At 41.3% G+C, this 143221-nt stretch overlaps 9 protein-coding genes and 3 long non-coding RNA genes across 16 annotated transcripts; 6 read left to right on the forward strand and 6 right to left on the reverse strand.

Moving 5' to 3' along the window:
• Positions 1–745: 745 nt before the first annotated feature.
• r3hdml (R3H domain containing-like) lies at positions 746–6792 on the reverse strand. Its single transcript, XM_049017160.1, has 6 exons — positions 6654–6792; positions 5525–5806; positions 4915–5033; positions 4481–4583; positions 3559–3674; positions 746–2645 (listed from the first exon to the last, which is right to left on the reverse strand). The coding sequence occupies exons 1-6, from the start codon at positions 6657–6659 to the stop codon at positions 2513–2515; spliced, it is 759 nt and encodes a 252-aa protein (XP_048873117.1). The 5' UTR covers positions 6660–6792; the 3' UTR covers positions 746–2512.
• Positions 6793–13399: 6607 nt separating this feature from the next.
• fitm2 (fat storage inducing transmembrane protein 2) lies at positions 13400–15657 on the forward strand. Its single transcript, XM_049017161.1, has 2 exons — positions 13400–13605; positions 14095–15657. The coding sequence occupies exons 1-2, from the start codon at positions 13433–13435 to the stop codon at positions 14675–14677; spliced, it is 756 nt and encodes a 251-aa protein (XP_048873118.1). The 5' UTR covers positions 13400–13432; the 3' UTR covers positions 14678–15657.
• Positions 15658–17478: 1821 nt separating this feature from the next.
• Positions 17479–33752, reverse strand: gdap1l1 (ganglioside induced differentiation associated protein 1-like 1). Its single transcript, XM_049017155.1, has 7 exons — positions 33670–33752; positions 32127–32308; positions 25938–26130; positions 22689–22862; positions 20537–20631; positions 18488–18602; positions 17479–18028 (listed from the first exon to the last, which is right to left on the reverse strand). The coding sequence occupies exons 2-7, from the start codon at positions 32304–32306 to the stop codon at positions 17685–17687; spliced, it is 1101 nt and encodes a 366-aa protein (XP_048873112.1). The 5' UTR covers positions 32307–32308; positions 33670–33752; the 3' UTR covers positions 17479–17684.
• Positions 30188–32024, reverse strand: LOC125744879 (uncharacterized). Its single transcript, XR_007398514.1, has 2 exons — positions 31768–32024; positions 30188–30734 (listed from the first exon to the last, which is right to left on the reverse strand). It is a non-coding gene; the product is annotated as an uncharacterized LOC125744879 (long non-coding RNA).
• Positions 33753–33796: 44 nt separating the features above from the next.
• jph2 (junctophilin 2) lies at positions 33797–58532 on the forward strand. 2 transcript variants are annotated; one of them, XM_049017145.1, is made up of 7 exons: positions 33797–34973; positions 38003–38816; positions 50741–50859; positions 53815–54827; positions 55919–56014; positions 56210–56229; positions 56387–58532. In XM_049017145.1, the coding sequence occupies exons 1-5, from the start codon at positions 34595–34597 to the stop codon at positions 55997–55999; spliced, it is 2406 nt and encodes an 801-aa protein (XP_048873102.1). In that variant the 5' UTR covers positions 33797–34594; the 3' UTR covers positions 56000–56014; positions 56210–56229; positions 56387–58532. The 2 variants fall into 2 exon arrangements, with proteins under 2 accessions (XP_048873102.1, XP_048873101.1); XM_049017144.1 differs by lacking the exon at positions 56210–56229.
• A 4971-nt stretch (positions 58533–63503) lies between these two features.
• Positions 63504–67906, reverse strand: LOC125744866 (tubulin alpha-1C chain). Its single transcript, XM_049017154.1, has 4 exons — positions 67749–67906; positions 64957–65179; positions 64715–64863; positions 63504–64609 (listed from the first exon to the last, which is right to left on the reverse strand). Exons 1-4 carry the CDS (start codon positions 67749–67751, stop codon positions 63635–63637), a joined length of 1350 nt encoding a protein of 449 aa, XP_048873111.1. The 5' UTR covers positions 67752–67906; the 3' UTR covers positions 63504–63634.
• A 2820-nt stretch (positions 67907–70726) lies between these two features.
• Positions 70727–71086, reverse strand: LOC125744877 (uncharacterized). The gene is made up of 2 exons (XR_007398511.1): positions 70961–71086; positions 70727–70867 (listed from the first exon to the last, which is right to left on the reverse strand). It is a non-coding gene; the product is annotated as an uncharacterized LOC125744877 (long non-coding RNA).
• Positions 71087–75116: 4030 nt separating this feature from the next.
• LOC125744864 (tubulin alpha-1A chain-like) lies at positions 75117–77996 on the reverse strand. The gene is made up of 4 exons (XM_049017149.1): positions 77856–77996; positions 76556–76778; positions 76314–76462; positions 75117–76208 (listed from the first exon to the last, which is right to left on the reverse strand). The coding sequence occupies exons 1-4, from the start codon at positions 77856–77858 to the stop codon at positions 75228–75230; spliced, it is 1356 nt and encodes a 451-aa protein (XP_048873106.1). The 5' UTR covers positions 77859–77996; the 3' UTR covers positions 75117–75227.
• A 4792-nt stretch (positions 77997–82788) lies between these two features.
• LOC125744865 (tubulin alpha-1B chain) lies at positions 82789–92213 on the forward strand. Of its 4 annotated transcripts, none has more exons than XM_049017153.1 (4): positions 82789–82944; positions 84646–84868; positions 84962–85110; positions 90962–92213. In XM_049017153.1, the coding sequence occupies exons 1-4, from the start codon at positions 82942–82944 to the stop codon at positions 91940–91942; spliced, it is 1356 nt and encodes a 451-aa protein (XP_048873110.1). In that variant the 5' UTR covers positions 82789–82941; the 3' UTR covers positions 91943–92213. The 4 variants fall into 4 exon arrangements, with proteins under 4 accessions (XP_048873110.1, XP_048873108.1, XP_048873109.1 ...); XM_049017151.1 differs by lacking the exon at positions 84962–85110 and adding an exon at positions 90708–90856; XM_049017152.1 differs by lacking the exon at positions 90962–92213 and adding an exon at positions 85216–86373.
• A 5208-nt stretch (positions 92214–97421) lies between these two features.
• On the forward strand, positions 97422–111658 carry LOC125744862 (solute carrier family 26 member 9-like). The gene is made up of 21 exons (XM_049017146.1): positions 97422–97467; positions 98729–98858; positions 99048–99187; positions 99764–99874; positions 99960–100135; positions 100375–100539; positions 100938–101090; positions 101800–101882; positions 101974–102121; positions 102326–102439; positions 102640–102717; positions 103043–103138; positions 103811–103917; positions 104423–104492; positions 104730–104822; positions 105967–106095; positions 106892–107143; positions 108061–108115; positions 109866–110002; positions 111220–111282; positions 111427–111658. Exons 2-21 carry the CDS (start codon positions 98734–98736, stop codon positions 111436–111438), a joined length of 2307 nt encoding a protein of 768 aa, XP_048873103.1. The 5' UTR covers positions 97422–97467; positions 98729–98733; the 3' UTR covers positions 111439–111658.
• A 3392-nt stretch (positions 111659–115050) lies between these two features.
• LOC125744872 (transmembrane and death domain protein 1-like) lies at positions 115051–118946 on the forward strand. The gene is made up of 5 exons (XM_049017162.1): positions 115051–115320; positions 116350–116538; positions 117296–117415; positions 117636–117779; positions 118161–118946. The coding sequence occupies exons 1-5, from the start codon at positions 115263–115265 to the stop codon at positions 118358–118360; spliced, it is 711 nt and encodes a 236-aa protein (XP_048873119.1). The 5' UTR covers positions 115051–115262; the 3' UTR covers positions 118361–118946.
• Positions 118947–119039: 93 nt separating this feature from the next.
• Positions 119040–124657, forward strand: LOC125744881 (uncharacterized). The gene is made up of 3 exons (XR_007398516.1): positions 119040–120004; positions 121150–121175; positions 124316–124657. It is a non-coding gene; the product is annotated as an uncharacterized LOC125744881 (long non-coding RNA).
• The last annotated feature ends 18564 nt before the right edge of the window (positions 124658–143221 follow it).

Genomic DNA, 143221 nt, shown 5'->3' on the forward strand with positions numbered 1-143221 from the left:
ACCCAGAGGATAAAGTGGAAGCCATCTTCCATCACAACTATCGACACAATATCAACATGCTCTATAAATGTATCAAAATATAAGTAACTCAAATTCCAAATCACACCTCGCATATTTTCATTTCACTTCTCCAGGAACATGATTCACCTCACTAAACAATGTGTTACTTGGTCACATGCGGCTGTTTATAAAAATCCTCATTAATTAAAAAAGAATTAGGCGAATATAGATTGAAAGACGCATCTTATTGAACCTTTTCATGGCCCACTCAGTATTTCACTGCTCAGTAAGTCAGTCTTGGACGAACAGATCATCTGAGTAAGACATGTATATCTGATATTTACTGTAGGTTCGATCAACTTTATTTAAGCCAGAGAGAAATTCTTAAGTTTCTATATATATATGGATATACTTTATATTTGCTTGAATGTATGCTAGCCTGTATTGTGTGCAGTTAGTTTGGGATCACGGGTTCAAATCTGGTAGTCTGAAGAGTACTCATATCCCCATTAAAGCAGTTTACTCCTGCTTGATGCAGTTATTCTCAGTTCAGTTTGTTGCTTTTTTTTAGAGAATATTCTAAATAAATGTAAAAAAAAAGATCTTTTATTTGCTTTAAGGTTAGACTGAGATGACAGATACATCAACAACCAGACAAGTCACGTACATGTAGCCCTCAGACCTGATGGTGTATTTTAAAACTTCTAAGTGCAGACTGATTCGAAACTCACACTAACTGAAGGGAGACAGTGGACCAGTTCACCCGCCTTCTTAGAAAGTAAACATTTTCTTTGGAAGAACCTGATCTTACAGATTTGGAGAATTGGTAAAGATTTTAATTCTACACTGTGTAAAATGTTTTAACAAACCTTGTATGATTTCTGAATATGCCTGAAGAAACGCAAGTATGAGTGTCTAGTGATAAAAGGTAGTAAAAATTAGAATGAAAATATCACATGCAAAAAGTATCCACAATCATTATTTAAAAAAAAAAAAAAACAGGTACTGCTTATAATCACATTTGTTCATCATATGTCACCTTCTGCTTATATTCCAACTGCTCGTTGTGAAAACTGATATTTAGTATGATATTTATTAATGATTTCTCCACCTCGCTAGCATGCATAACCCGACCTGAACACGAATCAAAGAAATCAGTCTGTACGCATTTATCAGATAACTGAGTACTTCCCTACCTGTTTTTCTTCTTCTATTTTCTCCTGATTTTTATTGAGCTTCTTCTTTCATCCACAATGGACAACGATCAATACAATCAGTCATAAATGTACCTGCTGAGCCCCACCCCCATTGACACTGCACATGCAAAATGAGAGCGAGAGGAGCTTGAACCTTGGGAGGAGACCACACCTTCAGTGTGCGATGACCATCCAATACCGCTACTCTGAACAACACTCAACCGTGCGTGTTTCACTCTCCGCAACTAGGTCACCTCTGGAAAACTTCACAGCTGGTATTTTATTCGATGTCACTTTCTTTACTCAACCAGGGTCATGGAAAAATATCCAATGAAACCAATTAAGTAAACATGAATCAAGATGAAGATGGTGAGGAAACATCCTTGAGAGGTTAAAACAGTCAGAGTTCATTGCACCTGTCCATTTAGAAATGTAGACAGGTCCGGCAGCAAGAACAGTATCTTTTGTTCTCATGTCTTTATTAGTTGAGAGGCTACTTACTGAGCAGGTCAAATAAGACAGAAGGACTTAACAAATCCCACAGTCTGTCCTCGGCGTAGGAGCCTGCATTTGCAACATCAGAGACACACATCTAAAGGTTTTTACTGAAAAGTGCAATATATCAAAAAGGAAGCAACACTTGCAATGTTGTTCTTGAACAGACTTTGAAGAAAAGAAATTAATATTCATTATGTCGTTTGAACAAAAAATATAGCAATACTACAGTATAAATTATCAGGCATGAGTATGAGCAGTCTGACAATTTAAACTAAGCTTATATATTTACCTTATAATGAACTGCACGAAAAAAAAACAACAAAATTTTTCCCTCAACAGTGATTTCAACTCTTGATTCCCTCTTATTTAAATGTATTAGTTGTTTTGTTTTCTGATAATAGTATCTAGCAAGCTAGTCCAATGGGTGATTTTTCTCGGTAGTCTGTTCCACTGAAAACTTGGTTGTACCACACAGAATATGCCCTTATTATTCCGCTCTATCAGACGTTTGTGAAAACGATAAGGCCAGGACTTTCACTGAACGTAGTAAAAATCAAAGAAAATAATCACCACATCCAGCAGGCGGCGCCAGATAACAGTCATTAAATAATAATGCGAATAAAACAAAGCACCCATGAATAAATAGTGGTACTGCAACGCAAATTCTTAGGGACATACAGGATAAAGCCAAGATATAAAACTAGACATTTATACCACCTTCAGGTTCATCTTCATATCAGTTTCATTGGAAGTCAAGCTTCGTTCACGTGTTAACAGAGCAGTCTCCAAATGAAATTACACAGACTGACATCGTACCGCTAAAACCAAGTAATCTTGTTGGACTTTAAAGCAGAGCCACAGAGATTATTGCTGCAGGTGCCTCCATAACTCGGTGGGCAAGCCGAACACGGTCGCCCCGTCCTGTAAGGAGCTTCTCCGACCCAGTTACCTCTGAAACAGGAAAATGCAATATGGTCATTATAAAGTGCAAACGACCCACTGAGTGCGCTTTACGAAACCCATGACTACGTTGGTCCGTCTAAGACGTGTATTTCATCTGTTTGCACTTTCATGTTACTCACTGAGATATTAATGACTATCAAATTCATCCAAACCACTTATTCTACCGGGTCGCGGGGGTCCGGAGCCTATCCCGGAAGCAAAGGGCATGAGGCAGGGAACAACCCAGGATGGGGGGCCAGCCCATCGCAGGGCACACTCACACACCATTCACTCACACATGCACACCTACGGGCAATTTAGTGACTCCAATTAGCCTCAGCATGTTTTTGGACTGTGGGGGGAAACCGGAGTACCCGGAGGAAACCCCACGACGACATGGGGAGAACATGCAAACTCCGCACACATGTGACCCAGGCGGAGACTCGAACCCGGGACCCAGAGACTAAGAGTGCTAACCACTGCACCACCATGCCGCCCCTACTATCAAATTCAAAGTTTTAATTAGATACTGGACCGGCTCCGCTTGGAATCTGATGGGACTGTTTCATGCTTATATTATAAGAATTTAGCTGGGAGACAATTTCTAATCTGATGGGTATTCATTTACATAGCAGCTTCTATGAATGTATCATTACACAGGCCTATATTAAAATTAACTAAATTAGTTTGAAATATATTTTGATTTCTGAAAGCTTCCTTAGATGCTCCATAAGTGCTCCTTAAAATCTGATAAACTTTGACTGATAAGGAACCAGGAAAATATTATCGTATTGTTTAAGTGTCACTTCAGTACATATAGACATTAATTTGCGTCTGTGTTTTTAGTAAAATGTTTTCGCCGCTATACTTTTGTTGGCTCCTTAATGATGGTTCATTAAGGTTCCAGGATGTCATCACTTACTTAATTGAATAGTTGCAGACGAGGAGGACAGCCTTTCGCCACACACTACCAAACACATTCATGTTTGAGCACCTGTTCATGGCACACCCCACTCGGTTGGTGCTGGCCCACACCATCTGCAACAGAACGTCAAGCATGTGGAGTGTGGAGGATGGATATTAACGGCTGGAAGGCAGCTCTTCCTTCTTTCTCAAAAGTAACGTAAGTATTGGAAAGTACCTCCAATATCTTAGATAAACGAGGACTTTTACAACATCAGATCAATTGGGCACATTGAGTCATATCAGCAAAAGCTGTCTAATAAGTCTTATGTTACAATTTGTATGTCTGTGGGCGAATTCTGCATTATTTGTGGATGATTGTTATGGTAAATGTTTGCTTTTCAAAGGGATAAAGACAAAAAGAAAATGGAAACATAGGGTTGATGATTGGACACCATGAAAATGCAATTTGGTTACTTTACGTAAAGTGTATGTGGGCTAGTACTTGTAGTAGTGGGCTAGTAGTGGGCTAGTACTTAATGTATTAACTAACCAGAACTAAGTGCTAGTTTCCCACTGATCCCATGTTCGTTCTGCATTAATCAGTCATAACGGTTCGTGCATCTCATGCAGCTACTATATTTGCTCATGATTTGTTCTTGAGTAGTAACTGAGTTACATGTATCCCCTCAAGTAAAGTGTTGCCATGCAAATCTGTGCAGTAATTCAATAATAATGTTTAGGTTCACTAAAGGGCTATTATTTAAATTTATTGTCAAATGTAATATTTTATTTTACTATTACTGTATAAAATATTTCTAACTTGAACCTGACTCGCCCCATAAGAGACACCAAATAATCCTGCCATAATCCCATTGTACAAAGGCTGCCATAATCCCATTGTACAATGACAGTAAAGACTCTGGATCCGTAAATTTCACCTGGGTGTAGTGGGAACACACAGAGCCGCTGCAGCGGCTCGGGTAGGAGAAGGAATGTTTCTCATCATGCCAAGACCTCACAAGTTCAAGTATGGACCTGTATCTGTGGGAAGAAACTACCGTTATACAGAGACAAAAACAATGCTATGGTGAAAAGCTGAAATACAGTGAAAATTATATAAAAGGACTGCAGTCTTGAAAGTGTAAAGCCAGTGTGGAGAAATAAAGAAGGATGAGATCCTTTAAACTAACTCATTTTTTTGTGTGGTTCAATTGTAATATATATGAAATAGTCTATCCGTTCAGACTGTCTAATAGTGTAACCCATTTAGTATTTATTCTACTGAAATGTGAAATATATTGTATGAGATATTCTATGGGTGGCAGAAAGGTGAGCAAATGTTGTTGTAAAAGCAGGAATGACTGTATTGTACCTCCCAGAGCTGATGGCCAGGTTTTGACCCATGAACTTCATGGCCAGAGGTGGGCCGTGTTCCCATACGCACTGAGAGGCCCAGGATTCTGCTGACTTGGCCAGTCTCTCATCCCACACCTATGAACAGCCAGAAACAGCTGTTCAATCCTCTTTTGGGTCTCAGCTGTTCAAACTTGACTGACCTTTCTATTCCCATAAACTCCCGGTGTCACTCATTCTAACAGAACTCAGCTGTTACAGAGAGATAGTTACAAAGTGTAACACAAAAACACAAGACAGATGTTTAGCACAAAAAAAAAAGCCAATTCGACAAGTAATTTTGCATGTTGCATGCAGATTAGTCTGGCATTTATAAACTATTAAATTTTGACATAATTCTAAAAGTGATTTTTTATAAAAAAAAAAAAATCTCTCAAAATATTTTGAAATATTACACAGACTGGAAACATCAAAGCTGCCTGTAGGGGTTAGCATATGAAAAACACCAAACGCTAAAATTTCTGAAATAAGCCTGGACTAAATGTTAAGCTACTCAACGTAAATGCCGTTTTGCCCTGTTGTCTCATGCTGCATGCTCTGGACCAGCTGGTGCAACACATGACTCTTACCATATATTCCATATTGGCAGCTGGAGGGAAGACTTGCGAACGGACGCGATTGTGATAATCCAACAATGAGCTCATGTCTCTGGAGGAAATGTAGCGTTTCCGTCGGCCTTGTGGAATGCTAATGCTGAGTGGGTCACTAAGCTCGGCGTCCGCCGCTTCCCCAATGGCCTTCGGGACTGGAGAGTTGGTGCCGTTGGTTGGCACCACCATGGACCCAGTGAGCGGTATCACCCACAGGATGGTGCTTAGGAAGAACTGAGTGCATGCCATGCCCAGGATGACCTGAGGGAATTACACTGGCTTTAAAATCAGGGAAGAACGCAACTCCGAATTACCAACAACTCATTGATAAAGCAAAGAAAGGCAAACAAAGGGAAAAAAAATCTCTGAACGAGTCAGTTTTGTACTCAGCAATTACACAAGACCTTAACAACTACGAAACACGGAAGCAGGTATTATCAATTTATATAGCGCTCATGTGTTACTCAAACAAACAGAGCTATTTGGCTGCAGTGTCAGTACCTTTAATCAGATGAGGTTGGACAGATTAACCTGATATTAGGTCTGATTTATTATTTATTAAGTGCAGTAGGAGTTAGACCCCAGATCGTTTTACAGACAAAGACTTCCTCAAGATCGTCGACGATGAATTATGACAATTGAGCACTAAATGTAATTTAACCATCATCTCGCCCAAATATAAAAACAACAAATATGAATAAACATTTGCAACAATGTTTAACTTTTTGTCTATTTTGTGCATTAAAATATTTTTTTTTTCTGAGAATATAGCTTTTAAATATGAAAAAAACTCTACCATAGTAGAATATTAGTAGAAAAAGCTGGTATATTACTGTAGATTGCAAACTGAAATAAAATGATAAATGTACTTCCTAAACCACAAAGCATCACATTTAAAATTAACACAATCTCAATCAAAACCCAGCATGAATGTTAACAATCAATAATAACTCAATTAAATCAATCACACCAACTGCTCGTTTTAAACATGAAACATGCGTTAAGCAAACTGCTGATTCAGCAGATTCCAATTTCCAACTTAGATGAATAGAGAGGGAAAGAAATATAGATAGACAGGCAGCTGTTTGTCTTCTGGGGCAGCACATACCTTCATTACTGTATCCAAGACATGGGGCAGGAGAGAGAGAAACCAGAGGAGTGTAGAGATCCACACTTAAACAGCGGGCTTTGCAGACGGCCTCTTCTGGCACGAGGTGGAGAGTGAAGGAAACCAGCTGACGCACAAGTTCTCTCCTCGTCTGCCCCTCTGGGGCTGTCCCTGCGCTTAAAAAAGCCGGCTGAGAGGCGATTTGGGTTTGCCGGGGCACAATATGTGCGACACTTCAGATTTATCGAAGTATGACATGTGGGAACTCTGTGAGTTCTTAGAGGTCAATTAAATGTGCGAGATTGGATTGTTAATTTCTCAATGCATGGTATTGGAGGTCAATTGTATTCCTTAAAGTGCAATATCTGAGTGACGAAACAGACTTATCATCAATCGGTTCAGAGAAGTGATTTAACTTTATCAGAGTATATGATTTGCAAAATATATACGTCATTTGTGAATGATTTATTTAGTATGCGAATCACTTAGGTGTTCTCGTGCACAACTTAAAATATCGATAAAACAAATATTTCTTGCTTTTGCAACAATTTTGAAGTATTCTCAAAGTATTTTGTCACTCTTCTTAAAATTGTAGGAGAAATCATCAAATGCTAAAGAGGGAGAAAGGTTACGATTTCACTTCAGCCAAAGGAGGAATTCATTCCTGTGTCAGTATCTGAGGGCTGTGTGTAATGTATGATGTCCCAGTTTCTCTCCGTAGCTCTCTCTCCGTAGGTCTCTCTCCGTAGGTCTCTCTCTGTAGGTCTCTCTGTAGGTCTCTCTCCGTAGGTCTCTCTCCGTAGGTCTCTCTGTAGGTCTCTCTCTGTACGGTTTCTGTGCCGTGGATAGTGTTCTATTTCGTCAGACTGTGTACAAGGCCCTCAGCAATCCTATGTAAGGTCCTGTATCTTCAGACAGTCCAGACAGCTCTTTTTACCATGGTAAAATTGCATACCCCCAGAATGTCTAGATGGCTCTCTGTACCATGCGTAATATACTATACCGCCAGACTGTCTAGATGGCTCTCTGTACCATGCGTAATATAGTATACTGCCAGTAATTTATTTTTAATTTGTCAAATGTAATTTTAGATGGACCTTAAAGCGCTAGTCCGAAATACACAAACCGGCACCAGACGCCAATAAATGGTCCGTGGACACATTTAGCCAGCCCTCCATTGACTTACGGGTTCCTCGCAACATGATGTCAGAATGCAAGGAATGTGACAAGTGCTTGGAAACAAGGGACAGTAACCATGGAGCTTTCTCTGGGACAATGGAAAAGGGAGCGCAGAAGTACTGATACAGAGCTACAGAACTGTGCAAAAGTCTTAGGCAGTCATGTTTATGTTTACGATGCGTAAATCATCTTCATGTTGGTGCTAAATTACGATATTATGTCTGTAAATGTGTGTCAGCTTAACCATCTAAAAACATGGAATGGCTAAAGTGTCCCCCCATGAGAGGTATGGGAATGAAAACGCTGTTCTACAGTAGCTGTCCAGCAAGACCAGTAACTTTTCAGAGAACAGAATAAACTCCTGCTAGTAAAGAGTGCTAGTGTCACTCTTTACATATACAGACGCTCCTCTACTAATGAATGAGATACGTTCAAGACGGCCGTTCGTAACTTGAAATGTTCGTAAGTTGCAATTCAATATCATTTTAAGGGTTTACGCAAGTACAAAGCACTAGGATGCTGGGAGTACGCACGCTACGCTGCTGCGCGGCGGGAGTAGCGGCCAGAAGTCGCACTAGGCGGAATTGTTGCACAAGAAAAAAAAGAGATGTTGCGGACAATAAACAGGAGCCCAAGGAACACAATTTGGACTTACAGTCCTCTTCGTTCGTATGTCTGAAAGTTCATAAGTTGAAAGTTCGTAAGTAGAGGATCGTCTGTATTACAAAGTTAAAATGTGTTTTTTTTTTGTTGTGAGCAAATATACACTTTCTATCCGAATAGATCGCTTTAAACATTCCCTTTGACTGCCTAAAACTTTTGTGCAGTATTGAATGTTATAAAGTTTTTGTGAGCTGGCCTAAAATGGACAGACATCAAGGGGAGGAATGTTTTCTGTACATAAAACGGACGTCTTTCAAAACCATGAGTCAGAGAAATAACTGATGTTGTGATCCACTTGTCAGGACGATTCGAAAGACTCAAAAACTGAAAAAATTAAACATTAATGGTCTGAAAATGCTTTTCTGAAAGCCTTGGTTCTTTTCATTGTTCCGCACAACACTGCTCAGGTCCACAACAAAAGGCCTTCTTGTTGCATCTTGGAATTTAAAGACCCCTGACTGGATCCGCAGCAAGATGTTGAACCTTTCATCCCACTGTCCAAAACACAGAGAATCATTTTTCTATAAACTCCACAGTAGCAAATTTATCTTACTCTGACATTCAGGGCAGAAGAATATATCCCAATCTTGAAGAAAAAGCAATCGATGCAAACTGCTATTCAACCCACACACACAGCAATTCCAGGGTTTTCTCTTGGCACTTCAGTCTGAGTACTAAATGTGAATATAGGCTCTGTAGATAAATTCTGCATCAGTAGATATCTTCTGCATACACAGATTCAGCCTCGGTTGAGACCACTAATCAGAAGTTCTTGCTTCGCAACTGAACAGCAAATTTCCAAAGCTAACTTAGTGCACAGGATAAATTTTCAAGAACAGCTCAGCGGATTTAGTGCGTTTTAAAAATTTAACATAAGTTTCTTGGTTGGATTACTTGAGGTTTGGTTCCCAGTACTATTTTACACGATAAAAAGTGAACAAAGTGAGGTTCAGATACTTGCACTTCCCATACTCCAAATCTCCTGGCCTCTAGCTCAATGACCTATTGTCTGAATGTTTATATTTACACACTATTGACTGGGCCACCCACACCACAAAAGTAGCAGTGACATTTGCTGGCAGAAAAAAAGCCTGACTAGCCATATTTGAGTAATCCAACAGAGGGGTAATTATTTTACCAAATTGTCATGCATTTGGTGAAGGGTGCAGCCTATTATGCAGCATAATTTGAGAGTTGGGATGCAAATGCGGAGTGCTGATGGTATTTCAAGCAAAGCAAGTCAGATCTTTTCAAATTGCCACAAAATTCCACTGTAATTCCATTATCACAGAACTAGCCATTTGCACACTTTTTGAGTAAGACTTACACATCGGCCCGACGGACACAAAAGCTCACTGACGTTCTTGTATAGGATAGAGCCTAGTTAGAACTAAAGGACTAGATGAATGTCACTTTAAGACATCGACGCTTCAAAAGATCTATTTGAAGTGTACAAAAAAAAGATACATTTGCATTCAGTTTAAACATACTACTTACAAAGATACTGGACAGATAAATGGCTTTAAAAATGGAATTTGCATGGTGAGAAGAAAAGGAACACAAATGACATTTTCAGCATTACTGCTGTGTTATAGTTAACGTACAACAACATTTCCCTTATTTGAAAATGTATAAACATGAACTTGATGGTGAAATTTTACTGCTATGAAGAACTGAAATGGCTACTGACATGCACATATAGCAACAATCACATCTATGAAGATTGTGGCACCTAGTTAACAGTTCTCACAGTGGATACAGAGGCAAGTGGAATTATAGAATTATGTCATGGAACCATCACAGAATGTCCTGGTAATTGAACTGCTCGCTCACTTTTGTCAAACTTGCATCCATCTGGGCAAATTATTTTTGCCGTCTTATCTTTTAGCAGCTCAGCACTGAGGAAGGACACATTTATATGCTCAAACACACACGCAGTTTGCTTAACGTCAAGTTTGTCACTATACTGTGGGAAATGGTGAGACGACGTTTGCCTCTACCCGCAGCATGCACATAAATCCCAGACTTCACTATCGGCTGTCAGAACATCCCATTTCTCAACCAAGGAATACTGCTTCCAGGCAAAGACCAATGGTTTCATTTTGGCAGCCAGAAAACAAATTTACTTAGTGATGTAACCATTTACGGCGAACAAGCAAGACAGTGATTAAGCTGGGCTGTCCAGAGGAAGACAAGAAAATGTCGAGGTTTCGGATGAAGTTTTAATTGTGAAACAACAGTGATGTTAAACGTCTGGTGGTTATCTTCAGTGTTGTATTCAGGTTTAATGATTAATAATAGGGCGGTATGGTGGTGCAGTGGTTAGCACTGTTGCCTCACACTTCTGGGACCCAGGTTCGAGTCTCTGTGTGTGGAGTTTGCATGTTCTCCCCATGTCGTCGTGGGGTTTCCTCCAGGTACTCCGGTTTCCCCCCACAGTCCAAAAACATGCTGAGGCTAATTGGAGTTGCTAAATTGCCCGTAGGTGTGAGTGAATGGTGTGTGAGTGAATGGTGTGTGAGTGTGCCCTGCGATGGGCTGGCTTCCCATTCTGGGTTGTTCCCTGTCTCGTGCCCGTTTCTTCTGGGATAGGCTCCAGACCCCCTGTGACCCAGTAGGATAAGCGGTTTGGAAAATGGATGGATGGATGGATAATTAATAATATTCATACGTGGTGCTTCAAAAAAAGAGGAGGTGACACAGGGCCCAAATGTCCTTAGTCATCCATTAAGATGGGAAAGATAAGAGAATACCAATTTCAACTGTAATTAAAAAGTGGACATTAACTGGAACTGTTACAAACCTGCCTGGAAGAGGACACAAGTTTATTTTCCCCCATGTACAGTGAGGAGGCTCATGAGAGAGGAAAAAAATCCCCAAGGATGACTGTTGGTGAATAACAAGACAAAATAAAATCTCGGGATTACCACGTCGTCAAAGCCACCGTCAGACGCCAACTTCATGCTAACAGATTAATTTGGAAGGTTTGCCAGAAAGAAGCCTTGTCAGTTACCCATAAACATTAGCGCTTGGAGTTTGTGAAACGTTACTGCAACTTTCACTGGAACCATGTTCTATCGTCTGATGAAATTGAAATGGAACATTTTGGCAATAAACATTCAAGGTGGGTTTGGTGTAAAACGAAGAATGGCTATAATGAAAATAATCTTATTGCAACTGTAAAATATGGTGGATGTTTCGGTGTTGTTGGGCTGTTTTTCCTCCAAAGGCCCTGGAAACCTCATTATGGTACATGCCATTATGGACTACATGACATACCAGGACGTTATAAATTAAAATGTGTCTGTATCTGCCAGGAAAATAAAACAGGGCCATCGCTGGATCTTCCAGCAGGACAGTGATCCTAAGCACATGTCCAAATCATCAGAAATGGTTAGCTGACCGCAGAATCAAGCTTCTGCCATGGCCATCTGAACCCCACTGAAAACCTGTGTACTGAGCTAAAGAGGATTACAAAATCAAACAACATAAGTGTGATTTTTTAAAAGATATGTTTAATGCATTATCAGTATACCTTGTTTGATAGTTATTGCAGTATGTTGTTGACTGTCTAGCAGTGTAATCCAGTTGGATCTGACACTTGACTGACTGCCAACATAAGTCTGCAGACCCAGACAGTACTGAAATCCATGACCATCTCTGTAAAAACATTAGCATTTCACCAACCTCCAGACTGTATAGTCTGGCACGGCTGCTGCAGGCATTGCAGTTTTCAAAAGAAAAGCCAAATATCCCACCCTTGTAAAATGCCCTTTTAAAATACTTTTGCCAAGTCCAAGAGTACTAAAATCCAGATTTCGAGGGAATACATGTTGTCCATTTTGCCCTTTGATGCACCATGTGAAACAGAACATTAGCATGATTATGTCCAGCCCAATATTTAAAATATGATTTTCATTTCTTATGAAATCTGTTTCTGCGTCTTGTGTTTATTATAAAGTTATGGTTACTCTGAAACATTTTCTAATATCTTACATATTGTTGATATGGTTAATCAAACAAACTACAACATTTACAAATGGAATCATGTGCTTTCTTATTGCATGTGTATTTTCTGTTTCTGGGTTATTCTTTTCAAAGGCCCATGTTACACTGCCATCTGTTGGTTATTGAGGCATTGAACAGAGCGGTTTAACGCCCTCGCTATTGTAAATATATAATGAAAATATACGTTTTTACAATGTACAACGTTAAAAGCAAATATTATGCAAAACTCACCGTAATTACAGTATCAATTGACTAATGTAGATTTGCTTTTAGCTGAAAATAATAAAATAGATTAAATATATTATTGTATTAATTTAAATATAATTTTTAAACGTATTTTTATATATTACGGGGAAGTTCAGAGTGAGGTCAGATATACATGCTTTGTGGTTACAAATTACATTCTTATAATTTGATATGATTTTGAACTAAAATTTAGGGACGACAAAGCAACGCTACGTGTTAAGATTATTGAAATCGTAAGTAAACGTCAGTGTCTGAGAAAATAACATGCATATAATTCGGAGTGCAGTAATATTTTAATAGTCCGAGGTGTTTATTTTTAATTTCTATTTAGTATTCCAGGGTACACTCTAGTTAATTGCTGCTTTGGTCTTCTCGGATTTAAAATACGTTTCACAGAATAAGTATTAATCCTTAGTTATTAATGGAAGCAAGAAAACAAAAACCCTTCCCATAAAAATCCGGCTAAATCGCTTCTTTTCGGTCAACTAGATTATAAACCGACCAAATAAATAAACCGTTGAATGGGTGTGGCTGGTTCTAGTGAAAGAAACGCCCAAATTCGCATGCAATAACATCACCGGCTTCGCTCATTGGTCTCTCTTCGCTTGGGTCAAAGGTCACCCAATCGGCGAGCTGCGCCAGCCAACGTACAACGAGGTCATCTCTGAAAGAGCGCATGGAAAATGGAAGCCTTGGAGGCAGTAGTGAAGAAGTTATTGACCTTTTGGAAGATAACAGCGGTCAAACAGCATTTGCCATATATTTTATTATTTATTTCATTTACGGGATCCATTATAAAGTGTTTCCTCCCAATGCCCGAAACCTATTTTAGTAACAAGAGAAATTTCCTGAACGTGTAAGTAGCAAGCGCCAATGACAGTGCAGGAGAGAGCGGTGTACTTTCACCTGCTAGTTATCTTACTGTATATTATGAAGTCCTGCTGTGATGGAGAATCTGGATTATGCAGTCGCCATAATTCCAGCGGTGGTTGTCCATTTGATTTCAGTTAGTATATGTAGACATGCCCAGAGTCATTTATCTGTCTAGCTGTCTTGTCTATTCATCCGCGCGCAACCGTGTATTTACGTGTGTATGTATATTTCTAATTTATATGTACTTGTGTCTGTATTTTCCAGTTATCGCTCACGTTCACTAGAGTAAATTTGTAACTCGCATGGTGCAAGTATCGAAATAAGCCTCCAGTTTTTTTTTCGCAGTTATCATAATGGAGCTTCTGTAACCTCTAATACTTTATCAATATTAGCACAATGTGTGTGTAGCAGGACGTTTTCTTTTATTTATATTTCATATTTCTCAATTAAATATCGCTCTTGTTTCGTACAGGTACTTAGTCAAATTTTCCTGGGCTTGGCATCTAGCCTTGCTGCTGCCGTTCATTGCCTTCTTCAACTCCATCAGCAATACTTGGGGCTTTGTGCTGCAGCGACTGAGTTCACAGCTGGTCTCCACAGCCATATGGTACATCTGCACACAGTTTTTCTTTTACTTGGAGGATGTCACAGGCACCTGCCTGGAGAACACAGCGTTTACCACAAAGGCAACGTGCAGGAATGCCGGATTCCAGTGGGATGGTTACGATATCTCTGGACACTCTTTCATACTTGGTTATTCCACCCTTGTCATTGCGGAGGAGCTTGTGCCAATGACCGATGTGAAGAAGGCCGTGGGCTTTCATAGTCACACAAGTACAGCCCTCAATGGCCTGTATGTGGCCCTCAATGCATTGCTAGCAGTCTGGATATGGATGTTTGGGTGCACCTCTGTATATTTCCATGACATTTTACAAAAACTCTTGGGCACAGGCTTTGCAATAGCAGGTTGGTATGTCACATACCGTGTATGGTTCCCAAAGCCCTTCTCTCCCGGATGCCCTACCCAGCACAAAGGGAAAAGGCTGCAGGCCTAGACTGAGACCATGGAAATCAGCCCCAAACACTACGCAACTGCAGCATCGGCTTCCTCACTGGGTCCAAATTGATTTTTGTTATTCCACCTCCAAAAAAGGTCATTTGGAACATAAGGCTTGGTTTCTTTGCCAGCAAGGGGTATTTAAAATGGCAAGGAGAAATGGAGACATGTGTCGTGTCTCTTTGGCATGTCCACTGCTCCAGGGATCACATTTCATAAATTATTCCAGTTATTGACTTAGTTCGTTCCTAGTTACCCAGGTATTGTAATAGTTCCGAGTTAAACTACTTTCTGAAAACGTTCTGATTTAAAATTCATTTAGTTCAACCACAAACATTGTTTACAGGAAAAAATATCATGCCATGTTCTTCCCGTTTGCATGTGCCATGAGCTCAGTGTACCGAACGAACTGTTAGTTCTATGAAGTTCAATTTAATACCTTTAGATGAAGTCATTGTTTTTAATACTAGTTACTTGATTTGCAACTCTAATTCCTCCTCAAAGCCAAAGCATGTAAATCATGTATCTGCTTGTGTATTTCTAGTACAAACTACAGTTGATGAAAATTAATAGTTCAAAGTATTTGTATGGAAATAATGTACATATATGATGCGTACATCTGGATAATATACAATAGTATAGAATTAGAAAACAGAAGGGATTAAAGTGTGATCTGGAATTTTTATTTAAGGGATTCCAAGAATGATTCGTTTGAAAGATATCTATTATAGCTGTTTCTGAGTTTTTCATTCACTGAAAAGGCCGCATAAATTCTCCTATAATGCATTGCCATAATTTTACATGTACTTGGACATTAATAAAGCCAACATGGTTAAAAACGCAGTGTAATAACACAATTTACTGACTGTCAACTCCAGATCCTCATAATATTTGTCATTTCAGGCTTTCAGAGAATACCAAGACCGTACTGTATGTATCGTATGTAAAATAAAAGACATTGCCCTCTGTCGTCAGTTATGGATGTCATAGGTAAATGACAAACTTCTGGTGACAGGCAAAGAATGACCATCAGTCTGCCCTTTGAGACTGCAGATTTTATATTGATATGGGTTGATCCAAAATCACTCATTTGTAGTAGGTTCTGAAAAAGTATGTGAATTAGGATTGACTTTGCTTTTTGGACTTTTGCTGTTTCTTTGTGCCACAGGTAGCATGTAAATTAGGTCGCATCATGTAGAGATAGATACAGAGAAAGAACTTGGGTAAATCAGCTGTAATGTGTTATTTATTTATTCTTTTGATGGCAACTGCACAAATTAAGGCTTATGACCAAACATCATAAAAAGCACTCAAAATAAATATTTATTAATATAAAGATAAAAAAATACAAATAAAAAAAAACATTAGGAGCTACGTACAACAAATAGACTTTCCATTCTTTGAGATTCGTGTAATCCTTGAAAATCAGACCTGAATTTGCCGATTAAGGTTTTTAAAGGGGCTTCGGTTCATAGACTGGGTTTGAAAAACAACACATTTCTAAACAAGACGCCTTTCATCGTCATTAGGACTCGATTTTACAATGAATGCTCATTTTAAGTGCTTCCCTTTTCCTTTGGGAGTGAAACAAATGATTGAAAATAACATGATGTATGCAATGAGTGGTTATAACCATAGACAGAACTATGTCTCATTGAGACAAAGAATAACATTACAGTATGTACTTTTACTGTTTCTGATGCTCATGTGGGCTGTATATTTTATTTCTCATACAGACTACTCTGTTAAAATGAATAAACAGTGTACTTTTAGAGGCCACACCAGTGAAATGCTGTCATAAACTATAGTTGGCCTCTGCAATTCATTCTGCCAGGGCCAAAGGGATTGTGGGAAATCAGCACTGCTCAGAACAGTAGCTTGTTGTGTGATGTTCATAGACCAGCTATTTGCATACTATTGTTTATCAATCTCAATAATATATTTTTGTAATCATATAGTCGGAGGGAAATGGGTCAGACCTATCGTGATTGCACAAGAGCATCTTTACAGTCTTTGGTGATTGGTGACAACTTACAAGTTATAAAACACATTAGCTAACTGCTCTGAAATAGTCACAATTAACACACCATGCACTTTCAACTATCACTCTATACCTACATTGGTTGGAATGTCTTGACATTGGAGTTTGGTCAAAACACTGACAAATCTAGTAAATATCTCTCATCGGGAATCCTACTGAATATTTAAACCATGGAGGTTGACCATAATATTTATGCTCCTCTTGCCATATATAAAGAAAACCAGCAAGAGCTGTTTACTCTGAGTAATGGATAAAAAAATAGGTAACTGATTTCCCAGGAGAAAATGAGCAGTCCCTTATCACAGAGAGTCCTCCAACTGACTGTCCAAACATTCAGCAATAGCAATTTAGCAATGAGTATGTATCACATTGCTTTATCATTAATACGTTTTTTCTTTTTAAATAAAGCAAACCATCATTTATGATTGGCAGTCCTGTGGCAGTCGGAAAGGTGTCACTAAAAGATCAGTCATTTTCAACTAACTCCAAAAATACTTAGAGAAGAAACATTTCAGGGCAAAAGGAAAACAACTGATATATTTGATGTAAGGATATTACTCAACTAGTGTTATGTTTTCATGCTTAAAGACCAAATCTGTTTAGGCAAATAAGTGATGTCGCTTTTCGGTTTGGTGTCCGAAACTCTAAAACAGACGTTTCTCCTCAGCAATCGCGTAGTGAGATTCCAGTAGAGATCGTAAGATCTAATTCTTTCTTCCAAAAGAACTAAACGGTTGACCCTGAAGGAAACCCACCAATTAAAACAAAAAGGCATTTAATCACCAGAAAATGTGCTGTTAAGAATTCCTCGCTATGGAATGTTCATATTTTCTCTCGTTATCCAGGTAAATAAGAGTGTCTTTATATATGTTGTTTTTCTTCACATTTCGCTGCTGTAAAACATGAGTACAGAAAAGTTGGAACATCACACAGTTACATAGACAGTGAGAACAGCGGGAGGTATCTATATGTATTTCTTTTTCAAATACCAGTAGGCAAAATAGCCCATTCCACCCAGGGAACCCATTAAGAAGGAGGCACCGAAAAATGAGGGTGGCTTTTTCTTGACCATGCGGAAAGCGTTGGGCAGCACCGCAGAGAGGAGCGTGGTGTGGATGTCGCCCAGGACCTTACGGAAGGCGTAGCGCTTCTGCACCCTCTCAAAAAAGGACTGGAGGTTAGGTCGGCTGCCGTCCTCCCAATATTTCCTCGAGAGTCCCAGGAACTTGAGCCTATGTAACGTGGCTCCTAGACATATGTCAGCCAGGGTAAAATTGGGTCCGCAAAGCCAGAGCTCACACTTCTGACCTGCCATGTCAAAGGAAGCAGAAAAGAGTAGTCGCATTAATAAGCTTTACAGCAACAGCAGTTCAAGTCGGTTGTGGTTCTTGGACAGCAAATATCTCAGGCCTCAATTCTGAGGACTGCTGGTACAAAAATTCTGCCGTAGGGTCTACTGACTTAAATGTTAAAGTCAACTGGATGAAAGTTTCTCCTAAACATCTAAATGTATTTGTTTGTATGCAACATACACAGATATTCACTAATATATCACTGAAAATGGACTGTTAATTTTAATTAGGCTTTAATTAGGGTTTAATCAGGCTTTTATAAGGTCTTTACCAGAGCCTGATGGAGAGGGACTGTCCCCGAAGAGCAAGTCTGAGGGGACAGTGGCAAGGAGAAACTCTCAGAGAGAGGAAGAAACCTTGGGAGAAGCCCATCCTCCTCTATCAAAACATGACCATAGACAGTAATGGGTTCAACCTTGATATTCCAGTTTTCTTTTTTCTAGTTCCGCCTCGACTTGATCCAGTACCATGGCCAGTTCACTGAGGATCTTCTTCAGGTAATTTACGTTGTCGTGATCCAGGATTTTTGCCTATGAGCACAAAGATGACACATCAGTGGGGCGACAAGCCCGCTAGCCCACCCAAGTGCTAAGTCACAATCCAAGCATTTTCACTCCAAACATTCTTAGCAGAAGGAGGTTCACTTCAAATCAAGTCAACAACCCAGGGAAGAAACGGCTGCATTACAGCTGTTGTGTGAAATGACACTATTTTATGTTGATATACAAAAGATATATAGTAGTACTGGACAAGCCCTGACAAAGGCAGTTACACTAAATCATTGCTGTTGGCTTATTGTCAGGTTGACATAATGCCAATTCTAGTCAGGTTTGGGCTTCTCTATAATTCAGTAGGGCTCAGAAGAAGCACGATTATGCCTTTTTATAAATGGATGAAACCCAGTCCCAAGCAAAGGCCCTCTGTTCGTTAACGATCGCCGCAAAGCCGTCACGGAGCTGAGTCACAGATTCACTGAAACTCGACACTCACTGACATCTCGCGACGCGCCAACCTGAGCGTGTATCTGCAGGCTCTGTGTCCTGAAGGGCGTGAGGGGCCCAGTGTCAGGAAGCTCTGCTAGCAGGGAGCAAGCAGATATTTGAGTCGGGAGAGGGAGCCTGTGCTCAGAACAGCAACGCGTCAGACTACGGGCTGGTTTCGTCTGTCTGGGGCGTGTCCTTGAGGACGAGGGCACACGCAAGACTTTCTGTTCCCCCTCAGCTGACGTCCATTTTCTCGGGATTCAGCCAACCGCTGAATGGATCCAGGATTCTCTGTGTCCCTGTGGGTTTACCCTCGCGGGAGGATATGCCGCTTTCAGCCATTCTTTCCCTGGATCCTTGTCCCATCCCGGAAGACTGGGCCTGTGCTCCAGCCCCGTTTTTGCTTTCGATTTGTTTCAGATCTATTCATATTCAAGTTCCGCCCAACATTAGGCATCAATTTTATGTTACTTTTTTTGGCGTGATATGTAGCTCAGTGGGATCTAGGCCAGCATCTGGAAGGTTGTAGGTTCGAATCAAAGTAATCATTTCACTGTTGGGCCCCTGGGTAACGCCCTTAATCTTCACATCACTTCACACTAATACTGCTTTTTTCACCAAGAAAATTGTATAAAGGGACAAAACTGAATATGAGATAAAAGCTAAATGTCGATCTCAATAAAAGGTGCACAAATTGAGCAAACCAGGTGAACCAATAGCTCAGCAGAAGAGAAAAATGGCAGCATTTCATGCAGGATAAAACTACCCCATAACTTTCAGATTGTTATTCTCCCTATTCCTGTTCTGCTTTGCAATTGATAGATACAAAAGGCCACAATATAATTATGTTATAATAAAAATACAAACTTCTGTTTTATGGGTTTTTACAGGTAGATATATTCAGCTTATACTATTGACAGATCATCCCAAATTTAGCATCTCATCTTTTTATTGTGACTTTGGAAATAGGGCACATTCTCAAGGCAGTATGGTCTGGTTTTACCCTCTGTCCTCCTGCATTGTGTTCATAGACTATTCATTACCGGCCAGTTAACTATGGGAGAAATGAGCCTCCCCACAGTGGGTGGACTGTCAATAATTGCCTGCTTTAACCCAGTGGGAGACAATGTCTGATGGGAACCGAGTTAAAAATGGCAGTGACTGATAGCACAAGAAAATCCCACTCAGGTTTCAAAACCTTAGTCGCAATGTTTCATCCAGCTGCTTGCTCCGATCAGGGTCACAGCAGGGCCGAGAGCCCATCCCAGGCAACACAGAGCAGAAGCTGGGGGAGCATCTTGGACAGGATGCCAGCCCATCACTGGACACATTTACCCAACCTCACACACTACCGACAAGTTAGAGATGCTGCCTCACCTCTGCATGTTTTGGGACAGTGGGAGGAAACGCATGCCACCTTTTCTTAATTTTGTATAATTGAAGGTGATGCTCCCTATAACATCTCTGAAGGCTTTCCTCACCATGAGTTTCTTCTGCTTGGACAGGTAGGGTTCTGTGATCTGGGGCTCCTCGTGGTCAAGCTTCATCAGCTCCGAGGCAGCATTGGCCAGGTGTCCTGCAGAGGGACATATCCAGGGTGTGACCTTAGCTCAGAAGCAGCCGTAACCATGGATCCCCAGAAGGCCTCACCCATGTTAGCTCAGAAGCACCGGTTCATCCCAATGGCCTGGGTAGGGGCACAGGAAGTAATTATAGCTCAGAGCCAGCATTAGCCACAGCTAATTTGTTTTATTTGCACTTTTGTAAGGTTTCAACCTAAGCTGTAGATGAGGGCTATGATATAGATAATGATGCTGTGGATATTGCTGACCCGCTACTGTGCAGCAACGAGGGCAGCACCGTCAATCAATTAAGCGACAATTACCCAACTGAGGGACGGCCTATTTGCTTCCTGTGAATCAATTTCCAAACTGCAGGCCTCTGCCAAAAGTAAGCTGTTAAGATCAAGGTGTGCTTCAGCAGGCATCGTTGATAAACATATTCCCCTGTGTTGTGTTTGAAAACATAGTTACCCTTGTTTTGTCGGTTTCCTGTATAACAAAGCCTTTTAATAACCCTGCCACTGACGGCCCTTTTCCTCCCGATGCCTGAAGTTGGCCCAAACACACAGATGTCACCGGAATGTTGTGATTCCATTAGCATTGTTAGTACTCTATGAATTTCAAAATGGCTGCATGTTTTTTAGTACGTGTGTTAATCTTAATTTACTTTTACTTACTTTCCGCTTCGCCTAGCTAAAAACAGTAGCTAGTGTGAGACTTGGTCTGTAGCAAGTAGAGGTGTATTGATATTGTTTGCCCACTGTTCGGTATGTATCGCAATTTGATATATTACCGAACCGTTCGGTGCGCCATCTGCTGTTGTGTAGTGTCATACAATTTCTATCCTTCAAAAATAAGACCCCAGTTTTTTAGATGTATTTTTTTGGGGAAAAAACACTGTCTTATATTTGCACCAGTACGTAAAGGACAATTACAGGCATATCCTAATACCGGGGTATCATACCGAACAGTTCGATGATATACTGTGCACCTGCTGGGTAAGTAAACATGTTGCTACCAAGCTAAATATATGATTATTTGTAAAAATGAAGTGTTAATTGTTTAATTAAAGGGTGATGTGCTTCTTTTTCTTAAATTACCGAAACATTAACGTTACCACAGCCCAAAAACCACGATACATACTGAACCGTGGGCAAACAGTATCTCTACACCCCTAACAGCAAGAAGAAATTAACATATCAACAAGCCTGCAATCTTTGTATATTCTATGCCTTAAGTTTCAGTTGTGCTTTGTGAAATTTATCCACACTTTTGGCAATGTGATATCTTCGACTAGACATACCAGACTTTCAGCCCGAGCTAGAAATTTTGGTTTCATCAATTTGTTTTGTACTGGCAATTGAATTTATATGTAACGAGGCTAAGCCTGTGCTTAAGGATGAATGAAATTCATTTTTGTGTCTAGGGTTATCTGGCAGTAGTGAGTGGGGAATTTAGGGCCCATTCATAGTGCAAAACAGCAACCATTTCAAGTTTGCCCAAAAACGATTAAATGTTAACAAAAACTGTTATTAAATTGCTCAGGTGCCCCCCAAAGGCATCAAAATTTCATACACGCTGGCCTTTCCCTTGAATTACAGAAGCCAAAGCCATTACATTAATAGAACAGCAAGATGCAAAATTGAATTTAATCTTGTGTAAGCGGCCCTCTGTTCTGGATAGCATAATGCTTTGGGCTCTTGCATTACATACTCAGTCATTCTATTTAGCTGCATGGGGTGCAAATTCTGGGAATCTTTATTTAGGATACAGTTGACAATATCCACACACACAAAGAAACTGGTCTAACCCACACTAGGATTATCAAATGTAATCATTTGAATTATCTTTTATAACTTTATGTGGCTGAATTTACACTTGCATTACAACTGGGTGTTTATTGCAGATAGTTTCAACATGTTTATTTGTCCAAGCCTGTGGGTTTACTTGTAATGACTGTGTGGCAATAAAAGCTAATTTTCCACCCTGTCTGGTCTTCTCTAACCACGCCGCCTCACTGTGGCTGAGAACGGTCTCCATCGCTAGAAAGTTGGACTCTGGTATCACTTACTACGTATTTCAGCAGTGGCGTACTTTGGGATCATGGAGTCGGTGGTGAGCTCCGGGTGCAGGATGCAGCCGTGTGTGTAGGCGTCCATGGGCAGGCCGTCCAGCAGCTCCCGGTACTGCAGCACACGTGCGTGAATCGGGCTTCCCGAGTCTGGGACCAGCTGGGTCACATTGTCTGCAAGGCCATGGACGAGAAACTCACAAGCATGAAAATAAGAGCTGGCATTACATCTACGGTGCTGTGCGAAAGTCTTAGGCAGTCACAGAAAATGGCGTTTAAGTGATTTTCATGTTGATGTAAAAGCAGTCAGCTTAACCATTTCAACATCTGTTAAAGTCGCAATCTTATTTGAAAAAGTTGTCCCACTACCCACCTCGTTTGGCTAATCAATACCTCATAGTTAATTAATTAACTGAGCAGGTCCTGAAGTTTAATAAATACATGGAATGGCTGAGGTGCCTCTGAGGAGAGGTTTGGGAACCAAAGTGGTGTTCCTCTAGCTGTCCAACAAAATATCAGTTTTTTGGAGAACTGAAGAAATAGTTGTTTTTTTAATTGTGTTCCTGTTAACTTGCATATGTTCTCGTGTAAAATATTTTTAATATACAAATATGCAATTACCACCTAGATAAATAGCCTGAACCATTTTCTTTTACTGCCTAAGATTTTTTACAGTACTGCACATTAATGTGCACTAAAAATTCCAGCTACTACTAATTGAAGACACTGTCACCTATTGACTTGACTGACTTCTATGTCTAGGGAGAATAACAGTCATATTCACTGCTCCCACTGTCACTGTTTTCAGCACAATGTAAACATGCCTTTACTTTGCCAAGCAAGACGGCCATGCTGGGAGCACAGAGAGTAGGTCTTCTGTTCTCGGGGCCGTCGGCTGGCAGCTGAGCACACTGACGATTAATCTACCCGGAGCAGAACCCACAGAGAGCACTGAAACCGGAGGACAGTGCAAGGGACAGCATGTACCTGTACTCTGGGGATAGCCTGCTATTGCTCTTAGAATTGTTCTTATCGGGCCCATCTTATATTTCCTCGGCTGGTGACTTTAAGGACGGGACACATTCCCTTTAAGACAGTGACGAATTACATCAAACAGAAGGGGCGTGTTTTTGTAAAACTTTCTTTGGGCGGGACTGTGAACAGAATTACATTATGTATGGATGGGAGGAAGGAAGGAGGACTTTACTAGGAGTCTGGGTTGGGGGCAGCTTTAACAAAACCGACAGGCAGAAACAAAAAGAAAGGAAAGTAGTTTCAGAACTGCCACTGGACCTGAATTTGGAATGCAGCACTGGTGGACTGGATGACCTAACTTCACCCCGCCCACTTCAGGATGTCAGTGGCTTCCCAGGCTTAGATGTGCTTTTAGAGGTACATTTAGCAGTCAACAGATGTGATTTTATTTATTTAGCAGGTGCTATTATCCAAAGCAACATACAATTGCAAAGGCAGGGTCTGGACGTCCCTGAAGCAATTGGGGGTTAAGTGAGATCACTCTGCTTGAGGTCGGAAGCAGCAACCTTCCAATCACAGGCACGGCATCCTAAGCCACTGAGTCACATGCCACCATGTTCTCTAACTGACACCATCGTTACCTAAATCGTAGTTGGACCAACTCTTCTTGTGATATATTTTGCAGCTGGAGACCATCAGCTCCAGACTATGACACTATGTTCTGTTTATAAATATGTGATCCCTCCACACATGTTATCAGCAGTAACTCCATACCAGCATGGGTGGAACCAGAAATGGTGAACAAAAAAACAAAACAGACCTGATTAACATGTTACCACGCAGACTCCTATGGCTGACATTGGCGTGCCTGGCAGGTAGGCCTACATTGGTGCATCATACAATTTCCCTGAAAAGTGTAACGATGACCACCTTGACTTTTAGCAACAAGGACTGAAAAATTCAGTTAACATCACGGTCCAGAGCAAAATATTTATTTGTAAAACCTGACACCTCATAGTCATATGCTGCTCCATTGATTTGACCTCGATAATATGATTTGTGGCCTGACCAATATCTGCCATTAGGTAACAGCTAGCTGCTGCATAGAACAGTATGTTACCACCAACTTCATGGAGCATCTTCTACGCTGTGCACCCAGCATCTCTGTGGCACCAACACTCTAATTTAGCACCCAGTGGGCAGGTGAGAAAATGGGAGGAAGCTCTGCAGGAGACTTCAAGAAGCACCATGCATTGGACCTCTTATTTCCCGCTCATTTCCACTGGGAGTGTCACTAATTAATGTAGTTGTAAATTTGTATGTCCATTACGGTTTATAATAGGGTGCTCTCAGAACAAATAATAGATTATACTAACATTGGCTGTAATACTGGAGATAAATAAATAGAATGTGATTAACAAACAGGTATACAGACAATAAGCATCATTGATCATTAAATACTAAAAGGGCCAACAGAATGTCTGTTAGTCTGCGATGAAAGCTCAGTAAATCCTGAAGGTTTATGTATTAAAATGACCCGTAAAATGTAAAATGAAGGACGGAACAAAAAAATGCAGGAAAAAAACAATGATGGCAAGATTTGGGATGGAAAAAAATAGTTTTCCAATATAGTAATAAGATCAATAAAAAACAACATGAATGAGAAAACAATTACAGTAACCCCTTCAGAATGTTAAATTTGTGGTTATTCATGAGCTGGCTGTGTACAGTTAATTCTGGAGCTTATGGAAAGACAACACGTAAGCCAGAAACAAAGTGAAAACGATTTGGATGACATAAAATCATATAATATTTAAATATTCATGATATGTTATATTTGTTAATGTAAGTACATACTCTGTCTTTAATATTAAAAGTCTTGGCTTGGCTACTCTATGCAGTTCTGTCTAGGCAAGCAGCCTCACTCACATGTTCACTGTCCCTATGACCATGGAATCTCCAAAACGTAGAGCTCCCAGTGCATACAGGAGTAACTTTGTACATATCAGGCATACATTAGATGGTTTGTATATTAGATAAAAAGGTCTATGTAAGAAATGACAGAAATTTTTGACATGTCAAGTGTACAGAACTGTACTGTTTGTTTAGATATCGGTAATAAATAGACTTTTATGTTAGCGTTCAGGCTAGCAGACTGTTATTGGCTGAGGTTTAGGCGAACCCGAGTATTATTCATGAATTCTTACATGCGGTGGAATCTTTCGCCCCTAACCACTGGAAATGTGAGGGGGGTTACTGTATTTTGAGTTATACCTCCCACAAAGTTCTTCTCCAAATATTCGATGATGTGGTTGTAGTCGCTGACGATGGTGTCTCCGTGGATGAAGACAGGCACCTCCTCGCCGAGGTTGAGTCTCATGAACCAGGGCTCCTTGTGTTCCGTTAGTGGCAGGCTGACATCTCGTTCCTCGCACAGGAGGCCCTTCTCGTTAATGACAAGCCGCACCTGCAACCCAGGATGCAGTGACATCACTGTCCACCCTTCTGCTCCACAGACATTCCTCTCTGCATTCACCGGCCATATCCTACGTTTTACTACTGACTACTGGTTATGCATAAGTGCAGGTAACGTCGATCGATCCATCCAAGTTCTGCAACTACTCATCCCGTTCAGGGTCATAGGCGGTCTATGCCAGAGGCTACGGGTGCAAGGCAGGGAACAAACCAGGATGGGGCGCCAACCCATTGCAGCGCACATTCACGCACGACTCACTTACACACACACATATGCACACACACCTATCAGCAATTTCGCAATTTCAGTTCACCGTAGCATATTTTTGGACTGTGGGGGAAACGAGAGTACTGAGATGCTACAGAGAAATCATAGAAACGCCACACATAAGGAACCATGGTGGAGACTCAAACCCAACAGTGCTAACCACTGCACCACTGCACCGTCCTGCCCGCAGGTAGCGGTTACAGGAACATAAACACAGAACTATTGCACAGAATGCTGGAAGTTCAGTTCAGAGCTACACAGGTATAGCTAAAGTAATAAGCAGCTTGTGTTTGCTCACGATTGTTGCTGGAAGCATCGAAAACAACACTGTCCTACAAAAGTAAAATACAGCTAAACTGGGAAAATGTGTCTGCTCTGGTGTTCATGTGGATTTCATAGGTGCTGAAATTTTCACACTGGATTTTCCAAAGGTGAGCATAAATGACCTAAGATATTTTATCACGAAAATGAAACACAATTTCATATTTTGATACAATATGCAGTTGCAGTGTTTTGCTTTTTTGTGTGGCAGAACTGATATACTGTATGCTGTTAGAAAAAACTCATAATTTCAGGTCTTTTTAACCCTCAGCAAAATCATACCGGCTTAATGAAAATGTATGTTTACAATTTTTACGTTTTTTTTAAGAGCTAACAGTTCTAAAAAGTACACCCTGCAATGCAGTCTAGTGTGTGACTGAAAATCAGGACCATGCCGAGGTAGTCAGCAAAGACTGATTAAGGAAACAAATTAAGTATTGCAATGAAATTAATATCACTATAACATATAAGATAATCTGACGAGAGCCATAATGAGGAAAAATAGGCAAGGTAAACTACTGGGTGCATTTCCCATAGACAAACTGTGACAAACACCATTTTTAGATCTGAAATAATGTAAATATGTATTAGAAACGTTTTAGTGACTAAGCAGAATTCAATCCGAGATAAAAAAAGAAAAAAAGTTCTCCTCTTTTGGGAACTTCAGCCTGATAATGGCATTAACTATAAATGAGGGTACATTAGCAAGCAAATGCTGAATGAACAACTTATATATGGTACTGGACCAACAATAAAACACCAGAAAGTGCAACACTGCAATATTGGAGATCAGCAGGACAAAATAACACCTACCTTCCATGATTCATAATTTAAACTGATTTTTTTAGTCGACTGAACAGTGAACATCCCCCCAATTTTGTTTGTTCATACCTTTTATAAGGCTTGACAAAGAACTCTCAAATTCTACAATGAATTCACATAATGCATAAAAATCAATACTGTACAAACATAAACATGCATTTCCCAACATGCCACAGAAATATGAAGCTATATTACCCTGGCAGTACAAGACATCAAGCGCAAGAATATTTTGTGCATATATCTGTACTATCCCTGATGCCGCTGGATAAGCGATCAATGAAATTGTGCTGAGATGTGAAGTCTGAGCCACGTCTCAATGCACAATGTAAATTTCCACTCTGATTTAAAAGTGTGTCGTGCAAAAACACAACACATTTTGACATGACAGGAAATTGCTTTATTAAAACATTCTAGGTCTAACAACTATAGTATTGTCATGACTAGGGAGTCAAAGCAATACAACAGCAATACCTTTAGTATGATCTTACATCCTCATTCTCAACCCTGATGGATCATACTAGCTTTCCCTGTTATGAAATGTGCTGCTCATATTGAAGAAAATGAATAGCTGCTTAAAATCTGACACCACAACCGCAAAAACAAATCCCCTGTTTCCATTCTCTCCATATACAATCTAGTCAAAATCCACAACAAAAAGACAACAGACGCTTGCAAGCTCATCAATAATAAGCAGAAAAGCTGTCAAAAGCCTAATTTTACTAATGGACCTGAGAAGGCAGCATCTGTAACACTGACAGTTAGTTGCATGAGAGAGTTTCCTGAAACTTTAACATTTCAAATGCTTTCCTTAAGTAATCTAATGAAAAAAAAAAAGTTGAATTTTGTTAGTTTTGTATAGGGAGGTCTATGAATGTAGCCAGTGCATGAAGTGGGCTGGTACTCACTGGTATGCAGTACTGGCAAATACCGGCACCTGGTACTCAATAACAATGGGAGTACCGGTACCTTATACTGAACAACAAGGAGAGTACTGGCAGCTGGTACTCAGTAACAATGGGAGTACCGGTACCTTATACTGAACAACAAGGAGAGTACTGGCAGCTGGTACTCAGTAACAATGGGAGTACCGGTACCTTATACTGAACAACAAGGAGAGTACTGGCAGCTGGTACTCAGTAACAAGGGGAGTACAGCCACCTGGTATTGAATAACAGGGGGAGTAACAGTACCTGATGCTAAATAACAAAGGAAGTACTGGCACCTGGTTCAGAATAACAGGGGAAGTACCAGCACCTATTTTCCCCACTTCAAGTACTGAATGTAGCTTCCCTGAAACCAATTCAACTATCCATTGAAACAAACTCTCTGATTGTGTTGGCCCCTTACTAATGCAATGCGTTGTCATCTGTGGATGTATCTTCCTCTTAATCACAGAAGAAACAGGAACTTAGCACCATGATTCATGATGCTAAGCCAGAAGTAGTGAAGGTGGACCATCAGTTATCAATAAGGAGATCTTTAGCCTAATATGGGACCATTTCCACAGGTTCCTGCCCTTTTGGGAAGTTTGATGTTGAGGTTCATGAATCACAAACACAACACAGGTTGCATTCTAGACCAGCATGCCAAAAAACAGATTACTTGAGCAAGTTTGTGACCATAAGCACAGCAAGCCCAGTGTTCTTCTGTTCCATCAGCAATGAGATAATGTGACTCCTTCCATCTCTACTTTCACATTGTCACACTGTTTAGCAATAATGTACTATGCCTCTGCTTTCCATTTCACTTCCCACTTGAAGCCATCTGGCCTCACGCTCACAGACCATTGACAGTTACCCAGACATCTGGTCTGCAACAATATCTAGAGAAAGGACTTATGAGGAAACCCAACTCAGTATACTAATCTGCATTAGTTCCTCTCCCAGTGTTCTACCTCCAGACAACAGATCACCCAACCATAATGTTAAACAGCCAGTCCCTGTCATTTCCATGATGCAGAGGTTTCATCCAGGATGAAACGTAAGTCCTTCTATTTTCCTTCTGTCCAACAGCGATGACAGATGCCCACTGAGGCTCCCTCCATGTGCTCAGTTAGCAACAACAAATCTTCTCCGTATCTTCTTACCTCCTTTCTTGATGCTATGGGAGAGGTTTGTTGTGACAGTTTAAACCTGATTCCTGCTGGACCTTGCAAAGCGCACGCTGCTGATGTGAAGATCTCATACAGAGGCCAGAATTATAGATGGAAAATAGAAGCCAGGCTTTCATTACTGTCACCAAAAACCATATAAACAAAATAAACATTACAAATCATTCTTAAAACTATGTTAATACCATTTTTGATGTGATATACAATTTTGAGGCTATTCCTGTTTGACCAATACAAGGTCAACCAAAACATGAAAATATACGAAGGCTGGCAGCAAGAAGATGAGAGAAGGTTCTACAGATCACACATCAGTGGACAGCTCAAGCTCAACCCTGTCCAATCAGTCACTGACAGTAAGCCGAAGTTGCTGTCATTAAGCTTCTCAGTAGCTCAAGTTTGCTGTTAGTTTTGTGCGGAAGTCAATTCGGATCATAGAAGGTCTTAAAGCTATCCGAGATAACAAAATTGAACAGAATAGAATCAAATAGTGAGAAGAATGAATGAATCACTAGTACAGAAGTGCATAAATACTTCTCATTTTCTGCTTTATTGAGTGATTTCTCCACGCAAGCAGCTCTTACCCTGCAGTTGTAAAGTTGCATAGTAAATGCATATTTGAAGTTATACAAATTTTAAATACTGATATGTTCTGAAATGTCTACTGCAAAGCTTGTTGTACTCAAAATACATTAAGTAGCTTATTCTAAGAAATATTTTGAATAGACATTATCAGACGCCATATCTGTACTGGATAAGTGGTTGGAAGATGGATGGATTGTTTATCGGTCACTAAGAAAAACAATTATTTGTGCATTAGATCGATTACTAGCTGTGCAAAATTCAGTACAATACAGTCACTTGTCTCTTGCTCAAAACAATTTGTATATATACAAATATACATAGAGAGAGAGTCAGAAAGAGAGCTGGGGGGGGGGGCTTCTTATCCTCTTCTGATTTTTAATCATCAGCTGTTTATGAATCCTTAGTTGCACGTATAAGAAACCTGTAGTCTGGACGATGGTGAAACATTTACTAAGGATTAATGAAACTGTCAAACATCAGCTATGAAACACACCTAGTAAAAAAAAGGAAAAAAAACTTATTTGTAATCCCTCAATTACAACTTTAACTACTCATTAAAGATACTTTGATTCCATTTTATATTTGATGATTTTCAAATACGGTGCCAGCAACACCAGCCACGAGACACATATGTGTTTTTGACGAAATCACAAAAATCTGATCATTTATATGACACCTCAAAGGCAAGGCCACCTGCAACTTTTACAGTCTGCAACAGGTCTGAGATCTGCGACCTTTTCTGAGCATTGAGCTTAAGGATTGCAGAAATTCAGAAATGTGTACATCTGGGTGACAACTGCTTCTCAGAACTCCTGGGAATTATGAATGGTCACGCAGAGCTTAATTTGCAAAGCTTGGATGTTGTGAACTAAATGTGCCAATGAGATAAGTTCTGCAGAGAAGCTTGGAAACATGTCAAAGTGATTCACAAGGAATCCAATCATTATATTCACTCGGCTGGTGAGTGACCACAGCTCAGACCAGCAGATAGCGTGGCCTTTGGTTTCTGGCCAGTAGCCACTGACTCCTCAACGCAGGCCCAGATCAACAGAGAACTAAACAATACCGAATCAAACTGAAAAGCTCTCGGCTGTCGTTAAAAGCTACTTTTCAACCACTGTTGAAAAGGAACCTTTACATAATCATTGAAAAAAACATTTTGCAATGACCCTGATAGCTTGTAGACATGAGTCTGCTTTTTTCCTGCCAAAGTGCATTAAAAACATCATAAAAATAATCAATTGAAAAATACAGAAGTCCACTGCACTGTTCTCAACATTTACAAACCAATGATACATGCGAGATATGCAAAGTTTAAGGAATGCGACCTGAAAGTCTTTAAGTACATGATTACATGCACATTTAACATACCTAATTCTTCCGCGGCTGCTTACTTTTTGAATATCATTCGAGACTGATACATGTTGCGGTAATTTGGCATTAAAATCAAGCTTCCAAAAATCAATTAAATAAGATTCGGTTCGTCTTTTTACACTAAGCTCGCCAATCTATAATGGACTGTTTACCTGTGCCATATTTTGGTGCAAATGTAAGATGGAGTTTCCTCAGGGATTATAACGATCAGGCACACGGGAGTATGATGCACCTTGTGTACGCTGAATCATCGGTTCGAGGTATTGCTGATAGCAGATCACGATACAGGTCTGGACTGAGGCAGTAACTGGATATTTTTACACCTCAAAGGAAATAATGCATAACGGTGCATTTCTTTCCCAGAGCCTGCAGAAAATTATAATCTTAAAACACATCATGTAAAACGACAGGTGACGTTAAAACAATTGCATTATCCATTAAGATAGAAAAGGAACATGCAAAAAAAATACAAGATCCACATTTTAAGCAATTATCGTTGTTTTTTTTTTACCTTCTGGGAGCTGAAAGACTGCGTCCAGTGGTACAAAACAAGCCTGTCTTTGGAGAAGGGTTTGGGCTCTACAGCAGGTTCTTGGCTTTCCTCGCCGTCTGCGATTTTTTCCTCTTCATCCATAGCTGATATGGGCCACCAGCTACAGTTGGTGGGGGTAACGTTGTTGGAAGACGCCATGACTGAGGGTTTTGTGCGTGTGTAAACGATTGAGAAAGAGGGAGCGGAAGAGAGAGGGAGCGGGGATGGAGGAAGAGAGAGAGCGAGAGAGAGACGGTTTCAGCACCACGAACAGAGCATCATCGATTTAGCGCCGCAGCATCCCTACAGCGAATCTAAGGCAGGCTGCCCAAGCGCGGGTTTAATTGCAGCAAATATAAGGAAAACGTAAAAAAAACCACACACACCACACAAACGATGCCTGCCATGCATAAAAACAAGATTCGTCTGCGTATGTGTATGTGAGTATTACATCACAGCAGAAAACATGCGCCGTAGAGGCTGTGCCATGACTGAAACGTCCAAAGTGGAAGAGCAAGGTCAAAACCATCTGAGTTATTACAATAACGATGCAAAAAGATCTATTCCTACCCTCCTGATCGGCAAAAACAGCTGAAATAGGTTTTACGATCGTCACATACAATTTGTATCTGTATGCGGATGGTGCATGTAGCTTAATATACATTCGACAGGTGAACAAATTGGTTGGATTCTTATGGCAGGATCGCAGTGCTAGATAAAATACTTACGTTCAATGCATTCTGGCTTACAAGGATAATGACATAACCGAAATAACAGATGGTGATGATTATTAACAGTGGTAGTAATAGGCAAGTAGAAGCGGTAGTCGAAGTAATATCAGGAAGCAAGTATACAGATTAAGACTGGTATGCTGTTGCACTCAACGATTGTTGGTTTTCTTTACTTTGCAAACAATAATAAAACAGTGATCGCACTAGTTCTTTGGCAGTTATTGGTGGTGCTGATGTTAGTATGTGACACATGAATCTGATGGGCTCACAAGCTGTAATTCCTCCGTAAAGACAACAGATGGCGCCACTAAATTATAAACAAAAAACAGGTGTGATATCAAACATTTTATTAATAAAAAGCCTGTTACAACTGTAGCATTGTTGTTAAATACCGCGCAGTTTAGCCAACAGGTCTTTATAAGCATAAAAGACATTTTGCTATGTATTTATATAGTATTGTACAGTTATTGCATAATAAAACGTTTACTCATTGCCATATGGAGAGTCGTAGTGCACATGCGAAATAGACCATTATTATTATTCTCATTATAAGTGACGGGGTGCTGTGGCTCCTACGCTGGGATTGGCGTTTTCAGACCTGAAGTGCGCCGAAAGCACTTATGAACTAAAAGATGCCATAGTTTTGCTTCTGACGGTTTGCATTTCAACCTCACGGAACAATTTAAGCAAGATTTCCTCCGCAGTCACACCAATTGTCGCCTACTTTCCCGGTTTATGTGTTCGCTGTTTTAATAGCAAAAAAATACTAAAATTAAGCAGCAAGTTTTCACCTTTGGCAGCTCTATATTCGGTTGTTTTCTTCAGGTGAATTGTTTTTCTTAGAACAGCCTTTTAACGGTTTTTATTCTTTATTGAATTCAATTTAACGGTTTCAACAGAAAAAATACACAAAGTATTTGTATTTGTTGTCAGTTTAGTGTGCCACTGGCTGAAATAAGGTTAATGTTCAGCGTATTAAAGTTGGGCGAGATGAGCGCGTCCTAACGGTCTGCGAATGGACGCGCATCCACGCCCAGCCCTGCTGTGACAAACGCACTGGCCGGGCTTTTAAAAGTACCGTGTTGCGGAGTAAGGATTGGGTTGTATTTTTGGAACAGTGTGCGGATCTGATAGCCTTGTTGGGGCTGTTATAACGTTTCCAGTAGCCTTTGCGGGAGAGTGAGGGAGACAGAGGCAGGGCGAGGGGAGACGGGGCGCGGGGACTGGGTCTCCGGCAGAGCCCTGCTTAATTCCGCCAAAACAAGCAAACAAAAAAAAGACCTGACAGCTCGACTGAAGAAACATAATTAGGCAAAAAAGAAAAAAACAATGTTCATTTTCTATTCGAAATCAAATTCGACACAGCTTTACAGAGCCGGTTACACGGGCGCCGTCAACCTGCAATATACTGGAAGAAGTTTGAAAGTTTCGGAGCCGAACGGATTAAAAGGGGAGTTTGGAAACATGCGGGAATAAACGGCGACTTTTGCTTTTAAGTTAGTCCATATTAGACGGATCTTGAGGAGAAATAGTCGGTATTTAATTAAATAGCTTGTACAAAAAAAACAGGGTTTACATTTTAGTAACTACAAAAGAAACGTATCTTTATTAAATATCAGACGGGCTGATATATGAGAAATTGTTTAAATTTGCGCTTATGAGGAAGTTTATTACAGAGATCAGATTAATTGTTTGGTCCAACTACGTTGAGCAAGAATGAGTGGAGGTCGCTTTGAGTTTGATGATGGCGGAGCCTATTGCGGCGGCTGGGAGGGGGGCAAAGCCCATGGACATGGCATCTGTACGGGACCCAAGGGCCAAGGGGAGTTCTCCGGCTCCTGGAATTACGGATTTGAAGTAGTTGGAGTCTATACCTGGCCTAGTGGAAACACGTACGAAGGGTATTGGTCTCAGGGCAAACGGCACGGTCTTGGTTTGGAGTCGAAGGGACGTTGGGTTTACAAAGGCGAGTGGACCCATGGCTTCAAAGGCAGGTACGGCACACGGCTGAGCCAAGGCAGCGGCGCCAAGTACGAAGGGACGTGGAACAACGGCATTCAGGACGGCTATGGCACTGAGACCTATGCTGATGGAGGTAAGCATTGACTTATCTTCAACCAAAACCGCTCACTTTGTCAGACCAGTGAAATCTGCATTCAGTCTACGTTTTCACTGCCATTTTATTTTCTGAACATTTTATATTTTAAACTTCATTTATATTACTTTGAAGTGAAAAGATCTTCAGGTACTGGATTATTCCCCTTCTTGTAGACGTATTTTGCTGGCCAATGCCACTATTTGCTTTCCTAAGAGCTACTCAGTTTTCAAACATGGAGCTTGAAATAGAGTGAAATGTGTGACTGATTCATATTCCTGAAATAAAACTACAACTTAATCATGTTGACACATCTGAGTTGTTGGTTGGCTGTGGTTTCAATCCCTTCTCTGATTTTTGTGGTTTTTCTCTGGTTGCTCCGTTTGACTGCAGCAGTTTAAAACTGTGCAGTTAAACTTGCCTGTAATGTGTACAGGGTTTATCCTTGTACTGCCTGGGATAGACTACAGTCCCTGGATCCCAGTCCAGGATAAGTACCTGGAAAATGTATGGATGACAAAATTAAAAACACACCTCATATTCTTACTCCTGTTAATACATACAAAGAACTAGTGATTTTTTTTGTTTTTTTTTTAAAGACATGTAGTAAAGTTTTAATTCTGTTTGTAGGTGAAATTGCACCTACTTTCCACAGGGAAACAATCTTCAGTGTATTATCATGTATAAAGAATAACATACATGAAACCTGGATAATATATAGATGTGTTAAAATCTTAAATTTTAACCTATATGATGGACACCCCAAGCAATCATTCATCAGGGTAGAATAACTACGTATCATCAAAATGCAGTAAGGATTTGGCATTCTCTGAAATAAAGCGTCTTTCAGGATACTTCAGCTTCTCCCTCATTTCAGCTGCCAGTGAGGTGAATCTCAGTAGATATGGCCAAATAAGTGCTTGAAAGGGCAGCTTTAGGAAAGCCCTTGGAGACATCTGCTCCTATCACCCATTTGTTTGCTTCCAGCAGGAATATAATAATATGGATATAGGCAGCAGAAGGTCAGACGTGTTGCCAAAGACCACACAGCGATAGCCGTATTGAATTTTGAGCGGGGGTGTTGTTTTTTTTAATCAGACACGTGCAATGAATCAAACACCAGAATCACACATGTATTTTGACTCCGGGGGGGGGGGGCTTTTGTTTGGTAATCTATAATAACTCTTCAGATTTTCCTGCAAATCTTTTTCTTTAGTCAGTGAGCCAATGAAGAGATTAACAGCAGTTAATCTTTAGATGATGCCTCTTTTTTGTAGCTCTCTGCAATAGTAAAGCCTTGCATTTTTATCTGTGCCAATTGTTTTATTTTCACTTGATAGGTCTGGAAGTGTCGGATAGGGTGTGTTGAGCCTCTTAGGGGTTTCCTTGGCTGAGTCATCATATCTGTGACTGTGTGTCGATCGAGGTGATTATATAACAGCAATGCAAGCCGTGCACTTTTGGTCTTTCTATCTCTAGGGAGTGACAGGACTTGGACATGTGCCCATCTAGGTAGTAACCAGGTCCACCAGCTCGGGATGCAAAATAGTAATATTCATTCGTGCCGAAGGTTTTAAACAGTTTGTGTTGATCTGAAGTGCTATGATCTATAGCCACTGAAAAATAACCACAAATGGTCTGGATCCTGCACACTTTAATAGTGGTTTTTAATAAGAAATTGGTTTATACTTGGATCTCGTTTCTCTTTAACAAGAGTTTGGAGGTAAAATGTCAGCAGGCAGACGCTTGAGCCCCTGAGGACTGGAAGAGTTCCTCACCCTGGGTGTGTGCGTGGGATGACGAGATTACATAAATTTACATGTGGTGAAAGCAAAGGAAAAAAAAAAAAACTAGAATGGTTGATAATCTGCCTCCAAACCTCATAAATATACTATAGTCTGGGCTGATGGCAAAATCATTTTTTGCTAGATCCCTGAGCATGTGATTCACTTAAATATTTTATGCGGTTGGTGCTATTTCTCACTATTAGGTCAAGCAGAAGAACGCTCCCTCTATTTTTGCTAATTTGGTCATATACACAGATAAAACAGGTCACACCAAGTGTCAATAACATCACTCCACCATGATGCAGCATTTAAATGCCTCTTATTAAGGATGCTTTTGATCTCAGTGGCAAAACAACAGGTCATCTTTAAAAAAATATTTTAAGATGCTTGTAATCTCAGCATTTCATAAATTATCAGGCACTGAAAATATATTTTCTGTCATTGAATGAATCCATCGATAAGTAATACAAATGTAATACGAAATACAGATTAGGGATAAAATTGGGGTGCATTGACACCAAAACTAGTATCGGGTCAGATGAAATGCTCATGTACTGACCCTCATAACAGTGCAACCTATAACAGATATCGCCAAAAAATGTCATGAGGCGCTATCATTGATGAGCAAAATAAATGGGACTATAGAATGTCTGCAGTTGTGGAAGTACTTCAAAATTATTGGCTTAAATCAAAGGAGAGCAGACTGCAAACTGTGCTCTGCTGAAATATCAAGAAGAAGCACGAAAGACAAGATCATACAACAGGAGTAATCTAATTAAATGTCTAAATTAAACTGAACATAAGAAGTATATTACTAAACCACCACCAGCAGCACTCTGCAACAACGCATTGTGCAGCAACCCATCATGTAATACAAACCAAGCTAGCAACCATAAAATGAGATACCAATATTAAGGAATGTTCTTGAAAAAAAAATTCTGTTGTTATTATCTTAGATATCTTGTTGAAACGTTTTCAATATTTTTATTGTTTATATATATTGTGTTTTCAAGCGAGAGATTTTTGAACATTTCTCTCTAAGATCTGAGCCACTTGTTTTGTATTTGATGGTTTAAAATAATATTCCAGTCTCTTCTGTGCAAATGTTCTTTACATAGAGTTATGAGCCATATATTTGATGTTGACGGTGGAGTCCCTATACTTTGAAACTTTCTAAATCGTACAAATAAATCACATCAGTTTGTTCTCACTCTAGACAATCACCTACATCTGTCTCCATAGGCACCTTCCAAGGCCAGTTCACGGGCGGCATGCGGCACGGCTACGGCGTCCGGCAGAGCGTGCCGTATGGCATGGCGGCAGTGGTGCGCTCCCCTTTGCGCACCTCCCTCACCTCCCTGCGCAGTGAGCACAGTAACGGCACCCTACTGCAGCAGGATGTCCCCGTCATCACTACGACCAACGCTGCCGGCCAGGAGACGCCCCTCAAGGCCCCGGCCGCAGGTGGTCCCTCCCGTGGGGGGTTTGCCCTGACGCTGCACGTAGACCCAGACGTGGCCAAGCCCAAGAAGAAGGGCCTGTTTCGCCGAGGGTCTCTACTGGGCAAGCTGACCAAGTCGGAGTCTCGCACCTCTCTCTCCAGCCAGAAGAGCCGTATCAGCTTTTTGCGCAGTGACTCTGCCCTCAGCTCCACTGCCAGTGACGCCAACTCGACCATCAGCCTGGGCGACGAGAGCGAAGCAGCTGAGAACTTTCCACCCTTAGAGCCTGACATCGATGCCACCACCACTGAGGTCTACATGGGCGAATGGAAGAACGACAAGCGCTCCGGCTATGGTGTCAGCGAGCGATCCAGCGGCCTCAAGTACGAGGGCGAGTGGTTGGACAACCAGCGGCATGGCTACGGATGCACCACTTTTCCCGAGGGTGGGAAGGAAGAGGGCAAGTACATGAACAACATGCTGGTGAAGGCCATGAAGAAGAGAGTCATTCAGATCAAGGGCACCAAGATCAGGCAGAAGGTGGAGCGCAGTGTGGAAGGAGCCCACCGAGCAGCCGCCATCGCCAAGCAGAAGGCTGAAATTGCCGCGTCCAGGTAAGCGTCTACTTGTTGGCCAAATAGGTCAGTCTTACTTGACCTGGGGATCTTGATCCCGTTCTTTAAATACACACTTGATGTCGGCTGTAATCATAAGCGCCGCTGTTACACTTGGCATGGTAAGGTTGCTGAATTTCCGTCACGCTACCATGAACCTGCCCTGCAGGTCTCACAAGTCTAACGGAGCCAATTTTGTAAACCACACAGGAGAAAAAGATATTTTCAGGGCCAAACAAAAGCTAAGTGAATTTTAGGTGTTTTATGGAGTGTCACAGAGTCTGGCTTTGCATCAGAGCCCTTTGTGTTGGCGTCCACCTGGGGGCCTATGCAAGTGAGGCCACTGGAACTGAGGGGTTGATCCACATTTTTTCAGTTCCTATCCGATTCCGAGCTCTTTTTACTTTAATATTTTTATTTATATATATATATAAATATTTATATGCCAAAATAATCTTTAATTAGGCTATTAGAAACATACATAACGTACTGTTCTGCCTCATTTGAACATTTTGTTTTAAGCATTTTTGAGGCATTTGCAGTCTGAATATCTTCCAGGACTGATATGCGAGTGGCGAATGCTTAAAATTCTATCCCACTGGCAACTGCATCACTTACATTTAATTGCGATAAAAGCTCCTCGTGCATCACAAGCTGCAGCAAATACACAAAACGTTGCCTCACACAATCATGTGTGCTTTGTTTAGTGGGATTGGGAGCTCCCAATAGGAGCTTTTTACAGACTGCCGAGTATTGGACATGAATCAGCCACTTACCTGATTCGTCTAATAGGTGTGGATTGGCACCGATCTCAAATATCAGAACCCTGAAGGTGGCTGCCAGTTCAGTGTGTTTTACGCATTAAACTATAGGGGACAATGCACACTATGTCATTTTCATATATGTTTTTAAACGTATTAATAATTTCACTGTGTCCATTTACCGTAAGTGATTCTAAACATGACAGCTGGGCTATTGAAGGTAAAATGGACACACAAACACTGAAATATAAATTAAAATTCAACCATAAAGCAATCTGGAAAACCAGGGACTGTTGCTTGCTTTTGTTGAAAGATTACAGCCGGAAAACTGTGTATAAAGCTAACTTTACTGCGGTGTCATAGGGTTTAAACCCGAACCCACTTTTGGGTATACCTCCCTGGTATTCTCACTTGATGAAATATGTAGGGATATGTGATTCTTTACTTAAATATTTTAGGAAGTTGATCAGTGTTTAAACCTTAATTCCAGCACCTCGGTAAATTTAGATATATATGCAGTTTTCTGGCTGTAATATCTTTCTATGTTTGTTATATTTCAGTGTTTGTATATGTGCACTTCACATTCAGTAGCAATTGTGTTGCTTAAAGTCAATGGCACTGAAAGGATACAGTGCAATTATTAATTATTAATAAATATGCTTCCCAAATGATGAACAAAATGTTGCCGTAAACATTGTAATTTGCGATCCCACAAAATAAACGATAATGACATGAAACGATAGACATTTTTTTTGTCATGTGATATAGTATATTGTGATATCGCATAGCTCTATGTTTAACAGGGACTCAGGTACCAGGACAAGGCAGCCACCTTCAGGGTGCTGTAGGGGCATGGATACTCTGAATGGGGGACAGTAGTTTTCAGGGATCCTTGAGCATGTAAAATTATGTAATTATGAGGGAGCCCAAGGTGACATTTTGCCATGGGGTCCAGACTTTCAAGCTACATCCCTGGCCAGTATTAAAAGAAGTTGACAGCTGAACACACATCCACAGTTAATGAAGATATTTCACTTACAAGTTAGGTTGTCATCGTAGTTACTTCTCAACCCATCACAAAAAAAGAAACTATGGAGTTGAGTGAGTCTATCACACAGTGATTTCTGCATATTCTGTTATTTTTGGAGGAATGTTTGCCGTCTCAAAACCGGTTGTTGCTACTTGTCTCACTCCAATTGCTTATTGTCACGCACACTTGTTGACTGACCATCACACCTAGATGCTCTCCTGCAGCTCCCATATCAGTCTTAGGTGACATAACCCGTTATCCTTGCACATACTGTTGCTTCCTATAGATAAAGAGCAAGCGAAGCTCTCACTTTAGAACCAGTGGTTCTCTGTACCCACCGTGGAGACACTAAAGGGAGATTCCCCTTCAGCTGAGTCACTAATTTCACTGTCAGATTTTTTTATGGTACGTTTTGCACCTGTTAAAGTGCAGGTCATGCAAAATGCCCTGGGTAATGTAACCCTGTAACAGGTGTAGCGTTCAATCTTCAATTTACGAGAATTGCCGTGTTTACATTGTCGTTTTTCTCAATAAAGCAGACAAACAGTAGCTACAGACAAACACACAGGGATTAGAGCTGGGAAAATTGTATGTTTATAAACACACATGGGAGTAAATTGTGTTTCCAGGCAACAACAGCAAAGGTTATGAAATCTGAGGGCAGTTTAATCACTGTAAAAACCCAGAGCAGTGACAAACCAAAGAAACTCCACTTTGCTGGAGGCAGTGAGTATAACACCCAGAATATCATTTAGAATAGTGGTTGCGTGAGACCTGTTAGCACTGGGTTGCCCGCATGAACTCCATTGTAATGCCTCAGTAGACAAAGACCCCAGTGTCAGCAGTTTATGCTAAGAAACCAGAGGATAATAAAAATTCTGTTGTGTTTTGTTTTGTCTTTCTTATGTTAATACTAAACAATTTACATTTTATGCAGAAAAGAAGAGTTTTTTTACCATGTTATGCTTAAAACTGACCCTGTTTACTTAAATATTTGGATATTAAATAATTTGACAGATCTTAACTCAGGGAAATATCTGCTGTTACACAAGCTTTAAAATTTGCTGCTTTCTGGGATGACGAAAGATGTCTTTGCAATGATATTCCCCGTCCTGCACGTTGAGAATGTGTTTATTCAGCCATGAGGAGCAGCATATTTCCTGCCCAGGACAACTTGACGATGCAGCCATTCCAGGAATTTGTTATAAAACATTTGTGATGCAAACTATTCTGATGACTTGTGGCAGCTGGAGGTCATGATGGTTCTCTGTACCACGGGAGAAAATGTTTTTAAGCCTGCAGATTTGCTGCCTTCTCTAGCAGTTCCGGAATTCATATGTAGATCAAAGTAATAATGTGTACCTACAATGAGGACTGGACCTAAAGGTTTGGAGAATATTGTAGCAAGTATTCCAAGTAAGTTTTACTTACATGGATCAGATATGGAGCGCTCTCAGTGTCTCCTGAACACTCAGTGTATCTCCTTACAAGGAATGGACTGCTCATCAAAGTTAAAGCACCTGAAATTAACACAGCGTTTGCAAGAGCGAGGACACCAGTGACGAACTGCAGATCTCATCCTACAAGGCTGGAAACATAAACTTTAGAGCACGGAAACAAGCAGTCTGATGGTTCAGAACCAAAGTTGGTCCAAAACCAGAGTTTGTTATTCCAGCAGACAAGTTGAGGCTTGAGCATTCCCTTAATAGCCACAACTAAAACGAAGACTGCAAAAATGGAAGTTTATTGGGGCTATCAATGGGGTCACAGCTGAAGATAAAGGGAAGGGTTGCATATCTCATTTGGTTAAATCAGCCAGGTGGTACATACATACGTGTGTGTGTGTGTGTGTAGGCTAGAGGTCAATAGATTAGACAAACAACCATGACTTGGTTACTTTGGAAGTGCGATAGATTTCTAGTGGTATCTTTACAATTTCAGCCTCCTTTACAGCCTCATATGAATACTTTGCTAAAAATCCCTCATATATGATTTATGAAAACATGATTTGATAAGGCAAATACCTTGGAAACGATGTGCCCTCTGTAGTACTCCTGACAATTTGGAGTTCCATGACCTGTCAAATGATGCCATTATTTCAGCTTGCTGAAACAGGAAAGTCTTATTATCTCTGGGAAAAAGAGATCTGAAATTTTCAATTATCTATTATTGTGCAATAATGAAACAAAATTATTCTTCTATTATCTCAGACCTGTGACCTTTGCAGTGAGATTAATGCATATACAATTATTAATTGCATCAAATGGAAGCAGGAGACCCTACAAAAAATAATCAAAAGCAGAGCAATAGCATCCAACAAACTGTTGGCTTTATTATGGTGGACTTTAGACAAAGAGTAGTGGGATTATTTTACTCCCAGTTTTTCCTTGGCCTGTCCTGCACCTGTTCCAGTGCAGATCAGGCAAGGTGCCCTGTGCGACGTAATCCTGTACCCAATGTAGATTTAAATCTTTAACTTAACAGGGTCACTCTGGGTTGTGACTGTTGGTTGTTATTTCTAAACTCTGAGACCAAATTGTTCCTGGCACTTTCTCATGATGCAGCCGAGTCAGATAAATCGCTGGAAAGGTTGCATTGATTATCACGACATTTTCATCACCGGTCTCCCATTAACTATTGTTCAAGCTCTGATACTTCTGACATCTGGAGAATGTGTAATTCTAAAGGATGAAGAAAACTACAGAAGTAGGCTTTTGCTTGTCTGAAAGTTTTCACAGTTTTCTTAAGCAAAAGTCAGGTCGTGAGGTAGGGGTTGAAAATGAAAGGGAAGGGGTGGGGGGATTTGGGTGGATGGTGGAAGCTTCTGTAGCCACGCCCAAGACCTGTGAGCCATCAGACAGGCAGATGTCAAACATTCCTGTCAAGGGCAGCCCTGGGAGCCCGCCTCCTCTGTGAAGTCAGGTGTTATAAATACAGCCTGCCCATTGAGAAGCCAGTGTCAGCAAACGCTCCTTTGACATTCAGCTCTCGGTGTGCTCTCACACTAAGGCTGGAATAAGAGACCCCTCCGAGGCCACTGTTACTGGGTGTAAATGACGCACAGGGGCCTAGTGCAGGAAAGGAAGCCTGACTAAATAAGGACAGACCATGGGGCCATTGCACCACAATCGCAAGAGAATGCAACAGCTGACAGCTCGCTCTCTCCCAGTGGAAGCACCGGTGTTTTTCACTTGTTTCCACAACGACCCTTAGTAGCTGGTCTACCTTTAGGTCTTTCAGTGACCTTAAAGTCTCTGTGGGATGTCAGCCATACCTCCCATTGCTGGATAGTTTGATAGAAAAGCATATTATCCTGTTGAAAGACTTATGCAGGCACTGCTGTTCTTCAGTAGACTAGTCCTGCTAGCAAAATCATTTCTACCAGCTGTGCATATTGTGGCAGTACAAAATTTCCAATTTGTACATCAGACTTTGCATCGCGAATGCAGTTTATGGCTGTATATAGTTTGTAGAGTATTACGGCTTACATAGTAAAGTATGGGCAAGTCTAGGGTGTGATTTCGATGTAGTTGGGAAAGCATTTCTGTCTCCTTTAATCCTGGAAACTGCTAAAGTAGCACCTAAGCTCTGTGTCAGCAAGGGTGTCAGTTTGCCCCACAAATATAAACACGGGCAAGCTCTTAAATGACTATCATGAGGCAGCAGTGTGCGCACCTTGCTGTAGGTGTGTCAGTTTAAGTATTTCCTATTTTTCCTTGCAGTCACCCTGTGAAATGTATCTTCATCAAGCTTAGATTGTGGCACCTCTGGCCACAATCTACGCGTAAATCTGAGAATCTGGTCATCATGTATGTGTATGCGAGGGGTGGATTGCATCGAGACGTACCTCTCGAGCGCTTCTTGGATGTCTTTAGGATTCCGAGACCCCACATTGTGGTTCTGGGGCTGATCTGAGTAATGTGTCTAGGGTGTTTTTGGTTAAGGGTTGGTCGATCAACCTAACCAACCTGTCAAAGTCATAGTCAACTGCCAGTGAAATGTCCTGCTCTAGGGCATCTGAGTGATCTCCATAGTTAGAGGTGACCTTCAAAGATGGGGATGAGCCTTTGATATGTGTCAATTCTATCAAACATCACAGATAGCCCCTACCACCCACTTGAACACATATCCATTACATGCCAGTGCAATATCAAAATGGTCCCAATACAACATTTTGTGTGTTTTTATTAATAGTCCATAAAACTCTCATACTAAATCCTAGAGAACAAAGGATCTTCATATCATTGTACCTATGGGGTGAAACCAATGAAATCCACCACTGGCAAGAGGGAACCCTTAACTGTCATTAAATGTCTTGCTAGATAGGGAGAGATAACAGAGAGGTTTGGGTGATTAAAAGCTGCGGAGCCTTATTTAAGTCTGCATGGTCACCTAAATGAACAGGTTACACAGGCGATCAGGTGCACACCCTCACACTAATATCAGTGATGCACTGAAACAGGGTTTGCTGAACTCCACAGCTAAAGGGTATAGCGACAGATTTCATCTTGACACATCGAATCTGTAGCGAAGCATAACAAAAGGCAGACCAGCTGGCATAAGCTAAATTGGCTGCGCTGACGATGTCAAACAATGTAAAGCTTGTTCCTCCGCTGGCCTGTTTTTTTTTTTTTTCCCGAGCAGCTTTGATAAATAAGGAGAGCTACACAGCAGCCTCTTCAGAGGGCTGCGAGATCACGGGGTTTTTAGGGCACGGTCTGAAATATCAGGCTGTGTTCTGCAAGTCCCTTTGAAGTGAATCGATGGAGAGCGGTCACCGTTGAACGTGCAGCCCAGAGCGGGATTCTGCGGGTTGGCCGGGGGGGAGCGGCCTGATTCACAGACGCCCCAGTGCTGCTGAAGGTAGTCTACAGGAAGTGCCATCTGTCATGGGCCCCGCCTTCTGCTGCCTGGCAACAGCACCTCATGGGCTGTCATTGGAAGGATCCTCAGTGGATTCGGCCAGAGTGAAGCCACACTCCATGGATCACTTTTGCTTCATTGTATTAGACTATAATTCTATCTGAGGATTTTTTTTTTTTATTATTGAAAAGTAAAAAAACCGAAATAATGCTATTTCACACAGCACACCTGAAGCTGATAGGCTGAGATTCTCTTACACGTCTGCAGTACCATCAGCCGGAACTTCCATTTGGCTATGATGTAATAATTGTAAATAATAACAGCAGTGAGCTTTCATTTTTATCAGTAGCTGATGGCGCACAAAGAGTAAGAACAAAAGCAGTTTTCAGTCGAATCCTGTTTAATGTGCCCTTGATGGTCCCTTGAAGCAGGATTGGGCAAAGAAGGCTGTGTCTGCTCTGAGATCCTGAATGGAAGGCATATGATACTGTCTGCCACTGGGCACCACGGGTCTAGTCCCCTGTATTGTTAAAGCCATCAGGAAACCGTCTTCAAAGTGCCATGGTTTAAGAAAAACCTTTGAAGGGGGGAAAGGGAGGCTGGAGAGGCAGGTGGTGATTCCGAGTAGCCAAGTGCACAGACACTGTAGGTGGCGGGGAGCCTCTAATTGTCCCGTGCCTCCTTCTAATGCCCCCCCCGCCCGCCCCCCACCCCCCCGCTGGGGGTTGCAGCTATTCGTGGCCCGTGTAGCGTTACAGTATGCCCGGCATCCATGCATTAATCCCAATCACTGAAGCACCCGGCATGTCACTGTGATATCAGTGGCGCTAGAAGCCTTACCCAGCAGAAGAGGTTATAATTACCCACTGGGGAAGGCAGCCCTAGTGCTGTTTTAAAAGTGTCGTGGGTGCGAGCTGCCAGCAGGGCCACCTTTGCCAGTCCCGTCCAGGTCACCCAACATGCAGTCATGGAGTCATATTGGTGTTGGGCCCTTGAGCAAGACCCTTAACCCAAAAAAACTGCTCCGGGGGTAACCCTGAACTCTGAAACCAAGCCTCATCCGCATATGTCTGAATTTCGTTGTACCGGCTGCCTCTACAATGAAAATAGAGTGTTCTGTTCTATTAATTTTTATTCTAAATGTGACAGGTTGCATGATTGTCATAATTAATTTTTGATGAGCTCTACAGCCACGACGTGTTAATGCAGTGCAACTGCAGTATTATCACCATGCTGTGAGAGGCTGTTAAATTTTCGGACTCAAATTCAGACTCGTTTGTATTTATTTAAAATTTGGCCATTGTGGCTTCTTTGGCAAGGCTGCTGTGTCATAACAGATGATACTTTGGCCTTTATAAAACAATCTATTTATGGACGGTCCAAGGATAAAGGAAAGGGTCTGTTCCCATTACAAATATAAATAATATAGCCAAGTATCGCAGGAGTTTTTACAGGCAACGTGACCCTGCATAGTTGTTGTGTAGCAGAGTTTGGCTGTTAGAAGTGTCATTTACTCCTGTTTCAATTTGACAGCGGGGGGGGGGGGGGGGTAATCCATTCCTGCTAAGAATACAGAGCCGAGGGAATGTTAGAGGCGTGCCTGCATATAATTATTCTCCTTATTACAGTCTGACACGTAGAGCTTCTTATTAGCAACTTGACTTTCTGCGATCCGCCATTTTCTTTTGTGTAGATTTCCGTAGTAGGCCAAGACCTCATAGGAGTGTTTGTCGTATGTCAGGTACATTCGTGTTTCTTTTTATAGACAAGACTGAGTGTCCCTCCAAATAAAGAGGAGTGGAATGTCTAGGAGGCGATAGCAGGGGTTCGCTGTTCATAGCTTTAGCTGTCGTCTGCTGGCATTAACTGGGAGGAATGAAAACGGAATCATCCTGTTTATGTTCTAGCTTTATGCATTCGACTGCGTCCAAATGATGCCTTTCAGGAGTACAGTGCAATTAAAACCCTGTCTCAGTGTTTGGCCCGCTGGTCCACAGTGATTTATTGGCTGTGTTGTTGCCACAGAGCCCCTTACATATCTGGCTTACAGAGGACTTCTATACACACATAAAACCTTTCCTTATTTAGGGTCCATCTGGCACACCGTTACTTGCAACCGTCTGTGAGTTTGTGGAGCCCCCTAATTTTATTGGCGCTGACATCATTGATGGAATTGTTACTTTGTTTATATTTGACATGTTAAGAAATCACAGAAATAACCTTCATTAAAACTCGATTTCAATAATGTATCCTGCGTTACGCAAACAGGCACGAGGGTGGTCCAGTGGGTTTCAGGGCTTCTTATTTCCTTCTATAGTCCGAAATCGTAGATTAGATGGTTTGGTTTCTTTCCGCTCCCCTGGGTGTGACTTGTGTGTCTGTATTTGACTTGTGATGCACTGGCTCCCGGGATCAGCTCCAGGTTCACTTTACCCTGTATCAGATAAGCAGTTATGAATAATGGAGGGTGGGTGGAGGGTGCATGAAATATACAAATACATTATGCGAATTGTGACACCAGTTATGCGTTTGCATGTAGGTAGGTGTTGTAAATAAATGCAAATAAATCATAAAATGCCATCTTGAAGAAACGTGATTGAATGAATCCCCAGTGCGCATATTGAATAAGCGTTAACAACATGTCCTTGCACCATTTGTTTTCCTAGCAATTTATTAAAGACGTATTTGCCGCAGATGTTCACCATGCTGAGCATATTTTACTGTTCTAGAGTGTGTTAGCAGGGGAATCCAACTACCCTGTGAATTTGCCGGTTTTAAGGCCCTGGGATTTTCCTGTTCCTACTGTTTACAGTCGAAACAACAGCCTAAGTGACAGAATCAGGTGGGCTTACCAGTTCCCCTACTCCTGAAATATGTCCATCCAAAGTAATGAGCTGCTGTAGTCTTATGTTGTCCTGGATTATGACAAGATGTCTGTTTAATAATTTCACATTGTCACACTTTCTTACCACTGGCTTCTGTATGTTTTCTCCACCATGCCAAGCTTTTTCCTCCCTCTACCCCAAAATGAAAGATCTTACTTTATTCCTTAGATATAACAATTCCAAATTAATATTTGCTTATGATAATTATTTTGGTTCATGTCTGTAATGTCAAAGAAACAGATATTGTAAGAAAATATGCAGGTATTCTTATAATGTAGCAGACTACTTGGATTTTACAATAACCAGAAATGACCCTGTTATCCGGTGTCAGTCCAGTCAGTAAGGAGATGCTGTGGGTCCGAATAACAGATTTCTAACAATGTACAGCACATTCTCAGGGTCAATGCGTTGATTTATTGAGTTTTAAATGTACATGGATCATCCATCCAATTAGGAGGGATGATCAAAAGGATAAATCAAGACAAGGGAGAATACAGCAAAACAAAACAAACCACCAAAAATAAATTATATTATTTATGAAATAATAACCAACAAAATGCTGGCTAACAGCGTATATATGTTTTGTATACTAACGTCTCTTATGTGCTTCTCTGTAGGCCTATATGGGAGAATGTGGCATTAGCTGCCTATCACCACCACAAGATTGATATATGGACAATTACTAACAAAACTGAAATACATAAAGGAATAAATAGTCAAACAAGTGTAGAACTGTTACACTTAGTTTAATAGACTGTGTCATTGTGATCTTTCTATCCGTCCATTTTCTGTAACCATTTATTCTATTCAGAGTCACAGGGGTCTGGATTCTATCCCAGAGACTACAGGCACAAGGCAGGGAACAACATAGGATGGGGCACCAACCAATCACAGGGCAAACTCACACACCAGTCACTCATGCCAGTACGCCTATGGGCAATTTGGTAACTCCAATTAGCTTCGACATGTTTTTAGACCGTGAGGAGGAAACATGGGGTAAATATGTAACACTGAGACATGGCAGAGACTCAGACCCTGGTCCTAGACGTTTGCGATAATAGTGCTGACCACTGAGCCACCATGATCTGTCTAGCAAATTTTAAAAAGTTACAAAAATTAGTTTAATTTTTCCTTACACTTCATGGGTTGTTTTTATGAGTAGCTGCCATCTTCTCTAAATTAATGTATTCTGTAAGGGGGTTGATCCACTCATTAAGATGAAATGAATTCTTAGATTTACAGTTTAGCAAAACTGTTGCTGATAGTTAGAGAGGTGAGCAACAGGTTTCTATATTTGTTTGGGACAGTATCTGAAGAAATATCTCAGAGCAAGCAGAGTGTTGGTGATGGTGGCTTTCCACACCCCAGGCCAATGGTAAACATTTGGTAATGTTTTCGACTTCAGTGTAGAAGGTTAAAGAGGGTTATTGGCTTTTTTAATCTTGCATTTAATTTCTGATTTTAGTTGATTGTTGTGGAGAAACTGGAGTCTCACGTCCATGCATCTGGATTAGTCCTTGAATGTTATGAACTGGTTATTTTGGAAGAGTGATGGAGATGAAAGATCCCTTTTTGTTGCTGAGAGAGAAAGTGAACAGGGAAATTATGAAGCAGAGGGTTTTGTTCATGCTAGATAGGAGTGTATTTACAAGGTGTTAGTGTTGATTTTCTAACTTTGCTTTACACCAGGTCAGAGTTCCCCAGATTGTACTGTTAAAAATTGACTGCTTGGCAGTTGTATTTAGGAAGGGTACATCTGAAATTAAAATGTGTTGGCAAGTTCCATCCATGAGATATTATCCTTGTGCTGTATACTCTATTTAAGAAGATGCTGTAACTGGTTTGCTAAATAGCAGTGAAGAATGTTTCCTCTAATCCAGGAACTTCTAATCCATTTTGAAAAGTTTGGTTTGTAGTGTTGATGATCTTATTCTGGGTTTCTTGTTTTTCCAATAAAAGTTGCTAGTTAGGGTATCGTGAGATTTTAACCACGTTTGAAGCTGCTAGAAGGTCAGGTGAAATTTTCATTTAAACAGTTGCAAGCTGGTCCATTAATGAGAGGGGGAAAGTGAACCACATTCTCAAATGGTCTTTTATTTTATTACTGGGCTGTAGCTCTCTAGTTAAAAAACAAAAACAATAAATAAATAAAATGCTGTATTTTAATGTACTGGCCAATTTTCAAACAATTTCACCTCCTTTATTAGTTTTGATTTATTCTTAAAAATACAATTTTATTATTACAGTATGTGTTCAGCAGCGTGTTTAGTGTATGTTCTGGGACCTGCTTCCTCCTTCTTACCTCTCCGCTCTCATATTGCCCTTCACGTTCTGGCACCTTCTGATTCACAAATTAAGCACTGCTGCCCACCTTCCTCTCTTTAGGACTGCCCACGCTAAGGCCAAGTCAGAAGCAGCTGAGCAAGCTGCCAAGGCATCGAACAGTGAGTCCAGCATCGCCAGAACGGTGGCCAGGGACCTGTCGCCCACGTTCCACCAGCCAGGTGAGTCTTTTGGATCAGTCTGCAATGTATCAGTTTCTATTTTACCATGTACTGTATCATTGTATGCAAGAGTCCTATTGTATGATAGATTATTGTAGGCACTGTGTGTCACTGTAGGTACTGCAAAAGGACTAGATGCAGTGTACCAGTGCAAACCATCCATCCATCCACAAAATCTCTGAAACCGTTTAATCCCAACTGGGGTCACGGGGGGTAACGGAGCCTAACAGCGGGAACCAACCCTGGGCAGTCGCCAATACACCGTAGTTGTGCAAACCAATCATAGTAAATAAACCTCACACTTGAAGAATTATACTCAGACATACCCTTAATAGGCGCTTCTTTGGGTATCCCTATGTAGTAACAGCTATAACCCTCTTTTGTCTTCAAAATGTCTTCAAGGGTTGAAATGTAGGTTCAAAGAAACCTTTCTGCACACCTTCTGTACTGAGCTGGTGTTTTTGTTTTTTTACTTTTGGCCTCCCTGTTAACTTTAATAAGTCTGGTCATTCTCATCTGACTTCAGTCATAACCAGGGTGTTTGTAGCTACAGATCTGCCCCCGACTGGATGCTTTTTTATTACTGGACCATTCTCTATAACTCTAGACACTGATGTGTGCGAGGAGTGTGACTGAGCTGCTGGAACCACCTTGCCTGGTACCAGCAATCTTACCATGTTCAAAATCACTTAGATCTTGCTCCTTTGCTGTTCCAGTGCTCAGCAGCACAGTAAGTGAACCCTGTGACCCCATCTGCATGCTGTGCATATTCCATTTCAGCCATATGGTTCGTTATTCCGAGGAGCAGGCTGTCTGCGCTAACAAGAAGGTGTACCTAATAAAATGGCCACTGAGTGTCTAACGTGTAGACATGTGTAGAACTTCACATCATGCAGAATCCATGTTCAACACTATAAGAAGTAAAAATCTGTTGCTTCAAGTGCGTATGGTCTGTCTCTTCTGGAATTTTACGAAGTTTAAGACTCTCTGCATCCTTTGTTGGAAGAGATGTGTTTTTTTTTTGTCTGCTAGCTAGTTCCGTATTCATGTAAGCTACCACTCATTTCAGGGTCTATTTTCAGTTATCAGAGCCTAAATACTAAGTACAGTAATCAAAAGCTTAATACACGACTTGTTTCCTGAGCGCCGTCATGATTGATGGATAAAGGAGAATGCAATATAAAATCATGGAAGTACGTACTATTGTCATTATTATTATCGTTATCATTATTATTATTATTATTTTTGTTGTTCTTCTTGTGGTTATTGTCATCACATTTGTGACAAAAATCACTACATACGGAGCTTCACGGATCAGTGTGCTTAAAGGGAGATAGAGGGAGGGACACAGACATCCGCAGGCTCCATCCTTAGTTGAATTCATCAGTACACCTACAGAACTAATGGCACAGTGTGAGAAGCTTTGTGTGAGTTCCACATGCGGGAGGACACCAGGTGCTCTGGAGGGTGCCACAGCCACGCCTGGAGCACACGTCTTTAAATGTAACCAAGGAGACCTGGAGGGCAGCAGCAGATAGCTAAAAAGGAACCAAATGTCATTGTGTGACCCGATGCCTCTGAAATAAACAGTGTGATGCTGGTCAATGACAAGCAAAGGGATCATTTCATCACAAAAAAAGCTGTATAGCAAACTGGTAAATGAACCATGTGTGTTTAAAAGCAGTCTGCTCTGCCCTGGGTATGAACTGTTTAAATCTGCCATAACTTCTGCTTCACCCTTTATGTGACTTATTAACGCTGCCTTCAGCCTGGATCAGGCCACTGGAGCTCTGATTCTTCTCACATCACTTACCCACCAGCCGAGTTATAACGCCACGGTGAAGGTGATTAAAGTGCAAAACACTAAGAAAAGTGGTACTAGTGCAAATATTAAATAAGTATTGAGCTGAATATAGTCTTTGCTTCAAAAACAAACTGCCTTATTATTCAGGTTTACATTCCTTTCATAATTTGTTTTATGAAGGGAAAACCAATTTCTGATTAATTATGTTACACTGCGGGGACCTTTCAGGATGTCATCACGAATGGCCTATAGTTTCATTATTCCCTGAGGTTTGTCCTTGGTTTGAGTTATTGTCAAAATGTCATTTTACTGACAGTTCTTAAGTAAATTATATAAAAATAGGTTATAGTGAAGGTAACACATTTTATGAGAAATCTATATTATCAAAGTCATGTCTGACATTTAAATTGCTTCTGATGAACAGACCAGTGAGAAATAGTTACATTTCTTCGATGGCAGCACATTTTTGGTAGTGCCTGACACTGGAGGCATACCTCTTACTGTTAGTCATTACTGTGCCGACCATGACCTTGGCTATAATGCTGACAAACAGCTTCTGTGGGCACCTACAGCTGCTGTACACCAGTGTTTCTCAACCCTGTCCTCAGGGACCGACCCTAAAGCAGCCTGCATTTTCACTCAAAAATGTGGACCTTCTGTGGGTCCCCAAAGAGAAGGTTGGGGAAAAACTGCTGTATACTTTACTTCTGCAAGCAGCTATAGTCACTGTGTACTTTAGTTCTGCCAACAGATGCAGCTGTCCTAAAAATCTGAACTGAACTGAATTGAATGGAATGGAATTGAATTGATCGGCCACATTGTCACAATACTTGATCTGGCTATTTGAGTCAATATCAGAGAGATATCTCATATCAGTATCAGCTCAGGGCATCCCTACCAGTCTTGTCCTTTAATAATTAGCAACAAAGGAGATATTTAGGACAAGAGGGAGTCTCCCAGACTGCAGGTTTTAAAAATAGCATCAGTTTCTCATATGACGTGATTCATTTGTGACAAGAGGGAAAGTGAAATGCTTTCTAAATGGGGTGGTACGTAAGATCATGTGCATGTATTTGCAATCATATTAGTGAGTAAGTATGTTTCACAAAATAAGCATGCAGTAAATATTCATAAATGTACTTCTATCACAGGACCAGAGTACCTGAAAAAGAGGGTGCTGCAGGAGATCGCAGAGGGTAATGAGAATGCAGAGAGTGTTGTACCAGAGCCTCTACTTGCAGAGGAGCGCCCTCCAACACCTCCTGAGAGCCCTCAGTTGCACGTGATGGATAATCTCGATTCCTCCCAAACTCGCACGCCCTCCCCTGGACCCCCCACCCCCGCAGAGTTCAGGCAATCCAAGCAAAGCACCAGCAAGGAGGACCCCAACCTGTTGAGCCCCGGTGTCTGGAATGGAGAGAAGACGAGCCGAGGGGGCGGCAGCCGTCCCAGCAGCAGGCCAAGCAGCAGGTCAAGCAGTCGACCCACCACGCCTTCTTCTGCCGTGCCCGCCCCCCCTTCCGAGGAAGGCCGCAAGCCCTCACGCAGCCCCAGCCGGCAGAGCAGCAGCGTCCAGCAGGGCAGTGACCTGGAGATCAAGCCTCTGCAGAAGACAGACTCCGAGTCGAAGGTAGCTGAGCCCCAGCCCAGTTCTTCAGCGAGAAACAGTCAAGTGTATTCCACTGATGAAGAAGAGCAGGCTTCAGCCTCCAAAGGGCCTTCCAAGTCGACCACCCCTGAGCCCAAAACAGATCTCAGACCCAAAACAGAGACACGGGAGTCCTCCCACGAGTGTCTGCCTTCTGCCACAGAGGAGAAACCAGAGGCAAATGAGGAAGGGAGGAAAGAACGGAAGGAAACAGTTAAAGCAGAGCTGAAACTGCCTGCAAGATCTGAGCCCTCTCCATCACCTAGACCAACTGCAAAAGCAGAGCCCAAGCCAGAAGTAAAACCAGAGCTCAGACCAGAAATCAAACTAGAACCCAAGCCAATAGCTAAACTAGAGCCTAAGCAAGAACCAAAACTATTGCCCAAAGCAGAGCTTAAAACTTTGCCCAAACCTGCTGGCAAACTGTTGTCGAAGATAGAACCCAGAATTGATATCCGGGCTAAGCCCATTCTCAGGGCTCCCACTGACATGAAAGATTCGTTAGAGGCTGAAGAGGTAAGATTCCTACACTGACATTGAAACTAATCCATGTCTCTAAGTATATGTTAGAGAAGTATTTCTATATTTTACAAAAAGAAATATCAGATTTAAATAAAAGTTGCATTTTAGCAAAGTCAGATGAATGCATAACCTTCATTTTGTTTTTTGTGGGTCAAAAGTTGGGCTAATTCAGTGATTCTTCTTGCCTAATATGTATGAAGCTCTTTCCTTGGTTCTGTTGGGGTTTGTTCTTGGTACTGTAGCCGAATAATGCCATCTCAGCTCTTTTCCACCGAGCTCTGTAATTGCCTCTGCCGCTTAGGTAAAATTGTGTCCCCTTGTGGACTGCGAACACACAGGCTTCAGGCACTATGGATGTTAACGCTATGGGAACAGATCTGTTTGACCTATTTAACATGCCTATTGAGTAGATTAAGCAGCCAGTACAGACAGAACACACTGCACCCCAACTGGACCTGGATCACTGTACCATGTGTATCTGTTGCAGCGATGTCCCAGAGTCATACATAACTCATATTATCAGATTTCAAATGGAAGGTCATTGAGGTTCATTAACTTTACCACAGTGTAAACACGAGGCCTTGGCCCTTCTAAGAGATTAATGGACCCCTAAATTGTCGCAGTCATCATTGTGCCCAGTGAAGTCATTAGGTGGATAAGAACATCCACTAAAGATGAAAACCAGAGTCAGACGTTAAAAGGACATCAAGGACTGACCTCTTGTCCTTCTAGCCAATGTACTTTATCTAGTTAATGTTATGTTGCATAAATGTCAGATACAAATTAACCAGAAATCATTAAATCAGAAAGAGATGAATTATGGTTAAAAGGTTAGAAAACTATGCTGACAACACACATATATTGGGCCTTGAGCAAAACATACTGTACATTAAAAATGGCTGTACCATCTTTCAGAATTGAGTGCCTTTCCTTTCAAATGTATTGTACATGTTGTAAATAATGACTATAAGAATATTTATCTTTTTGTAAGAGTGTTCATAAAATGGTTATTATATAGTATTAAGGTAATTAAATGTATTTTCTTCTTTTCCCTAGAATCACCCACTGGTTTGTTTGTATTTCAGGGGCCAAACACAATCATGATCTGTATGGTTATACTGCTGAACATTGGTCTAGCCATTCTCTTTGTCCACATCCTGTCATGAGGTGATGCAACCCTGGTAAGAAAAAACCAATGAAATGCAGAGTTCCTGAATATGATAATGTATATAGTAGTAAGACCATTTTTGTGAGGATTATTGAGATATTTCTAAAAAAAAAAATGTTTGTTAAAAATAATACTAATAATATCATGCGCATCTTTTTTATGTCCAGCTAAGATGTTTTATAGTAATGTTCAAATGTCCCATTTACAGATTGTATGCAGCCTATAAAAGTAAGTAGCTGTAGAAGCAGAATGCATGCTGCCATTCAGCTGACTTTGCATTTTTCATGAAGAGGCCAAGTGTAGTCAAAGGCAGATCTTAGCATGAGGAACAGTTGTTTTCTGGTCATATTTAATGATTTATTATGCCACATGGGGACTTTTACAGGATGTCATCTGATCCTGGTCTTTGAGGAAGATCACCTCCTTTTCAGGCAAGAACCAGGAAAAACCATGAAAGCAAAGGACCATCTGTTAACGTGGACAGCCCATCTGCAGGCCATAATGATGTAAGGCCAAAAATGGCATTGTATCTGCCGCTCGTTGGAAAGATCTGATATTCGTTGACCTAACCAAGAATAGGTAGAGCCTTTAAATGAATTGTGGGGCTTTAAGACCATGCAGGGGAACCTGAGAGTAGTGCCGACATCAGTAATGTGACTCACTACATGGAATCTGTGAGCCTATGCATCAAGGGCATTCCTCAGGGGACGATAGCCTGCCATTGTTTTATGTTCCATAGAGAGAGAGAGAAGTATAGGGAAAGGGTTCCTTAGGTCTTGATGAAAGCCTTCATTCATAAATGAATAACTGCCAGCATGCAAGTGGCTTTACGATTAATAAATCGCAACAATATTCTGTTTACATTGTGGGAATTTTACCCCAAGTGAAATGAGTCAAAAAAAAAATAATAACTTTGTTTTGACATGTTTTACTTTGAGTTGGAGCTGTATTAGGTAGTTGTTTGGATAAACCGGAACTGAACATGTACACTAATATAACGTTAGAGACAGCTGTCGAAGACTTAATGCAGGAAAAACACTCTCACAATCACCCACTAGATTCTTCAGTGATACACATCAAAGCTTGTTTTTACATGGAAAGAGAAATGCTTTGTGTCGCTACACACAGATATTTCAATAGTGACTCAGCAAGCTGTCTTAAGTCTAATATATAGTGAACCAGAGAGGGAGACATTTCTAGGTACCACCAAAAAGGATCAAGAGCTCTATTATTACAACATACATCAATCAGATGGGTCTGTGTAACAGTTTGGAAGTAACACCTCTTCAAAACAATGGCAAGTCACAGACAGCCTCAGGTCACTATTCAGTTAGAAGGGAAAGAAGTTAATGACGTTAAACGTTCCATAAGAATAAATGGAAATGTCATAATAATAACGTGCCGTAAATATATTGACGTGTTGGCCCTGCATGTGATAGCAAGAAGAGCTTTTTACTGAGCAGAGTAAATGGTAAAAGTCAAGGAGAACAAGAGGTTATTAAATTTAAATGCCTACACGACTCCTGTCCAGTCCGGGAGGTTTCAGGCAGTAACTTATTACATAAATAAACAAATTATTTTCACACAGGTGAAGAGTCTTTTGCACTTGAAAATACATCTAGACATGAACTATGACACATAATTTTTTATGTCACAAAGTGTTTTCTACTGCTGCAACGCAAAGGTTTTATGTGGCACATTAGATGGTATTTGTTAAGAATAGTTGCTCTTAGTCTGTTTTACAGAAGGACAAAAAAAATCTATAGTTTATGGATATTGTTACAAAAACATATTTATAAAGGAAAACTGGTCATGTAACAAAACCAAGCAGGTTTTATGAGCATGTGTTCACTTTTGTAGTGTGTGTTTTTGTACCTTTTAAAGTTTGTATGTTTCAATGGTATTGTAGTGTTTGCAATAAATGTGAATGTAAAATTCAGTACTCCTGTTTACCCTATTAGAGCCCTAAGGTTACCTCAGGGTCACTAGATGAAGGAACACGTAGTGTGCTTGATGTTAGAGGGGAGGAAGTGCTGAAAATTCCTGTTTGTGCCAAAGGAATAAGTTATGTTGTTTTCTAAAAAGGAGGACAACACAGACACCTGTCATGCAAGGGCTGAATTCAGTGTCAGGTAGCTGAATGGATGAAAACATTAATTACTTGTATTGCCACGTATGAATGCTAAATGGACTCTGCTGTGGTCACAGTGTTCACAGGTTTCAGGTAATGTCTTACTAAGAGCATCGTGCAAATATTACCCCGATGTTGTGTATTGGCAAGTACTCTGAGAGTATTAGTACAATTTTTCCCATTTGTGAAATTTGAAGCGGTGAGAGAAATGTGTGATGATATTCACAATGTTGCTTTAGACTTTTAACCAAAATGCATCTTAATTGTATCCCAGAGGAAACGTTTATATACCAGTTATGAAGTTGACAATCCGTTTTATCACATTTTAAATTATTGGAATGAATGGTCCTATACTAAAGTACACATTTTAAAATAAAGGTATTTTTCAAATGCTCCTTGAGATCTGCTTATGATTTTGATACATCACATATGTCCTGCTTGAGTCACATGGGTTTTCTCCCACATTCCAAAGACATGCAGATTAGCCAATTGTTTTCTATGAAGAGTGTGTGTGTGTGTGTACATGCCCTGTGTTGTACTTCCAGAGACAGGCTCCGTTCCCCTGTCCTGCCCTGCGGGGAAGGATTGTTCTTACAGTAGTTTTAAAATGTTATTACTGGCTTCATCTACAGATCCCACATGTCTGTTTTGCCAGCAATCTTTAAAATAATAGTTTTTTTAAGCCTGGTAATAACACTGTGATCATCCGCCTGACCAGCAGAGGGGGCCAGGAATTAATTTCTGTTAAAGTACTTAACACTTCAGAGATGATCATTTCAGCCGATTCCTTTAATTTACCATTTGTATCTAAATGGTTGTGACAGCATATAATTCTACACAGTATTTAGACAAACAAAGCCCTAAAAACTAAAACAAATATATGGAAATGCCATCTTTTGTATATATTGTCTACGGAAAAGTAACAGGGACAAATGAAACATCCTGAATACAGGTCAAAGTGTAGCACAACTTATTGGAGGGTTTTTGCCATATAAGTTTATAAATTAAGTGTAAAACTGCTTTCAGAAACCTGTTTTGGTTGGTGCCACTACTCTCCAGCTTTACAGTCCAGTTTACCAACGTCGGAGTGTGCACTCAAAACATTTATAGCAAAATAATCCTTCAGTTAACAATAGGAAAACAAGTACAAGGGCTGCTTGTTGTTCTTTTGTGAATCGAGTTTAATAAGGCCACGGATGAGCCAGGGAACAAATTAGATTTCTTTTAAAATTGAAAAACCAAGACAACAATCCTTATACATTCAAGGTTTATTGTTTGTGTACGTGACTAAAGTTCTGGTCTAATCATAGGGAAGGCGGATGGATGAAGACTGCACTGGTATTCTCTACGACGGTAGATTGAAAGCATCTCCACCTATGATAGCTAGAAAACACCCAATATCACAGCAGTCTGAGGGATCAGTTTTGACCAGTTTGTTTGTTCATTTTGAGAATGCAACAGCTGCTCCTGAATGACCGGAATGCAAACAGTTAAACATACTGACCACTAGCTTTGTATTGTGCGTTTCCACCTCATATATGATTTTTTTTTTTTAAATGAAGCCATTTTATATTCCCGGCACCCTGACCAAAGTGAGTGATTAGCAGATGGATGGATGGATGGATGGATTTTAAATTCCTTTACAGTACTAGGTTTGCAGAGATTAGAAAAATTTTAATTTTTTCCCAATTTTTACCTAAAATGTGAATAAACCCACCATTATTGAGGCCATAAAAACAGAACAGTACATTTTCCCAAGGGAGTAAATATCAGGCACATTAAAAGGAGCAATTTAAATGTTCTTCCTGACTCAATAATAATGCAGATAACCAAAATGATGGGAAGAGTAATGTATTAGCTATACACAATAAACAATTATTTACTATTGGGCAAAATCATGAATTCTAGGCTATATTAAGCTACATTGCAACCAGTAACAAACAGCACAGGTTGACGAGAGATTCGTGGCTGTTTGATGGCTGAGTTCTCCTTTGTCATTTCCATGTTTGTTATAATGACAGTGCTGCATACACATTACTTGGAACTCACCAACCTTCTCAAAACAGAAACCCTTGAATCTCATTCTATGTCCCTGACCCTCTGCATCTCTCTCCAATCTGCTTTTTGTCACAACATGGGCAGTAGCCAAGAGTGCTGTCACCTTCAGCTTGGCCAGCGGTATCTCCACTTAAACAGCATAATGTAAATCCAGGATTACTCTGCTTGAATTCTCAAAAACACAGGCAGTCTTTTTTCAAAAACCTCACAGCACATTATTAGCACTCTCATCCAGTCTATTACTATACATGGAATTGTTAAGCAGAAAGCACCTTCTTGTTTAACTATAAAGGAAATGAATTATGGAACAAATTGGTGCAAATCTGCAAATTTCTCACATTAAGAAACTGGTGCAAATTTCACACACCGACAGGTTTTCCTTAAATGTCAAACATTTAATCCTGCACTGCTGCTTGTGGTTAATCTCAAGTACAAGTCAAGGTCAGAGGCATGTCAGGCTTAGCCCATTCTGTGCATGTTGATGCTGTGGTACTTACTCTATGTTGCAATAACTTTCATTATGCTTATTTTGTTTGTTGAGTAAATTAATGTCTGCCATTTATTCCTAATTTTTTTTGTTGTCTGTATGATATTTTCCAAAGTTTCTTGTTCTGGAAGAAATCGCAAAAATTTCTTTAAGCTGTACATACCTTGCTCTCAGTCCAGACTTATGTAACAGCTAAAACTGACTGAGTAGAGATAGCACCCTCTACAGATAGTACTGTTGAATATTCTCCTACAGTAAGTGCAATTATTCTGCCAGTGTACGGCACTGAGGAATGAACACAACGTACTTAATTTAGCTCAAGACACTGAAATTCCAACTGCACTTTCTGTTTTTCACGTCTTCTTCAAATCTTCTGTCAAAACAAATGAATTTCATTCCCAGTAAGAGCTTAAAAGTTTTGAAAAGACAACAATTAATAGTGTGTCATTTTTCATAAAGGCGAATATATAACATGTCAATTCCATGCACACACACAAACACACACGCACACTTTGTGAAATGAAAGCAATAGATTATTTTGCATTACTTTTACACCAAGTCAATAATTCTTTTCACCAGGAAATCTGCTCAGCGGTATTAATGTAAAATCTGTCTAGACAGATCCTTACCACGTATTCCCTGCCTTTCTGAAATCTGAATAGACAATATGATCACGCACATCTCAGTACAAAGGCATTACCGGTAGGCCGAGGTAACTTAAGCCATTGCAAACAATGGGCTGGAACACTGAACAACCTGCCCACAGATACTCAGCTAAAACACCACAGGGGTGAAGCACTCGAGTGTTTTTACTCCAATTTGTCTAATGCAGGCTCACCTCACACATCACGGTAAATTAAAGGACAGTGCATCACAGAACACATACATACAATGCAATGAAACCCATGCATTGTTGGGGGGCTGGGAACCAGGGTACCTGGACATAAATTATACAAGGATGGACTCAAGAGACAGCAGGAACAACTACCTACTAGCTAATACTGTCGTGTACTGTCACGACACAAGACATGTAGCATGGGAAATGTAAGTTCTCACCTCTTTCAGATACGATTACATACATTTACGTGCCTATCTATCAGAATGAGTAAGTTGAACACTGCTCCTCCGAGAAAACAAAAGACACGGACATCTTAATTAGGCAAGTGTTTTTTTTCCATTTCACTTGGTGGTTTTTTGCAGGTTGTGACATTACTGCTATGAGATCAATCGATGACATCAAACAGAACCATAAATTGTATCTGAAAACTGTAATTGCAGGACTGAGAAAGAGGGCAGTCAGGATCGCTTTATATTCTTACACCTTGAACACAAGTAAATCAGACAGACTGTCTTTGCAATACTATGAGTCATTATCAGTGGAACGGCAGTAGCAAAACAGACTCGTATTAGTGGTAGCAAGCCCTGCAGCCCAAGGACATGTCCACACAGGCGAGAGCTTTTAACAGCTGCTCAGTAACCTTCTGGTTTCTCTCATCTAACTTCACCCAGCGAGGGAACAGTTGCTCTGGCTCTGATTACTGAAAATACTACCAATTAATTCATAGATGTTATAATTGGCCAGAAATGCTAACCTGGTACAATAGCTCCAATTGTTTAAATGGTGGTAGGCACGGCAATAATTTAAGAAGTTTCTACATAACAGGTTGAAACCCAAAATCTCTTCATTCCTAAAGAACAAGAAGAATGTGTTCTGTTACGCTCAACAGTATTTTAATTTCTTTTCTTGCTATGGGCAAGATTTCAGTTGATGAGAAGGATCATTAAGCAGGTGTATCCATACCTCAGTACATGCGATTATTGGATGCATTAATTTTTAACACATATACATCCACATACAAAATCATCATTTATCAAACTAAACAGGGTAACTTACTTGAAATGCCTATATGGTGCCTGGAAGAGTCTACAGGTTCCTCCACAACGCAGAAGATAAGGGATTCTATGACCAATGGTTGTACTCAAAATGGGTAGATTCCACGTTTAAGTTATGAAGTAGCAACAAAATCTGTACACCCCATCATCTTTGGGATGCTTCCATAAACCAGGATTTAAGATGTGTATTTGTAGTTCCACTCATAGCTGTGGTAAGCATTTAAGTAAGGTTTGACTCACAAGAAAAATATTTCTATAGTTGCGTCATTCAGTAAATTAATAATAACAGGCGTAAATGTGGCCACGAAACCCAGTTTCAGATTTTCCAGTATCACTAACAGCATTTCAGGACAACAGAAACCTAAATTGCAGTAGCAGGGCTCTGCAATAACATCTGCAAAAACACCCTCGTTTCCAAACAGACCAGCCAAGCCAGTCACTTTCAGCTGTACCCAGTGAACCTTCAGTGGGGCACCACTGCATCACGAAGTTCAAAGCAATGCAGTGGCACCAATTCAGTTACACTGCAGTAGCTGGGGGGTACTCAAGTGGAATCCCACAGACACGGAACCAGGGCAGAAACCTGATCCATTACACAGGAATTATGAATCTGAAGGGTTACCCACTAAGCCACCTTGTACCACACAATAATCCATGCATTATTTTGGTCTTCAAATCCAATAATTAAAATATATTCCCCATAAACTTATTTAACGCATGATTACAGTGAACCTGGAGCCTGCAGGAAAACCAGGCGAAAGCTGCACCCAGGTCAATACGAAACATCATCCGTTAACCGTTTTAATACCCAAGAAATTAGATTTCAGACAACCTTAATAAAATTAAACAATATTATACCTTTACAAATGCTGATGATAGTGCAAAAGCAACCATAGCAAAAACTAGAAGCTGAATAGAAAACAAGTGAGCCAGTTTCGTTTTAAATTCACATTTATTGCAGAAGTGTTCAAAGAACAGAATGGAACAAAGTTTTAAGTTAAGCCTGTTTTGGGTACAGGGGGAGAATAAGGAATGACAACCAGAAATCTGTTGGGAAGAGACCCTTAGTACTCTTCTCCTTCTTCTTCTCCATCCATACTATCAGCTCCCACCTCTTCATAATCCTTCTCTAGAGCTGCCATGTCTTCTCTGGCCTCAGAGAACTCTCCCTCCTCCATACCCTCACCCACATACCAGTGAACAAAGGCTCGCTTTGCGTACATCAGGTCAAACTTGTGGTCCAGGCGAGCCCAGGCCTCAGCGATAGCAGTGGTGTTGCTCAGCATGCACACTGCTCTCTGAACCTTGGCCAGGTCTCCACCAGGAACCACAGTAGGGGGCTGGTAGTTAATGCCCACCTTGAAACCAGTGGGGCACCAGTCCACAAACTGGATGGTGCGCTTGGTCTTGATGGTGGCGATGGCAGCATTGACATCTTTGGGCACCACGTCACCACGGTACAGCAGACAGCAGGCCATGTACTTGCCATGACGGGGGTCACATTTGACCATCTGATTAGCCGGCTCAAAGCAGGCATTGGTGATCTCGGCTACAGTTAACTGCTCATGGTAGGCCTTCTCTGCAGAAATGACTGGGGCATATGTAGCTAGAGGGAAGTGGATACGAGGATACGGCACCAAGTTGGTCTGGAACTCTGTCAGATCAACATTCAGGGCACCATCAAATCGAAGGGAGGCTGTGATGGAGGAAACTATTTGACTAATAAGCCTGTTGAGGTTGGTGTAGGTGGGGCGCTCAATATCGAGGTTCCTACGGCAGATGTCATAGATGGCCTCATTGTCCACCATGAAAGCACAATCAGAGTGCTCCAGGGTGGTGTGTGTGGTCAGGATGGAGTTGTAGGGCTCCACTACAGCTGTGGACACCTGGGGAGCTGGGTAGATGGAGAACTCCAGCTTGGATTTCTTGCCATAGTCAACTGACAGGCGTTCCATCAGCAGAGAGGTGAAACCAGAACCGGTACCACCTCCAAAGCTGTGGAAGACCAGGAAACCCTGAAGGCCTGTGCACTGGTCAGCCTAGGAAGAAAACAGAACCAGGTCATTAAACAGAACCAGAATGTCCATTAATCAAACCTCATTATTCAGTTTGCTTTAATCAATACATTTCACAGTTATCCTTACCAGCTTGCGGACCCTGTCCAGCACCAGGTCGATGATCTCTTTGCCAATGGTGTAGTGCCCACGGGCGTAGTTGTTGGCAGCATCTTCTTTGCCAGTGATGAGCTGTTCAGGGTGGAACAGCTGGCGGTAGGTCCCAGAGCGTACCTCATCTGGCCAGGCAGAGAACAAGGAGTTAATCTATAGACAAGGAACTGGGACACAGCAGCATAATGGCTGCCCTGTAGGAGAGAGTGAGAACTTACCGATAACTGTAGGCTCCAGATCTACAAACACAGCCCTGGGAACATGCTTCCCAGCTCCAGTCTCACTGAAGAAGGTGTTGAAGGAATCATCCCCTCCTCCGATGGTCTTGTCACTGGGCATCTGGCCGTCCGGCTGGATCCCATGTTCCAGGCAGTAGAGCTCCCAGCATGCATTGCCAATCTGCACACCGGCTTGACCCACGTGGATGGAGATGCACTCACGCTAAGGGAAAAGAGCAAGTGGTTATAATTTTAATGCTAAGGAAACAAGTATTAAAAATACTTGTAGCTTTATCATACTTAAAAATTACATCTTTCAATAACACCAGAGTTGAAGAATAGGTCTGATTTCAGTCTTTCCATCACAAGTCCTTAATTACAAGATTTGTTCAATCTGTTTAAATTAGTGTGGCACTGTGAAAGCAGGAAGTTGTTTTTCCTAAGATACCAAGTGGAGGAAGGGGGCACCACATGACTGAACAAGCCACAAGGAGCACAAGGACAGGTCAGACAAGTACTCTTTTCTGAAGTCAATGAGGTCGTTCACATGACCACTGTTTAACTCCAGCATTTTAACACCATGACTTAAAAGGAAGGGGCAAAGTTCCTGTCTACCAGCATTCAAAACTCACTTCCCTGGAGTGGACATCTTGTTATATAAGAATAATTTTTGCCAGGATGCTGTTGTCCAATTGGCTGGAATTACTTTCAAATCCAGTAAGTGCCATCAGAATTAGCCAAGACCTTAAAAAGGAGGTTGAATGCTGGGAAATCTCAACCTCATTACAACCACAGCAGGACTTTTCGGCGTCTCTGCCGAGTAATGCTAAAAATCTACCCTCAAAAATGTATTAGCTACACTGAGTTAATCAGAGTTGGGTAATTCAGGTCCAGAGAGTAAAAGTCCAGGCCAGGATTTTCTTTTCACCAACCAGTTCGATACTCTGTGACTGTGACTCTTTATGCTCAACTGGTTGGTTGAAACAAAATCCCGGTCTGGACTTTTACTCTCTGGACCTGAATTACCCAACTATGGATTTAATCTCCTTCCAACGCTTCAGATCTCAGATTCCAGTTTTAAAGTTTACCAGTTCAGTTAGCCATTCTTGTTAGGCCTATTAAAACTGACCTCCCTGGGTACAGCACTTTGTGGTTTAAAAGTTAGTGATATGCAGAGACAGTAGTTTAGAGATTAAGTTAACAAGTACGCCTTACAACCTTAGAGGAGGCAGTTTTAAAACTGCACTTGTGCATGTAGAGGTTAAGCGATACAAACCAAAGTGTTTTTAAATCAGCTATTATAGTAAGCTTTATATGCCCGCAAAATCTCAGACTGGGTACAGTGACGCAATCCAGCGTTCACAGCACAATTCAAAATGCTGATCAGGACGAAGAGGTTTCGTTTTTTTAAAAACACTGACCACCAAATTACACGTTTCATTCGGTCAAATTTTGTATGGAGGCAGATACTCCCTATCCCCATGAAATGAGTTTTAAGCAGTTAAATTTAGACAATAATATATATATATATATATATATATATATATACACATACATACACACACACACTTTTCAATCTTAGACCTATATATTGACATAAACAAAGAATAGCCCACAATAGTGATGCTCAACCTGAATTAGCCTAAACGTTTTAAAATCTACATTAAAATGGTAAATTCCGGCAGCTCGTTGGGTTTGCGGACAGGGCAGTATATTTGTATGCACATGTGGGATGCCCTTTTATCGATTCTTGGGTTAATCGTGACGTTTTGCTTCCTTACTGAAACGCATTTCATAATGGTCGGCGAGGTTGGATGTAAGTAGCGAAGCACGCGGGATGTTTGCACGAAGCAGCTCGCGGAGGAAGTGCTGAAATGTCCGGAAGTGGATGGGAAGCACGTGCCCACCGGCCGCATTTCAGCGTCACGTCGCTACAGACTAGCGCATCATACCGGGGGGAGGCTAATTACTAAAGCTATGTGAAATAACCGTTTATACAACGCGAATGTGCTTATGAATCAGTAGCCCCCCCCCCAAATAATTCTTTACAAGGATACACACGTGTTGGTCTAAGTAAAATAATATTTAGGTAAACGAAATAATTTACATGGAGCATTTGTAAAGAATGGAGCATTTGTAGAGAAATACAGATCAAATACGGAATGCGTAGGCCTACTTTTGTGGAATGCGCATAACGCGCTTTATTTACGCCACCATTCAAAAGTTGTCCTAAAAAATATACATTTTGCCTAATTTTAAGTAAGGCAATGAACGTGTTTCATAGATTAATTTTCTTTGCTTACATGTTACGGTACGGCCCCCGCCCCCCGAATTGGACGCATGCCATCATCCAGCAACTTTTCAATTGTCTAGACCCGAACAACGAACTGATGCCGGTCTAATCCAGAATGAGCGATTTTACATACTGATGTGTAACTGGCGATGTTACTATTGCAATTATTTATAACAATTATTATTTATAACAAGGCTTATTTTTAGGATTAGTTTGTCAAATCTTTCACATTATTAAATAAAATGTAAATGATATGAGTATGGTGAATAGCGAGGTAGAGAATGATCACCAGTGAATTCCCCGGCTTTGAGAAAGCGTATTAAATACCTTTTTCCATAGAATAGCGTACTTTGGTAGCAAAGATATTTAGATAAACACATCTTCAGAGCCATTACCGGCATGATGAATTGACTTTGTAATAGGTTTTAAATCAAGATAACGGTACAATTAACTGGCAGAAATAACTGTTTCCGTTATTCATCATTAGCATTATACTTACCATGATTACGCTGCTCCGTAAAAAATGCTGTCTACGGATTAAGAAAAAAATGTATTTATAGACAGTTCTCACGCAGAGACCTTTATGTGTCTATTGTGAGAAATGTGTAACATTTTTTCTGGGTGGGGCAATTTATACTCTTTGGACCCTCGTCGGATGAGAGGCGGGAGCAGTGGAGCCTGGCACACCTTTTCTTTTTGTAGGCATTGTCTATTGGCTCGTAAAGGATTTCAGAGCGACTCTCCTATTGGCTCATAAAGAACTTCCGAGCGTCTCTCCTATTGGCCTTAATATATTCTAACACTTGTCTCTTAACTCGTAAGGTTGGTTTAAACTGAAAACGGATAGGGCTGCACAATAAAGTGCGAACGGGAACTGAACTGTGAATTTCTTTGTCCAGTGCATTTAATATAATGTAATAGTATAATGCCTTTTTGGTCATTATAATAATGCTAAACTAATACGTATTTCCATACATGGAACGGGATTCTTATGGATGCATTGTTGTCACTTAACTAATATTACATAATTTCATATTCTATTACTTATGATGACATTAGATTTTTTTTATGAGGGACACTGACATAACGGCGCAGCTCGGCACATCTTTTCCACGTTTCTTCCGGACTGGAAGGATTCCGAATGTAGAAGGTTCTAGACCAGTGACATCAGAAACCGATCGACGCATTACGTTTTGCACGAAACTGTTCGGATAGAGCCAGTAGGGGGAGTCAGTGAAGTTCTTATTTAACCTTTTTAAATCAATCTCAATTTTCGTTAGATCTATTATATCTATTTTAAATTTAAGGCTCCAATGTCTATATTTTCCCATTTGTATTCCGATTAATACGGTGATTATGATTTTAGAAATAACAGAAATTTTAGAGTAGAATAGAAGAGTCATTTCATTGTTTCTTTTAAATATTAATGATTGAGACAATTGATGCTAGTAGGATGCCTTTTATAGGGAACCGGTGTACATTTTAGAATCAGGTTTCCTCATAATGCTATTGTATATATTAAGAATGCGTTAAAATGAAGATCCTTCTGTAATGGTGGCTGCACATAACATCTAACCTGACACACATTTAAATTTTATAGTGAAGAGAATGAAACATGAATGTTGTCGATTATGGTGGAAATACACTGCATTTAATACTCTTCACCCCCACCTTCCATAGAGTCGACACCCACCTCTTCATAATCCTAAAGGGGTACTAAGATACTAAGGGGGGCATGAACTAGGTATATAAGATTCTAAGGGGGAGGGCGAGGCATGCTCCAGGTGAATAAGATTCTAAGGGGGTGACATGATCTAGGTATATAAAATTCTAACAGGTCTGGATGCTGTTCAACCAAATAGTTACTTCAATTTTAGTACAGATATCACTTGTGACCATAGGCGGAAATTAGTGGGAGAACATTTTAATCTGTATTAGAGAAAGCACTGCTTTACACAGCGTGTAGTTAGAGTATGGAATAGTCTTCCTGCTAGTGTAGCACAAGCTAAAACCCTGGTTTCCTTTAAATCAGAGCTAGATAAGATTTTAACAACTCTGAGCTATTAGTTGAATTTTCCCTACACAAGCTTGATTGGGAAAATGGTCTCCTTTCATTTGTAAATTTATTATGTTCTTATATTCTTCTCTAGAGCTGCTATGTCTTCTCTGGCCTCAGAGAACTCTCTTAATGCCCACCTTGAAACCAGTGGGGCACCAGTCCACAAACTGGATGGTGCGTGTGGTCTTGATGGTGGCGATGGCAGCATTGACATCTTTGGTCACCACGGTACAGCATTAATCAATAAATTTCCACAGTAAACCCTACCATCTTGCGGATCCTGTTCAGCACCAGCTCCCAGTATGCATTGCCAGTCTACGCACCAGCCTCACCCGTGTGAATCAAGGTCCACTCACATTTAAGAGGGAACAAAGATGTTCCTTTGGAAACCTACCATAACTAACTGCTTTCGTAGATTATGCACGTCTGTCTAAATGTTGTTATACTACAAATTAAAACCAGTCTTTGACTACTGCTGCAGTACAGCTTACAGAGTTTCAAGCTTTTCTTGTAAAGAAATGCCCTGTATCAGCTTATCATAAGAAGGACACACATTCAGTCACACAGTCACACTCTAGATGCAAATTAGTGTCACCAATTCACTTGAACTGCATTTTCGGACTACAGGAGGAAACATGAAATGCACACAGACAGAAATCAGATACTGTTTCATTATTCATCATTCAAAGCAGGAGAGCGATCCTTTGTTCCTCTTATACTGCCAGTACAGTTCTTCTACTGTTCTGTAGTTGCTGGAATGACTGGCTGTTTTGTGTGTTTTTTAATTGTTGTAAGCCTCAGGAAGGTTTTTTTCAGTCAATAGTGGTACAAGATACATTGGGTCTTATCGAATAAGCATTCTGTTTATCTGAAAGAGACACATGCATGATATAAAGCCCAGTGCCATTAAGATGTGCTTCATTAATCTGTGTTTCAGATGTGCTCGCGGGCTGAGGTCAGGATAAGGTCTTTGACATTTCACACAGCGAAAATGGCTCTCTCCCCTGGTGTTTGGGGGAGGTGGTAAAATTAGCTAGGCTGTGTCCTTTAAATCTAATTAGATCACACAGAGATTCAACTGTTCATCGCAGATAGCTTTTATCTGATTTATTTAAATTATTTTAAGTTTAATAAGCACTTTTATTGCCCGCCATTTTTTTCTAAATGTGATGTTTTACACAATGTAAACTATTTTAAGTAGTGTCAACATCGAAAACATGACGCATGTCATCACGTTTAAATACACGTGATAAAATCCACTGTTCCGAATAATTATTGGGCTCGTGAGAAGAATTCCATACAAAAAATGGAATTAAGGACACAAATAATCGCCTTGTTAAATGCAGTGTTAATGCCAATAAGCATTCGTATCGTGTTTTCTATAACTAGAAAAACGAAACCATCAAACGCATCACAAATAGGATCGCAATATTTTTTAATGAATCTCTTAAATATGACCTGCAGCCCATGCCTTGCTGTCAGACCTATTCTCAAATAGAAATATTAATTCTGTCGCAATCACGCATCTACGTTATCTTGTCATTTTGTCGCCTTGATGCCTGCGAATGACATACGACAGAACATGTAAAAATGCCCTAATACTGTATCAGACGATTCCTAATGCATAAAAGTATTCGAAATGCACCGCTTACCACGATTATTTCCTGCGGATGCTCTAAGGTGCGCAGAAATACTCTATAACCGAAGTCGATGGCGACGTTTATGCCGACAAAAAGGCAGCGCCCTGATGAGTTATAACCCGACAGCACAGCGGCTTTTACTACATGGGAACATGTGCCAAGAAAATAAAACAGCATTAAAATCTAAGTGAAGTTTAAAGCCTGCTAAATCTGAACAGGTGGTGCAGCCTATCTTTGGATATTTTAGATTTTATCAGTTATGCGATTGTGGAATAAAAATTTTGGGTGATGAAATTAAATATTTTTCTTATTTTTTCGTTTTTTTCTTTCTTTTTTTACCGTATATGGCTTATTTATAAACAGTGATTTGGATATTATTTTTCTAATATCCATTCGTAATAGCTAGGACATGTGCTCATCTCGGCTCTAAATGACCATTATTTCGCCAGTGAAGGAAAACGCGGATCAGGCTTTCAACGGTCGCTGCAACTTAAACGCCCTCTTGGGACTTTTCTGGGGTCCGCAGGCTGCAGCGATGCACAAAACCCAAGTGATCGCTCCGCTATGTAAAATGGCCACCAGCTGGCGGAAAAGTGAACTAAAGAAGGAGACAAAGGATTACATAACAGCTTTGAGGTGAAGAGGTTAACTCACCTAATCTGTCAGCACCAAGAATTTTATACAGATGGTAATAAATGAAGAAAGAAGACATAGATGGCTACACCCCTTAGATTCTGTACTTTGATGAGTAGTGAACAGCTTCTGATTACTATACAAGTACCCAGGCAACAGCCTCGGCTGCAGTTGTGAGTTTCATCTCTCAGGTGTTGTCTTCTAGTCACCTTAAGGACTCACCATGGTTCAGGTGTGATTACATAAGGACAGAAGTTCCTGATTAAATAGGGATGTCGGCAAGTTTGTCTGTATGGCACATTTCATACACAGGAATAGATTTATACACGGGGGGGTGCTGCCTCGCCCGGTTTGTATGTAGCCAGGGAATTGCTAGCCGACTTGTTCTTACTGATCTAAGAAGCTGACCAGGTTTGTACTCTGCAGTAATGTCACAGCACTTTAGGAGCAGCACTTTAGGAGCAGCACTTTAGAGTTAGTTCTACAGCTAACTGGATACCGGCTTTAGGACCTGAGAACTGGAGTTGGTCCTGGACGAGCATTCTAGCAGCTGGTTCCCAAATATGCTGCAGTTCTCTAATGATCTTCTTGAGAAGGTCAGGGTGAAGACCTTTCCGCCATTCTGCTGGTGATGAGGACATTGATGTGTAATGCATCCACACTCCATCCAATCAAGTGTGGGAGAAGCAACTTTATGTACAGAAATGTAGTCCAAACAGGCAATGTGTCAAAAGTCAGGCAGAGGCAATCAAACACAGAATGGGTTGCAAATTCAAACAAAGGTGGAAAGTTACAGTATCGATACTGGAAGTGAGGTGCAAATAACCATCCAAGACAGAAAGTTGGAAAACCAGTAAAGCAAGTAGGAATCATACACTGAAACCAGATCGGGATCCAAACACTCAATTTGGTGAAACACTAAGTACTTTCTTGATGAGGTGACTGAACACTAATTGCTTTTATACCCTGCCAATTAATCGAGTTGTTCAACTGTGGGTGCGCTTTAGTACTCTGGGCAGGTGGCACAGGAGCGGACTGGGAGTGGCTGGATGGATGCCTAGCTTGATGTGGGCACGACATGATGCGTTTCTCTAAGTCTTGTTTGAGTAAGATACTCCTGATTCTTGCTATGTCCCTCAGATGATCAAGAGCTGATTTAATTATTGCTTTAATTTGGCCTTTAAGACTGAAATCTGAGTCTATAATCTGAGTTGACTTGATTTATAGAACTCTAGGGTCTAGATACAGATTCACCTTGAATATTTACTCTTTATTGCCAAATAAAACCTAATTTGTGTCTTTTCAACTGACATCCAATTGTGACCCTCCAGCACAAAACTGTACACTTGGGTCAAAATTAGGATTATGGTGTCGCTTCCGGGATAGGCTCCGGACCCCCCGCGACCCAGTAGGATAAGCGGTTTGGAAAATGGATGGATGGATGGATTATGGTATCAAATGAAAGAGCACAAAAAAAAAATCCTCAAAAAATATCTAAAATACGGCTATGCGACTTCTGTGTGGTTTTGCGCTGGAGGGTGATAATTGTCAATGTACTTACTTGGCAAGAGTACTAGGAAGATAGCAGGGGCTATTTTGTTATTCTGCGTGATTTAAGCTTAGTGATTGCATGTGGAGATTGAACAGGATTACGCCCTAGGGGACTTAAGTCATTGTGATCCACTTATAGGTATCATTGTCAATGGATACAAAGTAGCCTCTGTCTTCCAAGTAAGACCTGAACCAGTCAAGAATCATTATGGGCAGTTCTACACAGTTTTCCAATCTGTCTGTGAGTTTTCAATGGTCAACAGTGTCAAAGGGAGCGTTCGGATCTAGCCGAATCAGCACTGATATTTATTCAGAAAAATGTCATTTAGTATCTCTATGAGAGCTGTATCAATGCCGTGATGTGGTCATAAACCACATGGACATTTTCCGTAATAACTATTGCAGTTTAAGAACTTAATAAGTTGAATGAGAATGACTTAATAATCCTGTGCATGAAGGGAAGGTTTTAAAATTTTGTAATTCTGTAATCGGTTAGTATAGGAACATACAGGATGCTCGTGTTTTAGGGGCTTGCAGCTGCGGTCCTCAAGGAATTGGGAGAAGTGTCTGATAGAAGTGGACCATTTACTATTTGTAGTAGATCCTTTTCTAGGTAGTTAAACATTTTTTTTAAATGGCGATGAACTGACACTCATCTTATAGTGGTTGTTCAAAAACTGACACAATGAGGCCAGAGAGACAGTGTACTTCATTCAGATCAGCTCCATGACCAAATGCAATAGCAAGACCCATTCATGGAGTGCATGAGCTTGAGCTGCACCTGACCAAATTATTGCAACAAGGCATTTAAATCAACACTCTTAAATAATAATAATAGATACTTTATTGATCCCCGTTGGGAAATTGTCTTTACGCCTCCCACAACTTGCTCTTTTTTTCATAGAGGAAGTTGTCCGCAAAGGGCTGCCACCCGCATCGGCACTCAGGGAGCTGGGGGTTAAGGGTCTTGCTCAAGGACCCACAGGCTGAGGCTGGGTTTGAACCTGTGACCTTTTGATTACAGGCACACAGGCTTAGCCCACTGAGCGACACGCTGAACCCGGATAGACATCCTTTCACCAAAGCACTGCTGAGAGACATAGGATATTAATTTTCCAAATACACTGGGCGAATTCTGTAGGATATATCAAGGAACATCTAAAAGCAAAATACCACTTATAATAGTGTAATGTGTTTCCCAGAAAAAATAATAGGAGTGACACAATGATAATAGTTCAGCATAGTCATGTCTGCTGTTTGAAGTATTAATCATTATAGATATTTTTGCAAAAGCTACAGGACATCATTAAACCACAGCGTTGTCAATGCAGAGATAAATATACAAGAGTTTGAATTTGATAGGACGACTGTGTGAAATGTCATTTTCGATCATACCTATGCAAAGTGATTTCCTTACTGGTACCAGTTTTGAATGCTCAGAAAATTGCTTTAAATATATATATATTTCCCCTTCATTACAAAAGAAGTATATAAATTCAACACTTCTGGGGGGGTACGGGGGACATGTACCCCAAATATTGATTTTGGCTTCATTCACCTTTCCCCCTCAAAAAGAGACTAACATTTAAAATTGTACCCCCTGTCTCCAATGCCCTTCATTTTGGCTTACCTTAATGTATACAATCTAGATTTCTGGATGCAAATTTGAATCCTTCTTATAATCAATTCTGAAATTGGTAATGCATATTCTATGGAAAAAAAATAATGCTTTATAGAAATGCCTATATTTAGGACTGGTGTATAGAATTGTCTGTCAAAAGATGTGCATGATGCCATATCTGTCCCTATATCAAAAATGATGAATATATATATATATATATATATAGAAATATATTTATCAATACCGCTGTCATTAACTCTTCATAAAACACTTAAGCTTAAGTATGCTGATGAAAATTTAGAGTGAATTTCCATGAAGTAATGGTACCGTTAAAAAAATAATTAAAAAGATACTTTCAAAAGATTTTCAGCACAGAATTTTATTCTCATGAATCAAATTCAATTACAGATTTGTGTTTCTTGAATCTGACTCCAAGAATATGAGCACTGAGTTGGACGTCATTAAAACACACCCTTAATACTCCTCTCCCTCTTCTTCTCCCTCCCCCTCAACGGAGTCGACGCCCACCTCTTCATAATCCTTCTCTAGAGCTGCCATGTCTTCTCTGGCCTCAGAGAACTCTCCCTCCTCCATACCCTCACCCACATACCAGTGAACAAAGGCTCGCTTTGCATACATCAGGTCAAACTTGTGGTCCAGGCGAGCCCAGGCCTCAGCGATAGCAGTGGTGTTGCTCAGCATGCACACTGCTCTCTGAACCTTGGCCAGGTCTCCACCAGGAACCACAGTAGGGGGCTGGTAATTAATGCCCACCTTGAAACCAGTGGGGCACCAGTCCACAAACTGGATGGTGCGCTTGGTCTTGATGGTGGCGATGGCAGCATTGACATCTTTGGGCACCACGTCACCACGGTACAGCAGACAGCAGGCCATGTACTTGCCATGACGGGGGTCACATTTGACCATCTGATTAGCCGGCTCAAAGCAGGCATTGGTGATCTCGGCTACAGAAAGCTGCTCATGGTAGGCCTTCTCTGCAGAAATGACTGGGGCATATGTAGCTAGAGGGAAGTGGATACGAGGATACGGCACCAAGTTGGTCTGGAACTCTGTCAGATCAACATTCAGGGCACCATCAAATCGAAGGGAGGCTGTGATGGAGGAAACTATTTGGCCAATGAGTCTGTTGAGGTTGGTGTAGCTGGGGCGCTCAATATCGAGGTTCCTACGGCAGATGTCATAGATGGCCTCATTGTCCACCATGAAAGCACAATCGGAGTGCTCCAGGGTGGTGTGGGTGGTCAGGATGGAGTTGTAGGGCTCCACTACAGCTGTGGACACCTGGGGAGCTGGGTAGATGGAGAACTCCAGCTTGGATTTCTTGCCATAGTCAACTGACAGGCGTTCCATCAGCAGAGAGGTGAAACCAGAACCGGTACCACCTCCAAAGCTGTGGAAGACCAGGAAACCCTGAAGGCCTGTGCACTGGTCAGCCTGCGAAGAAAACAGAACTAGGTCATTAAACAGAACCAGAATGTCCATTAATCAAACCTCATTATTCATTTTGCTTTAATCAATACATTTCACAGTTAACCGTACCAGCTTGCGGATCCTGTCCAGCACCAGGTCGATGATCTCTTTGCCAATGGTGTAGTGCCCACGGGCGTAGTTGTTGGCAGCATCTTCTTTGCCAGTGATGAGCTGTTCAGGGTGGAACAGCTGGCGGTAGGTCCCAGAGCGTACCTCATCTGGCCAGGCAGAGAACAAGGAGTTAATCTATAGACAAGGAACTGGGACACAGCAGCATAATGGCTGCCCTGTAGGAGAGAGTGAGAACTTACCGATAACTGTAGGCTCCAGATCTACAAACACAGCCCTGGGAACATGCTTCCCAGCTCCAGTCTCACTGAAGAAGGTGTTGAAGGAATCATCCCCTCCTCCGATGGTCTTGTCACTGGGCATCTGGCCGTCCGGCTGGATCCCATGTTCCAGGCAGTAGAGCTCCCAGCATGCATTGCCAATCTGCACACCGGCTTGGCCCACGTGGATGGAGATACACTCACGCTGCATACAGAAAACAGTAACCATTAATTTTTTTATGTATTTTTTAAATATGTATTTATACTGAATCGACTATTCCACTTCTGCAATACATTTCAAAATGTAATGATTGTATGTATGATTTGTCGTTCTTTGCTGTATTCCGTTGCTTTATTTCTTGCACACAATATAACAATGACCTCACTTGATTTTGTGGGTGGGTCGGACAAAGAGCCCCTTCATGGCGTGGAGACATTTCGGTAGGAAGGAGACAAGCATGATAGGAATTAATGACATCTGCGATAAGCTACCACTGTCTTCAAACGCTGGCAACTTCTCTTCTTTATAGCAAAACGAAAATTAATCTCAATTAAACCAACTAATTTTTGATCAAGCCGAAAACCGAAATTGTTAAATATCAAAACGCCACGATAACAGACCCTCTCTGCAGTTACAATATACTTTCTTTATGCGAATGTGACTGGATGAAATTCAACAATTTTAAATTTATTTGGCTTCCCTCTGACAGTCACTCCTTAGGCGGGGACACAAAAGGTGGGGCCAAAGCCGTAGTCCTGAGAACGAGAAGTGTCAGTCCTTCAGATCGATGTGATGCTGGATGTTAATTTATTCTGCTCACATCGCATTTGTATCAAATTGTCTTTGTCTGTAGATTCGGCTCCACCCGCCACGTAACCACGCAATCGCTGTCGCCTCCAACCTCGCCTTATTCTTCATGCCGTCACAAAAACCCCTTCCATTTAAAATTATTTTGATAAAAATGTACCATAAGCTCCCAAATGTTCTGTAACCTCCATTCATCGTGTTGCTACAGATTCCTCCCCGCATCATATTTGTAAAGAAGCATTCAGTTTATTTTCATAAATGCATGAACAATTACCCGCCACAAATTAACGATAAATGAACAGTATGTTGCAGAAACTGTGCAAGGGAAATTTCGCCAAAACGATACTGCCAAAAATGTAAATTAATAATTAAAACGATTAATATGCGGGTATATTATATATGCTCTATGTGTTCGGTATGCTATTGGTGGCCTACATAACGGAATAAATGAATCCTTGATATATTATGCCTTACCATTGTTGGTATTAGGTGGTCTCGTCTTGGTAGGAGATGGAGATGGATCGAGTAGAGCTTCTGAAGCACTTCTTACAGCACGACAGCAAGGAGGTCGATGTAAGAGAACTTGCCGCACACGGGCGACACTCTCTTAATATATACAAGTGTTACCGTAGCGACGAAGTCTGCTGCGTGACTATTGGCCAAATTGAGGGAAACCTGCCCAGATCTAATTTCTCATTGGATATCAAATATATTTGTAGAATAGGAACCGCCCACTGAAGAGCTCATGGGCGGTTCCGGGGAGCAGTGGATGCCAGTGCCCCCGTGACTACATGCATGGTCCCCCCCTGTGCCCCCCCTAAATATGTATGCTACTTGAGTCTGAAATAATTATGTAATTTTATTTTAATAATCTTACTATTATAATCACTATTATTATAATTTACATTTATACATGTGGGCTAACATTTTGTGCGCTGGGAACAGGCGAAACACAAACGTAAGCACATTTTCTTGACCCTCTCTTAACGAGGGTGCGCTGCGTGGTCGAAACGCTTCGGTCGGTGAAAAGCAAAGTTAACGACAGAAAAAATAATCAAGCTTGTGGAAGCAGGATGGTATAAAGACATATCAGAATGAGTTACATATTTGTAAAAGCTGTAAATTGTGACTGTAAAGCATTGCACAAATGGCATTGGTTTTCAAAATTGACTTTTGCTTCTTAATGCTGACAATCTATATAAGTAATATTTGGAAGTCATTATGGTCAAATACATCTGCCCCCCCTAACAGAACAACTGCCCCCAGTCTGCTCCCTCCCCTGTTGAAATTTTCTAGAACCTCCACTGGACGAGCTTCCATATATCTCGATAATCGTCTTAGAGCTACACAAAATAGTTTGCATTTATATTAATACAAAAGTTAATCAATACGGCTAACGTTTTTTCTGAATGTTAAAACTATTTTATTTTGCATAGTCGTTTTTTATTCTTCAGGAGAAGGTAATCTTAAATTAACTTATAAATGTAAGAAAAGTTTCTAGTTTCTTTTCACTAACCCTGTACAAATAGTGCCTTAGTTTAATTTTTGTAAAACTGTTTTTGTCAACATATACATTTACATTTATTTTACACATATTATTTTTCTCAGTTTTATTATATATTTGTTGAAATAATTAAAGTATTAGGTAAAAACACAATTAAGTATTTTACAGCTATTACAGGAGCTCTGTTACCAATATTTATTGTCAAATTTTCTAGCTATTGTAGGCCTTCAATACATGACAGATTGACTTTGAACGGTCATTTAATTTATCAGTCAACCCTATACTGAAATACAATATAATGAAAATTCTTAATGATGTCCTTTTAACTGTTTTGGTAAAACATTTGGTCAAACTGTAGAGTAAGAGAAAACACAGATTACAATGAAATAATGCACGAAGATGTAATGATACAGGGCTGAGCACAGAGAACCCCCAACCCCCCCAAAACCCATTTCCCAGACCCCAGTGGTTGCTCGGAGATGAATAGTTGCTTAGATACCAAAGAGTATCCCGGAGATAATGCACAACCTCCCATAAAGCTTTTATCAGTAAGTCATGTGACCCATACAGAATGGCAGAAGGCAGCTGCCTCAATGGGGGAAGTGAGGAGTCTTCTTCCAGTCTACAGGACCTGTGGAGGATTCCCCGTATATTATCCATACCGTACGTGGAAATCCATCTCCTAATCATCATGTTTGTTCTGCCAATCATCTATTAAGATAAAAACATTTTCTGCCTGGAAATCTGGCTGTCAATCCTGCCTCTCTTTTATTATCAATATTTAACACAATTTTTCATGCTGATGGTCATTTCATTCATGCTCTTGGAAAATCACCAGACTACTCTCACATTATCTCTTTGCTTTGACACTTTATTTAGTCAATCATGTTTTGCTACTTGTTTGCTACTTGTTTGCTACTTGTTTGCACTCCTGCCTCTATTGCAATTTTGCTTTGAACCCTCCGAAAATAACTACAACTATTAGTTTCTTTGCATATTTGCAAGAAATTAGGAGATGCATTTTTAAATATTTAAATATGACACGGAACAGCATGGAGGCCTTATTCCCTTATTCATAAAATGTCTTTCATTAAAATAAAGCACGATAGAATTGTTGATTCCAGCTGTTCTCAAAAGCAGCTAAGTCACTTCCTTGCATCCCAGGTTGTTGCCAATAACAATGGTAGTTCTATGGTAACAGTCGCTAGGGCTCATAATAACTTCAGTTTTCAGGCTTCGGGAATTCCTGCCAAACAGCACCAAATGCCTTTTCTATCAAAGCTGTTGTACATGGACCAAAAACCTGAACGCAACACATGAGAACATCATGCTAAATGACTTTTCTATAAATGAGCCTGAGTGTTTGTTTCTCCAGATGAATATCAGTAATTTTGGCCTTTACGCGATAAAGTTCTGACCCAGGAAAGATGATGTTCTCAGGCTTCCTGTTTTCTGCTGACATGCCTTCACTGCTGCCAACAGCAGTCAAGCAAAACGAGCTCCGTCCATGTTGTACTCATTGTTTTCCTTGGATTTAGAGAGCTGACTAGCTTGTCTTTGCTGACGTCCGGAAACCTGTGAATTAATGCTGCCAGTGGAGAATACATTGAACTCTGCGTTATTTATCTGCTACAAGAAAAGCTACCCTTACTGCACTTGCCACATACAAAAGATTAAGGTTGTTTAAACAGAGCATGAAAGACAGTTACGCTTCAAAGCTGCATTATTCTATGGCAAACCTATTAGCCTACAACTCAAAAATCCTGACCTGTGAGTGTATGAACAATATCCAGAAAAAATAGCCACTCCCATGAGAATCACCCCCCGCCGCCCCCAGTCCACATCCACAGCTGCTCAAATGGCTCCTTATGCTGCAGCTGCCTGAATTGTCCGGCCCAAGGGCTAGGCCCCATGCTGGCCTTCCGCCACCCTGCTGTCCGGCAACCATCTCAGTTATACTGAACATCCCCCGCCCCTCACATACTGATCATTGCTGTTCCATTTAACTGTTAGAGCTTTTTGAACGTTTGCTGGCACCAAGGCACAAAGCAGACCCTGATTTCTGTCATTTCTTCAGATCTAAGGTGGGTTCATTAGTGTGACCTGTCATTGTACTGGGGGGGATTCACGTTACCCCTCCCGTTAAATATGTCAATTATGTAATGGAAGGACTTAGAAATATAGAATTCAAGATCAAAACCAAAGGCAGCCATTGCTATAAGTAAGTGAATTATTAACAAATATGCCATTTGACAAACTTCTGTGATATAGTTATTAATTACTTTCCTCCATCTGGCTGTAGCTGATCTCGTTCCCATTCTCAGCAGCCATATGAATGTTCTGTGTTTCCAAATGGTAAGATGAAGGCTGCTGAAGAATTTTACTCAGCTGTCTCTGCAGTTCCTTCAGCTTCGGCTATGCTTTTGTCACGTTTTAATGTACGGTACTGAGACACAGAAAGTGAGTTTCACTAGATTTGTTAATTACCAGACCAGGACAGTGACACGATGGTCACGTGACCGCATACAGTTGAATGACATCATTGGCGTGATATCTGGGACAAAGAGGGTGGTCATGCTGTAGGGGGTTTGGGGACTGCTGTGAAACAGAAAGCTAGTGGTACACTACCTTGATTATCACAATACTAATTCAACATTAATTTTAAATCTCAAGCGTTAACATTGAGAATTCTTAAGAATTTCACAATTTTATCTACAGTATAGCAGCGTGGACAAAAACACAAACATACGATCAAAATACCAAACTAACGATTCCCTTGCAGAGAATTCAGAATGCGCACTTATAAAATGTAGCAGCACACAGCATGAACTACAAGTTATTTTGTTAAAATAAAGGCTATAAACATGGTTTTTGGCTGTGGTCTCTCTTTGGTGTTAAGTGACACTTATGGATTCTGACTGGGGTGGCGGGGGGGGGGGGGGGGGGGGGGGGGGGGGGGGAGATGTGAATCAATACCATTCCTATTATATACCATCTTGCCAACTGTGATGAGACAGATGTCCTGTTTGCCCTTAAGCAGGAAGCCCTAGCTATATGGGCAATATACTGTATGTATACAAGGATGTACATATATATGTATATATTGCAGAAACGACATATTGCACTTTTATTTCACAAAATTCAGCAAGAAATGAGTTGCTATGTCAGCTTTTATACTGCAAAAGGGGAAACTGGATCACCCTGTGCCACCTTCTGCCCATTATCCTGGTGGAATGGCCCCCTCTGAAGAACGTGGAGTTTAGGGTTTACCTCTCCTTTCCTTTCACAAGTCACTTTTTTCAAGACTCTTTTCTCAAAAACCTTTTTCCATAACCACAGCAAATGAATCTATATAAACTTCTATCGCAAACTGTTTTTTTCCCCCCCGGAAGTTTAATATTTTATGTCAGTTTGCTTGTTTGGAAATGTGTGTAATTGAAATGAATTGTATATGAGCAATAGAAACACTTTGGCCACATCAAAGGCCAAGAAAAATTACGTATTGAAAAGTATGAAATTTCGATAGAAATGTAGGGAAATCAAAAAGGTTAAGAAATGTTTTATAAAAAAACAATTACGAAAAATTATAGAAATGTTTTATGATGGCACTTTCTAAACTTAATATAAATGTTTATTAAATGACAGGTTTTAAAAAAAAAAATGGTGCAGTTAAGTCTAATTAACTGAACCAGCGTCAGATTGGGACACCATAGAAGGGAAAACTTCAGAGAAGAAATTTCCAATCATTCTGGTCAAAATGGTTCAGGTCCAGCAAAGCATCTTCTCAACAGATGGCGCTTGCAGCTGCACCTCAGATCCATTCCTCGCTGCACAAAGCGCATCTCAGCCTGGTGGGTTCCTGGTTCCCGGTGCTGGCCGGTCCTGCCCGGCATTGCCCCTCCCCGCTCGGTTCCAGGCTGCAGCGATACACGCTTCATTAGAAGCGGAGTTACATGCAGGACTCCTCAGTGCACGCGCATCCGACCCCATTGTTGCAGTAAGGAAGCCAGATATACTTGCCTTTCCGCTCCATCCTTGATCACCTGAACACCAACCATGGTAGGTTTCCTTTTAAAGTTTGTATTGTTCTCTTAACATCTTTAGACTGAACGTAATTTTGAAATCGTGGAAACCAATAGACGTTATTATAAGTGAGAACGTTACGGGGTCTTTTTGTGCGACAGGGAGTATCTGCTTTTCTTTATGGGCGACATCCTGCTTTGGTAACTGAATTTCTTTGCGGATCTTTAATCTAATTCCTCTGAAAAGACAGTGTCGCGAGTATGTAGGTCTTTTTTAGTGTGACATCTTAGCGTGTTGTGCCTCAGTGTGGAGCCACAAAAGGGAGTGTAGCCTACATAGAGTAGATGCACCTCGCCCACTGGCTATTCATTTTAGCCTATTTAGTATCACTTAATTAGTTGTGATCTTTACTTAATTTTACCGTAAGCTTCCGCTGTTCTGCGATCTTATTATTATTATTATACAAAATTATACAATGCAGATAGAGTTCACATTTGAACAGTACTTACGTGTTATTGAATAACCGATGCAAAGTTATTTGCAGTGACATTTATCTAGAAATTGTATATCAAGAGTACTTCTGAAAACATGCGACAGATACCTGTTTAGATATAGGACTATCGTTTAACTGGAAAAATATGTCCATTGCATTGTGTCTCCAAGGGAAGGTAAAGGGTGGGTCAGGGGTGCGTTATGTCCGATACGCATGAACACCATTCATATGGCGTAGTGCCTCCTGTCAACCGATCGGAACGGGGGTTCAAGAACTATATATTTCCAATATGGGGGTTAAGCCGTAATTTGAACTCCATCTATTTATCCAGGAGCGTCAGAAGCATTTTGAATGTGGGGTAGGGACACACAGACATAAAACTAATATTTTATGTTACATGGGTTAGGGGGTCCAGGCGAATAATTATGAAATGTGAGGGGAGACACGTCCCCCTCAGATTTAATGGCGGCGACGCCCATGTATTTATCTGAAGTATTTTCAAAATAAAAACCACAAGTAGCTTGATAATTTTACTAAACTCCGTCTAATAAGAATGTGCTACCGGTCTGTTTTGCTTTTCAGCGCATCACGAAGTCTGTTCTCTTGCAGAGGTGCGGCTGCATTATTTGTGTGGAGGTCTTTGTTGAGATCCTATTGTGCTCAGGGTAGGGTTTCCTTTAGGGACAGCCTCTACATCCAGGTCCATTATCCTATTATATTATTAATATTAATATAATTTTGTAATGTTATTATCTATAATAATAAGAAGAAGAAGACTTGCCTTTAAGAAAAAAGGCATTCTTGGTTGTTTAGTTAAGCATGTTTTAATGAATTTTATCAACATACTGGGCTCTTTAATAGATGGAAGACAGCATGCACTGTCCGGGGGAGAGATGTGTGTGGATTTTAAAAGGGTGGGGCTTCTTTGTGTTCACGGCATAATACTGGGGAGAGTATGGGTACCTTTTGCATTCAATTAGTAGGTTTGTGTGTGTGACAGGCAGGAATAGAGGGTGAGAGAAAGAAGTACTACTTTTAAAACCTCTGTTGAATGAATATTTAAAAAATTATTTGGTTGAATGTGAAGGACTTATTCTACTGTAATCACGTTTAACTGAAATTCTACAACCTTCAGCTGTATTTACATAAGATGTATACAAGGTTAATTTAATATGGTGTTTATTTTTTAAAAAAGCAATATTTTACTGGAAACACAGTATAAAACGTCATACTGTTCTCCACAGCGTGAGTGCATCTCCATCCACGTGGGCCAAGCCGGTGTGCAGATTGGCAATGCATGCTGGGAGCTCTACTGCCTGGAACATGGGATCCAGCCGGACGGCCAGATGCCCAGTGACAAGACCATCGGAGGAGGGGATGATTCCTTCAACACCTTCTTCAGTGAGACTGGAGCTGGGAAGCATGTTCCCAGGGCTGTGTTTGTAGATCTGGAGCCTACAGTGATCGGTAAGTTCTCACTCTCTCCTACAGGGCAGCCATTATGCTGCTGTATCCCAGTTCCTTGTCTATAGATTAACTCCTTGTTCTCTGCCTGGCCAGATGAGGTACGCTCTGGGACCTACCGCCAGCTGTTCCACCCTGAACAACTCATCACTGGCAAAGAAGATGCTGCCAACAACTACGCCCGTGGGCACTACACCATTGGCAAAGAGATCATCGACCTGGTGCTGGACAGGGTCCGCAAGCTGGTAAGGATAACTGTGAAATGTATTGATTAAAGCAAACTGAATAATGAGGTTTGATTAATGGACATTCTGGTTCTGTTTAATGACCTGGTTCTGTTTTCTTCCCAGGCTGACCAGTGCACAGGCCTTCAGGGTTTCCTGGTCTTCCACAGCTTTGGAGGTGGTACCGGTTCTGGTTTCACCTCTTTGCTGATGGAACGCCTGTCAGTTGACTATGGCAAGAAATCCAAGCTGGAGTTCTCCATCTACCCAGCTCCCCAGGTGTCCACAGCTGTAGTGGAGCCCTACAACTCCATCCTGACCACCCACACCACCCTGGAGCACTCCGATTGTGCTTTCATGGTGGACAATGAGGCCATCTATGACATCTGCCGTAGGAACCTCGATATTGAGCGCCCCAGCTACACCAACCTCAACAGACTCATTGGCCAAATAGTTTCCTCCATCACAGCCTCCCTTCGATTTGATGGTGCCCTGAATGTTGATCTGACAGAGTTCCAGACCAACTTGGTGCCTTATCCTCGTATCCACTTCCCTCTAGCTACATATGCCCCAGTCATTTCTGCAGAGAAGGCCTACCATGAGCAGCTTTCTGTAGCCGAGATCACCAATGCCTGCTTTGAGCCGGCTAATCAGATGGTCAAATGTGACCCCCGTCATGGCAAGTACATGGCCTGCTGTCTGCTGTACCGTGGTGACGTGGTGCCCAAAGATGTCAATGCTGCCATCGCCACCATCAAGACCAAGCGCACCATCCAGTTTGTGGACTGGTGCCCCACTGGTTTCAAGGTGGGCATTAACTACCAGCCCCCTACTGTGGTTCCTGGTGGAGACCTGGCCAAGGTTCAGAGAGCAGTGTGCATGCTGAGCAACACCACTGCTATCGCTGAGGCCTGGGCTCGCCTGGACCACAAGTTTGACCTGATGTACGCAAAGCGAGCCTTTGTTCACTGGTATGTGGGTGAGGGTATGGAGGAGGGAGAGTTCTCTGAGGCCAGAGAAGACATGGCAGCTCTAGAGAAGGATTATGAAGAGGTGGGCGTCGACTCTATGGAAGGTGAGGGCGAAGATGAGGGAGAGGAATATTAGGGGCTTGTGTGAAATATGAAAAATAGACACCTTTTCAGTGGGTTTAGCTCACAACATCCCTTAGGTTCTAGTATTGCATTTCACTGTGTCCGTTGTATGATGTCTATCTGACTGTACTACATTAACAGTATGATTTCCAAATGAATTGCTCTCCAAATAAAGCTGTTTATGTAATCAGCTCTCTGTGCATCTCCGTTAAATACATTCACTCATGCTTATTTTCAGTGTTTTAGCATTGACATACATAACATTGCACATTCATCTTCCAAATGAATTATCTGTTACTTTTTGTCATTTACTAATTTACTAAATGACTTAATATAATTTATTTTCAGGCCTGTACCTAGGAAAATGTATTGTATGATGTATGATTGTGTTTATGTACTGGAATCACGTTATTTTAAGACAGAAGATGGCACAGTGCTCATCACTGTCACCTCACACCTCTGGGACCTGGCTTTGAGTCTTGCCAAAGCTCCATGTGTGTGGAGTTTCTCCCCGTGTCGTCGTGGGGTTTCCTGAACCTGCTTGTGCTACTCAGGGTCACAGGGCTCTGGACCCTATCCTGGAGACCATGGGTGCAAAGCAGGGAACAACCCAGGATGGGGTGCCAAACCATTGGAGGAAACACAAACCATTCATACACACATTCACACCAACAGACAATTTGGTGCCTCATAAGGAAAACTGGCTACCTTAAGCCTCCCGAATGTTTAACTGCCTTCAAGGGCGTACCTAGGAATTCTGGGCTATCTCACAAAATTTTATGGATTCAAGGACAAACCTACGTATGATAAGTAATCAAAGATTCAAAAACATTAAATTGTTTAACTATATTTCTGTCACAATACTGACCACCTCCTTTATTTGACAAACGAACAAAGATCTTTCTTCTATATCGGTCATGGGTGGCCTCTCTTCTGTGTACAGTGAACGAGTTTGGATGGATATTTCCTGCCGCACTGAGAAATCAAGAAATGGTTTATATTAACGGGAAAAAAAACACTTGGATTCAACAAAATATTACTGTCTACATTTATAAGTCAGCACAAAAGGACCCTCATTCTGTGTTCACTTTCAAAATAAATAAAATAGATAGATAGATAGATAGATAGATAGATAAAAATGACAAATGAGAATGGAATCTTCGGTGAAAATAGGAAAATGTATTTTTCATAAGAAATAATTAATTTTTACATAAACCTACATTGTGGTGAGATTTCTCGATGCACTTATGGACAGCAGCAGTAAAGACGCTTTGTCATCCATCGTTATGGCAATACCACCAGACCTAAGCCGTTGGTCAAATTAATTCAAAATACATGTTAAAAACGTGTCCGGAACCACAGAATGGCCAGAAATACTAGTTCTACTTATGAAGATACATTTCATAACGTAGGATAATAGGACGTTTTCTCTTATCGTAGCCCAGTTGTTCTTCGGTAGCCACAAGAGGCATAAACACAATTCAATACAATAAAACAAACAAACAAAAAAAAACAGTGCTAAGATTACATTCTTGCATATCGTGTGTAGTTTATATATCGGCAGTATTACCCAGTTTGACCCATGTGAGGAATTACGCTATTTAATTACGCTATTCAGTATTATATAAGGCCTAATAAACCAAATTCTGGATGTTTCGTTCTTCGCGGGGTCCGTTATTTGGGTAAAAATCTACAAATTCCTTCTTTTAAATACAATCCCAACCGACATTTTAGTAAATTTACACAAATTTCTGCCGTCTAAAGCATTACATTTTATTATTCATATTTTTTCCCACAGCCAGCAGAGTTTGGGGAGTAACCCTAACACATTAATGTATGCTGGCCCGGCCCTCTGCGCTCCGCTATAAACCGCAGTGCCGCCGCTGCCCGCCTCAGTTACTGCGACGACTCTTAGCTGTCGGTCCGAGTAACATCATTTCCTTTAGAGCAGTTACAAGGGAGCCTTTATTTTCTTCTTTCTTTATTTCCTTATCGCTTCTCTCTTTCAGAAAACATGGTGAGTAATGTAACTCTTTCAGTATCCCTATTTATCCAGAATTAATCTTGCGTGGGTGTTCTCTGTAGGCATGTCACTGCGCAAACGAATGGGGCTTATCTGAGGTTTATCTATGACTTGGCTGAAGGGCAATACGTTTAAAATACCTTTGTTTCTTACAATAGCGGCAAAATTACAATTTCTTTGTTATTCATTATGTAGGAAATGTTCTGTTTCGTGTAGGCCTGTGTGTTTTATGCCGAATTTCGACCCACCTTCATCTTAATGTACATAACTAGCGGGATTAGTATACGTCAGATAAGCGATTTCATTATCACCGTTACCACGTTATTCTTAAATGCGTGTTAAACTGAATGTTAGGGTACCACTGTAATTTAAGGTAAAGCCTTAGCATACACAATTTATCTAACAAAACAGAACCACGAGAGACTATTACGCTTATGCCTTACATTATACAGACTATTTCTGGATGTCTTGATCCTGAAGACATCTGTTACAGAATTTGCAGATGAACCCTTATCTTGGAATATTCAGTATCCTCCAATACGTATTTCGTTGTGGTCTGCAACGATAATGCTGCTTTTTATGCGCTTGTAACGGACTGTGGAATTTGGATAATTTAGAAAACATCCGCTATGAATTTTTATGACCCCCACTGGTATAATCATGATGAAAAAGCAAGGAGCTGCCCCCCCCCTCCCCATCATCTCCTAGTCCGCTTCCGTGGCACGATTCCAGGTCGCTCACTCCCTGTCTCTACCCTCATTTACCTGACGCCATATAATACCGAGATACTTAACCTGCATATATGCTCTGTCTTACACATATGAATCAGCCTCGCAGACAAGTATATCACTATGCAAACCGTTTAAATATCTACAATTCATGATCGTTTTCTGTCGCAATGTATCTATAAATACATTTCAAAGTGTTTTTTAATAAAAGATGCTGGCTTTCACGCGTCTGCAGAACAGCTGTAATGCGGACTGATATCGACTTATGTGTTGTCAGCTGATCAATATCGAATTACTGCATTTACATGAAGTCGCTTTTCTCTCCCCTTGCTGAATGAAAGGAAACCAGATCTTAGAAAAGTGTGCTCTAGTCGCCATGGTGATGACGGGACAATGCAATTGCTCATTAGTTCCCAGCCCCATCTCGCCTTTCTTGGAGTCCTTGCCCGTGGTATTCCAAAATGGGAAACCGCAGACTTTTTAGGGAGGGTAAGCAGCTGTCACAGAGTCCAGCAGAGGCCTGCATGTATCTTTGGTCTTATTTTCTGACCCTTATGACCAATCTTGTGGCTTTATATTTAGTTCTGCCACGGTATATTTCCAAACGTCAGAGGGTTCCATTTTTCATTCAAATAGAATGGAAGGAGGATGTAAGTTTGAGGAAGAGGTGATATGTGCCAGCATACGACAGCTATGTTTTGAACTGAATTCACAGCCTGCTTTGTAAAAAGTCATCCAGCTATCTGGTGGATTATTTAGTGAACATGCAAAGGAGTCGCGCAGGCGAGGCAGCGATACTCAGAAGCACGAGGTTCATTTGTTAATAAAATCTTCTTGCTGCTGCATTTCGCCTCATACAGCCCCAAGTGGCGCTGTGCCGTGCATGCGGGTGTCTGGTTGCCTAGCAATGGACATTGCCGCGGATAGAGGGGGAGGGTGGCTTGATGTGAGCATGTGCAGATCTCTTGCTGTGGGGGCAGGCAGACGGGTGTGGCATAATGCCTCAGTGCGCAGTCCCAGCAGAGTGGCTTTGCTTGGCTAAGCCATCTGCACAGGGTGGTGCCCTTATGTGGTTCCATTCCTCCTTAATCACCCAGGTCCAGAGAGGAGAAATGCATGACTGAAAGACTGCAGTCTAGGGAAAGAACACACACTGGCGTTGCAGTTAAAATTTATTGTCTTAAAAGATGGCTACTTATTATATTATATTAGAATTTAAAACAAACCTAACCAAAATAGGAATATAGCATTTTCTGCTTGTATTTACAGTGTTATATCAGCAATTATTTAATTAATTACATTTAATTGCGATTATTTTAATTGCTAGCTGATTTAAGGAAAATGAACGATGATGGGTGTTATCTGTTCAGATACAATTCCTAAATGAATAATCAAATATTTTTAATTGGTTCTAAATAATATGGATTCAGTTGACCCTTTTTACTCTTTTCCCTTAGCGTGAGTGCATCTCCATCCACGTGGGCCAAGCCGGTGTGCAGATTGGCAATGCATGCTGGGAGCTCTACTGCCTGGAACATGGGATCCAGCCGGACGGCCAGATGCCCAGTGACAAGACCATCGGAGGAGGGGATGATTCCTTCAACACCTTCTTCAGTGAGACTGGAGCTGGGAAGCATGTTCCCAGGGCTGTGTTTGTAGATCTGGAGCCTACAGTGATCGGTAGGTTCTCACTCTCTCCTACAGGGCAGCCATTATGCTGCTGTGTCCCAGTTCCTTGTCTATAGATTAACTCCTTGTTCTCTGCCTGGCCAGATGAGGTACGCACTGGGACCTACCGCCAGCTGTTCCACCCTGAACAACTCATCACTGGCAAAGAAGATGCTGCCAACAACTACGCCCGTGGGCACTACACCATTGGCAAAGAGATCATCGACCTGGTGCTGGACAGGATCCGCAAGCTGGTAAGGATAACTGTGAAATGTATTGATTAAAGCAAACTGAATAATGAGGTTTGATTAATGGACATTCTGGTTCTGTTTAATGACCTGGTTCTGTTTTCTTCCCAGGCTGACCAGTGCACAGGCCTTCAGGGTTTCCTGGTCTTCCACAGCTTTGGAGGTGGTACCGGTTCTGGTTTCACCTCTCTGCTGATGGAACGCCTGTCAGTTGACTATGGCAAGAAATCCAAGCTGGAGTTCTCCATCTACCCAGCTCCCCAGGTGTCCACAGCTGTAGTGGAGCCCTACAACTCCATCCTGACCACCCACACCACCCTGGAGCACTCTGATTGTGCTTTCATGGTGGACAATGAGGCCATCTATGACATCTGCCGTAGGAACCTCGATATTGAGCGCCCCACCTACACCAACCTCAACAGGCTTATTAGTCAAATAGTTTCCTCCATCACAGCCTCCCTTCGATTTGATGGTGCCCTGAATGTTGATCTGACAGAGTTCCAGACCAACTTGGTGCCTTATCCTCGTATCCACTTCCCTCTTGCTACATATGCCCCAGTCATTTCTGCAGAGAAGGCCTACCATGAGCAGCTTTCTGTAGCCGAGATCACCAATGCCTGCTTTGAGCCGGCTAATCAGATGGTCAAATGTGACCCCCGTCATGGCAAGTACATGGCCTGCTGTCTGCTGTACCGTGGTGACGTGGTGCCCAAAGATGTCAATGCTGCCATCGCCACCATCAAGACCAAGCGCACCATCCAGTTTGTGGACTGGTGCCCCACTGGTTTCAAGGTGGGCATTAACTACCAGCCCCCTACTGTGGTTCCTGGTGGAGACCTGGCCAAGGTTCAGAGAGCAGTGTGCATGCTGAGCAACACCACTGCTATCGCTGAGGCCTGGGCTCGCCTGGACCACAAGTTTGACCTGATGTACGCAAAGCGAGCCTTTGTTCACTGGTATGTGGGTGAGGGTATGGAGGAGGGAGAGTTCTCTGAGGCCAGAGAAGACATGGCAGCTCTAGAGAAGGATTATGAAGAGGTGGGCGTCGACTCCATTGAAGGGGAGGGAGAAGAAGAGGGAGAGGAGTATTAGAAATATCTTGTCAAACAGTGCAGCACATCTTGGTCAGAATTTAAATCTCAGCTGTTCTTCGTATGGTAGTTTAGAGAACTTAGTAGTGCTATCAAACATGAAACATGTAGATTGGTGTCTGTTGGCTACATATGGTGATGGAAATGTGTTGTAGTTTGAAAAGAGGTGCTAGTTGTTATGGAATATGTTGTATTCTCCATGCACACTCAACTTTTACAATTTTGGCTCATCATCTGTTGGTGTATAATAAATTATGTTGTCACTGTTCAAAGTTCCAGGTATTTTTCTTACCGAAATTCAATTTAAATGGTAAACTGTGAATATGACTTCAGCCCTTCAAGGTGTAATATCCCAATTACTCTGGAAAGCTAACTTACAGTAGCAAAGACATCAGCTTACCATGTACGCTACTGTAAAACACTCTCTGTCCGTTGTAGTTTCAGAAACAGTAAGTAAATTGTGTATATTCTCGGGACACGAACGAAATAAGCTAGATTAAGGCGGACACAACATGGCACGGGGGGGCGGCATGGTGGTGCACTGTTGCCTCACACCTCTGGGACCCGGGTTCGAGTCTCCGCCTGTGTCACCTGTGTGCAGAGTTTCACATGTTCTCCCCATGTCGTCGTGGGGTTTCCTCCGGGTACTCCAGTTTCCCCCCACAGTCCAAAAACATGCTGAGGCTAATTGGAGTTGCTAAATTGCCCTTAGGTGTGCATGTGTGAGTGAGTGGTGTGTGAGTGTGCCGTGCGATGGGCTGGCCCCCCATCCTGGGTTGTTCCCTGCCTCGTGCCCATTGATTCCGGGATAGGCTCCGGACCCCCTGCAATCCAGTAGGATAAACGGTTTGGAAAATGGATGGATGGATGGAACATGGCACAGGAATGCTTCCTGTTATCAAACTATGTCCTCTTGTGGTTGAAGTTGATAACTACACCCTGAATAGTAAATCCGTGTGAACCTTTAAACACCTTACGTTATAGCTCAGATGTAATTTGATTAGCATGATTCAGTTATTATAGAGATAAGTAACAATTAAACATATTACATTGATCAAAATTATACCTCAAAAATATCTGCAGTTAATAATTATATATAAAAAAAATGTGTTTGCAGGGCCTATAGTATGGGCAGTGAACTATACTAATATAGAGACACAGAACTTTATAAAGTGATATCAAATCACCATGTTTGCAAACAATTACCCAGGTCACCCTCACAGATTCCCTCGAAAAAAATCGTAGGTGCTTCTAAGTAATATAACTTACAGTGAAATCCCAAATATTAAATCTGTTTCCATAATAGCTTTACACAGCCTTGTGAAATTTTACGTAATTTTCATATAGCTTGCAAGCTCATCGTTTTGGTGCAAATTCCAGGATTCGTATCTCCTTTGATATGGCACGTACGGCTTGCAACTCTGCGACTAGGGCTAACTCGTCTGTAGAATTCAAAAATATACTCAGAGCAGCAGCTGCATCTTATGTAGTTTTCTTCTTACAGGGCTCTGAAAATGGCCAACATTTCAAAAGTTTCGAGAGCTTGACCCTGAATCGGACAGGGCAGAAAATGACTGGATGGATGGGTGCAGTAACAGTGTATTACTGTTATAGGAGTGTCACAGTAATTTATTTAAATGTTCCTGTTTTCATCTCCTCGTTTGACTATGTGGGCGGTTAACCATCATTTTCATATTTTTACCATGTATGTACAGTACTGTGCAAAAGTCTTAGGCAGCCCAAAGAAATGTTTAAAGCTGTTTATCTGTGTAGCAAGTGTACTTTGGCTTAGAACAAAAAAAACACAATTTAACATTAGAACATGTGCAAATTAAGAGTAACACAATAAAAACTAGTAATAATTTCTTCTGTTTTCTACAAAGTTACTGATATCAAGTTGGATGGCTAGATGAACACCGTTTCAGTTCCCAAACTTCTCCTCAGGTACACCTCAGCCGTTCCATATTTTTGTTAAATTTCACCAACAGCTCAGTTAAATAATTAATTATATTGGTTTAAAAAGTCAGTGACAGATTGACTAGCTGTATGAGGTGTGCTAGTGGCCAAGTCAAAAAATACATGGCTGCACTGGACGGTCGCTGCAAATACTAGGATGATTTTAGCAGAGGTTCTGACATGGCTGAGCTGACACACTTTGACAGGCATCATATCATAGTTTTACACCAACAGGAGGATAATCTAAACATCACTTTCTTTGCCTGCCTAAGACTTTTGCACAGTACTGTACATAATCTGAAGACGATCTGACGAAAATTTTATGTTGTTGCTAAGCTTCCTTCTTTTTATAAAGAATGAGCTGTGATGCTCTCGATGCTGTACAAATTCAACCAAAACCAAATATTACATAGTTCACAGCTTTGGAATTGTCACATAGACGTGACAAACTGTAGTAGTATGATGGACAAAATGACGCTTCATGGACCATTTGATACATTTTTGACCCCACTACGGGGTGCTCTCTGTTCAAGAAGGGTATCATTTTGTCTGTTGCTGAACTGAACTATATTATTGATGTCATCATATGGGATGAACACAGGGGGAGTCGTTTTACTGCTTTTAAGAAAATTTTTTCTACAATAATAAACAATAGGGGTGAAATTTCATTCACCCCTTAACCTCAGTGTGAAAGGCAGACTGCTTTTATGACAATTCTTAAACTATATAATTTGTGTGATGTTCTCAAAGACACTCATGACTTAATATCACAATTTGTTAGTAAGAAAAAAACCGTGAAATTGGAAAAATGTGCTCCAGTTTGCTCAGATGGAATTTTAAATAGATTAAATTTTCAGGTGTTAGTGCCAAAGAATTGTCCAGTGCAGTAGAATGGCTGAATGGCTTTAATACTGTCAGCTCTGGAGAGACACGCAATCCACTAGAGAGCAAAACTTGTATGATTAGGAATGAAACCTTGGATTGTCCGTGGCTACATTTGAAAACAGGTGGAGTTAGAAAACGGAGGCTGTTGTAGGTGGAGTGTAATCACCAGCGCACTCTAGAGGAAGCAGAGGTACATTTTTTTTTCTGTTACATGGTTACTCAATGTTCTGTGTTGTTCACAATCCAACGCATAACTTATGGTCCAGAAAAATGTCTCCCTTCCACTAAAATCCCTATTCTGAGTCCCATAATACATGATTCTGACAAGCACTTCAGGAAGGAAGTCAGCTAGCAAATTACTCCTGTATACATGTATTTGAAAATATAACTCTTAGGTCATTTGTCCTCATGAATGCAGTGGTAACTTATAAAAAGAAATGAAAAACATAGAAGAACAAAAATTCCAAAAGTAGGCAGTGTAGCATCACTGGAAAGCAGCAGCACTGGAAAGCAGCAGCACTGGAAAGCAGCAGCACATGATAAAATACTCACAGACTCTGGAGCCGTTTCCAGACAATGGCATGTTGTCTAAATAATAAAAAGGACCTTTAGCAGGCTGGTTTGTTAACTAACATCTCAGACGGAAATTAATTAAATACATTGCACAATGTTTTCTATGATCTGTCACCACAGTATTTGCTGTAGAAATGTGTGTGTTTGGTCATGGCTTAAGAGCATGTCTGCCCTGGTGTCTGCTTTCAGAACTGAAAAGGCTGGGCTGGGTTCACAGTGATAAGCGGCTCAGGTTCCTCGACTGACCGACGTCGATTTTTAACAAGTAGCTAAAGCCATTTGCTCTCCTAAAAATTTCTGAATTACAGCTGGAGTTTGCAGACGCGGTACTGAATTGCTGAGGAGAATGATATTGCTCCTCAAATGTATTTAAAGAGCAATAGATGGTCTCTACTGCCGCCTAAGGGACACTAATGACTTTAGATTTACTCAATTTTTTGTAGATATTCTGAATCACATGAACAAAATATACATACATACTATGCCGGAGAGTGAACTGCCTGTGATGAACTTTTTAGATTTACTCCAATTACAAGACACATTTTGAAAGTAAAAGATCAAAATTATTATGACACATTGTACCAATATAATGACAATGTTTACAAACCAAATGGATGTATCAACTATAGAAAGACCTATATACTGGAATCAGTAAGAAATTATATTTTAATTTCATTCCACATTAATCTTATCCAGGAAGGGCTGCTGTATATGCTGGTTTTCACTGCAACTCCTTAATTAGATTACTAATTAGGGGACTGATTGGCTGACGAGTCCTCGCACCTGGGTTTGAGCAGTTGACCTAAAGGTTATCCCAAAAACCCACATACACACCGGCCCTTTGCAGATAAGGCTGCCCACCCCTGATATATATGTTTACATAATAATAACACAAGTGCTACTTTTAATTATTAATGTTTTTTAGCTTTTGCACAGTGCATGAGTGGAATGTCCATACTCCAAAGTTGTTTAATTAGGTGAAGGACTTTCAATGCCACACATTTGCCTCTCCTTGCTTTCAGCCCTTGCCAAAAGGAAACAGAGGTGACTCATCTCATTCTCTAGTAAATAGTAGAAATTTCCAGTAAACTATAGTCGTTTTTTGGAGTCTTAAGACTGTGAGATGTTTTGTCGAAGATTCTGAAGCTGCTGTTTTCCCACGACCGAGTTATTTTCTGATTCCTACTGCTTTTGCTCATGAGTATCCTCGCCTTCTTCAGCCAACATCGAATTCTTTCAGTTTATCATTCCTCTAAGATGTGACGTGAGCTTGGTCTCCTCTCGGCCTCTGCGGATATGGCGTCTTACTCTGGTATCTGCCCTAAAGTCATGTCTTCTTGACCATTATGAGAGGAGAGTTGACAAGGTCACACTGGACTTCTTGAGTCTGTCCACCTGTCGTATTTTACTTTTTAATTTTTATTCCTGGATAATTGGTCTTGTCTCCCTGTGTTTCCCTTTATATTATACACGAATACACAGGTGTTACGTTACGTAGTGTCTCATAAAATTTGTGTGTATTATTTCTCTGTACAGCTTATGGTTCCTGAAACCACACCTGAAATGCTCTCTATGCCGTCGTCCTTCTCATGGTCATCTGATGGCCATTAGTGTCACTACATCCAAAATGTCAGCCTTATGTTTCTGGATTTATGATTCTGCTGAAACGTTTTGATCCACCAAAGCAGATACAGAAAACTTAAGACATGGCGCAGCTTACAAGCTCACTGGTGCCAGCTGAATATTGGGTGGCTTTAGTGGGAGCAACAAAAGCACCTACAGCCTTTAAGAAATGTATCACCTTCATAGCCTTGTTTTATAGGTACATCTTATTATACGCATTAAATTAGCATTAAATATAATTGTCGTTCGGTTATATTTTCACTGCAAAATCAGGAACAGCAAACAGACGTGAAAAGTGAAGTTTCTGTTGCTGCTCCTGGTTGCAAAAATGTCAGAATGAGAAGGCAGACTGAGCCGTGTGGCCCCTCCCACAGAGACGTTCCGGCCCACCCCTGGTATAAAACCAACAATTAACTCCACCACAGCATGAGCTGTGGAGCGGCATTCGATTTGAGGCGAATGACCCTAGCAATACGGCCCATTGCTAAGGTAAGTTAGTGTTGCCGCAGCAGCCAAATCATCGATGCTTTAATTGTTCAATTGTTGCTTTTCCCTTGAGTTTGGAATTTCACACATCACTTTCTGAACGTGCCCGAAGGTGGTGAGTTCTGTTTCAGGTTGACTGTGCCCGGCCAAATGGAATCACAGATTGCTGGGTTGATTATTATTTTTATAGTGCCTTTCATGAAAACTTGATTCATGACTCAATTTCTTACCCTTCCATACAGAAGTTATTTGTAGATTTTATTTCTGAGCTGTAGTGATTTACAGAGGATAAAATGCAAGAGTTAAATTTAATAAATGAGCATGAAAGATGTGTTACATTTCATGGAGCTGTCCTTCCTCGTGTTTTAGTTGGCGTCAGTGAAAAGTGAGTACTAATATTTTATTCTGCCTGTTTGGGCTGAGGTGTGGGCGTCTGGTTTGTGTAACAGGCATCTATGTAATGGAGAACTTGTGTTATCTTGTGTTATCAGAATGATAGTGTACCTGTTTCCTTCAAGGTCAGATAAAGAACCTGTGGGTAGAGGGTAGAGTGAAAAATCACACATAATGTGTGAAGTGTACTGAAAATAGGAGACTTTTTACCTTGTTTTATCCCTACTAATGCTTTGCATCATATTAGAGAATACAAGTTGAAAATGAATGACACTGTAAGAAAAAAACAATTTGTACCTTTCAGGGTATAACTGTACTTCCTTGTCGATGGGGTTGTATTCTCAAGGTTCTGCCAATCATACCCTAGCTGCAGGTAAATGTAGGCTTTTTAGTCTAATTTAAAATAAAGAAATGGACTCTGAGGAACATTTTGTACCATTGGGGGTGCATTAATGTCATTTGTACCTTTGGAAACAGAACTGCACCAGTTCTGTTGGTGTGGTTGTTTTTTAACAGACCCTAAGGATAATAAACATTGAGTATAGATGGTTACAGTTAGATTTATTTAACCATTAGGCAAACGGTGGTCCCTACATGATGTTTAAAATAATGGACATGGGCTGAGGTCATATGGATGTATATAATTCACAAGCCTGTAAAGCCTAGAGAAGGTATACAACACAGCAATATTTATACTGTTAAAAAATGTGGAAACATTTCATTTTCAAAGGCTCATTCTCATGTTTTCCCAACTTTTTTGCTAATTCAGTTATGTTTTAGAAATGTGTAGCTGCATTGTGTCAAAGATGCTTCATATATTTTTCCCAGTAGCTCCTGAGGTCAGTTTCCTCACCTAACCACTGATTTCCAGAAGCCATGTACAAGGAATCAGCCCGCTATGTGATCGACAGACCTGTGTACTCTCTGCCTTGCTTTGATGCGGAATACGACAAAAAGAGCCGTACTTTCCCATTACGGGAGAAAATTGGAAAATTCTTCAGGTATTTTCACTATGAGGAATTTCTGATATTTTCATTCTTTTGAGGGTTGAATCACTCAGTATAAAGTAGAACCTTGCTTGGTCCACTGTGGAATGTATCTCTACCCATGTATCTGTTTGTGAGAGCTGAAGCTGTAGAGTGGGGTGGTAGTCGCAGTTTGATCTGCTATAAGTATATGTCCCCCCCCAGATGTTCAGGACCACGCATCAAGGCTTTGCTGTTCCGACACCTGCCAGTGCTCAGCTGGCTGCCCAAATATAAGTTCAAGCAGAACCTCCTGTGTGATGTCATCAGCGGCGTCAGCGCCGGTACCATCCAGGTTCCCCAAGGTCCGTCTTGTGGCTTATTCCTGTGTTTGTTGAGTCAAGAGTCTTGTAAAGCCTATCAAAGGAATATAACGTATTTGTTATGGTCTGAAATGGGGAAGCAGGACTAGGGACATGAAGAGTCGGGTAAATGGGGTTTTATTTCGAGAAAACATCAAAAAGCAGGACAAAACGCATACAAACGTCAATGACTGAACAAGGGTAAGACAGACATGAAAGCACTAAATACACAGAATCAATTAACAACAACTAGACACAGCTGAGAACACCGGGATTCCACACGAGGTAACAAGGGGGCGTGGCACACAGGAGGATCGGATGAGCGGGTCTCGACAATATTTGGGAGTGTCAATCAGTGGGGTAGGATGCTGTGTCTGTGATCGGAAAGTTTAAATTCCAAACTCAGCAGAGTGATTTCACTTTTGGGCCATTGAGCAAGGCCCTTAACTGCTATTTGCTTCAGGAACTGTCTGGCCCTACTTTCTCAAAAATAGATATATGGCATGGGCTGATTTAGCCATCAGATTACATTTATGCCTTAGATTTAACACCTCATTGACGCTCTTCTTCTCTTGGCAGGAATGGCTTTCGCCTTGTTAGCCAACCTGCCTCCAGTCAATGGACTCTACTCATCCTTTTTCCCCCTAATCCCTTACTTTTTTATGGGCACCGTCCACCAAATGGTACCCGGTAGGTTTGGAATATACCAAAGGTATGGGGTAGCATCCTTTGGAAGAGGTGGGGCATGCTCACCAAGAGGCCTCTCTCTGCCTAGGTACTTTTGCCGTCCTCAGCATCATGGTGGGCATGGTATGCCTGAGTCTAGCTCCTGACTCTGAGTTCAGCCACTTCAACACAACCCTCAACAAGACTGTGGTGGATGAAGAGAGGATGAACCAGGTTCGCCTTGGCATCTCCGGGACCTTAGCCTGCCTCACTGCCATCATACAGGTACGAGAGCTTTAACAAGTGCAAATGTGAAGGCAAATAAAGGACATAGACACTTTTACTGGGTTAGCTGATGACTGGACATACGATATACCCCTATTATGGTGATCTACCATCTACATATGCTTTCATCAAGAACTGAATATTCTGCTGATCTAAGTCGAGCTGCTCCTGCATGCACATCCCCTTAAGCCACATGACGCATGGCTAAAGATGGTGTCTGTGTGTTCCTCTTTGAGCAGATGGGCCTCGGATTGATGCAGTTTGGCTTTGTGGCCATCTACCTGTCTGAATCCTTCGTCCGTGGCTTTATGACCGCTGCTGGGCTGCAAATCCTCATCTCTGTGCTTAAGTACATTTTTGGGATACGAGTCCCGCCCTACAGCGGCCCGCTAGCAGTCATCTATGTGAGTCCCTTTCTGCTAAATGTTCTTTTTATTGCATTATGAAAAGATGATGAAGGTTGGGGAGTGGAGATTGCAAAATGGCTTGCTTTGAACCCAATAAAAGTCAACTTAAGATATAACTCTCTTTGTACTTGTGAAACAGCATTTTGGATTATGAATACTCATATAGATGCTGACAATGAGAACAATCTCAGTTGTTTTAAAGTGATGTGTAATTAAGACTGTTCAGAAAAAAAACAGCTTTTCCTGTGTGTGTAGAATACACTTCGTTCTGCTTGCGTGTTCCGGACAGTTGACCCTATGGTACAGCGTCATGCTCTTGTCAGTTCAGCACCACACCTTCCAGCCCATGTTGAGACAGCATTGACCCCACCTTACCTACATGCTCTGTGCCCTAGACCCTGGTGGACATTGTCTATGGACTCCCCCATACCAACGTGGCCTCCCTGGTCTTTGCCCTTATAAGCAGTGTGGTGCTCTTCACCGTGAAGGAGCTGAGTGCTCGCTACCGCCACCGGCTCCCCTTCCCAATCCCCATGGAGATCATCATAGTGAGCAAGACCACCAGCCCGGGATGGGGAAAATGGCGGGAGGGGTTCAGGAGATCAAAAGAGAATGCCACAAGTCCGGTGTTTTTATGATGCTTTAGTCATGATACTTTATTCACGACGGTTAGTGAAAACACACAGTCAGAACACTGTGCACTATTATTTATAACTTCCTTAAAAAATATGAAATATAGATAGGGGAGGGGGGACACGGGGGGACTGGCTGCAGCTGAAACCTGATTGGTCCCTGGAGTGCCCCTTCCCCATCACTCACCAATTCGAACATCATTGGTTAATGATAAGGTTGGCCCCTCCCCTCTCTATGAATTATGGGCTCTTTTACACCTCCCACCTTAAATCGTAGAAGCGCTTCTGAATGGAGCAATTCAAAACAGTCACATGTCTATACAAATAAAACATTAAGTAAGCAACCAGTCTTTCAGTTTACCAATGTCAGCAGTTATAGAACGTTAAAAATGTTAAAATTGTTGTGATATTATTGAAACCTCCTGCTTTTTAAGTGTGCAGAGGTATCTAAATGAAAATTTCATAACAATTTACAAAGTTCTGACCAAGATTCTGACTCAACTGATGAATGAGAAGGACCACAAACAGTAAAGACATGCTTTGAATATACATCTATAAAAGAATGATTCAGGGCGATTAATTGTGGTTTCCGCTTCTGTGCTTAATGGGCCTTTCTCTCACGTAGGTGGTGGTTGCTACAGCTATCTCTGGGCCTCTGGACATGCCAAGGAAATACCACATGGACATCGTTGGAGAGATTCCTCTCGGGTGAGGGCACACCCAGTGATAAAGCCAGTTCTTCTGATTTTCACTGGAATATAAATATTTCCAACCATGTCTTTTGACCCCACCCACCCAGGTTCCCCACACCCACCCTCCCCAAAGTGAGTGAGTGGGAGGTCATGCTGAGCACAGCCTTCTCTCTGGCCATTGTAGGATATGTCATCAACCTGGCTATGGGCAGGACACTGGCAGCTAAGCATGGCTATGATGTCGACCCCAATCAGGTGTGAACGGCTTGGGAGTAAGATAATGGGCGGGGCAATGAGCAGCCAATCATAACTTCATTGTGTCATTATTTAGGTGCCACTCCACAAATACTTATGAGTCTAAGGTCGTAATATTTTGAAAGGCCTGTGCACTTTGTATCCTGCTTCTTTCCATGTTACTGTCACACATCACACTCTCTCCATGCACCTGTCTCTCTTTAGGAGATGCTGGCCCTGGGCTGCAGTAATTTCCTGGGCTCCTTCTTTAAGATCCACGTCATCTGCTGCGCCCTGTCTGTCACCCTGGCCGTGGACAGCGCCGGCGGCACGTCGCAGGTGAGCCGCGTGACTTTTTTTATGCATGAACATAAAGCGGCTGATGTATTAATCACCAAGCAAACACGGCCTTTTATTAAATGCATCTGTAGTGTTTGCAGTTAAGAAGTGAAAGAGAAACTACTTTCGATTAAAACACATTTTTAAAATATTCATTTTTATTTTGCCTTCTGCTCACGTTATAACCGTTTTCCTTCTAGTTTGCCAGCCTGTGTGTGATGTTGGTGGTAATGATCACCATGTTAGCTTTGGGAGCCTATCTGCAGCCACTGCCTAAGGTGAGAACATCCCACAATATAGTTAATAACTGCACACTAAAATTCTGTGCAATTTTAAATTTACTGTGGGTTAGCTGGTAGGCCAGGTTGTACTGTGGTACATATCAGCTTGATATAATGATATATATATATGGCCCAAAGGCTCGTATATATTCTCTTAGTGAGTAAATGAACTCTACTAGGAATAAAAGGTAAAAAGGAAAGGAATAAATGTCTCTGCTAAGTCATAAGCCAATGGTGGTGTCCTTCTGGGTCACGTTCCTCGTCAGTCTGCCTTACTCATATCGCTGTATACTGCTGCATTTTGGCCCTTGCATGTCCCCAGTCCGTCCTGGGTGCTCTAATAGCCGTCAACCTGAAGAACACACTCCTCCAGCTCTCAGACCCCTTCTACATGTGGAAGAAGAACAAACTGGACTGTGTGAGTTATGTCTCATGACAGAAAAAGAGCGGGAAATCTCACCGCAGCAGAATCCTACATTTCAGAGGCCGATAGGCTCAAAAATATATTTGCTTATTTGGTAAAATCCATCCATGACCTAAATAGATATACAACAATGTGTAATAATATGCAGATATCTATACATCTTTCTATATTTACATACTTGTCACCCGTAATAATAAAAAATACAATTGCAAAGGTGAATTCAATATCGGCAGTGCTACCAAATGAAGGTGATCCACTAAACATTTAACTTCAAAATAGACCTAACTAAGTATTATTTTTATTATTTGTATTTATTAAATGTTCCTCTTACACAGAGGCTGAGGCTGACTAGGGAGTCTCTCTTAATTCTAATTCATGCTCAGAAAAAAGCAATACTAATAATAATAATTTAGAAATACACACCCACAAAGTTGAGTCTGGGTATTAGCCTAACTGAACATACTAATTTGTACATATTTCTGAATGTTAATATTTTTGAAGAACATGTAAAGTCTGAATATCTACATTCAGTTAACCACATATCTGGATGTCCGTAAAGAGGCATCTCAGAAACCAGCTAGTGCAGTTGTGTGCCCGTCAGTGATGTGCTGTGTCCCGCATTCCTCTCCTACATCTCCTACCTCCCCTCTTCGCTCTCCTCCTCAGTGTGTGTGGGTGGTGTCCTTCCTGGCCACGTTCTTCGTCAGTCTGCCTTACGGCGTTGTGATCGGGGTGGGATTCTCAGTCCTCGTGGTCATTTTCCAGACACAGTTGTGAGTGGAACCAATTGTCATGGACTTCTTTTGTCGCACGTTCTCAAGGCTTCTTCAAGTGTAATGTAAAAATACATCAACTCCCTGCCCTTCTGTAGGCAGGAAATAGTATTTTTCTCTGTCAACAAAGCATGTCCTATAATCTGTTTCCTGAACAAAAATACAATTTAGTTATTTTATTGGTCGTAAGCTTACCAAGTAAGGATTTTACAGATTTTCTTACATTTATTTTAAATACTTTTAAGTTTGTTTTAATCCATTTGCTGCAGGAGTCTGACAGTTTTCTATCTATAGTTGAAGTTTAAATTGCAGGAAAATTAGCGTATTTGGATCATTACAGCACAACAACCACATTAGCTGATATCCAACTATATATAAATTAATTAGATCTTGTGAGAATTTTATTTAATTCTCAAAAAAGGAGGGAAACTAAATAAGAGGCTTCTTACCCATTGTATTATTTTGAAACCAAGCGCTACATGTTGGATTTACATGTTTTTTACAGCCGAAATGGCTCAGAGGTGGGGCAGATCGCTGACAGTGACCTATATAGGAACCCTAAGGTCTACAGTAAGGTAAGATTCAAGGTTCAAACCATGTGTGACAGTTGCATTGGCATGCTTGCTCATTCAGGCACACAAAGATGTAAAAGTTCACCTTACTGTACAAGAAATTTTACTTTAGCCTGTTTTTATCAAGGTCTGTATTTTATGCTCATGAGTCACATGTAATTTTCATTAGATCATCAACACCTGTTTGCACTCTTCAAGGTCCAGTTTACTGTGTCGTCTTGTGATGCTTTGATCTCATAGGTGAAATTTGTGGAGGGAATTAAAATCGTCAACTACTGCTCCCCTATTTACTTTGCCAATGCAGAAATATTCCGCCGAAAAGTGATTAAAAAGGTGAGTGTTCAGACTCTTGCTAGCAGAAGATATTATTTGTCTGCAATGGGAGTAATATTTTTAAAATGCCTGTAGAAATGTACAGATAATGATTTAATATAATGACATATACCGTGAATATTTACATTCTCTTGATTTAATTGCAAGTAGCTGCCTTAAAATAAAAATGTTTATTTTTCCTGTGGTTATAGTTAATTGTATGTGTCCAGGGGAAAATGCACTGTGAAAGTTCACAGTAAAACTGTTAAGTTTACAATTTAACCTTAATCATTCATAGTTCTAGTATAAAGTTTACAGGTTGACCATGAACATTTCATAGTAAAAATGTTCATGGTCACCTCGTCCAGTGTGTAGTAATTCTGACAGTGAAATTTACAGTTCAATTACAAACATACTATAGTTGAACTGTGAAGTTCAGTCTTGACAGCATTTTTTTTATAGTCATTTACAGTTTAACTACAAATATTTCAGATAAATGGTGAAGTTAGGTTCTGATAGTTTGATCAGTGTTTTATCAACAGTTTACAGTCAACTATGAATGTTTCTATGTACTATAAACTATCACCATTTCCTCCATGGAAGAGTTAATGGTAATATTGTCCAATCAGCTTTAAGCCAGCATACCGGAGGGTCTAATGAACAGGACGGTCATTAACCATATTTCATGTTATAATGGCATATTCTGCACCATTGCTTTCTCATCATATCTTAGATATTCTACTGCATTGAACTTCTTGGTTTACGACCCCAAAGGGCATCACTGGTGCTTGGTTCACTTCAATTTATGTGGTTTTCTGTTTGTTTTTTTACAGATCATTTAGGGTTTATTTTAAGGCATCCCAGCCGTTACCATCTAGCGACTTCACGGTTACAGGGACTATTAAGCTGATAGTGAATCTGACCGTAAAGGTCACAGCAGGACCACGAATCGTGATGCTGTTAAGTTAACAGCAAGTTTTACTGCAAAGTAGTTCGTAGTAAAATCCTGAACCGTGCATACCTTATCTCTAATCTGGTAAACATCACAGTCAGAAAATCCAAAGTTTGAATACAGTGTGCCAATCCACTTCGCAAATTTAATGATTACAGTTTTACTATGAAATTTCACAGTGCGTTTTTTTTTCCTTGGTCTGTGTGTGAACAGACTGGGCTGGACCCAGGAAAACTGCTCTTAGCAAGGAAGAAATTTCTGAAGAAGCAACTGAAGGAGAGTGAGAGCCAGGACACGGGGACAAAGAGGAAGGGAGGCTCCCTGGTCACCATGAAGACCCAGGTAAGGAGGAACAAGTGTGTGATCATGAAAACCCGGTTTCTCGGGCTTTAGATTTAAAGCACTGTTGCCAATCAGTACTGGGGAAACTGTTTGTGTTTTCTGAGGAATTTTTGATTTTCTCGACATCCTGTGACCAAATAATGCAATGTACCATTATGAAGACCTTTTGGTACCATAGCTATTAGAGAAATAACCTGAAGTTTGCAGATATAAGTAACAGGAAGTGGCTATACCTGCTGTACCCTTCAGAAAATCTTAGCTGGTTCAATAGAATTAAGATCTGTATTCATAGTAAAATAACAGATGAATAATCTGCTCATAAAGGTTAATAAGTAAAATAAATTACACATGAATTATTTAATTATAATGATTATTTTCCAAAAAACACAGGCTAGTATTTTACAGGTACAGCAGTCTGCCCTTATGTAGATATGCAATATCTAGAATGGTTTCAGATGTTGCTCAATAATTGATAAAGCAAAGCAATTAGCAAGACTATGGCCAGCTCTGTTTAATCATAGGTTTCAAGCGTTCAATAATATAGTTATAGCTGATGTGTAATGTTTTTGCGAATAAATCACATGAATTTACTTTGGTTGGAAGATCCAGAGAGCTGGTGCAATTGGATCCATCACAATTTTCAAATTATACTATTAAAATGTCTTTTTTTCTGTGATATCTTTTGACAAGGCAATTATTTAATTTGCAGCCTAGCTGATCTGAGACTATAATATAACACAGCGACGTGCTTGATTCTCCACCCCACGCCGCCCCATCCCACATCACCCACATTTAGACCATATCGCAGCTGGTTCTACAGAATGACTTCGACTCCAGCTCCACCAGCAGCCCCAAGAGTGAAATGCCCACGGCGTACGTCAACTTCAGCTGCAACATCTTGGACGAAAGCGACCCAGAGCCGACCCCGGACCTCCCCGGCAGTCCGCCCGTCACCATGGAGCCCTGGCCCCTGCCTTTCCACACCCTTGTTCTGGACCTGGCAGGAGTCTGCTTTGTGGACCTCATGGGCATCAAGGTGCTGACTAAGGTGAGTCGTGCAACCTTTCCGCCTCTTCGGCAATTAAATTATTCATTATTTTCGTCATTTATTGTACACTGTTAGTCTTGTTTTGGAAGGGAATGTTGAACCAGAGCTGATTTTCAGTTTTTTTTAAGGTGAGGGGCCATAATTCATAGCGAAAGGCCAAACTTATCATTAGCCAATGATATGTTTGGAATCAGTGAGTGACAGGTGAGGGACCATTCAGGAGGCCAATTAGCTTTCAGCTGAGGGCTGCAGTATTTTGTGTTTCCCTTTATAAATACATCAGCAGGCATTAATCTGGGTACTTTATTGCACAAGAAAATGCAGGAATCTTTCAGTGGTGTAGAACATTGGTTGCCAGCGAGTCAACAATGATGTACTATTATAGGATGACCAGAATCCCAAACTGGGACACTTGTGTAGTGTGTGTGTGTGTTGGTTGAGCTCTGTTTGCTGCACGTTAAATCATTTTTTAGATAGACAGCATGCTAAAGCCATGACATATTGTTCTTGTTCAGTTATGTCTTGTAACAGCAGCATGTGCAGCCTCAAATTGGAACTGTTCTGGTCAAACTGGGTCAATCTGGTCACCCTATACCAGTAGCCTGGAGGGCACCAGTGCCACTCTCCCCAGTCTTTGTGCAGTTTCACAGTTGCCAGCTCACCAGATTCTTTCCTTTGTAGATAACACTGTAAATAAGGTTGGAGACCCCTAGTTTGGAACACAGTACTTTTAATTGCCTTGCTGGAATAGAATTCTCTCTGTTGTGGATAAACTGGATCCAGTTATAGATTATAGGGTAAAAAGTACAAAGCTATGTCGGAATGCAGACGTTAGATTCCCCACTGTCTGTGAACGAGTCCCCTGTTGAACCTGGAGTGGTATAATCACCCTGTAATCACTCATTCTTCCTGTGCAGATGAGCTCCAGTTACGAGATGCTGGGGATCAGTCTGTATCTGGCCAACATCCAAGGTGAGGCGGCTCCCTCTGTGACTCTTACCCTTGGAGGAATGGGATGCACAAGGGTGTCGATGGACCTGTTGCCATGGAAACATGGCACAAGGAGCCACTGTGTAGCCCGTCGATGTGCAAAGGACAATGTGAGAGATGAATATTCAAGCAGAAGTTACCAGTTAATATGTGAACCATCTTAATAACCCCCCAGCAGTCCTGTGACTCTTTTCTACTCATAGCTTTCAGGTCATTAAACTGACACCTTGATCTTATAATATTACATTTCACTTAGCGTCAAATAAATCTTGTTTGTAATTTTATTGTGGTTTTGGAATTGAAATGCAGGTGAGTCTTAGATTTACAGTTTAAAATAATATTGCAGGATATAAAGTAGTTACATTGCTACAGTTCAAAATCCATCTGCACCAGAATATTAATCAAACATTAATAAGTTACTGTAAATGTAATAATGATATTTATAATAAATATCACTGTATTCATATCAGCACAGCTTTTCTGCATTTGTAGCTGTTGATCTCGGGAAATCAGCAAGCTGCTATCACTGCAGCTAATAGAATTAGCCTTAATAAAACACAAGGTGTCATTCTGAGGGAAACTGATAAAGCTTACATTGGGAAAAGAAACAGACGTATTCCATCGCCATGGTTACCTCATCCCCGTAGCAGGAACAATGAATCTTGAAAAGGCCATGCAGTCCCATGTGGACAAAGCAGACGGGCATTAACATTTTTTTGCACTGAATGCTTTAGAATTACATAATTGCAAGGTCAGGATTTTTTAAATGTTTTTAGTATATATAGGAACATTCAAATGTACATCCTCAATGTATGCACATCCCTGACACCAGGGATGGATTATGGGTTGTGTGGGCCCCAGGGCAAAACGTTCGCGAGGCCCCCCCCCACCACCACCAGCACCACCACCACAACCACCACAATTCAAGGGCCCTTGGCAGCCAAACGCCCTCCCTATAGGGTCAGGGGCCCTTGTAGGCAGAGGATCAAAGAATGTAGGCCCTCTAAAATAGACAAACGAAAATACATTGTTGATAAGCGTTGCAAATTGTTTTGGGCTAGGGGCCCCATGGGCCCCCTGCACCCCAAGGGCCCCTGGGCAGCGGCCCCGCTGGCCCGGTCCGTAATCCATCCCTGCCTGACACTGTGCCAGGAAGCGAGAGACAGACTAGCTTGGAGCATGAAAAGTCCTCTGCCTCAGTTGACTGCCTTGTGTTTTATCTGTGTCAACTGCAGTTCTGAAATACCTCTTGTAGAAGAGAGGTACATTTGGAAAAGATTATTAATCGTTGTAAGGAAACATGACTGACACGAATGACTGAGTACACGTCACCTCAAAGCACAGGAACCGGTAACAGCTGGACAATGCAATGGGCTTATTTCGTTTAAATGTTACAACATTTTAAATTGACATTTTTTGTTCATTTTTTCAACTCAGGTTATCTAAAATCAATAGAAACTGTTAGTCAGGAAATCCAAAATAAATGTATTTATCTAAAATAAATAGTAATTGTTACTGTGGATTTTTTTTTGTAGTTTTACTGTTTTCATCTTTTCAGCATTTAAACTTCTTTTCTGTTTTAAGTACAGTTATCAAAAGAAACAGATCAAATACTAGAAAGGACACTTTAATATTCGCTTTGCCCACACCCAAAGCTCAATGTTTATGTTTAAAAATCCCATAATAAACAGCGATGTCGCTACCGGTTATCTCCTCTTTGTGTTGTTTACAGCTCAGGTGTATGACGAACTTGAAGCCGGTGGGGTTTTCGAAGAAGGCAGTATGGACCGCGGCCACCTCTTTGCCTCCGTCCACGACGCCATCCTCTACGCCCAGCAGAGGGCCAGGATCACCGGGAACAGGAGCAAGGCAGGATCACTTTTAGCCTTCCTTGTCATCTCTTCATTATCATGCTATAACCATTGACTGCGGATTTATCCTGCATCCACCTATGTTCCATCATCCAGCATAAAGTTGCAACCTTTGATTTGTGAAACATTTGTTTTGGGGGGGTGGCGATTAAAACATTTTTGCAAACATACTGTTGATATTTGTAGGACTCCATATTGCATCCATCCATCCATCCATTTTCCAAACCGCTTATCCTACTGGGTCGCGGGGGGTCCGGAGCCTATCCCGGAAGCAATGGGCACGAGGCACATATTGCATCCCTTACCTATATTGATCCTGACGCAAACGCAGTTGCGCTCAATCTGGACTCTGACACTTTGTCAACTGCTGTCCATTTCTACGTTAAATACATATTTTTAACGAGTACATTCATATGGTCTAATTATAATCTATTATATAACCTATCCCTAATATGTCCGAAGGTATACTCCTTTAGCAATGAAAACATTATTATACTATTATTATAATACATTATATACAACCTTTTACCTTAATGAATTTGGATAACTGACACTGACATTTCTCAGCTCCTTTCCATGTCTATTCCTCATCCCTTTTCCTGAGATCCCTGCTGTCCCTCAATGAATGTTGTAAACTCGATGCATTTACATTTTACAAGGGCGTTTGCTTAATTCAAAACTCTGCTGCCACTTAGTTTTGCACGATTTTTCAAGTGCTGCGTTTCTTCCATATTTTGGATGGACACAAAGTACTTGCTGTATTCCACAATGCAGTCTTTGTTACATCAGCCACATAAGCCAAGTATAAAGACTGTCGCTTAGCTCTCTTCCTATTCGACAGTTTTCACGTTCGGCTTAGATTAACCAGCTAACTGGGAAGCTCTGTTTTGTGCAATATCTGTGCATTTCTCTCCCATTTCCATTAAAGAGTCGAGATTCTTTAAGACATGAGTAAGGCAGAAAACACACGATGCCCAGATACTTCGCAGAGGCACTCGGGACTTTTTCCACATTGCCCTGGACACTGGCAAACAAATGTTAAGAAAAACATTAGGTAGTAAAGAGATATAGTTCAAAAGAGTTTACACCCAGAGATTCAAGGAAATTGTGGAGGCAAAATGTCTTTGTGGAATATGGGGTGTGGGCCTGAATGGGGGGGGGGTCGTGGAGGATGGGAGGGCTGTGGGAGTAACTACGCATCTCTATGGGCAACAGGTAGAGAGAGAGACGCAAGAGCTGACCTTTGACCTTCAGGAAGAGGACCGTGATCTGGAACAGGTAACATGCTGACAGCGGTAGCTGTAATATGGGGGATGATGTTCTCTTTGGTTGGTCCTTAAAATAAACATTTTTTTTTTAATTGTGTAAAAGGAGCATTCAGAAATCAGAAATACACACTATTAACTTTTTTTCTTTCCACAGGAAATGTTCTGAGCAATGATCTGTCATCCTGACATTCGTATTGTGATGCACCAGTCCTCCCTTCATCAGCAATAGGCAAGAAGGTGGAGCAGAGAATTATGGGAGGAACTAATACTGCAGTAACAAGACAATTATTACAATGAATATTAATTTGTGATGGAGCACAGAATAAGCAATTTTAGGAAGTTAATGCCTTATATGTGAATTATTACAAGAAACAATCTTTATTTGGTAACGCTTTACAGTAACTGTATCTTCATGATGCCTTTATAATGCTGTCGTAGAACATTCAGTGCACCTTCATAATACATTCTTAGAACATTCATAAGAAGTTTGTAAGAATACCTTAATATCCTAACATAGTTTAACAGCTATAGTATAGAGCTATAAATTAATAGCAAACATTGTAATTATATTTGTTTATGATGTATTTTAAAGCTGTTAAGGCATATTAAGGTGTTACATGTTAAGGTGATGTTAAGGTACTTACATGTTGTTCAGAATGCATAATGAAGGTGCAGTTAATGTAAAATGTTCCTGTTTATTTTGCATGTTTGTCTTTAGTTAAATTCTTGGTCTTCCATAAAAAAAAATTAACTATTATTTTTGATAAAATTGTCAGTTTGTTGCCCAGGCTGCCTGTATACAAACGATAAGTCAACTAATGCTTTGTGTTCATGGGTATAGTGTTAAACAACAGAATAAAAGCCAATAAAAAAGTGTATATGTGGGAACTGTGTGGATTTTTTGTGAAAGTACAATCAGATATTGGGGGCAGTGGTGCAGTGGTTAGCACTGTCACCTCACACCTCTGGGTTCCGGTCTCTGCCATGGCTCCATGTATGTGAAGTTTGCATGTTCTCCCAGTGTCATCGTGGGGTTTTCTCTGGGTACTCCAGTTACCCCACACAGGCCGAAAACATGCTAAGATTAACTGGAGTTGCCTAACTGCCCATAGGTGTGCGTGAGTGAATGGTGTGTGAGCGTGCCCTGCGGTGGGGGGCTGGGTTGTTTCCTGCCTTGTACCCATGGCCCCCAGGATAGGCTCCAGACCCCCCCCCCCCCCGTGACCCTGAACAGGACAAGCGGTTTCACAAAATGGATGGATAGATAATCATGAATTCACCTGAATATATGATACATCCCACAGCGCAAAAGCAGAACACGTACCTATCCAGATTATTTCCCATTGTTTTTTTCCCTCTATAATATTATTTCTGATTATTTTTTTATTTTGGTGTCCCCCTCCCCCACTCCAGATCGTTCCCCACTTTTATTTTCCTAAGGTGGCTGTAGTCCCCCTAGTGGACAGAAAGCTGTATGCCTACTCCTGCTGAGTGGAGCTGAGGGCTTATGACCATAAGGTTTTTGTTTGATTGCTTTTGTCAATACAGGAAGTTTTGCCAGTTCTTTCCATCACCAAATCAAACCAGATGGCCTTTTAAATGGTTGTCCGGTCCACAAAAAGCCTTTAGGGTGTCTATATTTTAATTGCGAAAAGAGGACACTGAGAGCAGGACTCGGAGGGAGACGGCAAAGCAACACAAATATGCACACAGAAAGTATACTGACTGTAGAAAGCAAACGTCAGCATGAAACAAAGCGAAATCCTGAACATTATAGGCATTTTTAGGTTCCAAAAAAGAGGGCAAGTCTGGGAATATAGAGGACTCATGGTCACCCTTGGCCTTTGAATTGGTTGTTTTTTAGGTTACTGTGGTACCAGAGTCTGCCTTTCATGTGCTGAATTGCCAAGCGTGTACTCACCTTTCTGAGCTTCCTGCTCGTGAAGAGGCATCTCCTACACTGTCTATAGTAAATGTATAGCTTGTTCAGTGCTACATGCATGCATGTCACTCCCTGTCACTTTCACAGTGTGGCGGAACGGTGACCAGAACAACACATGTGTCTCATGCCCACTATCCCTCTCATAAGGTTGTATCTGTGAGTCAAACGAGCAAAGAACCCATCTTATACTAAGCCGGTGAAGCGTGCGCAGTGAACAGATACATGAGACTGAATTGTATATTAAATGAACACTGTGGAAACAAGTCAGGCCTTGTAACAGAATTGTGACAGGCATGTGATGCAATATTAACAATAATGACATCATTTTTAAATAGATAACTTTAATGGCATGGAATCCACAATCACAGGCCATGGATCCTCCAAAGAGCATGGTCTATCCATGCGCTTGTATAGGGCATTTCTCACTATGAAACCAATCACAATTGTTATTGAGCCTTGACTTAGTTAATCAGTGCTTACTCCAAAGGTACTAATTTTGCTATATACTCCCTTCTGATACAGGTCATGCTACTTCCGCTGCCTTGGGGCTGGTCTACTGCCTCCTCCAGAACGCTGAACCCCAAAGCTAGCAAATTCTCTTAGTCTGGCCATCCACTTTCCATCTCCTATGGCTCTTAGGCATACTGCTCATCTAAGGATATCGTGAAAATAATAACAATAACAATAGTTATAGCTGTGTAACAGCACACGCAGTATTAGCATATCATGCACGCTGTGAGGCAGACAGTGTTATAGGCAAGTCAGTGAGAGAATCTGCTGACATGTGACTGCAGAAGAGCTGCCCAAGACTGAGCTTGAAAGCACCGTCCGACGCACTTCTGTGGTACAACTGCTGATAAGTGACTGCAGAAGTCGTGCTGGCAGCTGAGATTGAGTTTGAAGGTAGTGTCCGATGTGATCACGCGACGTGACTTGTCAAATATATTGGAATATGGCGGCGAGATTGGCTATGTACATTGGAATACCGCAGTGTGATAGGCCATGCACTTTGGAATGTTGTGGCATGATTGGACGCCGAGACTGGATCTTGGGAAGTAAGGAAACAGAAGTGGTTCTCAACCTTTCTGCATCGCGACCCAATTTTTACCGTGCCAGCTCAGTCGTTACCCTATATTATATAAGTCTAAATTAACGCTATGATCAACGCGCAGTGCACTCTGAAATAATGGTGTCATAATGGGACAGTCCCTGCCGTGTTATAACATTGTATCTAACAGCTAAACATATTCATACATTTAAAACAATTTATCGGCGTCAAAATCCCAAAGGAAAAAATCTAATCATGACCTCCAAGAAGCAACATTGCACCAGGTTAACACATTACAACATTTAATGTCGTACAGCTTGTAGCTGTGCGTATTTTATAGAATCCACTCATTCAACACAATACAGACTAATGAGCTTTTTTTTTTTTAACAAAAAAATCGGATATAATGATCACTCGCATATAGCGATCAATTTCACCCAGACCAGATCACTATATAAGCGGTTTCCACTGTATCTTCTATTTGAACAGATTGCTCGAACAACTTTATTATATTGGGAAATAATGAAGCTGTTTGCTAAATGGTAGATTGGATGTTAGTAAAAACTGCTGTACCATAGCCTATACTTGATCAGAGAGCCAAACAGGTTAATCATAAAAACAGCTGCCATTAATCGTTTATTGCGACTCACAATAAAACCATGCAGTTTGCCGGATTTATAGCAAAGATTTAATATTTACGTTAAAGACATTATTACAAGCACGTGACTACCTGAAAAAGACGCAACGCATTTCCGAAGTTACAGTCGTTTTTTGCATTTGCAGCATGTATGTGAATGTGCAGCGCGTTTGTAAAATGCGGTTCGCATGTGTTGTCATTTTTATGAAATTTCATTGAGCTTTCTCGTTTTTATTTTGAACTGCATATGGGCGTTTTCGGCCACCGTAATTGGACAACCGTTCAGAGTTCTAAAATCGAAAAAGAGGATTATCGTTTAAATCGTGCGCGGACGCTGGAAACATCGTGATTACCGTGTGAATTATGGAAACCATCCTGCTATTCTTTCTCATGATCAACCATAGTCTTGGGGGAGATACCGGTAAGAGCAGAGGAAATAGCGATTCCTAAAGCACCCATTATACTACAGAACCAAATATATTACAATACTGCTGTGTATTACTGCAGTCATTTATTCTGTAAATATTATTTCTAGTGCAGTGGTTCTCGGACTTTTTCTCTGATGTTCCCCTTTGGAAGCAGCTGACCTTTAATCGTTTTTCACAGTCTTTTGGAGCATCCCCTTATCTCTCGGTCTGTCTCGATCCACTTTCGCAGGGTTCACAACTATTACACAGATGCTTATCTCAAACTGAAAATCGCATGCCAGCCAGCTGACAAAAGTTGGCAACCCGCTTACATCTTGAAATAAATAATTTCTGCTTGAATGTGGATTTGGCTGCTCAGTTATTTTGATGACAGGCTAAAGTTTACGCTAAAATTAAAATACCGTACAGAAAACTGATTTAATCAATCTGATTTAGTGATTCTTGTCTTCGGTATCTAGTCTCACTTAGGACATTCAGGAATACCCTTATTCACCATCATTCACTATTATCTTCAGCCTCTTTAGACAATTAATGCTGTTTACTAATAATTACCGTGCAGATCTTTGTTCTAAATGCTTTTATTTCTCTCTGTATACAACATGTGATGATTGCATTCGTCAATCTAGAATCTATTGAAAGTTTTGCTAGGTTGTTTTACTATCATGTTAATTATAGTAATACGATGTTTAGCACAGATATGAAACCTTGGATGAACAGTGATGCTAAACAGCAGATAAGTTGTAGAGAAAAAGGCTGCTGGTGGCCACACTGATTTAAAAGAGACTGTAGAAATGCATTTGTTGTTTTGGAATTAACACGTGGGTCTGGAATCATCATCATCATCGATACTTTATTGATCCTCGTGGGGAAATTGTCTTTACGCCTCTCTCAGTTCTGTTTTGTAGAGTAAGCTGTCCGAGAAGGTCAGCCAGCCGTAGAGGTGCCCAGGGAGCTGGGGGTTAAAGTCCTCGCAGACAGCAGCCTTCATTGTCCTCAAATAAATGTCCATTCTACTCCATCAGTGGCCACGGACCTAGACAAGCATCAGCTGTGGCGTTTGGCAAACATTCTCACCATCAGAGAATGCAAGGACCTTCTCTCTGTGCTCTCCCGTCCAGAGCCCGACATCTTCCTACAGATTAATCACCTCCCCCTCCAGGACCTCACCCTGCAGCAGGTCAATCAAGAGCCCCCCAATCCCTGGGAAGCAGGTATGTCGGCCCTTGCTTGTGGTACACTGCAGGCAACCTGGTAGATTCGACCTAGAGGGAGACCTATCCCAGCACTGCTAATTTATGAATCCAGTTGGGTAATTCAGGTCCAAAGAGTAAAAGTACAGACCTGGATTTTGTTTCAACCAACCAGTTTGAATACTCTGTGGCTGTGACTCATTATGCTCAACTGGTTGGTTGAAATAAAATCCCGGTCTGGACTTTTACTCTTTGGATCTGAATGACCTAACTCTGATTATGAATGGAACAGGGCACTCTGCCTAAGAAATTTTCACAGCTGTGTGGCAGCTTCTGTCTCTCCTAGGAGCTAATTCATATATGCAGTGACATTTGTTTCCGGATTTAGGCAGAACCAAGATAAGTAACCGGTGTCACAGACCTGACGGTAGCTACTGTATAACAACATGGCTTTGATCATAGTCATTGAAGAATTTCATAAAGGCATATAATTTAGAAAATAATTATTTTTTATTTGAGAGATCCCTCAAGGATATAATAATCAGGTATAGTAGGTGGATTTTAAAAACTTGAATACGAATTTTATTTAACGTTTATTATCATATATTAAGTTGGAGAAGGATCTTGATATTGCTGTTTATTTGCAGATATAGTTTTTGAGATAGCACCAATCCTAGCAGTAGTTTATTCTCAGTCTTGTACATTAACCTCACCAGACACTTGTCTTCTGTGCCTAGTCTCATTTAGGACCCCTGTTGTGTCTTTGTGTGTGCATCAGATTACAAAACGCCATGCAATGTAGTCCTGATGAGGTGGCTGGTGAAAAATGGGAAGCAGATATATTTTGATCGGTTGTACCGAGCTCTACAGCAGATTGGCCGGACTGACATCGCCAAAGGTCAGAGGCTTGCGTGTGCGTGTGCGCGTGTGTGTGTGTGTGTGTACTTGTGTACAGCACTGTTCCAGTAACACCAGTGCAAAGGAAAACATGTGCTTAATATAGGAAATAGAGAAGTATGAGGATTTTTTTGGCCCAACACCCAAAATGAAAAAGAGCAGTTGTCCTGAATGCGGTCTAGTCTATGTGCTTGGTGACATCTACGCTGTGGTTTCTTTAGAGATGGGGAAGAACATCAATCAAGACAAGATATTAAATCTTCAGCGGTATGTGGATGGATACCATGAATATGTGAAAGGTATAAAGTCCACACTTCTGGAAATGGATCAGCGCCCACAGGCAGAGCATGAGGCGATCAGAGAAGGTACTTATGAGGTCTTACAGCATAGGGTGTTTTGCACGCAGATATGGCAGCGATGTAAAACACTGACAGCTAAACATATGTACCTGACCAATGAATTACGCCAGTTTGTTTGTGCACTGTTGACTTGGAGCACTCATTACATGGATAATCATCGTACACTTGGTGCTTAATGACTTCACACTAGTGAGTCATTTTCAAAAGCAACATCAGTGCAATAGAAATAGCTAGAAATATTTCATTTCCTTTCTGAAAGTGTGCATTTCTTGCACTGCCAGTTTATGGTAAAGGTGATGTCAGTGTCACTGGTATTGCAGTGGAGTGTGAGAACGGGGACTCAGATTCCATGCTGGTTCTCACTGGTGTTTTTTGGCTGGCTTTCAGGGAGGGACCTGACCCAGAATATCCTGAGGCCTGCAGTTGAGCGCAAGCAGCCCCCACCCTATGACCGACACCCCCTGGACGGCGTCCTGCCCCTGCTAAATGGCTTCCTGATAAGTGTTGCCGGTTCTGTCCTAGTAGGACTGGCTATCCTACTCTTAAAGCTGCGCGACTCCAGGAACGACCTGCAGAAGTTGCAGTAGCATTCCTGCAGGGGCCCTGGATGGGATCTGAGGAACACTGCCAACAGCAGTGGACCCAACAGTGCACTGGAGATTGAAAAAATCAGTTTAAAAAAGTTTGTGTTTTTAACTCTCTTGTTAAGGAAGAATGAAATAAAGAAATAAAATACAGGGATTAAAGCTCTCTGTGTTGGATTTCCATCAGTTGGATTACAGAAAGGCCAAATATGAGATCAGTATAGATCCAAAGAGGAAAATACATGGTTCTGGTCTTTGGGTTACGGACTTGCGGTACCAGGTGATAGGTAGCTGATTTGTAGGCATAGAATCTACTTTGATGTCGGTATTTATATACAGTTAATAGTGTGGGGGCAATGTACTGTACCTACCTAATTCACAGGAACTGACTCAGTCATGCCGTTGACAGTGATATCGTGTAGCGTCCTATGAAATCTGTTACATTTTTTTCCAAATTCATTTTTTTCTGATTTATTTTGATGTTTCAGATTCAGGTTTTCATTAATTAGCGAATTGAAAGAAATCAGCCTTTAAGGAGACAAAAATCTCCTAGTTTTCAGAGTACAGCTTTGATGCTTTGAAATATGTCATAATATTTCAAATAATTAAAATCTATTTTTAAAGTGGGAACTATAATACTTCGGTACTACATAGTACCATGGTTATCAACATATAGTGTGTTATGTGACCAAATACAGCTATTGTTATTTCCAGTGTAAGTGTAGCTTATTTATATAATAAATTTAATGTTTAAATTGCACTTGTATACAGTATTATACGTGTGCAGAAACACCAAACTGTCATGTCGTGGGCAAGGACAGAGGCAAAGTCCGGCATCAGGGGAAAGCAAAGGGGGCTTTATTGAAAGAAACCACAAGGTGCTGACTAAGGTGGGCCGTTCAACCTTTCCGCCTCTTTGGTAATTAAATTCTCCACTATATATTTTCATAATTTCTTGTCTGTTAGTCTTGCAGGAATGTTGAACAGATCCGTTAGGCACTGTGATGGGAGAGTGAAAGAAAAGTGTTTATTTAGCTTCTAGGGCTTAACAACTAGGGGAGCTGACTGAATAGAAAAGGTAACAGATTTGACCTCAGTAAAGTGGAAATATGCAGGACAACAAGGCAGGTATTAGGTTTACAGAACTAAAAGTTTATACAGAATGTACTACAAAATAATCTCCTCTCCTGGCTTCGTTCAAACCCTTCTCCATCTTTACAGTCGTTTCAGGAGTTGCATTGGATTTGGCTGCCTACAGTGATGCTTTAAATAGTGGAATTTTCTATATGGGGTCTTTATAGAACCTGTGTATAAACACATTGACTTGTATTAATTTTAATGCTTTAGTTCTCAAATTGAGGAATCTTTGTAGAGTGTAGAACCTATTTATAGGTTCGTTGCTGGAATAATATTCTCTCTGCTATCGATGAACTGGATCCAGTTATAGATTAAGGGGTAAATAGTAGAAGGCCATGTTGGAATCCAGACCAACTTCATCAGTGCACTTTTCATTCCCCATTGACTATGAAGGAGTCCCCTGTTGAACCTGGAGTGGTATAATCACCCTGTAATCACTCATTCTTCCTGTGCAGATGAGCTCCAGTTACGAGATGCTGGGGATCAGTCTGTATCTGGCCAACATCCAAGGTGAGGCGGCTCCCTCTGTGACTCTTACCCTTGGAGGAATGGGATGCACAAGGGTGTTGACAAAGCTGTTGGAAACATGGCACAAGGAGCCACTGTGTAGCCCTATTCATCTCTCACACTAGTGAGAGATGAATATTCAAGCAGAAGTTACCAGTTAATCTGTGAACCATCTTAATAACCCCCCAGCAGTCCTGTGACTCTTTTACTCTTATCTTTGATTTCATTAAAGTGACACCTTTTGTTAGGCCCTGATCTTATAATAATATAATTCAGTGTCAAAAAAAGCGTATGATAGTAATGTTATTGTGCTTTTTAAATTGAATTGGAAATTCTTCTTTGGCTTATAGTTTAAAGTAATATTGCTGACTATAAAATTGCTGCATTGTGACAGTACTTTAAAAAATGATGTTTTGGAACATAGTATTAATCAAACAATATTTAATACAAAACTGCAGATGTACTATTAAATGCATTTAAAATATTACTGTATTAATATCTGCACAACTTTTCTGCATTTGTAGCTGTTGATCTTGGGTAATCATAGAATTAGTCTTAATAAAACACAAGATGTCATTCTGAGGGAAATTGATAAAGCTTACACTGGGAAGAGAAACAGACGTATTCCATCGCCATGGTTACCTCATCCCCGTAGCAGGAACAATGAATCTTGAAAAGGCCATGCAGTCCCATGTGGACAAAGCAGACATTCATTAACATTTTTTTTCCACTACTACTTTTACGATTAGATAATTGCACGGGCAGGAGTTTTTGGTTGTTTGTAGTATATGTAGGAACATTCAAAGGCACATCACTGTATGCAATGTATGTACATCCCTGACACTTAAGCCAGGACATGTTGTGGAAGAAGCGAGACACAGACTAGCTTGGAGCATGAAAAGTCCTCTGCCTCAGTTGACTGCCTTGTCTTTTATCTGTGTCAACTGCAGTTCTGAAATACCTCTTGTAGAAGAGAGGTACATTTGGAAAAGATTATTAATCGTTGTAAGGAAGCATGACTGACACGAATGACTGAGTACACGTCACCTCAAAGCACAGGAACCGGTAACAGCTGGACAATGCAATGGGCTTATTTCGTTTAAATGTTACAACATTTTAAATAAGTCTCCTTTCTCCCGTTTACCCAGCCACTAGCTTATCTGCAGGAGGAAAGGTAAGTTCCAGAAATCCTGGTTACATCTAGGGTGGAGAGATATCCAGCTTTTGGTTGGACAGTTCAATTTTTCAGCTCTATGTAATTATGAATAATTACCTAATTATGAAGAATCTACTAAAAATTACTAACTAAAATTAACATTAAATTGTTCTCAACTCTGTAACATTATTTGTGGTTATTTTTTTATTTTGGTGTTCCCCCCCCCCCCCCACTCCAGATTGTTCCCCACTTTTATTTTCCTAAGGTGGCTGTAGTCCCCCTAGTGGACAGAAAGCTGTATGCCTACTGCTGAGTGGAGCTGAGGGCTTATGGCCATAAGGTTTTTGTTTGATCGCTTTTGTTAATACAGGAAGTTTTGCCAGTTCTTTCCATCCCCAAATCAAACCAGATGGCCTTTTAAATGGCTGTCTGGTCCACAACAAATTTAGCAGCCAATAATGTAATAACTATCAATAATGCAATAACATAATAAATTTCTCCATTTTTAATTTAATAAATGTTGATAATGTAATGACGTATTTTGCAAAAAGTTATTACATTATTGGTTCAGAAAAGGTATTACATTATTGGTTAGTGATTACATTATCAAATTTTATTACATTATGAATGGAAAAATTAGTATGTTATTGCCAGTTATTACACTCTTGGCTTTTACAACAAGCCTTTGAATCCACTTGGCTGTGTTTTAAGCTACTATGCCATCGGAGTTTGCCTTTCATGTGCTGAATTGCCAGACTCCCTTTGCTGAGTTCCCCACTGCCACATCGCGAGGGGCGGAGGACTCTAGGGCAGGCGTCAGAAGTACAAAAAGGGCTTTGTTGTCAAAACAGGTGCAGGGAATCAAACAAGGGCTGCGAGGGGTCAAAACGGGAAGACTAACCCTGGGAACAGGAGGGCTGACGTTAATGACCGGACTGGGGAACACAGGACTGGGAAGCAAGTATATAAAGGACTAATGAGGGACTGATTAGATTCAGGTGTTGACGTTTACCAGATTAGAATCAGGTATAACGAACAGGACACAGCTGGGAAGAAAACAGCAAGATTCTGAAGGACCAGCAGCGACCCCTGCTGATCATACCAGGGAATAGGCAGGTTGGGTTGTGAAGAGGCCTCACTTAGACACCTGTGTAGGCTGACACTGGACGAGTCCTGGGATACGGATTTGTATGACAAGCAGGAAGAATCTGGCTCCTTATTCAACAACACCACCCTTTGCCTAAAAATGCTAAATGGGCTTTTTTTTCGGTCGGCTGCGTTTACAAATGCAAAACTGATATACAGTTGTTCACTTCCGTGTCATGCACGTTTGGTCTGTGGAATAGCTGGTTATTTGGGCATTTTCCAGTGTTTATTGTAAGATGCACCATTCCTACTTACATTTGAGTGATTGTCTGCTAGTTCATATTCCTCTCTGCGGACAAGGATTTTATCTACCAATTTTAGTGATAGGAAAGCAGTATTTTATGCAGTTCAGGTGACTGACTGAAGGCTAACCCTCATCCTTCTCTGAGCTACTCCCGGAATGATACCAGAACTAAAAATAAATTTGTTTTATTTAACAGGAGAACCCCCCCACCCCACGGGTAATATTTTTCAAAACCCACCCAATAATGAAATGTTAAAGTTCCATGTGAAAAGATACTGAATTGCAAGATTGCTTTCAAATGACTGGGCCAATTTTCGTTCTTTATATATAGCTTTGATTTATGATAGCGAGACTCGGGAAGAAAGAAAATCCTTCAAAAACATTTAGTATGTCTTAAACCCGGGCGCTTTTTACCTGAATAGAGGCAAAATTAAATTGAAAAGCAACAGCTTCTTTTGAAAGTAACAGTGAAAGAATGTGATCCAGTTACATTAAAGAAAAGTCTTATGAATAAATGTCTCTGGAAAAAAGCTTGGCTGGAAAGGGAAAAAAGCTGAACGCTATGAGCATCGTGCAGAACAGCCATTTGGGACTGACATGAAGGGGGGGCTTTGGATTGGGGTTAATATATAAAGACATGAAAATGAGGCAGATAGATGTCCCTACGACCAAGGATTTTCATTACACCTTGTAGGCAGCAAATCTTACTTGGCAGAGTTTGCCAAAAACACGGGCTAACATTGTCATTAAACCATCCCTATCAGATTCGTCCAATTAAAATGTTCCTTAACACTCGCGCGCATCATGGAACCAGATAGTGGGTAACACATTCAGATGCTACCATCCCACGTAGCTTCACTTATAGAAAACTGCAGTTACATAATTCGATATTAATTTTAGAGCAAAATAAGCATCAGATTTTGCTTTAAATATAACTTGTTAATGCTGACCTGTTAAACGACAGTATATTGATTGAGTAAAATATGTATAACAAGCAATGCTGTTTTTTGATGGAATTTCAGGGTTATTTTTCCAAAAAATACACTTTCTGTTGCCACGAGTATTTCTTAAGCAGCAATATCAAAAGGCCTTCCAGCCAAATTGCATTTGCTAGACGGAAACATTTTGCAAAAGATCCTGCAATTTTTTTCAATGCCGCCTAGATTACTCCCCGGTGCCAAGCGGGGGCAGGTGCCCACCTGCAGCTTTCTGTGCCCAGTAGGCTCAGCATGGACTGATAAGTGAGTAGTGTGGCACAGCATCGCTTTGGCACCTCCCTCTTCACCCCGGAAAAGGTTCACCCATTTCCCTGCACTCATGTCATCTTTTCTGACATTGATAACAGCTATGACATAAAGTCCCCACTAGAGGGAGACCTCAGTTCCCTCCACTCCTTGAAGAGAGTGTCTGTAGCGTCAGTCGCTGCCCACATGTCTATGTGATGGATACATCCGGGAGTCAAAGCTACTATTCCTACATTGCATCCTAATTAGTACTATTACCGTTACAATGATTCATCCATCCTATGGGCAGGGAACAATACAGAATGGGGTGCCACAACATTGCAGGGCATACACACAGATTGGCAACTCCGAATTACCTTAGCTTTGGGCTGTGGGGGGAAGCCAGTACTCGTAGGAAACGCACATGGAGCCATGGCAAAGCCTTGAACAAGACTTCCAAGGACTGCCAAGATATATACCTTTAAACATGTTCTTTGACTGCCTAAGACATTTGCACAGTATTGCATTTTATGCTGTGTTCTTAGTTGGAAATTTCAAACAGAACACGCCTGGAAGTTGGAGGAACCTCTGTAATCCCGACCTCAGAATTCAAGATGGCTGCCCCCTTCATCAACAGAAGTGAAAGCTCTAGTTATATACGGTATATCAGGGCTTTTGTCTTATTTGGGTCTCTTTAAATCGGTCGTACACAAAGTGCTGCCCAACCACTGTGGTTGCTATAAACTTATGTTGCTAACAATGAACCTGGCTAGAGAATCGGCTGCATGGCTTCTGACTTGTCCTGGAAGATGGCTAAGTCAACGTGAAGTAATTTCTATCTCCGACTTTCGACCTTCAAGGTAAATGGTTAATCTCCCCAGGCTTCTTAAGTGCTGCTTAAGTGCTTCTAAATATCTGTTTGTAAATTTTTTTCTAAAGAAAAAATGGAAATATGAATTAAAATTAAAATAAATAGTGAAACTACTATTGACAAGTAATGCAATCTATACAGTGTATACATTTTTAGCTAACACCACATAGATTAAATAGGTTTTGTTTGAATTGAGGCGCTCCATGTAAACAATCCCTTTTTGCACTGTTGTGGCACTTAACATTTGTGTGGTTTTCTAAATTAGCGTGGGGACTGATACGCCTCTGATAACAGGCAAAAAGCAGCTAAAATGCTTCCAGTGTTCACTGAAAAAAAATGATATTCCAACAATTATTTTACAAACAATGACCAGATTTGGCTCTGTTTCAATGACAACTTCATTTATTAGTATGTATTTCGATTTCTTAGTGTCTTGAAGTCTTAGTGACCTAATGCTTCAATACAGCTCTTTTCTTGTCAAACGGACAGTATTTTCAATAGACAAGACTGTAATGTAATGGATTGCAGATTTGTTATTCATAACCTGCACCAGCAGACCCACTTAACCCGCTGACATCAATTAGGGAAGATGACGGTTCTGGAAAACAAATGACATTCACTTTTAATTATTATAATACTAGTAATTGTAGATTATTATCAATAAGGTTTGAAATTATGATAATTTGACCATGTTTCAGCCTGTCATGTGTTGACATATTCTGATGCTAAAAGGCCACTTCTGGTGAGCCAGCTGAGAAGGTTTGGTGTAGGACCTGCCTGATGAAACTTTCTGTGTAGGCTTCTTCTACAGCTTTAGCTGTGACTCCTTGGCTTGTATCCTGTGGGCAAGAGTTACACAAGGGTGCCCTGGCTGAGGCACACATCTCCAATAAGGAACTGCTGCTCCTCTCTGTGGCCATACCAGGCTTGTAGCAACACAGGAACACAGCCAATGAGCATGCAGTGTACCATCTGCATCCAAGTACGACCACCTATTTACCCAGTGAGCTTGGAGACTATCCCAGGAAAGCAGGGAGCTTGAGGTAGGAGAACATCCCAAACTGGATCCTTCTCAATCCATACTACCACATGGTGTCATACAGTTTGAGCGATTTCAATGCACCATTTCTCTTTGCTTCAGGAGAAAAGAAGCACAAGGAAAAGGAGAAGAAGGAGAACTGCACATAGACAAAGTCTGATTTGAAGCCACGGACCTGGAAGTGTGATACTTCTGAGCTAAGCACTAAGCCACCGTGCCTCCGTCATGTGCGATAGTAGCTTGCTCAAATAATTTGGTGATCCAGTTAACTCTGCATATTTCCATGCATAAGAAAGCCAACCACATGTTGTGCCTTTAGGAAATAACCTATGAAGCATGACTTTTATTTCATGGAGCAATGGCAACTATAATTGGATTATCATATTAGCAACTTCGCATGGTATGCTCTGAGTTACAAAGTAGATCTTTTCATCCTCTTGCTGCTATGTGGACCTTCAGCTTCCACAAACCACAACAGGACAGGACGGGGACACATAAGCCCCCTCACTACTCGACACTTGTAGGACCGGTTGCTCAACATTGTAGTGGTTCGTCACCCTCTTAGTCTTCTTCGTGACCCAGAAGGTGACCACCATCCGCTTCAGGGGGTGGTGCGTTTTGAAACTGCCTGAAAATGCTTCATTTTTAACGCAGGATGTAGTTTTTCAAAAGCAGGCTGAAATGTAGTTTACTCAGGTCAAACCCAATGGGATCGACTTGTTCATGAGAATCAATGATCTTACATCCAAGGAGCAAAGGCTTAATGCTTCAAAGTCACTGTGCTTTTACACTGGAACACAGTTTTACCATCACCAAGCCCTTCTAATTTGAACGTTGGTGTCCATCTAAAATAGCCAAATGCCCACTCAAGCATTGCATCTTTGTGACACCGAGAAACAGGATGAGAGGTCTGGTTAAGGAGACATTACTTTGAGGGCCTGTTGAGTATGTACCTGACCCCTGGCCTCACGGGGGTCTATGACAGTGGTTCTCAGTTGGGGGGGCTGCGGCCATTGAGGGGCCCTAGCAAGGACAGAGAACGGGTCGGGCCATTTACTTGAAAAGCATAGGAAAAGGAACAACATTGCTATGGAGATTTTTTCAAAACAAGAAGAATGATGATGTAATTCTGTTTATATCAATATATATATATATATTTATTATGTGTTAAAATTAGGGTTTTATTAAAGACTTTTAATTGAAACTAATAGTATTCTTTCCTGGTTGTAAAGAGCACAGGAGCTTCGGTCATGGAATTACACAGAATCCCAGAATTCACCGCTAAAATCAAATCTCACGGAGAAGCTGACAGGGGGGAGAGGCGCGGAAACATTGTTACTCGGTTCATTTAATTTTATTTCATTGTTAAAAATATTGTGCTTTGCAATATTTGATGTGACGGCGAATACCTTAAAATGATCTTTTCAGGTATGAAAGCTCACGTTTGATGGTTGTCAGGCTTCTGATGTTAGAGCCATTTGCCAAATAGCTTTTAGATTTAGTTTTATTTGTTGATACAGATTCACCTTCTGAGAGCAATAAACTGAGAAAAAAGTGTCAGTGGAGTGAAACCTTATTTGAGTCACGTTCAAAAGAAATTAATTTATTTGGCAGTGTAACCAAATTAAAATACGTTTATATTAATAAACATTAGCAAGTGTAGTCATCCTTGCAGAACGCATACAGGAAAAAACAATATCGTAACCTGTGTCGGGGGCCCAAACATGTTTTCCTGGACAAAAAAAGACTGAGAACCACTGGTCTGTGGTGATCACACTATGTAACGTTCGCTAAGCTTGGTGGGACCTCCATGAATCTGCCTCATCTGTGGAACATGGTAAGTAATCAGTAACAACTTTCCTTTACTATCTGTCAGGAGGGCCTTGAATTTTGTGCCGTGCAGAAGAATCCAGGATGCCAGATCATTAAAAGTGGAGCAGTCTTTAGGCTCGACATGGGGCAGAAGGTTCCTTAGGTTTTCACCATGAGTGGAGCCTTTAAGGAAATGCGTCTGATATACGTATTTCAAACAATCTAAAATAGATGATGCTATCTATCCCCAAGAAGGAAATCTGTCCCATCAGATCAGTAAGAATGGAACAAAGTAGACAACTCAGCATTAGGATCTTGGGGCGGTTTTCTATGACGCAAATAGCCTGCAAATACTGACGAGGCGTGTGACTTTTATCAGGAAAAGTCAAGCAAATACCGGAGTGGGTCTCTCTTCTCTGTCCCCTTCATGAAAGACCTTCAATGAAAAACACTGCACCTGTTTGCCCACACGCTTCATTCACATGAATGGTCTAAGATACGCATTTCCTCCTTCCTCCCCTTAATGTTAAAAAAGAAAGAAAAAGTCAATTTGTTTGATCATGTCAGTCTGGGTGTTTCAAGCACACGACGGTGGTGAAAAATACCCCCTGATGTGTTTACTTTGGTTATGTAAGACTTGCAGGTCCCACAAAGGCTGACTTATAACAAAACTTTCAGTCGGCACAGACAAAGGAAAGAGGGACGGCTCGACACAGAGGCTGCCTGAGTTGCTTCCTGTCTCCTTGCAGACTGGGTGGCTGTAGGGCCGGCGTGTGGTCGCTAGACCTGGACGTGGTGCTTTTTGCGTAGAAGATACTTTTCCTTTCACCCATCTGCTCTGGTCCTTTCTGCTTTCCCAGGATATATTCCCCAAGTGCGATAGTTAGTGTTATCACCATCAACACCATGATGCTTACAATAGTGACCACACTGGACCGTAACCACGGTGATATACACCCAAAATCACCACCAAAAAAAGCATCATGGACATAATCATAGTGACCACACGTTCACGTTCACCATCATACATATAAGCATGGTGATCGCCACCCAGTGGCAGTTCTAGACCATTTCAAGAGGGAGTGCCAGATTGGGGCCAGTTGTCCTGTTGTGGGGGGGCAGATGCATTTGACTGTAATGTCCTCCAAATATTACTTACACTAGATTGCCAGCATTAAGAAGCAAAAGACGATTTTCAAAACCGATGTTATTTATGCAATGCTTTGCAGTCCCATGTTTCATATGTAACTCACTGATTTCTTGTTTAGACTGTCCTGCTTCCACAGCCTTCATAATTTTGTTTCTGTCGTTAACTTTTAATAAGCTTTTCATCAACTGTAGCGATTCGGTGCACACTCTTTAGAAGTCCGTCTGGAAAATGTGCTCATGTTTGTGTCTCTCCTGTTCCAAGTGCAAAAAAAAAAAAACTCACATATAAAAATGTAAATTATAATAATACGTTATTTCAGACCCAAGTAGCATACATACGGGGGGGATCATGCATGTTGTCACGGGGGCACTGGCCCTCCCTGGCCCCCCCTGCCACACTCCGCAAGACCCTTTCGCCAGCAACATTGTCTCGGTCACAGTGGTCATCACCATTTCCAGCCGGCCACCACTAACACAAGACGCAGAGACACAAAAGTACAAACGAGCCTCGTATTCACAACCGTAGGCCTCAGCATTTCTGTACACGGATGGAAATGAATCGTTTTTTCAATCTCTTTAAAGATCCTGCCAAACCCAATTCAATTACTCTGTTAACACCTGAACAAACAAAACCCTAAAATAAAATAAATCATTAAATGTGCCGCTAAAAGGAATCCTTTCGAAATGATGCAATGGTCGTATTTTACATCTGTGTTGTTCTGCAAGGGAAGGGAAAGTCCTTCCTGAAAATATGAGGACAGAATTAATGTTGCCTTGCATCTATTATTTCATCTTTTCTTGACCCTGCCTTCCTGTTGACTTTTTGATAACTGCAGGATTACATTCAAAAGTACCAGGAGCTCAACGGACCATATTGGAAATGGATTTTTGAGGCTTTCCGCCACTAGAGGGTACTTGTGAGATTTAAATGTGCACAGCTAGCGTAATTAGGCTTAGAATCATGGGATAAATGCACCACTTGGCCAGTTTGCTGCGCCTCAGTAAGACCCATCTAATCACTGGCATGTGATTAATAATGATTAATTAATTAATTTCTAAACAATAGAAATATAGTGTCACAAAATAATTTTAAGTATTCCGTTTCCTTAAACATTCATGTGAAGAGTGTCAGTCACGTTTGAGAAAAGGTTTCCCTTTTTGAGATCTGAAATAACCACATTTTGATTTTTCATTAAATTGCCCACCTGCTGCACTATATCTTGCCTGATCATTGATGTATTCCCATAGAATAAAGACGCTATAATCATCTGCATGGCATTAGCATGGGGGGGGGATGCCCTACTCCTACTCAGCGCCTTGACTGAGAGAGGACGGGAACTCCACTACGAGAGACAGCGTGCCGTGTACCCAGTGTCAGACAGCGAGCACGAGGCGGTAAACAGTCGCGGACAGGAACCACGAGGGAGTGTCTGCGAAGCGGCTGATTAGGCAGAGATGCAAGCTGTGTAATTAACCTACGGCCCAATCTGCTGCAGCTGCACAATGGAGAGAGGGCACCTCTCCTGCCCCCCGCCCCCATCCCGAAACCCCCTCCCAGGCATGGCTGCCCAGACGTGAGCTGCAGAAAGCACACAGCCATCTCCAGCACTGTCTAATTACCCTATATATTGCAGAGTTAATTACACTGACCAGTGGTGGCCCCCGCAGGCTTGGATCTCGATGGAGGGCTTGCTGTCACGTCCCATCCACTGACTGAATGATACCACAGCGCACAGTGATAGAGTCCTGATATCCCTGACATTACGGCTTGCAAATCAGACCTTAAAACAAGAAATACTAGTGAATCGCTCTCAGCAGACGGCACTCGCTTCCCCAGCTGCAAACAAATCAAAAACTTTAGAAAATTAAAATGGAAAAATAAATGTCAACATGCTTATATAAGTCTTGGCTGTTTATTGAAAAAAAAAAAACACTGAAAAGTACATTATTAAAATAACCTTTTTACTCTCTTGTCTAGCACGGAAATCGCATCTAAAAACACACATTCCTAAAATAACAGGGAACGACCCTTGCAATCATTTCTGACTTTGATGCATTTTTCTAGGTCTTTATTTACATAAACTGTGGCTCTGTCGGTACTATAGCCTCAATGCCGACAGTTGCATAGACACAAAAGGTTTTTTAACATATAAATGATGCTCAGTAAGGAACAACAACAACAAAAACCCTGCCTGTGACATTTAATATATGCAAATTCAAGTTATCATATCACTGCAGGCATTGCTACATCGCAGGAACGTGACCAATCAGACGGATCAGGGAAGGCGGACCAGTTAGGGTTCGTATTCACCAGTCGTCTTCACCCTGAACAGACAGATATGTCCCAGGATGCTGCCAACCTTCCCCTATTGTTTATCTGTAGCTGAGGAGCCCCCCCCCCCCCCCCCCCCCCTGGAAGCATATTCCCCGAGAGGGAAATAAATGCTAAATGCCAGCTATTTATAGAGCTAGAAATTTTATAGAGCAGCTCAAGTCCAGCAAGGTCACTATGACATGGGGTTTCAATTCCCAACTAATCGCTCCACAACCTCAACTAATAAAAAAGGCATAAACCTAAAAAAAAATAGACATGCATCATTTTCCATGCCCCCCCCCCAGCCAAAAGTCAGCTTATTGTCACAAACACCATCAATTTAATAATTATAGCAGCTGAGCATCCATATCGCCGATTTTGCCGGAAAATGTCAATGTACGCATTGGCCCACCTAATGGAACCTTAGGTATCCTGTGCCTCTGAAATCAGAACTGAATAAGTTCGAGACTCTCCTGCACCCTGGGAGATGGGAGATAAAAGGTCCCCCTCACACCTGCATGGAAAAGCAGCACAACAGGAATAATGAAGCACCCATGCGAGGGCTGGAGGCAGAAAAACAGTGATAAAGAAGCACTCAGCCCCAGAATTTTTCAATTCCCTGTACATGCACCTATAATTGCAGTTAAACCAAATTAATGAGGAAATAATGAAAAACGTATTAACACAAAATGACTACAGCGTCAAATCCCCTAATTACAACTGTTGAGACAGCACTAAATTTGTGGATTAAAAAAGTTCCCTCTAGTCACCATAATGAGTAGAGATATTCATTTCTTTTGACGAAAGAATTCTCCTATGCATTGCTGCTACCGTCTTTAATGGCATTTTAATTGAAAGCTTATATTTACGTGGAAGGAAAATCTCACTCCCCTTAACTGTTTTGCCAAATGTGTTCATTGCAATTCATTACTGCTGGCCCATGCCGTGATAAATATTGAATCAAAACCAATAATTGTTTATGACAGCAGGTTGAAATTTGGGTTGATATACTCTGCGTAAAATGGCCACATTTTAAACCTATGAATGAAGGTACAGGCCTCATTGTTTGGATCAATGACCTCGACGCCCCATGAACTTCTAGCTACTTCTAATCAGATGCTTTGGAGATCTGAAAATCCATAAACAGAACTTGTGTTAAATGTGGCTAAATATTATTTAGGACTGAAACTGCAGAAAATGTTCATTTGAACAACGTTATTATTTAGTTCTACTACTGATTCTAAGATTACGGAATATCAAAGGGCATTAATAAAATACTTGCAGTTCCAGAATCCCAATCCTGGACTCAATGCAATACTGGTATGTAACATAGGCACAGTAGGATTGTGAGGGCTTACTTACTATTCTGGGATGGCAGAGTGTGGACGTTTTGGCACATTTTGAAAATCTGCTTAATATTATTCCTTAACGCTGTCAGCCTTCATTTGGAGGATGGTACCGCGTGACAATTGAACGCAGTGACTCTTCCACGAAATGCTGAACATCCAGGGAATGAGGCGAATCGGGGACTTAATCAGGAAGCCGACATGCGCCTGCTTGCCATCGTGCCGAAGGTGTGTGAGTGGCTGGGGAAGGCGCTCGCGGATACGCTCCAGAACATTCCATCGCACACCTGGCCCTCCGGCCCGCCTCTGCCCGGAGCAGACTGCGCCACATGTAATCATCGGCCATCAACTCTAATTGGGTGCTGTGGGAGATTCCTCACATTCCATTTTTCCCGTGGTTAATTCCTCGCTCTGCATGACAGCTTGATGGCTCTTCCCACCAACCTGCTGTACCGTCTCCCTCCGTCACCCGCGTGGGCCCTCTGCCTGGGAAAACTCAAAAGAACGGCAAATGACTTCTTATCGTGGTGAAAAAAGCACAAGGCTTTGTCCTTAAATGAGAAGTCCTTCTCTGTGACATGATGTTTGAATCCTTGTTCCGGTTTGAATACGGAAAACAGAGACGCTTCTGAGAGGGGAAAAAAAAATCGGCACGCCGCCAGTTGTGTGCGTACATCATTTCACAATCCATCATCTCGCCTCATCCCATTTTTGCTTATTTAGCATGGGAATTAAGTCTGGAAGAGAACACTGAGCTGTAGACAACAATGGCAGTCAAACAGCAAAGCTTTTTATAGGGAGTATTCAGCCACATTGGCAGTAGTGGTTGTATGTAGGGGCCATACAGAGAGAGAGATTTAAGAGGGACTATTCAGTCCCCAGAGCTACTGTTTGGGGAGCATTCCCAAATCCATTTATCTGCATTTTACTGCTTGTAGCATCTTTCTATATGCTGTACGTCCCTCTGTACTGGCATACAATGCATCCTCACATCAAATTGTTTTCACATGCCCCATCACGGAAGAAACAAACAGTCTAAGGGCTCGCTGTATTGAGGAAGACATCTTACAGCGGAGCAGGTGGGGATGTGTAGGTGAATAAGTGTGGGATTTACGCTTGTTTTGTCGTTGCTAACATAAAGGGGGTGATGTCTGCAGAGCTGATGTGTGGACCTATCTATGAGACTATCTATGACCTAAAAACCATAATGCAGACACATGAGTGGAAGTGAGGGCAGCTCAATAATGGATTTAGAAGATGAAGATGTCTTACAGGACCAGCTAAATGCCGTTATTCATTTTTAAATAATGACCTTGTCCAAAGACGTTTTCTGGAAGTCCTGAACGGCCATGCATGAACGACACATGGATCTTTATGAAAACTGACCGTGATATTCTCCACATTCTTACCAAAATGTTAGATTTAACATGACCCAGCCAGGATTAGAGCATTGGATCATTCAAACCATTTGTACCAACTGTTATTGTGATATAGTCCCATTGAAATTATTGTCACAGGAGAACACAAGAAAAAAACTAAAGACACAATAACACACACACACACACACACACACACACACACACACACCCACATGTAGGGTATACCTATCCTTATGGGGACCGCTCATTCACTTCTATGGGAAAAATGCTAATGCTAACTATGACAACCTTAACCCCCACCCTGCCCTAACCATAACCATAAGTAACCAAGCAAAACACAAGAGTTTTTGCATTTTTAGCTTTTTCATAGCAGTCACTGATTTTTATAAAATAGAGTTTTCCCTAAAACTCTAAGTAAAAAAAAAAACGGGTATTTATCACGTTATGGGGACATTTTGTGCCTCTTAGGATAGGTATACCCGCTCTCTCTCTCTCTCACACACACACACACACACACACACACAATGGCCCTTATTCATTTGCATATTGTTTTGCAGATCCCTGCACCCTTCCTGTATCGCTGGGTGTGGAGTTCACAGGTTCTCCGCTGTTTGAAATGGCTTCCTTTGGCTTCTCCGGTTTCCTTCCACGTTCTAAGACCATGCAGTTAGATGGACTTGCATCTCTCAGTTTCCCATAATATCTAATTGTATATGGGAGTGTTTGCTCTGCAGCAGACTGGCAACCCCAGCAGGAAATGCCTCCTGCCTGCCTTGCGCTTTCTGGGATAGCCTCCAGGCTGTACGGAGGTTAGGGTTATGGAATATGGAGCCATTCATGAATGGATGGATGCTTATTTAAAAACTGAGGCTGAGAAAGCCTTTCTTTTTTATAAAAAGAAAAACCTAGCTAAGAAATATTAGTTTAGGGATGAATAAATGGTTTGCATAATCAGCGACCAACCAATCATAATTTAGTACTAATGAAATAACACAACGCTTTTACATGTGAATGCATTTTGTCGTAGATATACGACCTCTAAATAGCCTAAGGTCTCTAAAGAATGTGTAAAATTAATTAGCTTTCATTACTGACTGGCCAACAGGTAACCAGCTAATGTTATGGTGTAAATAAATGATAAATTATTTGTAATTGTGCCGGTCCTCGGCTAGATGGGGGGAGCAACCTTTGCTAAAATGTCCTTGAATGTTATGCATCTCCTCTATTCTTTTTCACCTTTATCTGCGGAAGATGGCAGCTGCGGGGGTGATGGAGCGGTCTGACAGTCCCCGGCCCGCCCCTGCTGTGTTAGTTAAAAAGAAGGATGGGGGCTGTCACTTCTCTGTGGACTGCAGGCAATTAAAGACCCACTCTATAGCATAGTCTAGTAGAGTAAACAATATATGCTCTCTTCCCCCCTACCCCTTTCAACAATGCTTTAGGCTACATTGCAGGCTATGGGTGGTTTATTTTCTCGTGACAGGGGCTTGAGGGTCATGTCATCCCAGGAGGCCTCAGAAAGATTGAGGATCCATGTGTGCTGCTGCCACTGAACCTATGCTCTTGAGAGCTACTGTGGCAGATGCTCCTGGTCGTGGTAAAGACCCTGCAGGTCTTCCAGCCCTACTTATTTGCGGAGAAGTTTCAGCCGAGGACAAATTACGCCCAGCTCACCTGGCTACTGGACCACAAGGAGCACAAGATGCAGATGGTGAGGACCTTGGAGATACTGTGGGATTATGACCCAACAATGAGATGGAGCATCTGTTTGATAAAATGAATGACCCCCCCCCCCCCCCTCCTGACTTTGTAGCATTAATGATGTCAGGCCCAGCCAGTCGAGCAACTGGGAACTCCAGGTACTGTCTGCATAGCTTCTCTTTCCAGATGAACAGACACGAGATCCAATCCAGAGACAAAACGTAGCTAGAGAGATGGAGATTGCAAAGTGTCCAGCAGCTGGGTTGACTTCTGCTCTACCAGATATTGCATGTGGTTTTTCTAATGAGCTTCGCAGCTGGACTCTGTACCGCAGCTCTTCACTGGGGTGCTGCATGAGGGCTCAGAGGTTCTGCAGGCTACCAGAGCACCTCAATGATTTTGTTCTGAAGCAACTGGTGGATCAGCATGGCGCCCGCTGCAGTTTAATTAACTTTACTGCAGTTACCACCTGAGCTAGTCCGTTGGATTGCTACGCTGGATCAGGGCCATCTTAAAGTCTCTGCAAGAAAAATTTCTAAAATGATTTCAGAAGCCAGGGAGGTGAAATTCTGCATTAATCCAAGGGCTTAAGTCATTAAACTTTCACACAAAAGTGCTCCGGAGTCTTCAGTTATTGGCTCGATGTTCTCATACAAGTTCACCGCCAGGGAATGATCTGTCTTGACTGCGTGCATGACATGGCAGAAAGTATTGCTGGGCTGCGATCTGTTTACAGATGTGCTGTAAGTCGTCAGTCCACTGAAGGCTAATATTAATTATTGCTGTCGAATTTCCCAGGGTGATTAAACATTCAGGGAAGGGCCTGGTGATTAATTAATGCAAAGAACTAAGGAGGTGGCTTCTGGTTAAAGGATATTTAATTACTTATTGGTCAATTAAGCTACGGGCCTCTGCTTAATGCAATGTACGGTTTAATTTGTTTTCCTTTTGGCTCCAATGCAGAGAAAAGTCAGGACACTTGTTTACTGTAATGTTGCATTATAGTTTTCGCTTTCAATTTATTTTACATTTGGGTTTTTATGAAGATATAATACATACAAGAGTGTGTCATTAATTAGGAACACAGCTGCTGTTTGGGCAGATAACTCTTGTCAAGGGGTCAGTAAGTGATTAGAGTAGCAAAGATTAACAAAAACCAGCTTGGCTACTTCAGGACTCTGATCCCATCTTCCTTTCAGTGTCGTCAGTTTTTCAGTCGTTTAAACTGATTTGTTTTCATGCAAAAAAGCTTCAAAACTAAAAGTTAAGTTCCCCAGCATGTTTGCGATGTCAGACAGCTGCAAGTTCCATTTAATTTACTATAAGGTATCATGAGATCTGTATTAAGGTGAGATATACTTCATTCATCCCAGGGGAAAATAGTTTGCGAAGGAACATAAAGTGATCGGCTACAAACGCAAACAAAAACTCAATTAAACGAATGCAATCAATGGCAATGCTTCATACTTATTCTCTGTCATTTTTCTCAAAATAAAGCTGAATATAGAACTTAATATATTTTCCATATGTCACTGGAAGAGAAAAGAAACATGCTGTCTGCCTCCAAGAGACACAGATGATGAAAGTTCCACAAACTGGCCTGGGTAGCGTACATTTATCACTTTAAAGCCCCCCTGTCCTATACCAGTGCGGAATAGATTAATTACAATGGATATGGTTTCTCATTCTAAAACGCATTAATATATTTCTGTGCATCATTCATTATAGACACAGTCCAGCTGCGTGTTGTGAATCTGCTTGTTAATCTACTGTCCAGCAGGTGAACAGTATTGAAATACAAAAAAAAAATAAAAAAATCCAGACTTAATGAATAAAGCTCCCATTTCACACCAACACAGCTTATGTCAAAAGGTGCACGTCTAAGGGAAGATGGATAAACTATTATGCTTCTATGACTGGGGATGAATTATGAGGAAGGATGCCACTTAGAGGGATAATTTACAAGAGCTTTCTGACAGCAGTGGGGGTTTATGGGGATGGGGGCCATGGTACCTTCTGATGATAGCTCCAGGATATTCTTTAGCAGTTCATTATGGGCCACCTATCGGGACTAATTTAATTGTAGCGCATGCAGGTTTTCTTTTGACAAAGCACTAAAATGATGCCGTGAGTCATTCGTGCTTTATGAGAAGGCCAGGCAGGTCAGCCCATTCATTGAATTTGTAATACTGCTTTCGCAGCCTTAGTTCGTTATCCTTTGACAGGATCCATTCCCATTTCTAAGGTGTAAAGTTAATGGGCTTGCTAAAGGATCAAAGTTTTGGCTACGGAATAACATACTCTGAATTCCGGGAAGACAATCAGCATGCGGAGTCTCACCATTCTAGATCTAGATTTACGCTGACAACGCAAGCAGATGTTCCTTAGATCTTCTGATTGTGGAAATGCTCTATGTATATTAATAAAATTAGACCAGAGGGGAATGTTCTTAGCTAGTTCTACTGGGAAGGAGATTGCCTTCAGCTCTTTCATCTAGTAATTTCTGAGAAGAGAGACAAATACTGATTTCTTCGGATTGAGAATCCTGATGCCACTGGTTTCTTCACTTCCCTTTCGCTCATGTTAAATAAGACGCTTGTTAGTATGTGCAGATGGTGGCCCCTTATTTAGTCGTTCAGCCGCAGCGGTGGAATCACGGCGACGTCTTTGCAAGGCTGTCTCCCGAAACGCGAGCGACGTGACGCGATCCATCACTTCCGGCGAGAAAGAGAAGAGCCAGGTTCAGCAACATGCTCCCAGTGCTCATCCCGAATATTAATCAGAGGCCTAATTTTAATTGAAAATCGTCGCCCGCTGGACTGGCTGCGATGTGTGTCTTGCAGCAGCAGCAGCAACAGTGAGGTTTTATTATCAGAATTTTGCCAGCTGTTATTTCCAATCCCTCATTCTGCGGCTGATTGACAAGCTCTGTGAAAGGAACATGATTCTCATCCTCCACGTCCTGCCAAAGCCGGGACTGTTTCACTGACTGTCCTGGCAGAACACAACTGAACAGCAGAGCGAGTGCCGGATGTGTGCCAGCGGTTTGTGTGTCTGTGAAGCGAGATCTGTGAGGCCAAAGTCTACCTGATCATTTATCTATGTCATTCTTATGTTTAAGCACTATCAACATTCAAACAGGTAAATAGAGACACAAAATCCTTAATCAAAGTGGGTGTAAACTGCATAAATGTCCTGTACAAAGGCTACACACATAACTGCTAACTTTCACCCACTGCTTTGCTGATGCTTTTATCTGAAGACCAATAAACTCTTTCAAGAGCCAAAAATGCTTTAGTGCGTCTGATGTTAAATGACTGCCTGAGGAACACGTTAAAAGAAATTGAGAAAGTGAGATATTTTGTTCCCATTGAACATCCCCCCAGGCCATTAGTGGCTTGTTGATTTGGCCTCCCAGGCTGTGATGTAACTGTACCTTCAGTTGACAATAATTCAGTTTAACAGACAGTCCTTCAACATCATGGCTGAACATATAGGTGTCCTCCCCCAAGGATGCCCTGTGAGGACATTTTCCTCGTGATGTTCAGCTTGCAGCCTAGTGAGATGATCACACCTGAACATGGAGAGAAGGTTCTTGATTTTTCTTTAGAAGTCGCCTGGTAATAGAGGTGAATTGGGCTACTCTGCCCTGAGGGAACGAGATTGAAAAGTGTTGCGTGACTGATGTTACAATATTACAGATTGAATAAAGGACGTCGTGCATCCCTTCCAAAAATTAATCCCCTCCTAGGACACTTGCTTCTGTCCACTAAACAAATAACGAAGGCTTGCTTTGCTACCGGAGTGTCCTGGTACATGCTGGAGGCAGCCAAACAAAAAGGAAGATGATAGCAAAGGTTTGGCCATCATGACCATCAACGTTGCCCATCCCTTCTCAATGCTGCAGCCATAACCATGATGTTCCGGAAGGTGCTACCAGGGTGTAGCCCAGATTTGTATGTCTAGCGGAAACCATGTGCATCCTTGTGCCAGTAAATTGATTAGGTATTTCCAGTAGATGGCAGCCTGGACTTTCACAGATCAGCGGTCAATGATGCAAGAGTAGAGGGAGAATAGTTGTTATTGTTGTAGTAGTTAGTAGTTAGTAGTGTGCAGCTGTATGAAGAGGGTCTGAGGTACCCGCATATCTCATTCATCATACTGTCTATCCAAACATCATACTGAGGTATAACATATTTTGAAAGCTGCACTATTCCGGCATTTTGAAATCATTGTGATACAGTTTGGCATGCAGATGTGGGGGGGGGGGGAATCCCAGCTAATTTGTTGTAAGGATTTCAAAATAGTACGGTATGCTTTACTACCATAATACTGCATAAGGTCAATATTACCATGTCACACGACTGTACATTTCAGCACAACTGTCCAATCATAGAGGCCTGCGAATGTCAGCAATCAAACATAGTATTAAAAAAATACTTTTTGAAACTATAAACATATGCCAGGTACACAGGGATCCTTAAAAACTCTCAAAAAGTATTACATTTGCTTATGCAAGAAAGGTCTTAACTGATACTGAAATATTTTTGGGAGACGGGAGGGGCACTAGCTTCAGGTATCTAACAAGCTGCTCTAAGTTAGCCTATAAGTGACACAAAGCGGCTCTGAAAACCTGCCAACAGACAGCAGGCTTTTCCCATTTCTGTTCAGCTCTCGCCTTCACTTTAGAACTACAAAGCACTACTCCACAACATACACCACTATACCACAATACACAATACCAGCAATGCTAAAGAAGCAGATAGTTGGCTATTACAATAACTCATTCAGTGCAATCCTGTCAGGAACTCCAAAAAGATAGAACTCACAATCCTAGACTATTCGAAAGACTGCATCAAGGTGAAGTCCACTATCATTCAGAAAGTGTAGGACAGGAGCCCCTTAAAGTATCCCACAGTGAGGCAGGTGGCCTGTTTGGATCCCAGCATGATGTTCTCTGATCCAGATTGGCGGAGGGCAATAGCGTATGATGAAACTGGTGCAGAAGTTTCAGTAAGACCAGCAATTGTCAAGAGGCATCATTAAAGAATCTGCCTCTAAATGTTAAAGAAACCTGATTAATGTAAAATTTCATCTAAATTATATTTTTTCAGTTTGTTTTTTTTTGATTATGTCCTTCCTGCTGTTTGTTGCAGGTGATGTGACTACCCGATGGATTGGTGCCTTCTTGTCTGGTGAAGCTAAGAATGACACCTTCTCCTTCTACTGGCCCTGTGAGACAAAGCAAACAATGTTCCTCCATGATGTCCTGAGCCACAAAGGAGGTTTTGTAAGAAGCTTATTCGCAATAGTTGAGAGAGGATTCTCAGCACACAAAAAAGTAGATACCAAAAAATGAATTGATGAAATGATTTCATGTAAAGAACACAATGATCACTCAGTGATTCTGTATCTGTCTAGATACAGAATGTAGCTAAATGAACAGCAGAGAAAGGAAATCACTAATATCCAGACACAGAAGTAAAAAGCTGCAACGTGAAAACATAAAGGAACTTGAGAAAAGGATGGAAACTCTGCTCCAGGTATCTAACAGCCTGTAGATGGATGCTGATCGGCAAGCTAAAGGGAAGGCTGGACCTTTGCTGGCAGTAGCTCATCACAAAATCAGACATGTTGAAGAAACGATTCAAAGAAAAAAAATGTGTGAATTAAAACAAGTAGAACCCAAATGGGAGACAAAGGTCACAGAGCCCTGATTCATGTCATAAGCCTGAGAGCACAGGAGAGATCCAACTGCTGACAACTTTGCTACTTTATTCCATGAGAAGGTAGCGGCTATATGCAGCCAGTTCTCTGCACCCACCACCCACACATAACCCTTCAAATCATCACAATCTCCTGACTACTGTCTATCAACTTGGCACCACAGGGGCTGCTCTGGGCTGGTCTGACTCATACATATCAAGCTGATCATTCTAAGTGTCTTAGGGTGCAGAGATATCCAAATCCCATCAGGTAACAATCGGTGTCCCCCAAGGCTCTGTCCTTGGTCCCTTCCTCTTCTCTCTTTATATTGCCTCTGAATGTCTGATCATCCAGTCACATGGCTTCTCCTATCACTACTACTCCAATGACATCCAGCTGTACCTGACTATCCCTCCTGACGATACCACCGTCTCTGCTCGGATCTCTGCACGCCTTGCTTACATCACAATGAAGGTCAACACCTCCAATTAAATCAGTTTAAACCTGAGCTTCTTATGTTCCCTGCCAGCCTTACTATCCACCTCATATGGCCGTTCAGCTAATATCAGGACGATTCGGCCTTATTTGTTTGAGAATGCAGCGCAGCTTTTACTCCAGGAACTTGTTATTACGCAACTAGACTACTGCAACTCGCTAGTATCAGGTTTACTAGCTCGTGCTGTCAAACCGCTGTGATTCAAAACGCAGTAGCATGTGTGGTTTCCGTTCAGCCCAAATGTTCTCATGCTATCTTCCTCCTCGTCTCTCTTCATTGGCCGTTCAAGTCCTTGGCGCTGGCTTTCAGAGGCATTAATGGACAGACGCCCATCTTCGTCAAAAGACTCATTAAGACTTATGTTCTATCTCGCCCTCTTTCGTCAGCAAACCAGTGCGATCCTGTCCAGTCTAAACTGATGAATGCTGGAAGCTGCACCCTTCAATAAAAAAAATTTAAAATAAAAACACCAAATTTACAGTGATTACATATGGAAGACCAACCAACTGACATACTAACTCATCTACCCATAAAAGTCCAACAAAAATACAATCTCTTTTCCTGAATCCCTAACGAACACAACACAGAGCCAAAAGCACAATCAAAACAGAACAGCAGTCACTCCTAACATAATGGACTAAAGACAATAATAATATTTACACAAATAGTCAAAGAAAAGGTAATGAGGGGAATAGGCGAAGTTCTAGTCAAAACAAACAATCCAAATGGCGAAACCAGAAATGGAGCTGAAAGAGAAATGACAGACATACACCGAACTCACAAACAGCAGCATGTAATGGGGGTGGAACATTAAATAAATAAGGAATGTTTAAGTGTATTGTTATGTTTTATTTTCATGGTGTATTACTGTACCTCACTATAAATATTTAACAACAAGCTGTCCAACTAACATTAGATATAAGTTTTTAGTAACTAAAATAGCATCCCTTGTGGTACATACTGGGTAAATCAGCCAATGAGGCAATGCTTAGCCACATACAGAAATGGGAGACTGAGTAACCTTGTGAGTCAGGTTCTGCTGAACATCAACAATGAAGTTCAAGGACTTGAATTGCTTTTCAAGTTTATCGCAATCTATATCGCATCCGGGGGTGGCATGGTGGTGCAGTGGTTAGCACTGTTGCCTCACACCTCTGGGACCCAGGTTCGAGTCTCTGCCTGGGTTACATGTGTGTGGAGTTTGCATGTTCTCCCCATGTCATTGTGGGGTTTCCTCCCGGTACTCCGGTTACCCCCCACAGCCCAAAAACATGTTGAGGCTAATTGGAGTTGCTAAATTGCCCGTAGGTGTGCATGTGTGAGTGAATGGTGTGTAAGTGTGCCCTGCAATGGGCTGGTCCCCCATCCTGGGTTGTTCCCTGCCTCATGCCCATTGCTTCCAGGATAGGCTCCAGACCCCCTGCGACCCAGTAGGATAAGTGGTTTGGAAAATGGGTGGATGGATGGATGTCGAATCCGCTGCGACTTTTCAGGCCTGACTAAAGTGTAAACTTCACATTATATATGATCAGGCAGATTCTACACCGGACGGCATCCATCTTTTGTTTCTGAAGGTTGCGAAAATACCCCTGCATTTAGGGCAAGTTCTAGACTCCAAGAACACTGCCATCCCATCAC

The sequence above is a fragment of the Brienomyrus brachyistius genome, chromosome 6 (genome assembly GCF_023856365.1).
Source record: "Brienomyrus brachyistius isolate T26 chromosome 6, BBRACH_0.4, whole genome shotgun sequence".
In the NCBI taxonomy this organism is placed as follows: Eukaryota; Metazoa; Chordata; class Actinopteri; order Osteoglossiformes; family Mormyridae; genus Brienomyrus; species Brienomyrus brachyistius.

Bases quoted from the DNA above. Each gene is read 5' to 3' on its own strand.
- r3hdml (XM_049017160.1), bottom strand. The intron at 5,034-5,524 runs GTAAGAGTCATG...GGCTGTTCATAG, and splicing joins CTGCCAATATGGAATATATG to GTGTGGGATGAGAGACTGGC. The intron at 4,584-4,914 runs GTACAATACAGT...TTCTTCCCACAG, and splicing joins CTGGCCATCAGCTCTGGGAG to ATACAGGTCCATACTTGAAC.
- fitm2 (XM_049017161.1), top strand. From the start codon at position 13,433: ATGGAAGCCTTGGAGGCAGTAGTGAAGAAGTTATTGACCTTTTGGAAG. The intron at 13,606-14,094 runs GTAAGTAGCAAG...TGTTTCGTACAG, and splicing joins AAGAGAAATTTCCTGAACGT to GTACTTAGTCAAATTTTCCT.
- gdap1l1 (XM_049017155.1), bottom strand. From the start codon at position 32,306: ATGGCGTCTTCCAACAACGTTACCCCCACCAACTGTAGCTGGTGGCCC. The intron at 26,131-32,126 runs GTAAAAAAAAAA...CCTGGGTTGCAG, and splicing joins AGTCTTTCAGCTCCCAGAAG to GTGCGGCTTGTCATTAACGA. The intron at 18,029-18,487 runs GTTGAACCCATT...TTGACATGGCAG, and splicing joins AAGAAAACTGGAATATCAAG to GTCAGAAGTGTGAGCTCTGG.
- jph2 (XM_049017145.1), top strand. From the start codon at position 34,595: ATGAGTGGAGGTCGCTTTGAGTTTGATGATGGCGGAGCCTATTGCGGC. The intron at 34,974-38,002 runs GTAAGCATTGAC...CTGTCTCCATAG, and splicing joins TGAGACCTATGCTGATGGAG to GCACCTTCCAAGGCCAGTTC. The intron at 38,817-50,740 runs GTAAGCGTCTAC...TCCTCTCTTTAG, and splicing joins GCTGAAATTGCCGCGTCCAG to GACTGCCCACGCTAAGGCCA.
- LOC125744866 (XM_049017154.1), bottom strand. The intron at 64,864-64,956 runs GTAAGTTCTCAC...CTGCCTGGCCAG, and splicing joins TCTGGAGCCTACAGTTATCG to ATGAGGTACGCTCTGGGACC. The intron at 64,610-64,714 runs GTAAGGATAACT...TTTTCTTCCTAG, and splicing joins TGGACAGGGTCCGCAAGCTG to GCTGACCAGTGCACAGGCCT.
- LOC125744864 (XM_049017149.1), bottom strand. The intron at 76,463-76,555 runs GTAAGTTCTCAC...CTGCCTGGCCAG, and splicing joins TCTGGAGCCTACAGTTATCG to ATGAGGTACGCTCTGGGACC. The intron at 76,209-76,313 runs GTACGGTTAACT...TTTTCTTCGCAG, and splicing joins TGGACAGGATCCGCAAGCTG to GCTGACCAGTGCACAGGCCT.
- LOC125744865 (XM_049017153.1), top strand. The intron at 84,869-84,961 runs GTAAGTTCTCAC...CTGCCTGGCCAG, and splicing joins TCTGGAGCCTACAGTGATCG to ATGAGGTACGCTCTGGGACC. The intron at 85,111-90,961 runs GTAAGGATAACT...TTTTCTTCCCAG, and splicing joins TGGACAGGGTCCGCAAGCTG to GCTGACCAGTGCACAGGCCT.
- LOC125744862 (XM_049017146.1), top strand. From the start codon at position 98,734: ATGTACAAGGAATCAGCCCGCTATGTGATCGACAGACCTGTGTACTCT. The intron at 100,540-100,937 runs GTGAGTCCCTTT...TCTGTGCCCTAG, and splicing joins GCCCGCTAGCAGTCATCTAT to ACCCTGGTGGACATTGTCTA. The intron at 110,003-111,219 runs GCAGGATCACTT...TATGGGCAACAG, and splicing joins TCACCGGGAACAGGAGCAAG to GTAGAGAGAGAGACGCAAGA.
- LOC125744872 (XM_049017162.1), top strand. From the start codon at position 115,263: ATGGAAACCATCCTGCTATTCTTTCTCATGATCAACCATAGTCTTGGG. The intron at 117,416-117,635 runs GTCAGAGGCTTG...TGGTTTCTTTAG, and splicing joins CCGGACTGACATCGCCAAAG to AGATGGGGAAGAACATCAAT. The intron at 117,780-118,160 runs GTACTTATGAGG...GCTGGCTTTCAG, and splicing joins GCATGAGGCGATCAGAGAAG to GGAGGGACCTGACCCAGAAT.